This window comes from Azolla caroliniana, unplaced genomic scaffold (assembly GCF_043228905.1).
Source record: "Azolla caroliniana isolate FFs.n. ecotype wild unplaced genomic scaffold, voAzoCaro1.0.p SCAF_14, whole genome shotgun sequence".
Lineage (NCBI taxonomy): Eukaryota > Viridiplantae > Streptophyta > Polypodiopsida > Salviniales > Salviniaceae > Azolla > Azolla caroliniana.
This window is the reverse complement of record NW_028230449.1, coordinates 18,787,529-18,930,260: the sequence shown is the minus strand read 5'-3', so window position 1 is coordinate 18,930,260 and position 142,732 is coordinate 18,787,529. Positions and strand designations below refer to the sequence as shown.

Below are 142,732 nucleotides of genomic sequence, written 5' to 3'. Positions count from 1 at the left end.
AATTTTGTGGCATTAGGTGTGGGGTCCCTGTTCTGTCCCAATTGTTACATAGACACCCCCATGAAATAGGGGCGTAACTTTGCAGTTATTATTAAAAGATTTGTATTGTTACAATCAATTGCCATAAGAAATTGGTTCCATTGTGTGGAAAATGAACCAACATGAGAAGTACTTGTCTTTGTTCCTAACATCGGCGAACTCATGGAAGGAGTAGGACTAGTTAGAGGCCTTACTCGGTTGTTTTTCCCGGGAAGGTCTCTCATCTAACTGATCTTCGTGTTCCTGAAGGGTGTCTGTGAGCTCTTTGGGGAGTTGACTGAAGGCGGTATAGAAAGCGTGACCAATGAAGCTGACGAGTGAACAAGATGTAAAGATAGCGACCAAAGTTGCAATTTCCATTGCTTTATAACCTAAGAAATATTAATTCCCATGAGATATAATAGTAAATTTCAATTGATTGAATATGATCTATGGCTACCAATTTGGTTGAGGATACTCCCAAGGGTGTCATAGTAAATAACTTTTGTCACAATAATTGGTATTTAAATATAAAGTTAAAAATTTGTTGTTTTCTTACTATCCTTCAGCATTCCCTCCATTTAATTTATATTTATTGTTCTTACATTTTGCCATTCTCTAATTTTTGTTTTGTTTGCGTTTTCTATCATGAAATAGTGCTCTTTCTTTCAAAATGTTGTTTGAAGTATGGGAAAACATATATTTGAAATATTGAGTTTTCCTTTTTCTGGTAATGTTTCATTGCAATGTGAACCTCATCTATCACAAACTAGCATTTGAATTTGTTTTACTACTTTTAAGTTCATTGTGAAGTCATTTGACAATCAAACAAGATTCATTTTGACTCCCTTGGGTAGCCAGTTGTAGTCAATATTGCTATGCTGCAACAAATTTTCTTTCATAAGCCTTACCAGGAAATACTAGTAGTGTATCTTCGACATTTGGTTGCTTGACGAACCCTCATCGTGCCATTCTCTTCGCTTGTCAAAGTGGCTACACACTCTCTTAATTGCGGCCCAATCCAAGATGCCTCTCATAAGCATTTTGGCTTTATAAGCCTCCAAGTAGCACGAGACATCTTTCCTGTTGAAACGCCTTGATGCACCGATGATGGTCTTTATGGCCAATCGTGCTTTCTCGTGCATGCATCAACCTCATCAACCTGTTCATGGTTGTTGCCATCATCTCGGCAAGATCTCCTCCTTTCTTCTTGAATCCTCCCTTGTAGCTCTTTCACGTTGCGTTCACCAAATTATGTTGCGATAACATGTGTGTGTGCTACTCGAACAGGATCACGAGGGTCTTGGACTAGGGAGGTCACAAGGGTTGAGAAGGCGTGGAGGATAGGCCTTGAACTCGAAGGCTCCTCAAACTCGTAGGGAGCGCATAGTCAAACAGAGCTTAAACTCAGGGAGAGAACTATCATGAACTTTACTCCCTCTCTCTCCCTTGCGTAAACCACGATTAGTACGTGAGGTTAGAGTAATAATGAGCGATTAGGAAAGAGGAGCCTATTCCTAGATCAGGAGCATTCAATTAAAGAAACCAAGAATTAAACCAAGAATTCACAAGAGATTTTACAAAACGAGGAGCTTGAATTATAGGTTAAATCATTCAATTAAACAAGGAAACCCCTTTACACCTTAGAGTGAATAGCGGTATAGGCAAGTTGTTACAACGGTGGTGGAAATGCCAACCACTCTTCAAGCAGCTTAGAAGGAAGGGTGGAGAGGAGAAGAGAGATTAAGTAACAATAGGCAATAGTTCGGTTCGGTTTGAGTGTCAAAATCGAACCGGTTTGAAACCGAATCGTTAAAAAAATTTGAAACTTGACCTAAACGAATTGAGCCACAAAACTATTCAAACCGAACCATTAAAAAAAATCCAAACCATTAAACCGTAAAAACCGTGGTTCAGTTTCAGTTTTCAACTTAGATCAAAAATCAAATTTTAAATTTTTTTCATTATTTTAAATTTTAAGTTTTCAAAAATTTAAAGGTTTTCCTAAAATGTGAGATTAGGCTTAAATTTTTAATTTTCTTTTTAAAAATTAAAAATTAAAACTATTAATCCATTTAAACTGCACTTTCTAACCGTTTAAACCGTTATGTCTAGGTTTGGTTTGGTTCAAACCGAACCGTTATCGACTATTAAGATTATTTGGCGTGCTATTACAACAATGGTGGAAAGGCCAACCACTAATCAAGCAACATGGAAAGAAGGAAAGCGAGGAGGAGTGGGATTAAGCTTCTGGTGAACACGAGATGAGTGGGTTGTTGAGACCATTGCTACCATTGATGGCTTCGATGCTATGAGTCGAGGTAGTGTTTTTAGGCCACTCCGTTCACTCTTTGTGTGACTACAAGCTCGATGATCCACTTCCTTTTATAGGAAGAATGTCCCTAGAGGGCGCTCCTTTGCATTCAATGCTTCCTTAAACATGTCCTTTATTCCCTTCAATTCCTTTTCATAGACCGTTGCCCCCTTTTCTTTACATTTTTCTTTTCCCCTTTTCACATCTCTCTCCTTTTTCCCATGTGCTTCCACCCTTTGTTTTCTCACTTTTTACCTTTGGCCACACAACATCACTTCAACTTGTGCCTCCTTCTTACCCAAAGCTATGATCCATGTCAATACACGATGGTATAAGTAACAATCAGCAACAGTTCGGTTTGAACCGAACTAAACCGCGAAACCGCGGTTTAACGATTAAAATGGTTTGGTTCGGTTTCAAAAGTTAGAACTTGCGGTTTAAACGGTTTAACAGTTTTTTATTTTTTATTTTTTTAAATTTAAAAAAATATTAAAAAATTTGTTTTTAAATCATCTTTTCATTTTCATGCCTTATTCTCACATTTTAGGAAAATCTTTAAATTTTTGAAATTTTAAATAATGAAATATTTTAAATTTTAAAATTTTAATTTTGACCTAAGCTGAAAATCGAAACTGAACCATGAAATTGCGGTTTTACCAGTTTAATGGCTTAATGGCTTAACGGTTTGGGGGGAAAAAAAAAAGGCTCGGTTTAACGGTTTCGTGGTCCAGTTCGGTTCGGTTCAAGTTTCTAAAATTTTTAACGGTTCGGTTTTGACCCTCTCGAACCATTGTCGATTGCTAGGTATAAGACACTAACAAGGGACTTGGATCTATCTCTCGCCTTTGTTAAGCGGTGGTTGAGTGGATGGGTGCCCTTTCTTCCTTATTTTCCTCTTTAATTTTGCTTAAAGCTAATTAAGATTCTAATATCAACCCAAAATCAGAGATGGAAATCGTTTTCCTATTTTTGAGGTATTGAGGACTACGTCATAATTGTGATATGTGCAATGCTTTCGTATTTGCTGGTAGGGAGTACTAATGTGACAAATTTCTTTATTGGATGGAGTAAGTAGAAATTCTTTTTTTAATGGTTTTTCATATTGTGGTGTGCATGTGTTCCTTTGTGCCACCCTTTTAGCACGCCCTTTTTAGGATGCATGTACATAAGCCGACCCACCCTTTTAGCACGCCCTTTTTAGCTAGGCCAACCCAAATGGGTACCTATGTATCAACTATAAATTGAGTAAGAAGTAAGAACCTAACTAGGTTGGTTTTGATATCTTATGTGCATTTCACAATGTATTGCCTATTGACAATTCAGCATGCTACACTACCCCATGTAGTCAATGTGTCATCATACTCACTCTGTTGTGATACATGCCCATTGTAAGTAATAGTGTTTTTCACACACATCCATTAACATAATTGTGTGTTTTTCACTAGAGAGAGAGAGGGGGGAAACAAAGTTTCAAGCATCGTGGTAGCCATTGTTTAATGGATTATTCATCTAATCTAACAACAATCAATAAGGTCATGACAAAATGTATTCTCTTTTATTGATTTGAGCGTTATCAAGTGATTGAGAATTTTGTAATTCATTACAAAATGACTTACTTTTTTCTCCTTGATGTTGCATTGGCTCGGAAAAGAGAAGTTGAGATCTCAATTCAATCATTTATTTCATTTGGGGGTTATAGATTTGGGACATGTGGTTGATAATGAATTTCAAAGGTTGTCGAAACTTGAAGATGCCAAACGATGGTTATGTATTCCCCCCAATTATGGATTTATTTGGGCGAAATTACAAGATATACCATTGTTGCATGGTTTTTTGCCAATGAAAAAAAATGTTGTGGCTTGGGTGGATTAACGGTTACAGGATGGTACATGCTTGTTACAGGTCAGTACACATACATCGTGTCATCATGATATGGCGTCATTAACTTGCCAATCACCTTTAACTAGAAAAGGTGTGGATGTGGAATGTATATAAGTCGAATACAAGGTGGTGGAAATTTTTGCAACGTGATTGGCATTCCCATTTGCCATTTTGTGCAAAGGTATTCATATGGAGAGTCATGATTTGTGGGCTCACATTACATTAAGCCTTAAAGAGATGAGGACTAGGGTTAGGTACGTGCTTCTTTTGCACCATTCCGTTGGAGGATAGTACACATAGGTTCATAAACTTGCCCTATAACACATATCCTTTGGAAGTACTCATCGAATATTTGACATGTTTTAACCCGTTGTTACTCGAGGCCTCAACAATGGGGTTTTTTTTTCTCGATATGTTCAAAATGGTCCAAATGGAGATATTGTTCGAAGTTTTACGATATCGGGGACACCGGCACAATTGGAAAAGGCATAATGCTTTCATGATTGATAGAAGGCATGAGGGTGAAGACAATATGTGAAGGAAGAAGTTGACGAGCATTCTTATGTGGAATTTCTAGATGTTAAGAGCATGTAGGGATATTGGCTTCAAGTGCATATTAGCAATGGGCCTGGTTCGGTTTCGGTGCCTTGAAACCAAACCAAACCAAACCCTTTATATAAAACAAAAACCAAACCAAACCGTTTATGAACATTTGAACATTTAAACCAAACCATTTAAAAAAAAGGTAAACTAAACCATTCAAACCAAAACCGTTTAGGGAAAAGTTAAAACCAAACTAAACCATTTAATACATTTTTTTAACCTAACCACATTTAAGCCAAGCTAATTAAAAAATTAATTAAATAAAAATACACAAAATTTAATAAGTATTTATGTTAAAATAAATAAATAAGATTAATTGAGCCATTAGATTAAATCAACAATTAAGTTAAGTGAATTAAACCAATAAAAAACATTAATTAAACCATTAAATTACATAAACATTTAATGGATAAAAAAAGATAGCCCAAAAACCTATAAACGTATAAACCCTAGTTTCAAAACCAAACCGAACTGAAACCGAATCGTTTATTATTAATTAAAAACCAAACCAAACCATTTAATTATTTTGGAACTTATAAACCTTTAAACCACGGTTTAACGGTTCGGTTCGGTTTAAGTCGAAACCATGCCCATGGCTAGTGCATATTCAGTTTTTATATTAGCATGTCCCTCTCCGTAACATATAGGCTAGATAGATAGAGGAGACTAAGTAAGAAGGGTTTTTTTAACAAGTGGGCTTTCCGTACAATTAATATAATTGTGTGCCTTTAGTGAGAGAGAGAGAGAGAGAGAGAGAGCCCAAATGGATGTAGCTCAGTTGGTAAGGTTGCCCAATGGAGACCAAGTGGTCATGGGTTCAACCCCTACATTCCACAGTGGCATCTAGTGAATTAAGAGATATATATATGCAATATATAATAGAGAGAAGTGAGAAAATTGGGTTTCTAACCCAAGACATAGTGCTTGTAATGGTTAACAATTTACCACTAAGGTAAACTAATTACATAAATAAAAGAGAGTACGTGTAGAGTTCGAGTTCTTAAAGATCGAATTTTGTGTTTTGAGGAAGACAAAAAGGATTTGATTTTTTGTGGAATTATGGGAGGTTTTTATGAAGGGAGAAAGCAAAAAGCATGAAAAGCAAAAGGCAAAAGGCAAAAAGCAGAAAAGCAAAAAAAAGCAAGAGAAAAAGGAATGAAATGCTTTTTTGCTTTCGTTTTTGAAGGTTGTGGGCGATGGAAGAAAACGAAGAAGAAGAAGAAGAAGAAGCAGAAGGAGAAGGAGAAGCAGGGGAGGGATCGAGGGCTGAGGTGAAGTGGAAGTCTGCGAGGAAGAGGAGCCCGATGAGATCCGGCGATGGCGATGGCGACTTAACAGAAGAAAAAGAAGAAGATAGAACCCTAGAATTCGACATTAACAGAACTACATCATCAACAACAAATACGACGAGTGTTAGCTTCTCATCAGGAAACCCTCGCGTCGAAACAACGCGTGGGGTTATTCAACTATTCAGAAACATCTCTTCTTCCTCTTCGGTGCTTGATGAAGCTCTCCCGGTTAGTGATTGATTCCGTCTGCTGCTTCCCCTCTTCATGTAGTTTTTCCATTTTTCTGCTCTTGTTTTCCCTTCTATTCTCTACGAAGATTTTTTCTATTTTTTTCCTCGTTTTTTATTTCCCCATTCTTGTTCTGCTATTAAGTTTTTTCTTTTTCCTTTTAATTTTGTCACTGTAAAGAATTATTTAATCGATTTGATTTCGTTTTTCATTGTCCGTATTAGTTGAAGTCAATGACTATATTTTGTAGAACCCATGCTATAATTTTTAGATCTTCTTGAATGTGCGAGTGTTGATGGAAAAAACAATCTACACTGACAGCACGGTAGTTTTTGTACCTACCTTGGCTTGTATGGACGTTGATGTATGAATTTTTACCTACTCTTAAAAACTGATTTATGTTTTTCAATCTTCTTGATTCTGTTACTGTTCAACAAATCCACTGCAATTTCAGGTCAAATCAAGGCAAAATTAAAAAACCAGGCCTCTATTTTGCATCCTTATAAAGGAAGTGCCATTTTTCCAATGAAGTATAACCTAAACTCCGGAGAAATATTTCACATGATCAACATCATGAATCAATACCATGAGAATTTACAAAGTACGAGATATATGAAAATATTGATCAATGACAAACATGACCCTGTATTGAAAGGTCATATGTAAGATCAGCCACGTGAGAGAGCTGACATATACAGTATTATTATCTACATATGTGGAAGCTTTTTCCTTATAATTATGCATTTGTGCCATGCTTGTTTATTTAATAGAAACAGTCAGCCTTATCCATTTTGTTGTGTGTGCTTTACCTTCTTCTTCCTCTATTTGGAAAATATAGCACCATAAATTCAAGTTTCCACTTTACTTGTGTTGTAGTTGTTTCCAACACTCAGTTTAACCTGACCTCTGCAAGCTTACAACATGCAACTTTTCATGTTTCTCAGGTCAATCGCAGCGCGCATGTATGTGTACTTGCAATTCCAAACCATATGACAGGTGCTGAATTTTGCCAGTTTACTGGGGCCTTTCTCCAAGATGTAAAAGAAATGCGGTTTGTGAGGTGACCATTTGATAATTCTGTTGTGTTACAAACTCACAGTAAATGTGACATTTAAAATGCAGATGTAGGGTTTTCTTCCATTATTCTAATTCCCACCTTACTAGTGCATTGTGTATCTTATTTTACAGAAATGATGGATCGAGTGACAGATATAGTGCTCTAATAAAGTTTGACAGTCAGAAATCCGCCGATGATTTTTTTAAGCACTATAATGGGAAGCTTTTCTCATCATTTGAGGTTTGACTAATTTTTAAAATGTCTTCTCTTGCTTGGAGAGAACAGGTCTTATAATAGATTGTTGTATTATTTAATTATAGGAAGAAGTCTGCCATGTGCTATTCACTGCAGATGTGGAGTATACTAATTCAATTGAAGAAGCTTCTAGTCCTCCGATTGGTTCGACTGAGCTTCCTACATGTCCATTTTGTTTGGGTAAGAACAATGTGATCATGAAATTGTTATATAAGTATATGTGTGTATAATTCAATAACATGCATCACCTAGAAAAATATTCAGTAGCATATCAAAGATATGTTAAAATTAGTAGAAAAGTATTCCTGGCAGCCACTTGCAGATGTACTCTAGCCTATGGAAAACAATGTTGAACTGCAAAAGTTAGTCTTCATGCATCTGATATGAACTTAGAGGGGGAAGGTGAATTGTGATGTTATTACCTACAGCTGTCCAAATAACTCACAAAGTTAAATGCTGCATTTCACGTTTTAATGCAAGATTTCATATCTAGCTATCTCGTCCATATACCAAAGATCAAAAAAAAAATTCCTCCCAAAAATATAAATAACCCTGTATATCAAGATATTTGCAAGAATTCTTTGGTAATTCTACAATGATATTGAAGGTACCACATGGATTAAACATGTTAACCACATCTAAGATGGCGATTATTGGGAATAAGCTATCTTGCTACTGTGTAATAAATGGGAGACAAGGAGAACCACAAGAATGAATCATGATCAAAGTAGTTGTGGTTTGAGAGGTAATTTTTCTTCCGGAACATGGAGCCTCTTTTGCTACCATTTCAACATTGTGTCCTTTACCCCAAATCTTTTAATTGATCTTTATATTGAAGATTGGCACACATTTAGATAGTTGTAGCCTAGCATGAGTGTGTTCTGGATCTTGCCAAGCTGCATCCTTACATGTGTGGATATACGATTATTAATATTATGCCTTTGGTTAGCGGTTAAAAGAAAACCACACTTCTTGAAGTTGATTAATAGTCCAATAGTTGTCCTACAAAATCCTCTAGAGCACTTGGATTGCTTTGGTTGTGTCTAGTATTTGTGATGACAATGAGTGTTTTTTTATCAAGCAGAGAGTTCAGAAAATTGGATGTCTGCTATGCAATCAGAATATGATGCTATTTTGAAAAATGCTACTTGGTCATTTGCTTTGAAGCAAACAGCCCATTTGCATTAAATGGGTCATAAATAGATGTCATTTCCCAACTTCAGTGGTGGAAAGGCCATTTGCACTAGATGCTTGTTGCCTAAGCTTGATAAAAATATTGATGGACATAAGGCTATGCTCAAAAGAAGGGCATTTTTTTATGAGACCTTTCCTCCCATCTGACAACCATTCGTAGCATTTGTGCACTTGCTGCAGCTCTTCATAGTCGAAATGTAGATCAGTTGGACATTAAAACTGCATTTCTACGTAATGATCTATATGAAGGAGTGTATGTATCTCAACCCTTTGGATTTGTGCAGGAAAGGCCTGAAAACAAAGTATGATGCTTGCGTAAGGGATTGTATGGATTGAAGCAAGCACAACATGCTTGGTATGAAAAGCAACATGCCTACTTACTAGAACATGGATTTGAGAACAGTCCAACTGAGAGAAATTCATATGTCAAGTGTGCTGATGGGTACTTCTGATCATTGTTGTATATCTTGATCACATGCTACTCACTGTTCCTAATGAGAAGCATATTGCTAATTTGCATGTGTGAGAAAAGCTGTTACTAGCAACAGCCGAACAGTTGGAAGAAAAAATAGACACAGCCAAGCTGTGAGAAGGCTGGTAGACAGCAGTGGTAAAATAGTTGCAAAGAGTAGAGACACAGCAAAGAGCAGAGCCTGTTAGTAATTTCATCAAAATTGAAGTTCTTACAAAAGAGTCTGGTATAGCCTATTTATACAAAATTGGAAAACGTAGGTCAAATGGTTGTTTGGTAGTCAAGTGACTCTTGAACTACCAAACAGGTACAATAAATGAGGAATAAGAGAGAATAATCTTGGAAAAGTGGAAGAGAGAGAAGGCATTTAAAGAGTTGCAGATTTAGAGAGAGAAGAATCTAGTAAGAGAGACAATTTAGAGGAGAGATAATAAAGAGAAAGAGAGTGCAAGTCTAGAGCTGCCATCCTCCAACATGCCCCTTTTGAGAAGCTAGATTTGGGTCATTTGAATCATTATTCGGGTGTTCAGTTTAACAAGCTGATAGAAGAGTAGCATTGTATCAAACAAACATTGATATATTATTATGATGTTTGGATCTTGCTATTTGAAAGGTACTCATCATCTTCCTTTATTCCAAGGGGGAACTTAATCACCAGGGTTACATGCTTTCTCTAACGCAGATTAAGCTGGTTGTTATGAGACTCATGTGTCCATTGGTGTTTTTTGTTTCATGCTTGGCAGCCCATGCATATCCTGGTTGAGCAAGCAGACTACTATGGTCACTTCTAGGGCTTCTAGTTACTTTTGAGGTTACTAACTTGTGGATTGATTGTATTCCACATAGCTTGCATTGCCTATAATGAGTGTGAGTTCTGTGCTCATCGCATCACCAGTGGGAGGGATTTGTTGATATATTGTGATAGTGATGGGTGAACACAGTTATGAAATGTAGGGATTTTTAGCCTCTTTAGAACTTTTTTACCCTAGCCCAAAAGTATAACCCTTACCATCACGGCACTCAGGTGTGCTGCATTCTTTAAATATACTGTCCTATTTTCTGTTGTGTGTTTCTCTAGCAACAGAATCGAACAAATGCCCCAATCATTGTTTCAAGGTTCTTGACATCTTCTTGTGGGCTTACCTTTTCAGCCCAGCCAACAACTTGTACATATAATGCACAAGGTTTCCTTTTGGTTTCTGCTTCTTATGTGGTGTTCATCACTTCCTTCTTATATATTGGTGCTCCTTTTTGCTTTGTTACTGACCCTAACCAAGGAGCATTTTCTTTAATTTCTTTTAAGTATGCCCAAGTGTACAATTGTTGAGATGCATTTTTCATCCACCTCATATCCTTCTTATAATTGATTTTAATAGCTAGTAGTTTGACCTTACTTGAGGAGATACCATCCTTTAGGTACTTAGCCATGTCATTGTTGAGTTCTAAAATTGATTTCTTTATGAAACTTGTGATATCAATTTGTATAGCTTCTAATAATTCTATCTTTAGAAGGGATGCAACTCTCCTTTCTGCTTCTCGATCTCCTTCTGCATTCCTTTTTCAAGGTTCTTTTTTTATGGTTAATCTCTTGAGTTATCAAATGGTGTAAGAGATTGTCTTTTCCTTCTTTGACATTCATTGGGACATGCATTTAGGGTGCCATCCAGCACCACCTAGGGTTCCCCCAATCCCGTCCTTTTCTTTTACAGTATTTTCTTAGCGTCCTTTATTGAGCTGACCCATCTTGATGGGTGTTGAGAGTCATGTCTTCATTCGCTAACTATTTGGAGTCCAAGGTCTTCCATAAGTAGGACAATGGGTACAAGGATGAGGTCTGAGATTGGGTTAAGCAAACATGGAGTGAACTGAGACAGAAAGAAAGATATATTAACATCTTTTAAGACACCAATATGGCCTATAGAACCAAACAAGAGATTATCTCTTAAAATGTTATCCCGTCTTTGAGAAATAAATGTAACTAAATAAAAATAAATGTGACTGAAGAATTCTGTTATCTGTACATGTATGACTCTGAAGTCAGATAGATTGTGATTTTTGTCCTCGAAAGATCTAGCTGACTTGAGAGGAAGAGGTAAAGTTATGGGTCACGTGAAGGATAGGATTGAAAGGCTAAAGGTAGCCTGCCACTCTTTGGGTTTGGAGGCTTGAGGGAGGTTAAAAAATGAACACTTTTCTAACAGCAGCTTGAAATAGAACGATGCTTAGTATCACAAGGTGAGAACAAAGATAAAATTTAATGCTAGCATGGTATCCTCTTAGGGAAAAGATAAAGATCCCTTTGCTCTGTAAGTAACTAATAAGTCTTTGGTGAAAAATTATAAAAATTAAGGTTCTTGAGTCTGAAGTAATTCCAAGTAATGCCAAACTAATGTCTAGCCCCTTATTCTATCTGAACATCTCTAAAGCACACTTACCAAATATTCATGGTTTGGATAGTGTCTGAGTATATTGCTGCCCACAATTCAGCAGCTGCTTTATCTCTGTAAAGCTCTTACATACAGCAGTACATTGCCTAGCGATGATGTTGGCGAGATCTTGAATATGCGAGGCTTTCCACGATCATTTTAATCCAATAAAATGAGCTTGAAACAAGCTGGATAATGCAGATTAGATCTTGATAGTATTATGGATTTTTTTGTTTATTGTACTTGTATTTATTTTAAAGAGTTTGTCTTGCATGTATCTGAAATCCTGCATCAGACCCTAATTTATATTTTGTAACGTGTATGCACGCTAATGATCTGCACTTCTACACATAAACCAATATCTATTATGTATGTATGGTCATGATATTTGAACTTAGTTATTCATCTTGTCCTCACCTGCAGAAAGACTGGATCAGCATATAAGTGGAATCTTGACAACAGTATGTAATCATACATTTCATTGTTCCTGTATTTCCAAGTGGACAGACTCGACATGCCCTGTAAGATCCCACACCTGAACTCTTTTAGTTTTTCCAGTGCTCTGAAGGTAATATTTTCACTGACCTGCTTTTCTGTTTTTTTGCAGGTCTGTAGGTATTGCCAAGAAGAGCCAGGGAAGTCCACGTGTACAATTTGTTCCACATCTGAGAATTTATGGATCTGTGTAATCTGTGGGTTTGTAGGATGTGGAAGGTAAGTCAGCGCCATTTTTAGGGGACAATTGAATCTGTTTCTTACTGTGTTTATGAATAGCATATGGTTTCTTTCAGATATCAGCAAGGACATGCAATCATGCATTGGAAAGAGAGTCAGCATTGCTACTCTCTTGAAGTTGAAACACAACGTGTATGGGATTATGTGGGTGATGGATATGTTCATCGTTTGATTCAGTCGAAAACAGATGGGAAGCTTGTAGAACTAAATGCACCCTGCAGAGGAAGTGGGGAATGTGGTGGTTGTGATTGCAGCCATGAATCGGAAATGGCCGAAGCATTAATGAATAGCAAAATAGATGGAGTGAGTGTTCTGATACATGCAAAATTTGTCAATGATGTCTTTATCCAAAAAACAAAGGTTCACTGTCTGACAGAACTTCTAATTCCAACCTTGGTTTTGTCAATCTTTGACATAGATAGCTGCCCAATATAACCAACTTCTCACTAATCAGCTGGAGAGTCAAAGACAGGTTGTTTGTGTAAACCTTGTATGACTTATCATGTATGTTACTGTTAACCTTTCTTTGTTTACACAAGCTGATAGTGATTAATTTCTAGTACTATGAAGGTCTTCTTGCAAAGACAAAGGAAGAAATAGATTTGGCTGTTTCTCAAGCTGTGGAAAAAGCTGCGAGTCTGAAGTCACAAAAACTGCAGGCAAAGCTAGAGGAAGTTGAGCGAGAGACACAATTTCTTTTAGAAGTTAGTATCTATTTTTGTATTCAAACCAAAAAGGGAAGTGGATATCAATTGAGTGCAATTAACATAATAGCTGCCCATATTGCTGTAACTCTGAAGAGGTAGTTGCTAGTGCTTTCGTTTATAGTTTGTCTCAAAACAGGTCAATGCATCCATGAAGGCAAACCAAGATTCTTGGAGGGCAGCAATCAAGGAAGCTGAAATAAGGTAGGTCGGCTCACAAGAGCTTTATAGTCTAAAACCCACTCAAAGCACATTGTCTTAATGTCATAACTTTTTCGCAGAGAAAAATCAGCTACTAAGGAGCGCGATGATAAAATTGCAGAGTTAGAGGAGCAGGTTTAGAAGAACTTACTTTAATTTAATATCGTCTTCATATGGCTGCTCATCTTTTCTTACTTGGAACTTACTTTCTCTAATCATGTTCTTTCTCGTTTGCCATTTTATCGATTTCTGGATAATGAAAGCGCATTAACATTTGTACTTCTGATCTGTCTCATATGCCGATTTGGGCCTCCAGTAGATGTTTGTCTCTACCTGTTTTTTCATATGGAGCAAATAGTAGTAATAGACTTGGGTTCAAATCCTGCCATTTACTACATTGTGTGGGATGCAGGGGTTGAACACATAACCTATTTACTCTTCTTCATTTAATCTCATACTGAAATACTCCATTGTAGTAACCATTATAAATGACCCACATTTACTGGTTGCTAGGTAAGGGATTTCATGGTTTTTATTGAAGCTCAGAAGACATTGGAAGCAGCTAGCTCTTCCGATATACGCGATGGGACTATTTTAACATTGTCTGGTGCTGTACCTACTTCAAAACAATATCTGAAAACTGCTGGTAGAAAAAGAAGATAATTTTAATTATGTGTTGACTCACAGAGCAGATCATTAACACTCAAATAGATTAACAACTATGTTAAGTGTATATTCCCATAACCAACTTCAAAATGCCTTTACAACCTACTTAATAAATCTGAACATCTTCGATTCTTAGTTCTGATGTGAGTCTTCGTTATATATCAATTTTGGACTAGCTTGGTTTGCATGGGTGTTTTAATTTTTTTATTGTTTTGTGGAAGATGCAATATATAAAGAAGATTTTAGCATTTTACAGGATGCAATGTTTAACTTGTGGTTGCGATTGGATACCCTACAATGACTCATCAATATTGGAATGGAGTGAAAGTGAGCTTCGTAAATATAATTAAAGTTGTTTTGACCAAAGATCCTAGTATGTATGCATGCTCAGTTATATCTTGAATTCAAATGTGTTATGATGATGTCAAAACAAAAAACTGCTATTTAAAGAAAGAATGCCACTTTTATCATTTAGCTTTCATCTCATCTTTTATATTCTATGTTGGGATTCTCTAACATGACCAAGCTTCAGCACCTTTGTTCTGTCTTCGAAGTTTGCAAATGGACAACTTTCCTTTGTTCTCATAAAGAGTGGGTTTTAATGTTTTAATTGTCTTTCAAAACTTTCCTTTGTTCTCATAAAGAGTGGTTTTAATGTTTTAATTGTCTTTCAAAAGATTGAATTTTCTGAAAACTATAGAAGTTTTACTAGTCTTTGTAGTTTTTTGTTTTTTATTCACTTTAGAATCTGGTCTTTAATAGCCTTTCAGCAATATTAATTTGGAATCCACCACTACTGAATCAAACTAACAAAAGCTTTCCAGCAATACTAATTTGGAATTCACAACTTACTGATTCAAACTAACAAAGGTGGAGAATCAGCGCTCTGTTCCTTTTTTTTCACCTTTACTTTTCTTTGTAAGGATATTTAGTCTTTAATCAATTTTCTTAATGATAATATGGTTTAATGAGAATCAATACTAAAGCATTGGTTATTGGTTTGCCTAGTTTCATAAAGCAAAACTTGTATATACATTTATGCCTTGGAAGTTGGAATAAAGAAAGCAGCAGAATGCATATGTGTTGAAGTGCACACTATATTTATGAGGTATAAGTTATCATGCTGTTTATAGAAGGATTAGTTTTTAAATCACTACAGGTAGTACCAATAGGATGTGCTACATAATTATGCCAGCAAATCCGTCATCCAAGAGGAAGAGACAAACTGGGTGCGGATTTGGAAGGGATAAAGTATTTGGAAAAACTCTTTTTGCTTTTTCATGCATAGTTTTACTGTCAATGTACAAACAGTTTGTGATACATTACATATATACTTTGTTGATATATGTAATGTATTAGTTGATACATTTCAAGAATCATAAAGTATGTACGCATATATGCCTTTTTCAAATTTTCCTATATAGGCTAGGAGAAATTTGAGCTACTAATCACATAAGATTAAGCTCGTAACTTCCTAGAAGCAAATGAGTGAATTAAGATTCCATAAGGACATGGCCACTCTTTAAATAAAAGCGAATTAAGATTATTCTAAGTCAGACAAATTATCATGACCATCCTCATTTCTAAATAGAAATATTAGAGTGCATGTGATTAGCATTGTACATTCCCTAACAATTGTAAAAAAACGTATTCTTGTTACTCAAGTCTCACATTCTTTACTTTCAAGGTAAAATGCTACGCCCTTGATCTAGAGTTTTATCCATTTGAATATAAGAACTTTTCGCAGAACTTCTTTATTTTTTGTTGTCTTCTGTCTAATGTATGTCACAACCCCAAAGGTGCAACAAGAAACTCATAAAAACAGAAGTCAAAAAGGAAAAGAGAGTATGTTAGCCATAACTCATTTTCAAGTCGCGAATAATGACCTTAGAATTTATTATGTCTGTATATATGTACACATTGTATATGATGGTGGATAGCAGAGTAATCGAATGAAAGAATAAGAAAAGGAATGGGTATGAGATTTAAAAGCCTATAATGCTTATATTTATATATACTTATATAAACTTTAAAGTATGTCAGTACCAATCATTTAACTGTATCTATCATATGATGCAATAGATTTTTACTCCCCTTTTTTTTTAATGCATATTCTGGATAGGCTTGCCATATGGCAGCTAAGAAGACAGCAACTATGGCCACTAAAAGACAGCAAAATCTATGTAATGCTTGAGGACAAAGATGACAGCAGTGAAAATGCTGAAAATAAAATCTTAATAATCACAAGTTGTCTCATTTCAAGATAACAAGCAAACAAGACATGAATGATCCTCTTCCCTACATTTAGAAAAGGCTACCACAGTGCCATAAAACATACAGTGAAACTCATAAAACAAGAACATGTAAATAAGACAATGTCGAAAGAGTCAAGACATGACCCAACCGGAAGAAGATAGAGAAGCCTACAAATAATGAGAAAGAGCATATCCCAAGAAATTATGTATACATTCATTCATTCTTGTGCAGTTTCCTGACACATTCACCAGGACAAAATTTCACGTCCACAGTAAGCAAAATAAACCTGTTCTCAATATCATATCATAGATATTCATCTCTATGATTTGTCTCAAGGAACTCACTAAATTCAGTAGTACATTCATATCATAATGAGGCTAAACTCTTGAGTCTCTAACTCAACACATAACATTAATCTGTGGAACATCTCTTGAGTCTCTAACTCAACACATAACATTAATCTGTGGAGCATAAGGACTTCATCATAATGGTGTATGTGTTAATCCTTCTTACAGTTCTTTACACCATCAATTCAGAATACAAGGACAAGATCATAAAAATAAAACTCAATCAGAAAAATAAAACCATATCCCTTCAATCTAGTCTTACAACAGCGGTCCATTATTAATTAAAAAAGACATCACAATTAGAAGCAGAAACAGAAGTTCATTATCACAAAAGACAATCAGAATGAATGCAACTCAGGACTTTATTTTAAACAGAAAATACAACAGAATACAATCAGCCAAACCCAAAAAGAAAAAAATATATATAAAAATCTGAGAGGGGGGATAATAATCAAGTCTGAAGAGACCATGGGTCAGAACATACAGGTCTTCAATCAATGGCTCCATGGATATCCATGTGTATAGATCAAATCGAATAGATCAACAACTCCATAAAAAGAGTAGTTTGTTTTTTCAGTGCTGCAACAAGTTCATCATATCAAAAGAATTGAAGTTAAAAATGATGGAACCTATAAGAGGCCATCGATGATAGTAGTAGAAAACAGTATGATAGTAATAAATAGTCTTTTTTTGTTTTTTTTGTCTCTCTATGCAGAGAGTGGAGCATTTTTCAGTATAGGAAGGCACCCAAGGCAAGCAAAAAGAGGCTTAGTAGAGGCAAGCCAAATTTAGCAGATGATGTCGCATCAGAAACAGGGGCAGGAGCAGGGGAGACAGCCTGTGCCATAGCTGTCACCATGGACAGCAACAGCACTAGGGCTGAGGCTACTACAAGAAGAGTCACCATCTTCTGTCCACTGGCCATTTCTTCTTTCTTTGCCCTCACAAAAATTGTGTCTGTCAGAGGAAAAAAAACACCCACGAGAGAGAAGAATGAGATCCTGCAGATAGTACAAATATACATGTATAGACATTTGTGTACAATACATATATACATACATATGCAAATGGGTTGTACCTATGCAGGTATGTATAGGTATGTGCATATGTACATACCTGATTGAATGTATGTATGATACATATCTTACATTCAAGTACATACATAATGAAACAAACAAAGATGAGAGGGTCTTCATTTTCATCTACTGTCCATCTTTCAAACATGTCTTTTTTTCCTGATTGATGAAGCATCTGCCTACCATATTAATGCATGAAGAAGCACAGTGAGACTGTTCTTTTTCTCTCTAATTTAGGGTATCAGACAATGTGTAATTTCCATAGATGGCAATTTATTGAGAAGTAAAGCTCCTATATGTTAAGCAAAAACACGTTACAAGAAAAGCACATCGTACTTACGAAGAGATGGAACAAAAACCCTAACTGATTATGAAAGAAAGGCTTTAATTCCTTCGGATTGGCACGTGAAACACCCAAGCTAAATAGCAAACAAAGGCTTCTACTTACTTACATAAAGCTGTCCAAACCGTAATTAGTTACAGAAGATAATGAACCTTCTTAACGAGCAGAATGCATGGTTTAAAGGTTTCTAAGCCTTAATAGGACATAACTTTTTTTCTTTTTCTTTTTCTTTTTTTTTGGGGGGGACGGGGGGGGGAGCATTTTACAGTAAAACATTACAGACAAGACAGGGTAAGAGACATGGGAGAAGAAAATGAAATATGAGGCCAAGGTCTAAAAAGAGAAAGACCCACATCACACACCAAGGCCTCTCAGGAAGAGAACACGAAAAGCTTGTGGAACTGAGAACTAAAGGGTGTGTGTGTGTGTGTGTGTGTGAAACAGGGAAGACAAAAACAAAGAGGCATGAAGATAACAGAACAAAACAGAGAGATGAAGATGAACAGAGCAGAAAATGAAGGTTTTAATGCACAAACATAAAGAAAAGAGAGAAAATCATCTAACTAAGCTACACTTACATGCATGCATACATATACAAACAACAGAGAGATGAAGAAACAGAGCAAAAACAGGGAGAAATGGAAGGTTTTTACTGCACACACATAAAGAAAAGAGAGCAAACCATCTAACTAGCATACACTTACATGCATACATACATACAAACAAAAAACAGAGAGACGAAGAAACAGAGCAAAAACAGGGAGAAATGGAAGGTTTTAATTTTAATGCACACACATAAAGAAGAGAGAGCAAATCATCTAACTAAGCTAAACTTACATACATACATACATACATACATACATACATACACATACCTGAGAGAGAGAGAGAGAGAGAGAGGTTGGGGGGGCAGGGTCTGCAGAGCAGAGGAAGCAGAAGCTCCAAGTTGAGAGAAGAAGAAGAAGAAGAAGGGAGGTGAGTGAGGTGAAGTGCTTAACAGTGAAGAGCAGTGAAAGGAGGGAGGTTTGTGTTATAAGAATGGGGAAGAGCAGAGAGAAAGAGAGGGGGGGAGAGGCCAGGCTGGCAAGCATTTGATTGAGCTTTCACACTCTATGTACATTACAGCTTTTGTGTGTGTGTGTGTGTGTGTGTGTGTGAGAGATAGAGAGAGAGAGAGAGAGAGAGAGAGAGAGAGGGGTGTGTGAGTTTGTGTGTGAAAGATAGAGAGAGAAAGAGAGAGGTGTGAGTGTGTTGTGTGTGTGTGTGTGTGTGTGTGTGAGAGAGAGAGAGAAAGAGAGGTGTGACAGAGGGGTGTGTATGAATGAGTGAGAGAGAAAGAGATGTGTGTGTGTGTGTGTGACAGATAGATGTGTGTTTCTGTGTGTGTGTTTGTGTGTGACAGATAGAGGGGTGTGTGTGTGTGTGTGTGTGTGTGTGTGTGTGTGTTTGTGTTTGTGATAGAGAGAGAGGGGTGTGTGTGTGTGTGATAGAGGTAGAGGTGTGTGTGTGTGTGTGTGATAGAGAGAGAGGGGGGTATACGTGTGTGTGTATGTGTGTGTGTGTGTGTGTGTGTGTGTGTGTGTGTGTGTGTGTGATAGAGAGAGATTTTACTGTCTTCTAAGACCAAAATTGGCCCATGAGACAAATGATAAGAGGGAGAAGGGTGTGTGTGTGTGTGTGTGATGATGTGATAAGAGGAATGTATGTATGTATGTATGTGAGAGGGGATGTGTGTGTGTGTGTGTGTGTGTGTGTGTGTGTGTGTGTGTGTGTGTAGAGAGCGAAAGAGAGAGAGAGAGTGAGTGAGTGAGGACAAAACTGTCTCTTCTCATATGTACATATATATATGTATATATATATATCTTCATATTATTGGTGGTGGTAATAGGTATGTGTATGTAGTAAGTTAAGCATATGTATATACAAGTGTAATAATGTAATGTTGTAGTACAGTGTGTTTACCTTGGTTTGATATGTTGTATGTAATCTTGTTGGTGTTTGATGATTATGATGATGATGAATGATGAATGATGAAGTGATTTATGTATGGCCCATGGGGGTCTATCTATCTATACACACACCATGTCATGGCATGCATTGCATGCATGCATGTACTGTCTCATGAGACCATCATGACCTCTCTGTCATGAGTTAACCATAATGCTTCTGTCATCCCCGCATTTGTGGCTTCATATGCACCCATCGTTTTGTTTAGAGTCTCTGCATTCATGCTCATTCAGGAAGCTATTCAGAGCATTATGTAACTTTACATGTGGAGTTTTCTATCGCAGCCTCGCCTTTTATATGATTAGATTGTGAACCTATCGCCCTTCATGGCACTATATGGTGCCTTGGTTGACTATTGTGTGAGGTTGGTCGACTTATGCAAAATATGTATATGGATATTGTTAGTAGGAACAAGCATAGTATATTGTTCAATCATTAACAAGTTACACAGAGAATGAGAGTGAAAGATTGTTCCATTGTTTAACAAGAGAAAGACTGTATTATTCAAATCCCGCCGAACCGTCTTTTACTGAGAGGAGTTCATCTTATTGATACATTGGGTAACTAAGCCCTAACTATCAAAGGATGTTCACACTAATGACAAATGGGTAGAGTAAGACTTTTAGTCCAACAACTAATGTCACTTGTAGAAACTCGTATATTTTTAACAATGCAATGCACCTTTCTCGCTCCACATTTACAAAAGACTTGGCCTTACAACTACATCGCATGCCTTCCTTCGCTGATAGAAGCTCCTTCATAAAACCTTGTGATCTTATCCCCTCACTATCTCACACAGAGAAGCCCGTATGTACCTTACCCCCATACCACATTCCACATGCATAAGCTCCTAATCTCATTGCATACATGTGTGTTGAATTTTCTCATAACGTTGCACATATTAGCACACTGCCCCCCACATACAGAAGCTCGCAACATTGAACACCGTAGCCCCTTGCCCCTCACCTTTCGTGATTCCTTGCATAATGTTGCCTCATTGTTATGCATAGTGTGGCTCAAAAACAACTTCTAACATTGAACATTGATTGAAAACACAAGGTTCTTCCCTCATGAAAGAAATGACTAAACTCTTTCATCCATGGTATTGGAGGATGCATGTCTAAGGCATATATTCACTTACAATGTCACACTCTCGTATGGTATGTGAGTTTGTTTCATAATCTTTCATTTGAGTCCAAAGTGTTATTTGTTATTGTTATGTGTCATTGGCTTCATATTTCGTCCACCCTTGTCCTCGCACACCTAGAACAAAAAAGTCTCACTCTTATTATAACCAACAAAGTTTTGGCCTCTTTCACCAACTCTCAGTGGGTTATGCATTGTTGAATCGGATCAATTGATTGACAAGATAGTACTACTAGATGACATTGAAAAGGTTACCAATGTGAATGAAAGCATATTGTTTTGTTACACATAGGTATTTGATGCTTTTAGCAAATATTTTATAAGGTGCACAAAAGCTTATGAGTATCTCATAAAGCTTTAGTATGTATGGAGTAAGTTGAATTTCGATAGGTCCAAACATAAAGGTTAAGCTTGTGATGACTCTCTATCAAGATAAACCATGGATGGTGTACAATAATGGGCACTTGAATGGTGAAAACATCAAACACCTTAGTCTTGAGGTTCCCCTCGTACATGGAATAATCCCTTATCTCTCTTGTTCTTGATAAAACTAATACGCACACACACACATGCGTATATATATATATATATATAACAACATGACAATGCAAAAAAAATCTTGATGGTCCTACTACCACAATGAGGATCTTTATTCCATGCAAAGGTGTTGTTCATTAGCTAACATAAAGCTAGCCCTTATGGGGACAAGATGCTAGCGAAGCTTAGTTGTGTGGACTACCATATCAATCGTCCTTTTAAACTATGTGCTTGTTGTGGTACTCCATGCATCTCATAAAAACAATAACCCATATCTCATACTCCAATCTGTCAATCTAAACATTGCCACATAAAATGCAGGAGGTACAAAAAGGGTGACAAGAATATATTGGTTAACAAGCCCAATGTTGCAACATCGCTCTCCAAGTGATGTTAGTAATGGTGCAAGCAAGGAATTTGTTTGTAGGATCATCCTTGATCACTATATAAGAAACATGTCTTGTCTTCTTCGCCACCATAGGTGTTACAGGCATGACCATATAATATCCCTGTGGTTTGAATTTACCGTAGTATTTTATACACGTGGATAAGTGTGAGGGTTAAACAAGACTGTAAAGAAGGGGAGGATTACTTTTAATCCTCGGGATTGAGACAACCCATTAGGCCAAGTGTGAACATGGCTGGAGGCCTTGGGTATCGCTATAAATAAGAGGCCTAGCTACCCTCATTTGATCACCTGGTTGACTACGTTGAGACTCTGTCTTGTGGTGGGTCAACTCTTGTAGCGAGCGTGCCAGCACCAAGTACGACTCGACGCCATGGCGGTGGTATGGGACGCCGATCGAGGCTCGAGTCCGTCTTGATCCCTTTGCTCGGGGGTGGTCGGGTGGATCGACACCCTTCTTTCTCTCTCTCCTTTTTATCTATCTATATATATTTTATCCTTATCTAATGCTTACATTAGTTCATGTCTCTAACAATAGGCAAAATGCAGCCCATGCTCATCAAGGAAATACTTGTGTGCACAATAAAATATGGGATTGGCATTCTACACCCACCACTTGACACCAACATCATACAAAGGGGTAACGTGTTGCGTGAACGATGCACATGTTGCTAATGAAGCACTATCTATGATAGAAATTATTGATGTGCATTGCAAGAAATATGATGTTTTGTTGATAAATAAGTTATCTCTTTATAACAATGTTGCCACAATGTTTAGAATAAAGGGCAACACAACAAGCAAAGTGGTTGGTTTTGAATGCCACGATATGCCAACATGGTGATACTAACATTCTGCCCAATTACCAAGCCAAGCTCTAGTAGGTGATTGAATTTAGACTCTAGACTTTCTCTTTCCATCCCCATGCAAGAGCCATGAAGATGTGAGGACCTCAAATTCGTAGAGAAATACTATGACACTTAATGGTTGCTAATTGACCAATCTCAAATTGTGTACACAAAATCTTAATATAATTGTAGATTATAACCGTTGAATAAATGGTCAAACATTATGGACAACACACGTCTCTCTCTCTCATATAAAAGTACGCACTTATGCATAAAGTTTCTTCAAATCAAGCCACATACGCCATACATGCTTCTACTTATTGAGACTTGATCACTTCCCATTGAGGTTAAAAACATGCCCTCACACAAAAGATACACAAAATCAAGATTTCGAGTTTTGAATGGATGGAAGATATGAAGAAACGAGTGGGAAAATGGGACACATCACGTGTGCTTCATGATGCTTGATAGATTCCTTCATGAATGAGTTTTTTTGCAATGCCGAAGTATCACAACTTGGGAAAGACATGGAAGGTCATGTTTCATATATTATATCACAAATGTTTCATATATAAAAGCATCATTTTCTCAGAACGAGGAATCTATACTTGTTGATATATGTTAGAGCCGAATGCCCATCCCTTTTTTCCACTATTTGCATCATTGCTTCATTATGACCTAGCTTACATTCTCTTCAATGTGACATGGGGCGCCGAGGCATTAGTGAAGAAACTCATTGACTATGGATATTTTTCCGTAAATAAGTGGGAGAATCAAACTATGAAACTTTGGTACATTCAACCACATTCAAGTTTGCTTTCCACACATTCTCATTTCAGTCCACATTCTACACACACTCCTATTACAATCATAATGCGCATTATTGATTGCAATGCCCATCAATAAAATTCTTGAACATTGAGAGTCACTACTTGATTCCACACATACCATGCAGAAATTATTTTGTTTTGGCCAAATAGGTCATATTTGACCTCAAGAGGATGATTATATAATCTCTCTCTCTCTCTCTCTCTCTCTCTCTCTCTCTCTCTCTCTCTCAAACGTATTATGTAAAATAAAACACAATACAAATTATGACAAGGATCACAATATTCTCGTACGGACATAAATGTAATTCCTATAGGGATAATGTACCCATATGGTTAGGCCAGTAATCGTGAAACCAAGTTTCCTTTGGACTATAGTAGCAAAGATAGCCAAACATTACCTTCTATGATGGGGGTTGTAAAGCCTAAATGGTTACATAAGCAAAAACTTGTTGAAAGGGGAAGTTGTTTGACTCCCATAGGTCATACTCGATGTTTGAGGATGACAATAAAACCTAGTTCTCTCTCTCTATGATTTGAATACCACTATTGGCACAAATCCGCTAGTTGACATACCAGATTTCATGGATTGGATACATGATTTCCATTCAGATCTTACATTATTGTGCTCTCTTAGTTTTGTATAACATCATCACACTTTTAACCATGGTCTAGTAGGTATCTTGTAAAACGTGAGATTCATGCACCTTTATAATTGGTACAGTTTAAAGTGCAGAACTATAGAATGATATCAATATCCAATCTCACATTTTCTAGTTTAATTGATAGTCTTCCAAGTCCATTTATTCCTCTAGATTATACATGGGTGTGTGGTTAGAAAATAGTAGACAAAACAATTTCATTATAACACAAATCAAAGTGGAGGAAGCATACCTACCACCCCCTTCCCTCAACATTATGATGATTCATGAATATCATGGCGACTCCACTTGGGATGACTCAAACAAGAACTCTTTATTCTCTCTTTAAAATATAACATCGTGCTTTATACTCTTGTCATGAGCTCGCCCATTTCTTAAAGACAACGTGCCATGTAATCATTAGATCAACCATTTGCTTTAACAAATTACATATAACATCTCAACTCCTACATTATTGTTACTTAGACTAGGCAAAATAAAAAAACTCATACATATTTTATATGGTATGGATTTGAATTTTTTGTCGTACATTTATTCTCATAGAGCACGAGAATCGTGACCAACTCTCCAATATTTAATAATCAAACATTAAATATGGTGGGTGAAGTATAATGTGATTAAAGATATGTAGTCATCAAATATTGTAATCACAATATAACTCCTAAATTCTAATTAGTCAAAATGTTGTTTCAACCGATTAATTCAATTTATTGATGAATTAACTTATATATGAGATATATACATAGTAGATAAGTAGGTTTTATTATAGTTACGGAAGTCAAATGTGACCTATGGAAGCCGAGTACAACATTTTATGTAGTGTGTGTGCAATCACTAAGTGAATCTCCTTGTCAATTTTTTTTACTAATGACCCTTGTAATTGAAAATGCACATAGTTATTGAGAGTGAAATGTGTAGGGATAAGTGATGGTTGATCATGTGGGGAAAGTAGGCTCAAAGGTGGAGAAGTGGCAAAGTGTGATAGACTTGTTTAATTGTTCTAAACGAAACATACATAGTCAATTAGATTCATTGCAGGTTTCCCATTTTGCAATCTCACATCGAAGATGTATGTGAATTAAGTTAGAGAGAGAGAGAGATAAAGAGAGAGAAAGTGTATTTCAAATGTTCACCGAAGACTGAAATACCCAAACTTCATAATATTCCATGGCACAAGGGCATGCATTCTCTCCACGAGAGTGTTTTAGTGAATCAACATAAGTGAAAGTTGAAAACCTAAAACATATGTGTTTCTCAAGCAGATACACCAAATCCTCTCATGTTTGAATGTAGCTAAAACCATAACACCGTAATGAATAAGATAATGGTTGCAAGCGAGGATCATAAAGTTATTAATAACAATGCACATTCATCCAATTGACTCCACTCATGCTTTGTTTTTGTATCGCTAACTATCAAGCTACAATGCAACAATAAGATGAAACTATCAACAATGCTTTTTTTCCACTTCCAATGGTAAGTGGCTTGACATGTGTACTGTTTTACATAGTTTGCAATAACTTTGATGTGAAAACATTGAATGAATATAAGTTGCAATCATAATTCTAATGCGCAAAATTGATACATTTTTTATGTGTGAAAGAATAGTGGGACTACTTGATGAAAATGATATTTGGTTTGAAATAACATTGACATAAAATATTATGGAGTACAACGCATTTGATCTGACATGTAATCATCCTATTATAACACCTCCACAACCAATATTTCAGTGTAGAAGAAAACATATATTTTCGAGTTCTCAATCATCAACTACACCTTCTCTAATAGCATGGGGACCATAAAATTTGTCATGTTGTCTTTTTCTTATGAACGAAAGCATTTGCTAGAATATAATGTCCAATATAACATTAGTCCACGAGAAATGTTTTATTGACCATTGTCAAGTATTCGAACAATTCTCCTATTTAGTTCGACAAAAGCCTAGAACTCAACTAGAGAGCATCCAATACACTTGGCGTATTTTCTGAATAACATTTGATGTTTCAACCATTTCTTCTTACTTTAGAAGTGAAGTCAATTTGAGACATTAATGCCTAAAACCTCTTGATTCTAATTTTGGCGTTCTTAATTGGTCCATACCTCTTGGTCTACTTAATTATTTGTAGTTGTCTTTATATCATCTTTGAGGCTCATATTACAGGCTAACATTAATTTTGTAACCAACGCTAAATGGTTAGAATAATGCAAGGAAAGTTATGGAAATGTGCTTGTATTTTTTAGATACTCCAAAAGCAGCTTTCTAAATTTATGCGTCGAATCTAAGCTCACAATGTAACCTCTAACAACCCCATTAGCAATAACTTTAAACTTTAAAGATTCTTTCACAAAAAATAATGATTTGGAGTTTACCCATAAAAATCCCCAAAGATTTTAGATAGTATCGACCATAGTTTCCATGTCATAACCATCATCATGTCTTAGCTTTAACGAGTTTCTTTACATCGAAAACCCAATCTTTGAATGAGAACTATATCTCTATTTTGAAATAAACACCCCAACGATATAGTGGATCCACAACTCAAAGTTTTACCTCACAACAATAGGATATTAACATGCAATGGCAAATAAAGAGAAACATATATTTGACCTTGATGCACTCCATTATATGAAAAGGATATTTTGTTATGAAACCTCAAATCTTACAAGAAAATTAATTTCCATTTTCCTACAAACCATTATTGGGTCAATATTATGTAGTACTCGATTGTACGATTGAATGCCCCCAAATAACACTTCCATCGAAACTTGCCTCACCATAATCATATAGTAGTGGAGATCTATATCCTTAATAGGTGGATCGTATAAGATTTTTTCCCATGTTGACCAATGACCACCCTATGTAATGTAAAGGTATCATTGGTGTACAAATGGTTCTGAATTATGTTATGGAATAAAAAAATGTATTATAACTATTAATGATACAACTAGGTAATGTGTATGTTAGTTGATTGCCCAACTTTATGTCTCATGTGGTTTTTGGAACAAGGATGTCACATCTCACTTTCATGTTGGGACCAAGGTACAATGTTGCATGTTACATCGAATGATGGAGTGACCAAGGGATATCTTTCATATAATCAATTTTGTTGACACTGATGATTAAATCTTAACTTGAATACCAATTACTTAATACAATATGTATACATTAACAATCACAAGAGAGACAAATAGATACTCAATTGTTTTTATACACAGAATGAACAACCCCTTTTACATAGTTAATGATTCCTTTCTATATGTAGGATAATATCCTTTAGCATCATGAAAGCCAGAACACCCAACTACGAGCATGAAGTGTGATTCAAGGGTTGTCACAAGAGAAGAAAGATCTCAAAGGGTGAGGTATCATTTCAACATTAAGTCGCTAGTGCATTACAAATGAATCCTCAATATGTAGAACTTTGGTAGCAAGTGGTAGAGATCCAGAAAATGGTTGAGAGGAAAAATCGATTCTTGAACAACATATCAAAGTCTTGAGAATAGAGTAGTCGACAACAAAACACTAGATAGGAAATGGAACAAAAACTACTTGCATAACAAAACACCCACGTGGATTTAATCGTCAATCATGACACAATTGTAAACTTATAATAAAGACTCAAATCGAAACAACTTAAGAACGAGTCATACGAAATCCTCAATCACCTTACCAATGTATAGACCATTTCAAAAGTTGATTATCATTGACTAAATGAAGTGGGAATTAAATAGAAAAAGAAGCACAACATAAGAAACCACCATCCTACAACTAACTATAAGAAGGCTTGGCAACCAAAAGAGGTCACCGTGCCCAAATTTCCTCTTTCCTTCTCGCATCAACAAGAAATATAAAAGGCCTAGAGGAGACTATTCATAAAATAGTTGTTGGCCAATAAGAGACCACTCAAATATTGAACCCAAACAATGTAGAGAGCTCAAACGAAACCTACGAGGAAGAAGAAATGGCTTGTGTGAAGGACTTTCTCATCATGAGCATCACGTTCTTCCAGTTCAAACCCTACAAGGGTATCATTCTTGCAAGCTACATCTCAAGTAACCTACCCTATGAGATCAACTAGTCGAGCCCTAATAGAGATGTGTCATCATTCTCGTGATGTGGCGGGTCTAAAAGGGGAATAAGGAGAAAAAGAGGAAAAGGGAAAACAAAAGAAAGTAATGCAAATATCTATACTCGAACAAAAAAAAAGGTCAAATGGTGAAGGCTATGGATTTTCTAGGTCAATGTATAGGGTTTAAATCTTGGCATGTGCACATATGGGATTTATCTACACATTTTACATCTGGATGAGACGGAGAGGGGCGTAGGTGAGCCTTTTGGGTTTGATTATTTTAGGCTCTTTGGGCTTTTGTCTTTCAAAGAGATTAGTTTTGAAGTTGGATATTCTTCTTGAGTTGTGTTTTAGGTTTGAGTGTTGGATATGAGAGTGGATTTTCAATGAGAAGGGGGAGGAGGAAGCATTTAATACGGTAGTGAGCCTATTCTCTTATTATAAAAGGAGGAGGGGAGGGATTATTTTGGGTGCTTTAATTGTTTGTCTTTTGGAAAGAGGAACTTCTTTTTCCTCCTCTTGGGATTTTAGGGTTTGGATATTCATATCACATTTTACTTCTTCTTCATGAGTTGTGTTTTAGGGTATGGTGTTGGGTGTAAGTGTGGACAGGGGGCCACTTCTCTTCATCTTCTTCTCCTTCTACTAAACTTCTTTTGGGTAGGTTGTGAGAGAGGATTTGAGGGTTCTTTTGGGGAGGGTCACAAGAGACGAAGAAAGGAGGTACTCAAAGAGGAGGATGCCTATGCATGCCAACAAAACGTCAAAGGGCCATTGTTCATGAGCTTATGCCATTGAAACTTGAGGACCTTTCTCCTAATCTTTTTTCCTTTTCTACTTATGAAAAACCCTACCATTGTTTTACTTTATGCTAAAGGGGTTACTCATTGTAATTGAGTGTTAAACATGATTTTTAATCTATCATTTGTTGTAATAATTTTGTAGAATTAAACCCCACAGTTGGTTCATGACTGTGAGTGCGATGCAACAAACAGGAAACGACAGGTCGCAGGTGGCACAAACTACGAGGTCACAGTGCGAGCTGGTTCCACCATGACAAGGAGGTCGACTGCGGATCGGCCACATACTTCATCTGTGGTTGGATTGTATATGCGTGCAAGGGAGTCCGGTGCACCCCCCAACTTTCGCCTCATCTATGTGATGAGCAAGTCGACCTTGTGTTGTCAGAGGAGGATAAAATTACAGTTTTGGGTGAGGTACAATGCTTAGAGGTTGTTTCCTTGGTAGTGCAGCTACAGGGTGTGTGTCATGAATCCGTGAACATTATGTAGCTTCACTTAGGCTTGAACCCAAGACCTTGTAATACATAATCAAGAACCTAACCATTAAGATAGCATATGATTATATAAAATAATAAAAGCTATTTCTTGTAATAGACTGATATTGTAAATGTTCTAGAACATTCTAGAATATCCTAGAACATCTTAGAATATTCTAGGTCTAGAACATTCTAGAACATTATAGAAATCACTAGGTTATTCTATAGGAACCTATAAATATGGACATACAATTCTTCTCAAAACCAATTTGAATCAACACTAGACTTAAGCTCTCATCGCCTATCTTGTATCCATTCTTATTCTACTTTAATACATTCATTCTTCTCTTATCATTTCGTTCCTCTGAATCTTGTGATCTCTTTATATCTTTCTTCTATCACTTTACCTTCTCTCTTGGTTCTGATAGTTTGATTCGAATTTTTTCTTCTCGTCTAGCCTCTTCCACAAACACTAGTAAGTACCCATGGTTGTTGGCAAGCCACAAGAATACCTCGCCCTAGTTGCAGAAATGGAGAATCTCAAAAGCAAGTTTGCATCACTAGAGTTGGAGAATCAACGATTGCTTGAAGACCTATAGAAGGTTTCAGTAGAGAAGCAACAAATACACGACGAGTTTACACGAAGGGTTCAACAACTAGAGTCAGCAATACTAGCTTTACAACGACTAAAAGTCAACAGTCAAGGAGTTTTTAAGGAGCCCAAAATCAACCTCCTAGCTAAATTCGATGGGTTGAGAGCACATTTTCGGGGTTTTATAAATCAAGTGCGGTTGGTAATTCAGATGCATCCCACGCGTTATCCGATGGATTCATCTTGAGTTGGGTTAGTGGGCACTTTATTGACTGGCACGATATTGTCATGGTTTGCTCCATTGCTAGAAGCAAATTCGCCCCTACTCAACAACTTTGAAGAATTTATCAAAGAGTTTAAGGCTTGCTTCGGAGACATAGATAGTGTAAGAACGACAATCAACAAGATTCGCACACTACGACAAGGGGATCAACCAGCATCAACGTATGCAACCAATTTTCGTCTCATTGCAAGTGATATTCCTTGGGACGAACAAGCTCTAATGGAGTAGTTTTGTTCGGGCCTCTGTGGAGATGTAAAAGATTTACTTCTTACCTTCCTTGAGGATCCAAAATCCCTTACAGAAGCTATTAGCCGGGCCATACGGTGTGATAATCGGCTTTTTGAGCGTCGGTCCGAGCGACAACAACAACAAACAAGATCAAGATTTACGCCAACTTATGCATCAGTGACAACACAATCTCCAAGGCAACAATATAGCCCCGTCCCAACTCCACGACAAGCACGTAGCCCAACACCGATGGAGATTGATATGACCCGACGACGAGGACCTTTATCAGATGAAGAGAAACAACGTCGTCGAGCAAATCGACTATGCTTATATTGTGGTGGTCCAGGACATATTGCCATTCATTGTCCACACAGACCGAGACGTCAGGTACATCACATTAACTATGATAATAGAAATGAGTCTAGGATTATTGATAATAGAAATGAGTCTAACATTGTTGAAATTGTGCCAACTAGTGTTTCTAGTAATCCAACTCTATCCAATAAGTTTGAGGTCTTAAGCCAATTAGAAGAGGAGTCAAACGAATAAGTCCGGCCAAAATTGGAGCCGTTTGGTTGGATAGACCTAGATATGTACAACCTAGTGTGGGTTCCATCTCTTCCAATCATGTTAGTAGAGTTTTCTCAAGCCAAGTACAAGTTGGGACACCAAGTTGTCAACTTCATGTCCTAGCTCTCTTAGATACCAGAGCCAATTCTTGTTTCATGGATAGAGATTTTGCCCGAAAACATCAAATAGCCTTGCATAAACTTCCTTGCCCAGTTTCCGTAGTAGTGATTGATGGACGTTGTCATGAAGATCCGTCACTACGCGCGGATCGTGAGGCGGAACCGCCGGGGTTCTGGACCGGAAGGATTCAAAGTCGGTACAAGCTTTGGCGTAAGCTTTAGTGAGAAAGTACTTAAGATAGATTGGGAAAGAGAGAAGTTGAGATCACACGATTGAGAGAGATTGATTGAAGTTTTAACTTTAGATTTAAGAAACAAGTTACACGATCAATTTGATAACAAATTTCTTCCTCTTAATTTTCATAAAGAAAAATCGTGTCTTTTCTCCTCCCCCTTCCTTCTTTTATAGATGCTCTCATGCATATGATGCATGTGAGGGTACAAGACATGCATAAATTGCATGTTTGCCATTTGGCGCTTATGTGTTACATGTGGTGCATGCACTCATTTTAGCTCTCATGTATGAGAATTTACATGTAAAAGTACAATGATAGAAATATAATTTCAACTAAATAGCATGGCTTAATGGTAAGCCAATTGGCTCCTAACTTGGAGGTGCAAGGTTCAAATCCGTACTTGCCCTCCTTGTATATGTAAATATGTATATATATTTATTTATCTAGTCGCCGGATGCCGTCGCCAGATATCGGTGCCGTCGGTTCACCGTCTCCATCACCGGTCCGATTTTGGTTGGCCAAAAACCTTTAAGAGTAGCTAGCCCACCTCCACTCTTAGTTCAAGTTACCTTGAACTCTCTATGCTCCACACATAGACACAAAGATAATATCTTTTGCTCCACTTTATATATGATGAGAGCCGTATTTGTCGTGCCTATGTGGGATATCTCACAATTTTCTCTTTTCTTTTCACAAACTTTATACCCTCATATCTTGACATTTAGTTGTCCATTTCTCGTGTAATAAAGTACATTCGAAACCTCCATCATTTTGTACTTAGATATTAAAAATGTTATCTTCACAATTATTGTATTATGTGATTCTTACTCGATTTCGTACGTTTTATGGGATTTTCACACTATTGCCGAAAATCTTCACGACAACGTCCCATAGCTTCTGGAAAGATATTCGAGGATTTTGAGCCGATACACATACTCTTAGGTGATTTAGGATGTGTAGTCTCCTTTAACATAATCCGTAGCCCTGAGCATCCAATAGTCCTTGGTTTGCCATGATTGGAAACGATGAGAAATTAGGTGCCCTTCAAAAGGAAACACAATAGTCAACGGTCGAACCCAGGATCCTCCCCTTGAAAAACATAGTGTTACCACTTCCCCCTCTACCAAACATGTTGTTTCTCTTCATCAAATTTCAACCATCACCCTAGAACAATTATGCCAAGAAGGAGCAAAAGAAGATTTATTCTTATTTGCCATATCAGCTGCACCTTCTAGTGACACTCAAGGGAAGTCAGAGGTCTACATTCCTTAAAAGTACCAAGAATATGTTGATGTCTTTGACAAAGTCAAAGCTAGTGTACTTCCAAAGCATCGGCCATACGATTGTCCCATTGATCTACAACCAGGAAAAGAGCCACCATGAGGTCCAATCTACAATCTGTCACCAACGGAGCTTGAGGTTCTTCGAGCATACATTGATGAGAATCTTGCAAGTGGATTTATTCGACATTCAAAGTCTCCAGCTAGTGCTCCTATCTTTTTCATGAAGAAAAAGGATGGCTGACTTTGTTTGGTCGTGGATTATCGGGGATTAAATAAAGTGACAATAAGAAATATGTATGCTCTACCTTTAATTTCCAGTCTTTTAGAGTGCATTGGTGGGGCAAAGCATTTTACCAAGATTGATCTAAGGGGTGCATATAATCTTGTATGTATTTGACCGGGAGACGAGTGGAAGACTGCATTTCGCACTCGATATGGCCATTTCGAGTATACAGTTATGCCTTTTGGGCTCACAAATGCTCCTGCCGTGTTTCAACATATGGCAAATGATGTTTTCAAAGATTTTCTAGATATCTTTCTTATCATCTTTCTACATATGGCAAAGAAGTTGAGTTCTTGGGTTATACCATTTCATCCAAAGGTATCTTCATGGATCCAACGAAAGTTCAAACAATATTGGAATGGCATACTCCAAGTTCCGTTCGCGATGTCCAATTTTTCCTTGGATTTGCCAACTTCTACCGCAAATTCATATGGAATTATTCGAAGATTGTATTGCCACTTACTCAACTCACCAAGAAAAATCAAGCATTTGTTTGGACTCCTGAAGCAGACAAAGCCTTTACTCAGTTGAAAGAGGCATTCACATCAGCTCCTATCTTAGCTCATGTTGATCCAGAAAAGCCATTTATCATTGAGGCAGATGCATCCGACTTTGCATTAGGGAGCATCCTATCACAACCAGGTGAAGATAGGCACTTATATCCAATCGCGTTTCACTCAAGAAAGTTTAATGTTGCGGAGATCAACTACGAGGTGCATGACAAAGAGTTACTAGCTGTGGTCAACTCTTTTGCACAATGGTGACATTTTCTGGAAGGTAAGCCTCATCAAATCATCATTTATAGTGACCACAAAAATCTTACATATTTTCAGACAACGCGAGTGCTAAATAGGTGACAAGCTCGGTGGGTGCAATTTTTAACTCGTTTTGATTTCAAGATCATTTTCCACCCAGGGAACCAACAAGGGCAAGCAGATGCTCTATCTCGGCGCTCATATTTGGCACTTTGCCCTAGAGATCTAGCTTTCGACAATCAAAAGCAAGTTCTCCTTGGTCCAACAAAGCTACAAGCAACCACGGTTTGTGCCACGCCATTGGATTCAAGTCTTCTTGATACTATTCGACAACAACTTAACTCTGATGATTTTGCTAAGGATGTCTTCACCCACCTTGGTCCAAATCATGCATTTTGCTCCACATTGCCAGGGACATCTCAACGCTATAAGGAGTTCAAGTGGCAAGATAACTTACTTTTCTACAAGAATCTACACGCCTTCGAGTGTTGGAGCACTGTCATGATGCCCGTATGGCCAGACACTTTGGTATTGCCAAGACCATGGAGCTAGTGAAGCGATCATTTTGGTGGCCTCATTTACAACAATTCGTTGAAGATTATGTTCGCACATGTGACACATGTTGTCTAGCTAAAATGCCTAGGCATCATCCTTATGGGTTGTTACAACCATTGCCGACTCCGAGCAAGCCATGGCAGTCAATTACTATGGATTTCATTACAGACCTGCCACCTTCACAAGGTTTTGATGCTATTTTAACCGTAATGGATCAATTTACCAAGATGGCACATTTTCTACCCTACGTAAAAAGCATCAGTAGTCAAGAAACAATAGATATCATTATGCGTGAAGTATTTCGCCATCATGGTCTTCCAAACGACATAATTAGTGATCGTGGACCGCAATTTATCTCTCACTTTTGGAAGCACCTATGTGATGGGCTTCGAATCTCTTGCAAACTCTCTTAAGCATATCATCCCAAAACTGATGGCCAAACAGAGCGCACAAATCTAACACTTGAGCAGTGTCTTCGATGTTTCATCAGTTATCAACAAGATGATTGGAGTCATATATTGCATCTTGTAGAGTTTGCATACAATAACACCATACACTCTTGTACCAAGGTCACACCTTTCTATGCCCATACTGGCAACCATCCTCGATGGTGTCACTTGGACATTCCAGTGATCTCACCAAACCCTAGTGCAGAGCAACACCTCCACCGACTACAACACCTTTAGTCTGAGTTGTCTTCACATATTCATAAAGCTCAAGCCCAACATAAGGCCCATGCAGATCGACATCGTCTTCCGTCTCCATTCAAGGTTGGTGATCGGGTATGGTTGTTACGCCGTCACATAAAGACTACTCAACCGTGTGATAAACTAGATTATCCAATCTTTCATAGCTCTCTTTTGGAACCTTACCACACCAGCTCAATTCCCAATCGTGTCGTGCCGCCACCACCTCCTCTCCAACTTGCTGATGGCCCAGAGTATGAGGTAGCCTCCATTCTTGATTCAAAGATTGTGTGCAATAAGTTGTATTATCTAGTTGATTGGCTAGGCTATACCTCGAGTGATCGCACATGGGAATCCATCGATAATGTTTGTAATGCTCAGGCTCTTATTGACGACTTTCATCGTCGTTATCCCAACAAACCCGGCCCTGCATTGTTAACAACTCCTTCTACTCGTCATTTTAAGAAGAGGGATAGTGTCATGAATCCGTGAACATTATGTGGCTTCACTTGGGCTTGAACCCAAGACCTTGTAATACATAATCAAGAACCTAACCATTAAGATAGCATATGATTATATGAAATAATAAAAGCTACTTCTTGTAATAGACTGATATTGTAAATGTTCTAGAACATTCTAGAATATCCTAGAACATCTTAGAATATTCTAGGTCTAGAACATTCTAGAACATTATAGAAATCACTAGGTTATTCTATAGGAACCTATAAATATGGACATACAATTCTTCTCAAAACCAATTCGAATCAACACCAGTCTTAAGCTCTCATCGCCTATCTTGTATCCATTCTTATTCTACTTTAATACATTCATTCTTCTCTTATCATTTCATTCCTCTGAATCTTGTGATCTCTTTATATCTTTCTTCTATCACTTTACCTTCTCTCTTGGTTCTGACAGTGTGTGATTGAATAGATCGAAACTATGCCATACCTTATATGTTGCTTTCTCAGAGGACGTGGATAACATCCTCGACATTCAATTCATGTCTCGAGGATGTTACCATGTGGAGTTTGCAGGTGAGGAGTCCATCACAAAGCTATTGGCGATTAAGGAGGCGGATATGGAAGGTGCGTGGTTATCTTTTTATAAATGGTTGCATAATATTAAGGTAGATGAGATATTGCAGGATCAAGAATCTAGTATGGTTTTTACGACGATATTTCCAAAGGAATGGAGGAATGTTCTTCCTTGTATTGGGGCTTTGTTCGGTAAGGTTATTGCTACACGTAATAGACACAATTATGGAACAGATAGAGCAGGTGGAGTCCCAATAGTTCGGCTGATCGCACCAAGATCTATCCGTTTGCCAACAACTATTTCTTTACCTAATCTACCCATAAATAAACCACCGGTTGTACAAAAGGTGTATTATCAAGGTTTGCTTGATCAATGTTTTGTGTATCGACAGTTTGGTCATTTAGGTCGAGATTGTCAGAAGAGACATTCGAATGTCAATGTCCATCTACCTACTCGACAAGATGTTATTAAAAATGGTTGGTCTACAGTGTTTGCTAAACATGTTTTTAAGCTGACTAGTAAGATAGTTAATCCATTGTTATTACTTGAAGCTAATCCTTATCAATCTTTGCAAGGAGGGGAAAAGGAAGTGGGGAGTAGTAAAGGGGATGACGGTTTTTCCCTCCCAATTTGCACAACGGAGCATCGGGTGGAACATAATTCACACGACAAACTTTTCAAGGTACAAATGGTAGAATCTCTTTCTAAGGTTAATAATAAATTACGCAAGGACAAACAATTGGTTTTACATAAAGTACAACAAGCTAATAGGTCCATAGCTGTGAACGAGTTTACAACAAATGAAGTGGTCAGGTACACCTAGCACATGCTGACATGGATTGTGGCAATATAGTGGCTTTTGCAACTGCTAAGTCTTCCGATAGGGTTTTTACAGTAGATAAACATTTGCCAGTGTGTGCCCATAAGTTGTTTGGGAAGGACATTTGGTCAAATAAGAGACAATTAAAGGCCGCAGATGATGGAAGGAAAGGTAGAGAAGGTGCACTAGCTGAAAGGAGAGTAGGAGGGCAAAACATGAATGATGGATAGGTTAAATATTATTTCATGGAATGGAAGGGGCTTAGGAGGTAGACATTGTTGTAAGGTAAGGAGTGTTTCCCGTTGTCAGTTAAGGAAATCTTTGATAGGTAGGATTGATGTTCTTCTCATTCAAAAACATCATTTAAATGAACAAAGGATTTGAAAATATGGAAATTTGTTGCCAGGCCAATGGAGACAATTCTAGATGCCCGCAACTAGGAATAATAGTTTTAAAGCAGGTCTTTGCATTGCAATAAACGATATTTGGTGGTCTTCTTTCTTACATTACGGAGTTTTGACTTGTGGTAGAGGTCATTATATAATTCTTCAAATTGGTTTAAAGAAGTGGGGTTTGTTGAATATTTATGCCCCAAATCATGCAAGAGATAGAACGACATTATGGAAGAGCATAATGCCACAATTATCAAATGTTGAAGACTAGGCAATTGCGGGTGACTTTAATATGTTGGAGGATGGGTGTGATAGGTTAGGAGGCACATCACAACCATTATTTGGTTTAGAATTATATGAATGGGAAAGTTTGATCTTTTCTTTAGGTTTAATGGACTTGTGGCATGTGTCTTCTTTTGTAAGGATGCAAGATTCCTTAGCTTATTCACGGTCGGAGAGAAGACAATCCCATACTAATTTGTCTAGGTTAGATAGATTTTATGCGGATAAGTTTTTATGGGACAAAGGAGGTTCAATTGGAATCTTACCTTCATTTTCCTTTTCTAATCATGCACCACTTTGTTTAGTTATAGTATTGCAGGGGCAACATAAAAATTCTAGGTTTAGAATTCCGAATCATGTGTTTCTTAGCCAAGATTGTGTTCCGATTGTGCATAATATTTGGAATAAATATGGCTATTTATATGATTATGCATTATCTAGTGTTCACAAGGCTATTAGCGAAACACAATAAAATTTCCATTGTAAAGCTAAACAAGTATTTTATGAGTCTTGTGCTAAAATAGGAAGACTTTGTAGGGGATTGAGATCCTTGCAACATCTGAAAGAGAGAAGACCATACTCGAGGTATATAAATATTGGAATTACAAAAGATTTCAGCTGATTTTAATTATCATTATATATCGTCCACATGGGCAGAGTCGAGAGATCAAGTCAATAAACTGTTCTTTGCAATGCATAATCATCATAAGACAACTGCCATGATTTCTTGGTTAAAATGTCCCGAATCGACCACCCATGCCGATTCATCGCCAACAAGGTTTGCTTCATTTTGCTCATTGATGAGCAATAACTCCTCTTCACTTGTCGCGATCGTCAAGGTGTTCTTGCGTTCCAAAATCCTTTTCGACTACACACCTTCGGCTCCCCCTTTTTCCTTTCGAAAATGTCGGAAATTCTTCTGGAAGTGCCCTAACTTCCTGCAATGGAAGCACGTGGGCCTCCCTCTCGACTTCAACCCGGTCCCCGACTTATCTTGGTTCTGGGGACTTCGATTTCGGCCTCTTCCCCGAATCGTGTCACCTTCCGTGATTAAGGCCTTTTGGTCAGTATTGGACTCTTAGTCCTTTCGGCGAGCTTCTTCATTCAACAAGCTCGACTTCACCTACTCTAGGGATAGGTGTTTCCATTCTGGTCCCGCGTTGCCCAATGTGACGACCAACGTTTCCCAACTGTCGGGAAGGAATCCCAACAACAACAATGGTAATACCTCATCGGCCAGAGGTACTTCTAGAGAGGTTGTTTGGTTCATTAGTCCTTGGAAGACATTGATGTGCTCCGCCATGCTGGAGCCATCCTGATATCGAAGTCTCATGATTTTTCGAAATATTGAGACTTGGTTCACGACGTTCTTGTTTTTGAACATGACGCCGATCTTCTTCCATAGGATGCCTGCTTCAGTTTTTTCCCCGAAGTTGTTGTATAGACTCATGTCTATAAAACACCTTATATATGCGACCGTCTTCAGATGCAACACTTCCCCAAGTCGCTGCATCGATCTTATCTGGTCTTTTATCTTTGAATTGCACCGACAACCAGAGATCTTTGCACACGAGCATGTTTTGCATCTTAGACTTCCACCCTGAGTAGTTGGAGTTGGTTAGCTTAAACATGCCACCGAACGAGTCTTCCATCGCTCTGATACCACTTGTTGCGCTCGTGACCAACCACAACCGGCTACCGTACGTATATTCGTGTCCAATAACTAATGTTCAGACATAAAACCAAAGAATAGAATAGCTAAAACAGAGAACACACAGATTTTAGTGTGGAAACCCAAACTGGGAAAAACCACGTGGAGTCCACTTGCTCCGAAAACTGATCATTATGATGATGAGGGGTACAACAAGAAACTCAGAGGAAACGACCTCGAGTTCTTCTTCGTCGGCAGATGGCTATGGAGTTGCACTTACTCACACGCTCCCTCTCTCACACGTTCTCACTTTTACCGAGACAACTTCCCCGTACTCACTATCTCACGAAAAATGATAATCATACATATAATGATTGCCCTAGATGCTTATATACTAGTACAACTTTCAGACTATTTACAAGTATAGCCCAAAGAGGCTTATTTCGACTATTTACAGATATAGTCTCCCGAATGGTTGTCTACACGATTTCGGTTTCGGCCTCGGCTGAGTTCCTTATCAACTCGACTCTTCCCTCTTCCCATCCGAAGGGACATGTTTCCCAACACATTTGAGCTCGAGGACAAAAGGTGACACAAAGAATGAGAGGAGAAGGGAGATTAGGGTACAAACCTCATGAAAGATCAAGAAGGAGCCTAACAATAACCTAACATATGCACACCTTGCACATGGGGCAATAATTCATGTGGCATATTGCTAGGGTAAGATAAGAATGAAGAAGATGCAAAGACAATATTAGAAGGATGATAAAAGGTCGAATGAAGCAAAGGATTTCAGGGAAAGACGAGTTAACACCTCTTTATATGCCATGATAAGAGAAGATCAAGGTTGAATGAGAGAATAGGAAAAGGGAATGGGTTTGATACGGGGACACAAGTAGGAATCGACAATGGTTTGGTTTAGGGGTTCTCAAACTTGGACGTAACCAAACCGAACTGATCCCTAAACCGGTTAAGGCTTAACCGGTTTGGCCCAAACCAGTTAAGCTTTACATGGGTGGTTGATGTTTATAGATTTATGCATAGGGTCTATAATTTCCTCTTTTGGTGATTTGATATTGAAAGAGTAGGTGATAATTTCCATCATTAGAATAAGAATGCTAGCACCATTTGAATAACAACTTTTGAATATGTATATTGTTGTCATATGTGTAGTAAAGATTGTTCAATTGTTCAATGTAACAAAGGATATAAATTGACAATCCAAAAAGATGAACATACACAACCAAATATTACAATTAGAAGAGTTGTATTTTGTAAGACACATTGCATTTGTGAAAAATGACGAGTGATCTTGAAAAATGCGAATTAGACTTCAAATATTCTTATATTTGCAAACATAAAAACAAGATAGATATCTCTTAGTTTATGAAGAAGAAGAAAATAGAAAAGGGAAGAGATGCCATAAGAAGGTGAGAAAAAAAAAAGTGCTCGATAAAAATGTGCATATACCATAAAAGTGTAATCTAGTGTACATATTCCATAAAATTCTTTTTGAACATTATAGTTGAAACAAACTTTGATTGAGCATGCACATCTTTTAAGCATGTCCACTCTTGTGTAGACGTACCAAACGAAGAGTCAAATATTGCTCGAGTACCACCTGGATTGTGAACTCAACCCAATTGTCCCATAATCTCTTGTATGTTTATCTCATATAGAAATTCACAAGGTTGCCATGATTCTATGCAATACATGTACTTTTCTCAAAGATTGAAAGCAAAAATCTGCCACATAGTCCGTCTCTCGTATGTTCATTTCCTTATATAGAGAGCCACATGTTGCCACAATTCTACACAATATGTGCACTTTGCTCAAAGATACTATATATAGCACACCTCCTGGTTTTCAAACCCCTCACCTTTCTTTATATTGAAGCCATTTGCATATGTGCCTTTCGTAGGAACTCTCAAAGTTCAAGCTAGTGTGAATCTCACAAGGAAATTTAACTTTGGCACTCAATATAAAATCAAAGTACAATGTAAATGAATTCTTGAGAGATTGGCATATGAAAATTTGAAGATGCATGTGATATTACCTTCAACTGGCACTATAAACAGATGTTGATTGCAATGTAGAGATACATAATGTAAACAATTGCAAGATATAAGTGTGCGTGCTACCTAATACCACTATCCCTATGCTTTTTTAATGAGAGCTTATGCACCATATAAATGTAGGCAATGTCTATTTACCTTCCTTATCTCCAAGTAGTTATAATAGATATAACACTATCCTCTCATGTTATATCATAAATGAAAGAAAAGAAAGAAAGAAAGAAAGAAAGAAAGATATATTAATGTCTTCGAAGGCCAAATTTGGCCCATGAGACAAATTGGTGTACAACAAAATGGGGTTTTTATCCAATCATCAGAACTGAAAATAATAATAAAAGTAAAATAGAAATAGTACTTAAGCTAAGAGAGTTCTAGTGTTGTACAAAACGTGGTATGTTGTAACACATTCGATAAAGGAAATGATTTTGCAATAAGCCTAATTTTATTTCCACCCAAGCCTCTCGAAAAGAAGTGGGAGGTCAAAGGGTTTCAGTGTGGGTGTGAGTCATGACCCGTGGTCCCAGTGTAGAGAGTGCCCCAACCATGGATTCTCGATGGTGTAGCTCACGTTCCCTTATTTTCTTTATTGCTTCTACACCACATCAAGTTGCTTTGAAACCCAGCATCTGAGGGCGTTTGGTTCTTCATTGGTTTTCTGCTTCATCAAGGAAAAGGCCGAGTGGTGCAGGTGTGTCGACATTCATTGTCTTCTCCTGTTACGGAAAAACTTCATTTGTTACATGTTGGTGAACATTATCAACATTATTGTCAATATTTTGTAACTTATTCTCTCTGTGTTGTTTTAGCTCTAGGATGTATCTGCCTAATTTCTTTATATCTAGAGTATCTAATAGTTTGGGGAGGGTGGGAGAGGAACCAAGTATGTCTTGGTATTTTGCCCTTATCTCGACGTAGGTTGGACACTTGCATGTAAAGTGGTACTCATCCTCTATCTCTATGTGGCATAACCTACATATCCTTTCCTCCCTAGGGACTCCATTAGTACGACCATTCTCAATTTCAAGTTGATGAGATGATATTTCAATGGCAACCCTTAGTGCATGTGGTAAGAATACATCTAGAAATTTTGGCCGTGTAATAAAACCTAACTTAGAGAAGTGCATGAAGTGTTCCTTATAATACACCATTTTAGATGGGAGTGGCTCTAATGGGGTGATCCATTTATATCAAGTGTAAATTTGCCATATTTCTTGGCGTATTACTTTATTACGATCCTCATGAGAGATTAAAGTGCTATCAATTGCGTCGTTGTACCTAAGGGAATGTAGGTTATTAATGTCTAGACCGTTTGCAAGAAGCCAACTCACTATCATGCCATAACATGAGCTAGTATAACCGGACTCATACAATGATCGAGGGGCATCAAAGGCTTGATAGGATATCTTATCATGTGGTTGGCCATGTATCCTATGAATAAAGACTACAAGTTGAAAAAGTGCCTCTATTAGCATCGGGGGTAAAGTGAACTCAACTCTAATAATGTCATGTGGTACTATCGATTTGCTTCAGAGCTAGCATGATAACCTCATCACCAATGGTCTCTCTAATTGCGTCCACATGAAAGATGGTAGCCCTGGAACCCAAACCACTGATGCATACATGAGAGAGGGGGTTACTAATGAGTCAAAGAGCCACCCCTTAGTCCGTGGCTCTTGGAAGTATGCTTGGTGACATTCTCTCTCTAGGAGTGAGAGGGATGCATGTCCTCTTGTAAGTCTATCCTTCGATGCTTGTGTCATTGAAAATTTACTTGAGCGGGCACTGAAAGTGACACCGAGATAGACATATGATCCAACCACCTCAACTGGGTATGGGAGATGGTTAGGTGACATTTAGCTCTAACTTGGGGGCGGTTGTGTGAAAGATAAGGACTTTAGTTTTCCCTAGATTTACTACCAATCCTCGTTGTGTGCAAAAGTCATCTAAGGCATTTAGGTGCCTTCGTAGGTCATGTTTGGATTCAGAGAGCAAAACTATGTCGTCTGCATAGAGCGAGATACGAACCTGCGTATTCCCAAGGACTACTATGTTGCCTCCCTTATGAACGATAAAATTTGTGATCTCATCAATGTAGATCCTAAAAAGAGTAGGTGATAGGGGCCAACCTTGTTTTACACCAATAGTGCTAGTGAAGCAATTGGATAGACCACCTGGGCATTTGACGCACCTGGAGACTTGCTCATATAGCGGGTAGATGGTCCAAATCATGTCATTTGGTATCCTCAAGCTTTTAAGCCTATCAAACAACCGCTCTCTAGGGACCGTGTCAAATGTTTTGCGGAAGTCCACAAAACAACAATATAATTTCTTCTTGCGAGGCTTAGTCTGGTCAAGTACCTCATCAAGTAGTGTACTGGATAGCCTTCTTCTAGACAACACATGCCTCACGTCTCTCGCTACTTGTTCTATACATATATTAATTATCTGACTCGTGTTTTATTTACAAAACTTATATCAAATTGAAAAAATTCTAGAATTTGTTATTGGAATAAAATGAAGAAATACAGGCTCAAACTGAGACTTCTTTGATGAATAAAATCACGCCATTGGAGGGGACAAAGAACATGAGAGATAACAATTGATGAAGTAAAGCAGTTGTCTCACCAAGATTCAAAATATTTACCATTACTATATAGGGATATTATCATTAGAAAGTTTCAATTGATATAAAGTAAGATGCCGAACCGAGCTCAAATCGTTTAAGGAGGCTCAAGCCATAACCAAGCCACTAAACTGCCAAACCGTTTAAAACCAGTTTGACGGGCTCGGTTTAGGCTTCAGCCGAGCCGTTGCCCGATTCCTAGACATCAAGAAGAGAAAGGAGCCAAATGGTATAGCGTCGCGAAATCTACAATGAGCCTCATCACAAAATCGGGTAAAGATCGACGACATATATGACTCTCGAAGAACAAAAGCTCGATGAAGAACAGGGCTGATCATAGAGAATGGGAAGAGATGGGAGCTGAAGAGAAAGAAGAAGGAAAATCGGTCAACAATGACCTATCATATGATGGGTTATATGCATGGAGGAAGAGGTAAATGAGACCATGGCCAAAAAGACGTCGGGGTGTGCTCGATGAAGAACAGGGCTGATCATAGAGAATGGGAAGAGATGGGAGCTGAAGAGAAAGAAGAAGGAATATCGGTCAACAATGACCTATCATATGATGGGTTATATGCATGGAGGAAGAGGTAAATGAGACCATGGCCAAAAAGACGTCGGGGTGTGCTCGATGAAGAACAGGGCTGATCATAGAGAATGGGAAGAGATTGGAGCTGAAGAGAAAGAAGAAGGAAAATCGGTCAACAATGACCTATCATATGATGGGTTATATGCTTGGAGGAAGAGGTAAATGAGACCATGGCCAAAAAGACGTCGGGGTGTGCTCGATGAAGAACAGGGCTGATCATAGAGAATGGGAAGAGATGGGAGCTGAAGAGAAAGAAGAAGGAATATCGGTCAACAATGACCTATCATATGATGGGTTATATGCATGGAGGAAGAGGTAAATGAGACCATGGCCAAAAAGACGTCGGGGTGTGCTCGATGAAGAACAGGGCTGATCATAGAGAATGGGAAGAGATGGGAGCTGAAGAGAAAGAAGAAGGAAAATCGGTCAACAATGACCTATCATATGATGGGTTATATGCATGGAGGAAGAGGTAAATGAGACCATGGCCAAAAAGACGTCGGGGTGTGCTCGATGAAGAACAGGGCTGATCATAGAGAATGGGAAGAGATGGGAGCTGAAGAGAAAGAAGAAGGAAAATCGGTCAACAATGACCTATCATATGATGGGTTATATGCATGGAGGAAGAGGTAAATGAGACCATGGCCAAAAAGACGTCGGGGTGTGCTCGATGAAGAACAGGGCTGATCATAGAGAATGGGAAGAGATGGGAGCTGAAGAGAAAGAAGAAGGAATATCGGTCAACAATGACCTATCATATGATGGGTTATATGCATGGAGGAAGAGGTAAATGAGACCATGGCCAAAAAGACGTCGGGGTGTGCTCGATGAAGAACAGGGCTGATCATAGAGAATGGGAAGAGATTGGAGCTGAAGAGAAAGAAGAAGGAAAATCGGTCAACAATGACCTATCATATGATGGGTTATATGCTTGGAGGAAGAGGTAAATGAGACCATGGCCAAAAAGACGTCGGGGTGTGCTCGATGAAGAACAGGGCTGATCATAGAGAATGGGAAGAGATGGGAGCTGAAGAGAAAGAAGAAGGAATATCGGTCAACAATGACCTATCATATGATGGGTTATATGCATGGAGGAAGAGGTAAATGAGACCATGGCCAAAAAGACGTCGGGGTGTGCTCGATGAAGAACAGGGCTGATCATAGAGAATGGGAAGAGATGGGAGCTGAAGAGAAAGAAGAAGGAAAATCGGTCAACAATGACCTATCATATGATGGGTTATATGCATGGAGGAAGAGGTAAATGAGACCATGGCCAAAAAGACGTCGGGGTGTGCTCGATGAAGAACAGGGCTGATCATAGAGAATGGGAAGAGATGGGAGCTGAAGAGAAAGAAGAAGGAATATCGGTCAACAATGACCTATCATATGATGGGTTATATGCATGGAGGAAGAGGTAAATGAGACCATGGCCAAAAAGACGTCGGGGTGTGCTCGATGAAGAACAGGGCTGATCATAGAGAATGGGAAGAGATTGGAGCTGAAGAGAAAGAAGAAGGAAAATCGGTCAACAATGACCTATCATATGATGGGTTATATGCTTGGAGGAAGAGGTAAATGAGACCATGGCCAAAAAGACGTCGGGGTGTGCTCGATGAAGAACAGGGCTGATCATAGAGAATGGGAAGAGATGGGAGCTGAAGAGAAAGAAGAAGGAATATCGGTCAACAATGACCTATCATATGATGGGTTATATGCATGGAGGAAGAGGTAAATGAGACCATGGCCAAAAAGACGTCGGGGTGTGCTCGATGAAGAACAGGGCTGATCATAGAGAATGGGAAGAGATTGGAGCTGAAGAGAAAGAAGAAGGAAAATCGGTCAACAATGACCTATCATATGATGGGTTATATGCTTGGAGGAAGAGGTAAATGAGACCATGGCCAAAAAGACGTCGGGGTGTGCTCGATCAAGAACGGGCTGATCATAGAGAATGGGAAGAGATGGGAGGTGAAGAGAAAGAAGAAGGAAAATCGGTCAACAATGACCTATCATATGATGGGTTATATGCATGGAGGAAGAGGTAAATGAGACCATGGCCAAAAAGACGTCGGGGTGTGTGAAAAGAGTTTTGGTGGATCGGACAGTCGGCAAGGCATGGTCATAGCTGTGGTGGAAGGAATGGTGGTTGTGGAATTGGAAGTAGGAAGAGTTTTTTTGTTTTGTTTAACACATAGCTAGCTACCATTGGAATTAGGAGGACCGTTTTGTTTTACAGATGGCTACACATAGCTGGCTTGCTATATGGTTGCAGCTATCATTGGAACTAGGAAGAGTTTTTTGTTTTACACATGGCTACACATAGCTGGATTGCTATTTGGTTGCCGCTACCATTGGAATCAGGAACAGTTTTGGTTTTACACATGGCTACATATAGGTAGCTTTCTATATGGTTGCAGCTACCATTGGAATTAGGAAGAGTTTTTTGTTTTAACACATGGCTACACATAGCTAGCTAGTTCATATGGTTGCAGGTACCATTTTTTTTTTGTCTTGGGCAAAGTGATCTATAACAAGAGTTCCTTAAGAAATGCGCAATTTCTTACTGTTGTAACATGTTGCCTTTGGATTATTCAGGCGCAGTGGAAAGTGTGATGGGCTATTGATATACATTGTTTTCATTCAGTACACATAGTGTTGAAGAAATCTGAGCAATTGGATCACTTGATGTGTCCATCAAATCACGTGATGGAAGCTTTGAGATTGCGAATCAAATTTTTTTGAGTACTGGCCTTGGATTTAAAGAGTTAATTCTTTTCTTCTAATTCGTGATTACAACATCATACATATCTAGATGGTATCACTGATTGTGCGCAACGAATGAGGGAGAGACTATTTCCTACTATGCTAAGTCAGGCAAGTTTGTTCCATTTTTACTTCTACTGCAAAATGTTTTCTAGTTCTTACTTTGCATTAGCCATTTTGCTGGCAGGACATTGCTTTCTTTGATGAAGAATCAGTAGGTGTTTTCACTACCAACTCGGATCAAATTGTCAACAACTCTCACAGATCCTTGGCCATGACCTCAATATCATGTTGAGGAAAGCTCTGCAGGTAATCTTTATTTTTTCTCAAAGTGATATTTAATATTTGATGATTATCTAACTTACTTATCGCTCGGGGTTTAGGATCGTTTCTTTATTTGACAACAATTTCAAATCCAATAGCGTTATCCACCCTGATTATTTGTTCAATTATGTGGTGTACTATGACTGGATATGGACAGTATTTCACTATATTTTTTCTATCTTTTCTACGAAGAAAAATTCCAACAAACTGAAATTTTATTACAGATTTCAAAGTTGCGTTATAAAATCTGCCCAAGATTCAAGTGCTGCAGCCAACAAGGTTAGAAAGCAAGTTATCCAATGGATTTAATGGATGCATTATTATATTATCTATCTATTTGTCACTGAGAATAACCATTCATATGCAGGTAGTGTAGGTGGACAAAACGTTTGGTTTTGAGGATATGTTTTAAGATTGTGACTGGTAATGGATGCATTATTATATTATCTATCTATTGGTCACACAGAATAGCCATTCATATGCAGGTAGAGTAGGTGGACAAAACATTTGATTTTGAGGATGTGTTTTAAGATAGTGACTGGGTTCAATTGGATATTAGAATAATTGTATTATCAATCTAATAGAATATTTGTGTTTAACAATGTGTTTTAAGTTATGATTGGATTCAATCGGATATCAGAATCTTGTATTATATATATATTTGCTACTAAGCAATAGCTACTTGTATGCAGGTATAGGTGGACAAAAGATCTGGTTGTAATCAATCTCTGCCAAAATGTGCCCTCTGGGTTTTGGAATTGGATTGTGAATACTCTATATAATACCACTCAAGAATAATAATCTCTTAATCGCAGAATACCTTAATGCATGAACTTATTATCAGTGCATATCCAACCTAGTGGATGTGATCTATATAAATATTTTCCTTATGCAAGCTAGTTTAAGTGTATACCTGTTATTTTGTGAGGAATTTATAGGTGTTTTTCTTATGTTCAGGGGCTGAAATTATACAAGGGCTGCTGGAAAGAAATGTTGCCCTAGGAAAGGCACTGGTTGATATGTATACTGAGTATGGATGTTTGCACAAAGCACGCGAAGCATTCGATAAGCGTCCACTATACAATGTGGTCTCACGGACTTCACTGATGCAGGGTCTGCCAAACATGAACAAAACAAAGAAGCAATTCGATGTTTTGACCAAATTTACTCAAGGGTATCTTCCCAAATTCTGTTACCTTTCATTATGCTTTGAAAGCTTGTGGCAATCTTGGTGCTGCCAACAAGGACACTGTAATACATATCAAAATCGCCAACATGTATATTACATGTGGCATTCTTGCAAAAGAGCAAGAGCTTTTTGTATAATCTTGAAGCTCAAGATGGGATCCTTTGGATTGCAAGTGGTTGGCAATGCAGTGATTGATATGTATGTTAAGCATTAGCAGCTTTCCAAATTACAATTAGTGTTTAATGAGCTTCATATTCGTGATTTCATGTCATGGCCCACAGTAATTGTGGATTGTGCTGTTAATACTGTGGATGATCTTTTCTTTTCTGTGTACATATAGTTGTGTATATGCCATATATGAGTGACATTGTAATCTGTTTTTTCTCCTTCTATTTTTGCAGAATGTCCTGGTATTTCAAGCATGCTTGGAGATGCCTGGTGCAGATCCATATGTGAAAGTGAGAGAAATCAGACATCAAAGGTTATAAGAGGTTGTGGGAGAGAAGTTTATCACTCCAATGTCTCAAATGTGTTGTCAAGACATCGCAAAACATTTCAGGGGGGCTGTGCATTCTGCAAGCAAAATGCTCGTCCATCTCAATCCAAATTCTTTATGACATGTATGGTGATGTGGTTTGTACCAAATTTAAGTAGTGGAGCTTTAAAATTGCATAGCATGAATCATTGATATATGCTTGGTATTCTTTTTTCTGTATACATGTGCAGATTATTGTCTATATACATGTACACCTTGTATATATACTGGAGAAATGATAAACTCAGTATGATAGATGATAGATTACATACCTAATAGCATTTGTGAATGTTTGATATATCTGAACTTCACCTTTCTTTTGACATCGATGAGGTGAGGAAGGTATGCCATAGCATCACTGGGGATGCAAAGAAGAACCAAACAGATTTTGAGCTGTCTCAAGTAAAGGAGGAACATGACCAAAAGATATACATATATCCATATGAATTTCAAATTCTTATGTCAAGCATTGAGGGACTCTTTTACAATCGCTTCGAGTATGTGACATGTCCTTGCTTTATCTGGTGTACTACAACAAATCTATCAACAGTGCTTGTTATAAACTTGGAGAATAAGTACCTAATTTCATCCACCTGAACATATGTGTCCATTCTTGCATATCACGTGCAATAGACAAAGGCATATACCAACATTCATGTTAAACAAATTTTAAATTTAAAAGTATCAATCGAAAACATCAATATTTTAAAAACAAATTTAAAGACACACACATAATGGGCATATATATACCTTTGAGTTGGACTGTACTAGTTAATGTTGGAATCAACCTTAAGCCCATTTGAGTGTGCAAAGGTATGAATCAATCTGTTGGAAGACTTTTAGTCATGGAACCAAATATATTCTTGAGTGTTGGAATCTTGTTGATGCCAAGTCTCTTCTTGTTGACACATTCCCCCTAACAAAGTGATATAGGATCTCCATATGTTCTGATGCCTTATGATGGACTGAATTCTTCACTAGAGAGATAACGCCCTAGCTATCACTATGTAAGGTCGAAACCAAATTCAGAACGATCTGTCGAAATGTACCAGCAACTTGATTGAACTATAATGCTTCCTTAATTGCATTTCCAATTGTCCAGGCATCCAAGTTGAGGATTTGATGGGCCAAATCTGATGCTTCAAGTCTTGAGTGCCAATGGAATATCTGAAGATATGCTTCATTGCATATTACGTGCATCAAAGAGCCAACAACTATTGAGTAGGTACCTACCAATTTCATATGATCCCCCTCTGGACTGAATATCCACAATTTTTCCAAGAAAGTCTAAGGTTAATTGGTAATGGGTCATTTCAGATTTGGCAAAATGTGTGTTTTATTGGATGTTATTGGCCTGACACAGATACAACTTTCAAGTGGTTCTGTGGCCTGTGATCTTCATCTCGAGAATATGTCTTGCGGGACCTAGGCTCTTTATGGCGAAATTCAACAGTTTTTACCGTCGGATCTTGGCAAGCTCACCAACATTTAGGCCAATGGGTAACATATCATCCACATAGAGGATAAGATAGATGGATGAATTCTCAAACTTATCTTTAAAAGTATAGGAAGTGGTCCTGATTGCTTCGAGAAAACCCCGATCCAAGTGCATGAAATCTTCGAAATTTTCAATAACAAACTTGGGATGCTTGATGTAGGCCATATGCTTGATCTGTTCTGAAGTGGGAGGGTTTTCAGACTGCTGTCAGTATGATATTATTTGATTCATGCATTCAATGGTGTCATTCTGCTCTGGGCTACAAGGGTGTCATGAATTCACATCAGATTATTACCTCTTTGTCTGCAGAACAAGGTGAATTCATGGGATTTATAATCTCCCCCCCCATTAATGGATCTTGTTTGGTTCATGCATTCAATGGTGTCATTCTGCACTAGGCAATAGGGTGTTCAGGAATTCACATCGGATTACTTCTTTGTCTGCAGAACAAGGTGAATTCATGGGATTTATAAATTATACCCTCCCCTATTATTGGATCAATAGGCATTTCGGGCTTTCAGTTTCGATCCGATTGATTCCCAAACCATTGTGGCGAGCTAGTTTCGAAAGATTGCAAATATCTTTTTTGTCTTTGGTTCTCGTGGGATTAGATAAGACCCACACACCTTCATGGTCGCATCATTGATTGAACATGACAACAATGTATGAGGCACCACCAAGAGATCCATTGATTCGGCTATAGGGCTGCAAAACATGTGTACCAAATGGACCCGAATCAAGAGTGGTTTCGATCCTCTTGGTGTGCATGTCTTCTATATGCCTACAAAACTAACGACTAATCGTCAGAATAAGAGTGTTGGGAAATGTAACTAGCCTTAGATAACTTTGCGTGATGCCAGTCTTCCTTGGGCCTAGGCACACAAGTCTCTTTTGCCTTAACACCGAAACCGGAAGATCATCCTTGAATATATATATATATATATATATATATATATATATATATATAGTCCACTTATCATGTCCAAGTGACATACATACATAGGATACATGGTACGTACCTTGGACCCTCGAGTAAAGTCCAAACACGAAGCTTCTTTGGAAACTAACTTTGTCGAGTTGTCCAACTAATATAAGATATCAACATCAACATGCAAGACATTGTGTAGTACCAAGAGTAGAACCACTAGAAGCTTAAGTTCTACAATGTTGTGAGTCAACCCATTCAAACTAGCTTGAAATCGTGAGTAGTGTACTACCAGAATTGGGATCAAAATGGGGTGACATGATTGAGAGCTTTGGAGTCGAGAAGCAAGTTGGTAGTTTTACTCATAGTATGTGGAACATTGACTTCAATGGAGCTCTCTAAAATGAGGATGTTCACGTCGATTGTGGAATCATCCTTGGTCACATCGACTAATTGGCTAACTGGCTAGTTTTGTCAACAAAGGTTGACGCTATTAAATTTTATTGTATTTGTGTTAATGGACACTTACATATGGCATGGGTTCTTTATGTAAATAGCCTAAAGGCTTAAGCTAACCTGTAAATGTATCTTTGATACATTTACTCGTAAAAGTTTGATTTTGATTAAATCCATAGACCCTAAGTGAGTTACAATAGAAAGTAATAGGTGAACTTCACCCAAACTGTAAATTCTATTCAACCCCAAACCATAAAAACCATTGTTGAACTTCAAGAAACAATGAAGCTTCGCTATGATACCAAATATTTTGGAAGATTGAAGAGCATTGCTTTGTTATAATAGGTGATTTAGGTCAAAACAACTAAGAATTAGAGGGAAGATAAGAGTATGAACAATGAGAGTGTTGAGGATATGAGGCAAAGAAGTTTTTTGGGCTATGTATTGGATTGCATTTTCACAACCAAACTAGAAAGTTGATTACCATAAAAGAAAGTTAATTAAGAAATAGATTCGTACACAAGGTTGACATAATCCAACTTCATAAATTTGTTTTAAGGGATGCAAGTGTAAGGTTTTATGTCCAATAAAAGTTAGTTGATATCTTTTTCTATGACAATTTTCTTTTGAGGTTGCAATAGAATAGACTTGCTATGGGTTCAAGCTTGCACATATGTGGCAACCCAATTAGCATGAATCTTTTGGAACAAGAGAATGGACTCATTTGTTCAGAAACTTAAAGCATTGTTAACAAAAACAATCATGACAACCAATAAAGAACATCTCACTATAGCATCACGTTTCTAGATACATTTTTCTATAGCATTAGATTTCTCTGTCTTGTATTTTGTACATATTTCTGGGTTGGCCACAAGGTAATGATTCTTTCTTGTTTTCATAGCCATTGTGAGTGACAATCTATGAATATCTAGTTTTCTTTTTCTTTTTTCTTGTTTGGATATCCAGGTAATAATTGTATGCATTGATGGATTCAGTGGTTCTTCTCACGTTAAGTGTCTTCTCTAAGTTCCTTTATAATAGAGGCACAATATGCACACTATATATTTCTTTCATACTTCATTAAACATTTGATGCGTGTAAACATCTATCGAGGAAGAATATATTTGTGTATTGTAGCATGATCCTGTAGCAATGAGCTTGTCACATCTTTAAGTTTCTCAAGCATTTAAGCACAACTTTATAAGATGGATCTAGTTTCAATAGAATGATTTACTTCATTTCCTCATTCACAACCACAATATTTGTTAACCTAAAAGGTGGGCCCTGCGAAATTTTTGCCTTGTTTCAAAATTGATGTAAAACTTTTACGAAAGCCGAATTCATTGGGGTACGGAGTGGAATCCACACAATCAACCTCCCATATTGTCCTATAAGCGAAAATGATTTGACGCAAAGACAAGCTCTTTACAATCATGTATCATGGGGAGTAATACACCAATATCAATTGGCAATTTGCACCGATGTATGTAATGACAAAATCAATCGAGCTTTCAAATAATTAAGAAGTTTATCTTTTTATTATGTTGATTATATGCGAAAAGGTGATAATGCAATAAAAACTTTACTTTTACGAGGAATGTCATCTTTAATTGATTTTGACACATCTTGATTCCCCTTGAAAAAAACGAGCTTTAGGATCCGAAAGGTGGATATGAGTGTTGTTTAAATGTTTTTGGAAAGGGCAATTCTAGTATCAGATTATCCCCCCCAAGAGAAAAAGAAAAAAGAAAAGGTTTTAGAATCTAAAGAAAAATATGAGTTACTTTTGTCTAAAGAACACTTAGAAAAGCCAAATTCGATACGCTAAACAAATGTTTAAGTTTGTATAAATGTCAATAAAGATAGAAAAAAATTATCCTCTTGTAAAGAGTCAAAAATGTGTGTAGAGGATAATATGATTGTGATATATCACTATGTGTGTGTGTAATATATATATATACATATATTTAATGCCGACTAGAGACCAAACACAATCATGGGACCTGGTCGAGCCTATGGTGAGAACCAAGCTTTTGCTCTTAATACTAGTCGGATAGAGTGATGAGTTATGCATGGGTAGATAAGGGTGTCGAGTTATAGAGAAATACATAATTAAAAAAATCCTTCGACTGGTCAGTTTTGATGGGCTTTCATTTACCAAGTAAACCTTGCATGTGGTAATTTGCATCTTCTTACATACATATATAAAGGAAGACTAATCCCTAAACCAATCACAATGGTTTGCATCTTGGCAATACTACCACCACTATCTATACTAGTACTACCTCAACAAATTATACAATAACAATAACCACTACAACTAAAACTACCAATACTAGTACTACTTAGTAATAACCATCTTGATGTTCAAATTCCACTAGAATTAGCTTAGTTGGAATCCTCTACCAACCACTACGACACCAACATCGACATCGACAACGAGAACTACTTCTACTATCAATAGATTCACTAGCATTAAATATCACTATTACCAATACAATTAAGTTCACTTTGATGATGATGGAGCTCCCTAGAGCTATCTTATTTGGAATCTGCTACTTTTGCTACCACTACTAAAACTAATACCACAACTACCCTAACAATGACGATGATGGAAGCCCCTAAAACAAGCTTAATCGCGACAAGTTCTGATCATATGCCTTACTTGGATGCCGAAAGACGACCTCGTAGTTGCAATTCGGTTTTGGGATTAGCAAGTCCAGACCCATTTCTTGTCAAGAGTGCACGGATCGCCATTGCCAAGATTGAAGCCGATCTCTCATTGCGTCTTGCCTTCCTCCCTTCACTCATCGATACCAACGACACACGCGAATTGAATTCTAGTCTTGAAAATCATCAGGCAAGTTCCTAATTAGTATATCAACCCATTTCCTTGTTTTTCTTTTTTGGATTTTGTTTTTGGGTTTTCTAGTTCTCTACTCAGCCCCATTTATATGTAAAGTAGTCTCATTTGCATTGCTTGGGCATCATCATACATAATTACATACATACATACATAAATACATATGTGTGTGTGTGTGTATTTGTATTAGTATGTGTACTATGTAGAGGACATGCATATAACATGTGATTTCACATAATGAAAATAGCTTTTTTCAACTCTCTCTCTTTGCTCACATTGGGTATGCTTTTTCAAAACAAATTTGAAGGAGAGAATTCTTCTCCAAGAGGCTACCCTACGACGTGAGGCCGAGATAGCCAAACAACCTCACAAAGCCATCATAGCTCTCTCGGAACTCCATCAAATCTATGATCAATTGATCGAGGATCGACAACACTTTGATGAGATTTTGAACCTTAGTAGATTAACTTCTAGTCAATCCAACCACATTATAGACAATCATGACATTAAAGTTAAAGATAAGGAAGCTTGCAATAATATTCATGATAGTTTTCAAGGTGTAGTTGAGTTCATTTTGAGACAAGCATCTCAAGAGAAAAGGACCAGATTGGACCTTAGTGGTCGGCTTCTTGGACACAACCACATTGAGAAGTCTTTCCGACATCTGAGCTTTTCAGCCCTCATCTCCCTTGATCTATCTAGGAACCGACTTAAGGTATATTATATCAGAATGTTACAATCTTGGTGTAGACTTACGATCAATAACGTTCCTTTTTTCATTACTAATGAGCATGCATTCTTTCTCAAGTGGCATCTCACATTCCGAATTCCAAATTCATGGGCATTTAGGTTGATTTAGTATGCATTAAAACCATACAAATTTGCACTTCATTGTGAAATTTCGATCAATAATTTTGTAAGGATTGAATCAATTCATTATGATGCAAGACATTTTCATCACAACCATTATGCATTCTTTTGCACCTTGCATTGGTGTAATAAATGGGTAGTTTTTATTGGTATTCTCTCACATTTGTTCCATGATCTATCAATATTTGAGTAGGAACTCCCAGAAGAATCTATAAAGCAATTGTATAACCTCGAGATACTTGATCTCCAATCCAATGAACTAGAAAAATTGCCACCCACAATCAGTTCTCTAAGTAAACTAAGAACCCTCAATTTATCAAGCAATATGCTAAAGAGTCTTCATGACAACCTTGGAGCATGCAGGTAACATAAGGTTATATTGAGCTTCTTTTAGAAAATTTAACTATATATAATTTGGCAAGAATTCATTAGAGCTTATGAATGATCAAATTATTATTACACAAATAGTGCTTACATCCCAAAATGGTTAAATGTGCAAATCTTTAACCGATGTGCCATGATGTCTCAGGTCCTTGCGAGAACTTATTGTGGCTTTTAACCAGCTCGAAAGCTTACCCCTAAACATGGGTTATGATTTAACTTCTCTTAGGATTTTGTCTCTTCATTCCAACAAATTATCATTTCTGTCTCCATCAATATGTAACTTAATGCATTTAAAGGTTCTTGATCTACACTTCAACAAACTTCAATATTTACCCCTCGAGATAGGTGGCTTAAAGTCACTAGAGAAGCTCAACTTGAGCAACAATTTTAGTGACTTTGGGGGTGAGCTTCCAAGATCCCTAGGGGATCTAACATACTTGATCAATTTAGATCTTAGTTATAATCAAGTTAGGGTTTTGCCGGATTCGATTGGGGCTTTATCCAAGCTACGTGTTCTTAAGATTGATAATAACCCCCTTGTTGTACCCCCCAAGAAGGTGGTAGAACATAGTATGGAAGCTACGCTTGAATACATTAAGGAAAGGTGGATAGTCTCCCAATCATCTGGACGTGAAATAAGCACATCATTTTCTATCACACAGTCCGAACAATCTAAAAGCTCACATGTTCGTACGACAACATCATGGTTTACAAGTCTAGTAACTAATCATTCGTGCAAAAGCATGAAATGTGCCACACCTGTCTCTTCAATCATAAGGGTTGATAGGCACCACAAAGCCTCCAAAATCCATTAATTCAAACTTTGCCAACAATGTATTGTGTACCTTACTACTAAATTTGTTGAATTCAATCAACCACTCAGCTTTTATAGCTAGAGGAATTGATTAGGTTCAAGATATACATATATATAAGAAAATAGAATAAACTCACATTTTTTATGGGCCCTTTAACAAATCAAATGTAACAACAACAAATAGAGAAAGATAATATGTCATAAACATACTAAATTCATTATTTTTAACCTAAAATGGATCATTTTGTTAAGCCAATTTTGAAAAATTCATAAACCCTAGTTGTCTTGTTTTAATAATTGAAAGTTAACAACTCTTTTTGTATATATTGGAGCTTTTTGTATGATGAGAAAAGCATTTAGTACAAGAGATGATTTTTGTACACAAATTCAACTATGTTTCATCTATCAACAGCCAATCAAAAAAGTAAAGAGAAATTGTAGCCAATTGAGAATTACAATAAAAACATTTATATGTTGCTTTATCCATGCAGATCCCACAAAGTTCACCACTTACAATTTATCCATGTATTTATGAAATCTAAATTAGTGTCGAAGATCGTGAGTAGAAGGGAGAGGATATCATAATGCATTTTGATCAATTGAGAAATGCAATGGCCCCAACTAAAAGAGCCAATTTAATAGTGCTTCAATAGAACTAAGACAAGCATTGAGATAGACTTGTAGTTAATCTAGTTTTATTTCATTGTTAGTCACTTCGAAACTTTATATTATTTGGTAAAAAGAGATTCATTTTGATTATGTGAAGAAATTTCATGAGAAGTACCATGTTATTTTTTGTAATTGCAATAACAATAACATTGGAGTAAAAATCCCCAACATGATTGTCATTCCTCCTTCATGTTATTACCCATTGCTTGAACAATTTTCGTCCAAGATCTCATTCCAATCAATCCAGGAATCCAAACCCCATACAATGAGTTCAGCATCGCATAATATACCCAAAAGTAATATGGACTGGATGCATGGGAAACATTTCCTCCCAACCATGGACTTACAAAGTAGATGATAAACATGGATATATCCACAAGGGAAATCAATACTATTAATGGGTGCTTGTACGGCTTCTTCATTGCTATAGCATACCTAAAATAAAGTCAAGACAATTGTAGAGTCCAATTAGTAAAGGCAATTGTATAGTATAGCAAATTCTCTTTAGCATTTTGCCATTAAACTCATGACAAATCATTTTGTGTTTTGGCAACTTGCACATTAAACTAACCCACTCCCGATTTGTACTCTAAGGTGCAATCGACCGACTTGTTGAACCAAGTACTAGCATGCATTCAGCCATAAATAGAGTAAAACTCTAGTTTTTTAAGTTCCTATGGCTAGCTAGGTTTAGTTAATGATAAACTATAGCGGTGTTCACAGACCTGCACCTAAATTCGTCCTGTAGCCTAATTAGTTGATGGCCCCAGGTGATATCCTATGTCAATGTGAAAAGGACATAACAATAAGTAGTAGATTTTTAAGTTTTTATGGTTATGTTTAGGCTATTAGTTATGGTGGTATTCACACTACCAAGGAGCCGTCATAGTAAGTATCTGAACCATACATATGGTGTCCAAAGAGACCCAAACTCATGAAAACCAATGAAAATCCATGAATATATGTGGCCATTGTGTTCTTGTGAAGTGAGAGCGAGTTTTTGAAGGTTGGAAATACACATTACATTGCAAGAAAAGATGCTGATCCATTGAAAAAAGAAAGCACAATCTCAATAGCGACAACTGTGGGATCCCTCCAAACATATCTGGAATCGGCTTTGCCATATTCTTTCCCTGTTGAAAAGACAAAGAAAACAATTTTGCTTGGTTAAGACTTAGAAACATGTTATGAGCATATGTCTAACTGATCATTGTGGCTATAGTCTGGATGGTTATATGGTCTAGAAGATACTCGATCCAGGGTATCTCTCTATAAAAGTGATCAAATTAAGGTTAAAAACAAGCCCATTAGCTGTTGGATAGCCCTTCACCATACAGGATTTAGGTGGCCAGGGACTGGGATATTAGATTATATGAGGGATAACTATCTTACATCTATTCTGACATAAAAATAATGTTATGGTGAGCTTTTTTTGTGTGTTTTGAGTCAGTTTTCTTTGTGAAAAGGGTACATTTTTTGCGACCATAGCCACACAAGTAATGTGGCATGACTTTGTGGTTGATCTGAAGTATTTATCTGTAAAACCTAGGTATACCCTCCAGCGCACTATCCATCTAGATTGTGTCTGGCAAAGGGAAATAAACTTGCTGGCTCGCTTGCTAACCTTAATTTGACTCAATATTTCGGATCATAGTACATATGCTCATAACAAAATGTATAAGCAAGAGGTGTTTGCATATAGGAGTAAGAAACTTACAAACTTCTGCCAAGAACATGGGATAGTCCACAGTATAGAATTTGGGTGTTACGACATAATAGCCTTCAAGAACTACATGGGTGACTCCAGTAATAGACAACCAATACATGAGAAGCTTCTCGACACCTTGAACGTTGAAAATTTTGCCTACGTGAAATTTTCCTTTTGTGAATAATTTGTGCAAACGCAATGACAAATCAGTACAATGGATATATTGAAGATTACCTACAACGATGCAGAGCAAAATACAAGAGGCAGCATATATGAGCACAATTTGGAAGCCTGATAAAAAATTTGGTACATATCCGTGAAGCTCGATGCTCTGCGGAGCATAAGGATGGGACACCATTCTCTTCAACTTGTGCAATAAGAAACAAAACAGATCAAACCAAATCAACAAAACAACCCTAGCTAAAACCAAATTTAGCCCAAAAACGGTTCACAATATTTCTTCTTCTTTTTATTATCCATATTTCATTAGTGTTATATCAATTCAATTATGAACCGCAGTTTGGAATGCATCAAATGAATCACTCAGAGTGTATTCTTGATGCTCTAGCCATTGCCAAGGTCACTGGCTCTCTCTGAAGACACTGTCGATTGTTTTGACAAGCCTCGTTTGAAAAGTTATGAGTAACAACAATCACTTTGTAAGGAAAAATGGCTGTATTTGTTTCAATCTCCTATAAATTCATCATCTTTCCGATTAACTCAAGCTTCTTGTTGCTCTCTATAGATTGGTGCATATTTTCCAGCATACTAACTCGGTCAAGCTGCATCATGGAATACATTAAAGTTTTGGATTCATATGCATGCAAAAACTACCACATTTATGGCCTTGATGATGCGTATGCTTGCATTTTTAACAAGGTCAGAGAATCATGATATGATAATGGTCATGCAAAAACTACCACATTTGTGGCCTTGATGATGCATATGCTTGCATTTCTCAACAAGGTCAGAGCATCATGATATGATAATGGTCATGCAAAAACTACCACATTTGTGGCCTTGATGATGCATATGCTTTTTCTCAACAAGGTCAGAGCATCATGTTATGATAATGGTCATGCAAAAATTACCACATTTGTGGCCTTGATGATGCATATGCTTGCATTTCTCAACAAGGTCAGAGCATCATGATATGATAATGGTAATGCAAAAACTACCACATTTGTGGCCTTGATGATGCCTAGCTTGCATTTTCAACAAGGCCAGAGCATCATGATATGATAATGGTCATGCAAAAACTACCACATTTGTGGCCTTGATGATGCATATGCTTGCATTTCTCAACGAGGTCAGAGCATCATGATATGATAGTTGTAGGTCGAATCAAGGTTAAACATTTGACATGCTTTCAAAGTAAGTTTGACAAAGTTACACATCAATATCATCAACAAATGCATTTCTTAGTGTGCCAGAGTACAAATCTATGTTCCTCTATGTTTTCGCCAATCAAAGACCAGTCGGCATTATAAGTCCTTCGTACATCAATCGATCCAAAACCTTAAGATTAGATGTGACCCCCATCAGTTGTCCCATGAAGGACAACCACCCAAGTCAATATGAATGGAATACATTTTCCTCGACCCATTAGATGAACATGTAGGATCTTGCGAGCATGCTAGGCTGTTTCATTTCAACTAGTGGAAATTACACGGAAATGCCGGTTTTCCTAAACAATGCCCACATCATGTGCATTGGATCATGACTATGAAACCCTTTAAATAACAATATAGAAATCCTCGGTCTATATTCAGGTTGGAAAGCTACCCATCCAAGCTAAACCAGACGCTTTTTGCAAACAAGGCTAATCCTCTTCGATTGCAACGAAAGTGCGGCCAAAATGGTTCCTTTGGGTGTGACTATATATGGCCCCAAAACTAGCTTACATCTCTTGTGCCAAGGCAATGATATTGAGAACACCACCGAGAAAACCTCAGTTGAGCTAGGACTATTAGACTATGATTGTAAGGTCATGGGTTTGACTTCTTATTTTACCATACCATTATCCATATAAAGAAAGAAAGAACAGCCAGAGAAAAGGTGGGCGATTTTACTTACTTGCAAAACCAGAACACTAGAGTTGTTTGGAAGAAATAAAAGACAAGAAAACAGGGTAGGGTGCTTTTGTCTAATGTGTGTGTGTATATGTATGTATGTATGTATGTATGTATGTATGTCTATGTATGTATGTATGTATTCAACAAAACTATGCCTCTTCTTCTCTTCACAAAATTATGTGTCATAATACTCCCATAATCCCATCTTTGATTGAGCTTCCTATCGACACCAGACACACTTGCTCATTTGTCCATTGAATTTGGACGCACACTAACTCTCAGTAACGCACTCGGGAGGGCAAACTATACCCTCGCAATTATACATTTGAGACTTTACGAATGTCGTACCAAACGAATTGTATGTTGTTGTACTTCATCTCGAACCATGATACCCTCGTGTTCCTTTATTGAGTTTCGATCATGCATGTGTGGCCTTGAATCTATAAAAAGCAATATTTCAAAATTTCTGGCTTTAACTATATAGGGCTACTTCAAGGCAAAGCTAATATTTCCGTATTTCTAGATGGGATTGTGTGGATCTGTCTTCACCTCGTTCGCGAACTCCACCCAACCTTTCTCATAAACCTAACCTTCAATGCAAAAAAGAGCACCTTGAATAGGATCAAATGTACAAGTATTGTATCCTTCAATGCATGAGCTTTCTACTCTTACTAAAGCATTGAATGTTGCTTTAGCTATTCTCCATTACATGAAAATTAGCATTATTTGGGCGGCCCCCGACTATTGTTACCATTATCATGAATAACAAATAAGATGTTGTCGTGAATGGTCGATATTAGTAGTATGCTTTCTATTTTCAATATCCGAATTGAGGAAACTAGTCCTTGTTTCATGAGGTTTATCTTTCTTTTTTGTGCCATAAATCAAGGTCTACATATTTAGTCCAATTTTTTAGAGGGATTTCACGAGTGAATGTCGGTCTTGGTAACTATGACTGGCATTGTTTGCATCAAGAAGCCAAGATGCTTGCTTCACTATCTTACAATACCTACAAATAGTGGGAACTAGCAATGCACATACAACTCCTAAGTCTATATCTCAAAACTAAAGTTTGATCGATCAATCATATCTCACAGTATATTTTAGCAACCTATCGTTTACTTGGCTTGGTTTGGTATTCATGTACACATACATGAAATGTTTTGTAGCATTTTTTAATGTTTCAAACGTTATATGAAGATTGGAGCAATTCAACCAACAGGTTATGTACACAAGGTGTCTGTTCTTGGATCAAATTACAAAATTGATTATTTTGGGAAGCCGAGCCAAAACAATTAATGTATAGCCAACTTGAGTCCCACGATGAAAACATAAATGTAGTTTTTCCTATAAAATCAACAAGATGCGTGTGTAAACCATATTTCAAACTTTTTGCCTCCCGAATTAAATTGATATTTCTTCTTGTTAAATTTTGCTTGCAAAAAAAACAGATATATGCTTGCATGTTATTAGTGTTAGTGCATCATGATTGAAATTCATCATTAACCCATTTACGCTAAATCCAACACTTTCTTGTCTCTCTATTCCATACGATCATAAAAATTTGTCAACCTGTCATATTGCACTACGCACATAATGTCTCGTCTTACAAACTTGTAGATTGTAGTTAATGGGTTGGTATGAAGCCATGGAGATGCTTTGATCTTGAGTTTGAAGACTTTCTGCTCATGCTCATTACGAATGGAGAAATATATGGAAAGGTTCATATTAGTTTGGTGAGTAACACCAACATGCTTGACAATCACATGTGAGCAAATATAGGGAGCTAAGTACTCAAAATTAATATTGTAAGCATAACCTTTCTTTTAAGCATTTAAACTCCCTCTCTCTCTCTCTATTGACTTTCATTTTGTCATTAATGGGCACAATGGTTTTTTCTAATCAAAGCCATACAAGGCAATGAATCTCGAAGAAATCTCGTGAGAGACCATCGGGGCAGGGGCATGCACCCCTTCGCAATCCCCTAAGCGCCTCCAAGAGTTCTAAACAAGAGATGGGGCTATCGAGCACAACTTCCATCGCCTGGGTTACCTTGGGGTGAATGCAAGACATCACTCGATCAGCCAACTCCGTGTGTTGCCTCACCTGCATAGGTGCGAGGAGGTCACGATAGTATTGTGTTTCCATTTCCAGAATCTCAGTCTTGTCCTCCGTTATCGAGCTGTCTGGTTTTCGCAACCCTTGTATACGTCCACCACCACCCTTGGGTGCCTTGTAGTGAAAGAAATGTCGGTTGACCTTGTCGTCTTTTCTAGCCCACCATGCTGCGTTTCTTCGAAACAACATTTGGTTCTTCTCCAAAGTCCTTTCCTGTACCTTCATCTTTGCTTCCTCCAGCTTAGCTCTAGACCAAGTGCAACCAGGGTCTACCTGTAGCAGTCGTTGCGTTGCCGCAACAGCCTTCCTTAATTTTGTTTCAATGGCTCTAACCTGCTGGAGGGCGCGCTTGGTCTCTTGCTGTAAGAAGGAGGAGTAGAGGGCCAATTTTTTTTCAAATCTTCGTTGGCTGATTCATTGCCCATGGTGTCCTGCCATATACTTTGTAAACCAACCTTCACCTCTTCACTCTTCATGATCTTTGTGGGGATCTTCACATTGAGACTGCCCTTGCTATCGTTGGGTGGGTTAAGGTCTAGTCTCACCGGCTGATGATCTGAAAAGGTAAGACCGGCCAAGATAGCAAAGGCGCCCCCAAGCTCTTCGAGGGATGAGCTGATGTATATGTGATCTAGCCGTGCAAGACTACCGCCCCTAGCATTCCCGGCGGCAATGGAAAAGTGCAACGAATGTGAGCTTCTCCTAAGGGAAGAGCCCCATGTATCCTTCACCCCAATTTTGCCAATTAGGAAAGCCCATGAATCCAGCTCCGCACCATAAATAGGCCTCTAGGTCCCTCCTTTCCTATCTCCCAGGTGTTCAGTCATGTTGAAATCACCTGCCATTACCCAAGCCTCGGCATCAGGTAATGTTGTCGCTAACATCCTCCAAAAGATTGCTCTCTCGGGGGCTGAGTTAGGGGCATAAATGTTTAGCACCCCAACCTGTAGGTGATTCCATTTCAGAAGCACGTATAAGGCCTGACCCTCCACCAGCGTGCCAAATGATGTTACTTCATATCGAGCCTTATCGTTGATCAAGATGCAGACCCCTCCTCTTCGGTGGAAGTCACCCTGTGCAGCTAACCACCATGTGGTCCACCCACCCGACAAGGGGTTTACTAAGCTCTGAGTTCGCACTTGCGAGAGGTGGTGTTCCTGCAAAAGTAATATGTCAATATGGCCCCCTATATTAAGGGGATTCAGCTCCTTCTGAAGTCTTCTACACTCTTGGTGTTGTCGGCCTCCACCAAGGCCCTGTACATTCCACGTTAGGATCCTCATCCGAAAGCGGTGACATTGACGCCCATGTTCGGGCCGATCCCCATGTTATGGGGCAACCTAACACCTATTTCGGGGGGTATGGTCTCCACAGCATGCTACAAATCCCCTGCGGGATTCTCAGCCGGTCGTTCCCGACCCGCTTCAAATAGATCCCGCGATACATTTGTGCTCCGAAGCGGTGACACCTCTTGCATCCCTCTATCTAAGAGAGTCGTCGCCAAACCAGGTGTTGGTTGGCCTATCTTACCCTTTCCGTTGTCCTTGAGAGAGGATTGCGAAGGGGTGCATGCCCCGGCCCCGATGGTCTCTCACGAGATTTCTTCGAGATTCATTGGGAATGTGTCATCCCGTCTTTGGAAGCCAGAGTTCAAGAGATTTGGTCCTCAGGAAAGATGCCAATTGGTTTGGCTGAGGGGATGATATATCTCATCCCCAAAGCGTCAGAGCGAAGCCTAGAGTTGCGCCAATGGCTTCCAATCACGATCCTTAACACGACATACAAGATACTCGCTAAAGTCCTAGCTCGGCGGTTAGCAAGCTTCTTACCAGACATCATACATGACAATCAAACTGGATTTGTCAAGAACAGATGTATCTTTGATAATGTGTTGCTTCTTTGGGAAGCTATGGCATTGGTTGGCCGCTCCGTATCGAGCTCGGCTATTCTGATGTTAGACTTCGAGAAGGCCTACGACCTGGTGTTATGGCCCTTTTTGGAAAATGTGATGCGAGCTTTGGACCTACCTCAAAAATGGAGGAATTGCACTTTTGCACTCTATCGGACAACTACGAGTAGCGTGTTGTTGGCTGGTTCTAGGGGACCCGCCTTCCAACTACAACGCTCAGTGAGGCAAGGTTGTCTCCTAGCCCCATATCTCTATCTCTTTGTAACCGAGACTTTCTCCGCCTACTTACAAGCACCAACACGGGGATTGCCCATCCCCAATGCGACTGAAGATTTGTTGCTATCTGAATATGCCGACGATACGGTTCTTTTCTTGCAAGGTGATGAGGATAATTTGCAACGGGCTGAACATCTTGTTGAGGACTTTTGTTAGGCAGCTGGTGTGAAGATCAATTGGAATAAAACCCAAGGCCTATGGTTCAGCGAACAAGAGAAACCAAGATGGCAACCCCATGCCGATTTTATGTGGGTCCCTGATGGGACAACGTTCAAGTACCTTGGATTTACGATGGGGAGGTTAATCCCCAAGGGAGTGCAATTGGCCCACGTACAAGACAAAATAAACAGGAAGTTGACCCAATGGAGTAGATCTAAACTATCCTTCACTGGTAGGAGCCTTGTTGCGAACCAAGTGCTGCTCGCTACCATGTGGCACTCAGTCTCCTGCTGGATTATGGACCCTGCAGTGTAGGTCTGCACGCGATTAAGGCTGCCATCAGGGGGTTTATATGGTCAGGTAAGGACAACCCAAGGGCTGCTGCCAGAGTGTCATGGTGTTGGTTAACGCAACCGCGGGCCAACGGGGGGCTTGGCCTCATAGACCCCTTAATGCAGAGTCGTTCATTGCTGGCTAAAATGGTGGTTCGTCACCTCCTACCAGGTAAGGGGTGTTGGAACGTACTACTTCGCAACAAGCTGCAAGCAGGGACTCCCAAGTATGGTAGGCCTTGGCCCGACTCCTTGAATTGGTGTTGCACGAGCGGAGTCCCACCCAAGCTAGCTTGCCATCCAGAGGACAGGGTCGTGAACTCCATCTTGCGAGCATGGTGCCTACAACAACATTTGGTCAAACACACCCCGGAGACATTGACCAAATGGACTAGACAGCCACTATTCTGGAATCCTCACGTGCGAACAAGTGACGACGCGATGCTAGGGCAACTTAAGGGCCTAGCATGGGGAAAGCTGGCACAAACAGGCCTCCTATCTATAGACGATTGGAGACACATGGTTGTTTCAAGAAAAGCCCAAGAGGACCTTTTCCCTCCCCTCAAGGGAGCTACGAAAATGTGGAGACTGATAGCTGAGGCAGTTGATAGGGTTCCGATGGGGGAGGCGAGAGAACCTGCATGGTTCGGTCTCTTTGACGAGGTTGGAATGGTCAAGTCGCTAAAGGGTGTGAGCGGATCGAGGAGAGATACAGTTTTTGGGGACAGTCAGAGCAGGGGCTCTTGGCACCTAATCCAAGTGGTGGCACAGGTTGACAACATCTAGAAGACAGACCCTGATGTTGCTAAGGTGGAACCCCATTGGAGGTTAAGGGTATATGGTTGTCGCCCCCTTGTCGATCTGGATTGGGACCCAGGGGATTTCAGATGGAAACATGATGATAGACTCCATCACTTCTTCGATTACACCACTAAATTGGGTCGGACTTTGCAGTTGCAGCTAGGCAACCCCCTTCGCAATGGTTGGTGAACATTGGGCATCCCCGATGAGGCGCTCATTACCTTTTGGAAAGGTTTTTGGCGTCTCCACATGCCTGAAAAGATCAAGCTCTTTTGGTGGCAGATTGGTCATAATGTGGTGCCCGTTGGCGAATGGCTAGATAAACACGGCGGCCCGTTAGGCTGCCCACTGTGCTCACGACCTATTGAGACTCTGAGACATTGTCTGTGGGATTGCCCTCAAGCTCAAAAGATCTAGGATAGAGTAACTCGCCTCCTTGCGGCATGTGAAGTTGAAGGAATAGCCTCGTGGAGCGCTGCCGCATGGATTGGTCACTCAGTCGAAGGGTGAACAGACACCGTCAATGCAGATAGTTGGTGCTATGTATGCACGAGAGGCAAAATCGTCAAGATCCGTTTCGAAAGAGGCTTGCAGCCCGCATCCCCTAGGTTTCCAGAAATCTAGATGTTGATTGTAGGTTTCACCTTGTGGTATATATGGAAAGCGCGTTGCCTCAAGGTTTTCCAAGGTACGGTACGGCCCCCGAAGGAAGTGATCATGGACATATGGTTCGCGATTATCAGCTGCCTACGAGGGCAACTGGAAGAGATTTGCAACCACTCCAACGACGTGATCTCTGCCCAGTTGCGCTTTTGGCAGAAATGGAGGAACACACCTATGGTGATGCAAGGTGAGAGTGGCCCGAGGTGGAATTACCAACCCCCACGCTGGTTGTTTCCTACTCACCTGCCACCCTCTCTTCGTTGTAGGCCCCAAGAGCCGACTCGTACTAGGCAACATTGAAGGGCATCGCCTTAGATATAGGTAGCTTCTTACATTAACTTAGGCCGCAAGGCATTGTAAGTAGGCTCATCTTCTTTTACTTGATCGGAGGAAGACTCCCCAATGTGTATAAGTCTACTTGTAAACTCTCTATGTAATAATCTTTCCTAACTAATGGGAAAGTAGCTTCATTTTAGAAAAAGAAGAAGAAGAAGAAATCTGATATAAAATTATAATAAGTTTCACTTTTTTACTGAAAGCGTTACATTTGATGCTTCTTATGATACTCAACAAAATTGGGGTTTTCTTGAAATTTAATGATTCCACAAGAAAGAAAACTTTTCAGAAGACTATTGGGACTTAATTTCACAAACAAACAGCTAATTCTAGCATTTCCAAACCAATTTTGAACTTGTTTCATTCAAGTTAGAGGGGCCTTTTTTTGTTCTTTCGCCAATGCCAAAGAATCTGAAGGAAGCTTTGCATCTGAAGGAAGCTTCCTTCAAGTTGAATTCATGGCATCTGAAGGAAGCTTTGCATTGTAATATTCATGGCTATCATACATGAGTATTGTCAATGAAGGTTCACAACCTATCATGTCTTTGTTGTTCTAGAAACACACAAAAACCCACACCATTTTATTCTTAAACCTTCACCCCCAAATGTCGTACACAAATTTCTCCAACCAAGGTTTCTCAAAAGAATAGAAACTCTATGAGTTCAAAGTAGAAAAAAAATAACAACCAATACGGTCAATATGGATTCTCAAATCCGATGGATTTGCTTCTATAAAATTGTTAAGTATATATTGTGATAAACACACACACACAATCTAATATACTTGTTTCTTCACATATCATTTTACTGTTGAATTTTCATTCCAATTAGATGAATTGCTAGGTAAAAATCCTAGGTAGTTAGTATGGAGAGAATTGGCCCTTCTTTCCCGAGAATCAGACCCTTTGTGTCAGGAAAGTAGGGATGCCCCGGAAGTGTAATGACCTCTCCATTTTCGGTAATTGCGACAGGATATGTCAACAAATGACCGGGTAGATCCACGACCTCAGACCCGGCAAAAAGATCCCACAAATCATTCGACACTTTGCAGACATATCTAACACACTTCAAACTCCATGGCTCCAAGAAGCAATTGTCGAGCAGCCCGAGATGTTCATACCACAAGCTTAGTCTAAATCCATGGATTTGTCCTCGGGGAGATGTACCTCTTGTTTTCCATGTATGCGAATGTTGGTAAGCTCCCATGGCCAACTCGGTGTCTCGGCCTCCGTCCATTGACCGTTGGTTTATGTTGGCCGACCCAACTATGATGTATTCATCATCCACTAAAGCACAAAACAGCCGAGAGATTATTCAGGATTAGCACTCAAAATCGCGCATACTTAACCTAATATAAACATGATCAATCTAATCCAAAAAACATGTAGAAAACCCATTGTCCCACTCTTCACCGCCCAAAGCTTTTAAGTTCATTGACAGATTTTCAAAAAAACGCACTTCATTTATGGAGTACAATGAAATTTGAAAAGCACCCATGGAGCTTTTGGAAGAATCAAACTATATAACCTTACCTCAGTTATCACAGCATATGTGAATGAATATAGATCATGGAAAGACTAAATCTCTTAAATAAAAACCCAATAGATAATGAGATGATAGATCCCAATGTCGTTCTATCACCATGACATACAACTAGTTTTGTATACCGACAAAACCCTAGGTTCGTGGTCAGCATATAGCTCTAGGACTACGTTTAGACCATAACCATCTAGCTCTAGACCTAGTTTTGCCCGGCCAAATGCAGCCCAATAGCTTAGGCATGCTCTAAACTTACATTAACCCTTCTAAAAATGTGGTTATGTTTATGGCATATACTCACAACACAAATATAACAAACAAAACAAAGAGAAATAAGTCCCTCACCTATCATCATCTTGGAATGCACATAGATCATGAAGCGACGAGTCTCTTGTGCAAGCCGATAGTGAAGTGACAACTCTTGTTTCTTTGTGCGTGGTGTCTCTTCAGGATGCCTTGTTTCTCGGTTCCCGAGACAAAAGAAGCAAAGATAGTCGGTCGGCAATTCATCCCGGCCCGAGCGTCTCAATGCGAACACGATTTTCTTATACATCATTTCCATGGTTCTCCTTTGCCACTCAAGGATTGCTTGCACCGTGACCGATTCTGGTATTCCCTCGGGCCACATTGGGATGACAATATAAGCAACAAACCGCTCTCCGGCCTCGATTTTGCTCACAATCTTCAGGGTGATCTCCATCGGGATGAGATTGAGGCATCCCACATTTTGGCCACTCTCCCAAGCATAGCAACTTCCGAGGAAATATTGATTCTCAATGTATATGAAGCGATCGGCCGATCGTATGGCTCGAATGTAGGCATCTTGGATGCTCCGCTCAGTGATGTTGTTTTTGCCACTAACAAGGCCCATATCAGCCGCTTCTTCATGATTATCCGGAAAGCCGAAAGCTGCACCACCATCGATTGATCGGAAAAGTTGGGCATTCCATGCTTCTGGGCTTGTGTGATCATGGTTTAGCTCATCGGCCATGGCATGGGCAGGGAGTAGGCATGGATTATTTCCGAGATCAGCTAGCACATTCACCCACCCTTGCTTCTTCCATCTTTGTTCAAAGTTGGAAACCACATCCCAAGCTATGGGGCCCTGTAGCTGGCAATGGATGTCATGCCAAGGTTGTCTGGGGCCACCACTCGCGATCGAGGAGTTAATGAAGCAACTTTGGTAGAAATCACACGAATGCTCGGCATTAAGCGTCCGGAAAAGAGAGTGTCTTTGATCATCAAATCGGCCATTGCATAGATCGATCCCACCCATGAAGCTAACCACTTTCCGAGCCACTGATGGTGGAGCACATGCAACATCAAGAGATACAAGCTTCTGATGATGGGAGAACATGGTCGCGATTTGCAGAACTTGAACAGCACTCAGAGAATCATCAGGTATCCGTGGACACAACAAACATTTCACCTTAGAATTTCGGAAGAACGCAATGGTGTCTTCGTCATGTGTGTCCATCACTCCCTGGGGTCGAATAAACTCAATGGAGGACCTATCATCCCAAACCAGTATTGCAACTGCCACTCCTTCTTCGGCCTTCCTCTTTAATAGCTCTCCGAGAGTCTCCGACACTGTGGTCCCATCCCGTCGGAGAGAGGTCTCGGTATAGATAGACCATCCGGCAATATAAATGAAAATATTTGCATTCGAGATCGCATCGGAGATATCCTCCCAGCACCGCGATCCCTTATAAAGCTGCCCATCGGACAGATATATGTTGGGCAGAAAGCCGTGTTGCATATCGGCATCTTGATATAGCTTCACATGGCAAGCTTGTCGTGGTGGGAAGAAGGCATGCCGCAATGTCCACCCATTTTCTTCATCTTTTTGTACACCCAGGAATTGCAAGCTTACTCTCACTTTGCCTACAACCTCAGGGTTAGCTTTACTATTATTGGAATACAGATCATATGCATCCTCCACCTGATCTCCGGAGAGCAAATTCTTCACCGGGATTCTAGCACGACCAATGACATGCGAACCGATCATATCGTCATCCTTGATGGATATAACAATCTCAGATGCATAATGTGCACAATAGATCTGGAAACTCTCCCTCCACACTGGGTTCACTGGTTCCAGTGAGACCATGTGAGTGCGTCCGACACGGGCCGCCCCCAAGTCCACTGTGGCATAGAGCATGTTGGGTCCTCTGATGAGATGCACAACTTTCTCCACAATCCCAGTAACCTGAGAATGTAAAATGCAACTCATTGATAAAGTGCAGAGGAGGGAAACAAAACTGTTTTATCTCACATTAAGGAAGCAGGGTGGGTAAGCTTAATCTTTCTAAATCAAACCATCAATGGTTGCTACGACAAAGTTCTCTCCACAATCTTAGAGAATGGAGCTTTTTTAATCACCCCATACACTCAATCAAATGTTGATTATTATTACCATTATCCAATTCACCCCAATGCCATTAAGGAGTGACAAACGATAATCTCAAACCAATATCATTTTACTACATTAGAAATATACAAAATCCATTAAAGAGAGTCCAAAAAAGCTTAGCATAGACCTTTATATAACATCAAGATCCACATTGTATATAGATCAAATCTAGAATATATACATTGTCAAATAAACAAGACTCATTTGCAATACCATTAACGATTTAATCCAAATACTCCTCAGCTAAATGTAACTTTAATACCACATTGAAACAGAGTTTATCCATTGATTGACTCCAAAAAGCTTGGAAATATGGATCTTTTCATCACTAAAGAACCAAAATATATGGAAAAGATAAAGATCCATGTAGAAAACAAGCCAAGTCAAGGATAAAGTAGAAAAAAAAAACTTACAGCACCAAGAAGATGATGAAAGGGTTGTTCATGAACCAGATTCTCTGCTCCAAAAATGGTGCAATGGAGCATACCATGGAGAAGAGGAACATCCATGGCCCTTCTCCTTTCTCACAAGGTGGAGGAAAAGGATGAGGAAAGAACCAGAGATCTCCACAATTACTTCTTATTTCAAGTTCATTCTTCTTCTTCTTCTTCTTCTTCTTCTTCTTTCTTCTTCTGAAAACAGAGTCCTTAGCACTTCTTTCAATTTCCATTTTCTCCTGTTCCATAAGACCATGATCTCGGCTGAGTTGTATTCCCCTCATATAAAATTGGGTTTTGGGTCCACTCTCTCGCATTTTCCAGCCCCCAAAACCCCAAAGTCTATGCAAAATATATACAAACAGAAAAAAATATCTGTTTTCCGAAGAAGAAAGAAGTGAATACAAAACTGTACACAATGTCAATGCAAAATGTATAGAAGTGAATACATAACTGTACACAATGTCAATGCAAAATGTATAGAAGTGAATATGTATGTATAGCTTACACGTTCATTATTAGGCTTAAAGTGGTGGAGAGTTTGAATATCCGAGAGTGAGATGCGGATTAGGGACTACATATTCCATTCTCTTTTTCGAAGAAAGAAAGGGAATAAAAGCACAATTAATACTGAAATTAAGCACCTCTTTTTATCGGCTTAATTTCGGTCGCCCACTTTAAGTTCATGCACTACATGCATGTCTTGTACCCTCCAATGCATCATATGCATGGGGGCACCTATTTAAATGGTGAAAGAGAAGATCAAAGGGGGAGATATGTATGAGATATCAATCAAATTATGTATTACATAAGAGATACCATAAAAATAGATAAAGAAGGGAAGAAGTTTAAGATAAAGGTGGAGCTCTAGCTTGGCGGTCGTGGTGGTCAACTCTCAACAAGAGGGAGGCGGTTTGAGCCTTATCTTCATCAAAATATTGAAGTGAAGATTTGTAGTGGTCTACGATCAAGAAAGAAAAGAGCGATTACCTTGCAAGACAAAGTTCGGAGGTTCAATGACGTGCACAATCACTTTGTAACTCTTTCATGAAAATGATTATAAATTTCATACACTTTCTCATATATTATTTTATATCTTATCTTGTCCTATCGTATATTCCTTAAAAATCATATTTTGTCATATCTTATTGATCTCTATTCACTCCATCTCTACTCTTTCGTCTCTTCCGTCCATAATCCCCTTCCTCACTTTCACGTTATCCTTTGTTTGCCCAACGCTACACTTCTTGGCGAGCCACGTCACGACATCGTTCTCATTTGTGCTCTAATCGTATAATTGTTTTGTAAAAATCACCGAAATAGTGGTACTCTAGCTCTAATCGTTGTAAACTCTAATTTGTAAAGAGATTCCTTGTATATTTTTGCCCGCATTTTTGTCTTAATCTCGTGCGCATTCCGTTAATTGCATGTTTTGAACATAATCGCTTGTTAATCATCATTCGAGTCGTCACTCTCTTCGTGTAAGAAGACCCTTCGAGTCTGGGCTCCTCTCGACTCTGCACTTCGTTCGATTCTGAGGATCCTTCTAGTCTAGGACCTATCCTCTACACCTTGTGAGCCCTTGTGACCTCCCTAATCCAAGACCCCCGTGGACCCGCTCGAGTAGCACATGCACAAGCGTTTTATTTATTTATTAAAGGATTTTCTTAAATAGTATTAAGAAAAAACGCCCGAAGGCTACAACTTGAACCTAGCTGCCCAAGAGGTTACAACTTTTCTTATACAATGATGTAAAATAATCCTAGGACCAAATATCGAAGTTTCTTATACTATTCAAGAAAGAGCTCATGGAAGTCGATATTGCCATTGAGGCTCTTGGGTTGACATTGTAAACAGGGGCAACTTTTTCCATAAGTGAAGAAGCTTTTTCCTTCTCTTGTTCACATTATCTAGGGAGCCCTGCATATTATCATACTAGCCACGGACTACTGCCAACAAGTTCTCCCATATCTCAAGCAACACATCTGAGAGATGAATGTCTACTGCATCATAAAGTTGGTTACATCGATATTTCCATAATGCCCATAACGTTATTGTGATCACTATTTTCCAAAACTTGATAGATCACACCTGCTTTCGAGGTTGCTGAAAGGGACTAACTAATATCAATCTTCTATTATGTACTGGCATTGCCCCATGAACATCGTTTGCTCATACAACATCAAGTTGGAATGTAATACTCCCCACATCATTGATCCCCATGAGAATAGGCAACATATACTGATTGTTAGGAATAAAGAGAGGAATTTCTTCCATACTTGTTGAGCAAAGGGACAAGACCATAGGACATGCTTGGTAGTCTCCTGAGGTTCATGGCAAAAGCCACATTGCCACAAATTGGGTGCTACATTCCCTTTCAATGAATGTCCAACTAGTAGTGCCATATGCACTAATAGCCATCGAAAGAGAATAAATTTAGTTGGCCCCTTGAATGACCAAATCCATTTCCAGTAGGTTCTCAAATGCAAAGTTGAGACACCCCAGTTGGTCCAATGTTTCTGAGCTACTGGTATCTACATTCCGAGAGAGTAGTAATGACCTTCCAAGTTTTATTGAGTATTGAAAGAAGGGGACCTTTACGATCTTTTCCCCCAAGGAGTGTGACCAAACCCAACCCCCCGGATCCCATGTTGATCTTTTGCGTATAACCATAGGATATCACACATATGAGCAATTGAAGGATAAGGATCAAGGATCCATTTCTTTCCAGTTTTAGCAACCACTCTGACTGGTGCACTTCACAAGTCTTGTAGATAACTGCAATCAAAGGTATAAGATTGCAATCTATTGTTGTCTAGGACCTCAAAATAAGAAACACACCCATTAGGTGAAACGCCCTTAACAGCCATCAATGTATCATTTGTGAAGCATCCAAACCATAGATGTTCTTGCATGGGTTGGAGGGTTGTAAAAAACAAAGAATATGTTGTTGATAAGGTTGTAATCATTATCTTGGCACCATGAACTGATTGTAGATGTGCAAGACGATCTTCTTGTGACATTTGCTGAAATTGAGTCCAAGTTCTTACAAATGGTTCGCAGGTCCAATACTTTTCTTGCATTATCTCGAAATAGAGAATTGGCAAGCATAGGTTGATTAAGTAATGCATCTCATGTAGAAGGTTTGTCCTTAAGCAAAAAAGATTTAATCGCATCCCATGCTCTTATGATTCCTAACAAAAAAACTATTGGATGCAAGATTCCGCCTTGGCGTTTTCATATCATTCAAGAACAACCACTTTAGAGAAGGTGGCCATGGTCCTCTTGCCTTAGGAGTTAACTACATTAACTGATTTAAAACATTCATTTCCAAGCATCTGATCCTAAAATCAATCCTTTGATCACAAACTTAATCAAGAGACTCTTGACTGCATCAAAGGGTGAACATGCTCCTCCAGTCTTAGGAGTTAACTGCATTAACTGATTTAAAAACATTCATTTCCAAGCTTCTAATCCTGGCAACAATCCTCTGATCACAAACTTAGTCAAGAGAGCTCTTGACTGCATCAAAGAACCTATCAAACCCAACCCTCCATTGATTTTAGGCTGAATCAACACATTCCAAGCAACTTTGGCTATTGTAGGAGAGCCATGTTCCCCCCCAAAGGAAATTATGAATCAAGCTTTGCACTTTTGTTATTGTTGATCTAGAAAATAGCCACACAGATGCTATAAACCACATTGATGCCAATAATATTGTGTTTGCTACTAAAACTGGACTTGCAAAAGACAATTGTTGGGCATCCCAATACAATAATTTACGTTTTATTGATAATAGTAACGGAGATAGCATTGCTTCTAGCCTTAAATCTATTCCAACCATACATCCCAAATATCGAATTGGCTCACCACGATGAAGCCATCAGAAAGCAGGACCTAGATACCACGCATGGTGAGTTTCTACACCCACCCAAAGGCTGACTGACTTATTCCAATTAAGTGATGCACCTGTAGCATCTGAGAAAACCTGCAAAGCATTTTGTACTCAGCCGAGATTACCAATCTCCCTATAAACATAGAGGGTTGTATCATCTGCAAACTCAACATCCACTACAATGGATTGTGTAATAGGTAATATTATGTCTTTGGTACCAACAGTTGACAATCTTAGGTAGGAGGACAAAGCTTCCCCAAACAAGATAAAAAGAAATGGGGCATGAGGGCATCCTTTCCTAACAGACTTGGAGATAGGAAATAGTGTCTCGTATTCTCCAGCGAACAAAATTGAACTAGAAGCATGCCTGTAAAGGGCTGAAACACCTTTTATCCATGCGGCAGGAAGACCTAATATTGACATCACTGACTCAAGAAAGTCCCAATCCACTTTATCATATGCCTTTTCAAAGTCAAGCAATAATATTGCAAGTTGTTGTTTATGTTGCTGAGCTAATGCAACCATTTCCCAGAAAAAAAGATATTATCAAAAATACTTCTATCTTGTAGAAAACCAAATTATGTGTTATGAATAATATACAACAATACAACTCATAGTCTAACAGCAATAGTTTTTGCCACAATCTTATACACAACATTAAGCAATGTTATTGACCGCCACTTGGAGACTTCATCACACTAAGCACCCGACTTAGGAATTATATATATGATTCCTTCTGTCCATTCCTTCACATGCACAAGTGTTTTCGCGACAACGAATGTCAAATGTCATTCAACGAGTGAGGTGAGCATCAGATAATAGAATGTCGAAAAGAAAGGAAATGATAAGCAAGAACAATGAAGAGGAAGATTAATATGAGATTAAATAGAAACTAATACACCCAATAACTAGTGTTGAACTTCTTCATGACAACTAGGGTTGGAGCCTCCTTTATATATATACAACCATGTATGCAAAAGTGGGCCATGATTGTATGCTACATTGTGGCTCTATATGCAAAAGGCTATTCTTCCCACAAGGATGATACCTCATTTTCGCATCAATCCACAAGTTCCTCGAGATAACTCAATGAATTGCATTGTGTTGGGAGACAGGTCCCTCCAGATGGGAAGGGAGAAGAACAGTGCCGATGAACAAACTCGGCCGAGGCCGAAACCGGATGACGAGTACCCGGCTACGGAGAGCCAGATGGTGCAGACCCGATGAAGACCGGATGAGGAGTACCCGGCTACGGAGAGCCGGATGGTGTAGACTCAATGAAGACCGGATGAGGAGTACCCGGCTACGAAGAGCCGGATGGTACAGACCCGGTGAGAACCGGATGAGGAGTACCCGGCTACGGAGAGCCGGATGGTGCAGACCCGGTGAGAACCGGATGAGGAGTACCTGGCTACGGAGAGCCGGATGGTGCAGACCCGGTGAGAACCGGATGAGGAGTACCCGGCTACGGAGAGCCGAATGGTGCAGACCCGGTGAGAAGTGCTCACCGAATGAAGAGACATATTCGTAAATATGTTTCTGAGAGTCCATCATGGCTATATTTGTAAATAGCCGAAAAGTCATATTAGTATAAATATGACTTAGGGCAAACTTTTAGTTGTTGTTGTCATTTCTTGTTGGTGTAAGAAGAGAGTGTGTGTAACAGTGTACAGAGAGTGAGAGAGAGAGGAAGAGGTCGTTGCCTCTGTTGTAACCGCCGCTTGTGGCGAAGATCGTGAGCACGAGGTCGTTGCCTCCGTGAACTCACTATTGTACATTCTAACATAGTGATAGTTTGCAGCCTGTGGGCTGTCGTGGTTTTTCCCTTAGTTTGGGTTTTCCACGTAAACATCCTGTGTACTCCTCTCTTCTTCGTGTTGTGCATTTATCTCCCGTTTTCTGTGTATGATTCTAAGCTCGGTTGTGGCCAAGCGTTGCGTATATGTAACGTGCAGTTCCCGTCACATTGTACATAGCTCATCCGGGAAATATATGTGGTGCATTCAAAACAATTGCAACACAACATGTTAATTGACCTCCTCTCATAATATCACTTATTGGGTCACATCAGGCACTATTATATTAAGACATTGATTGATCAAGTAGACCATCATAACTACCACATCCATCCAATATAAATATGGCATGTTCTTCTCTTTGATCATTGCATCGGCCACTTCCATTATACGCCAATTCTTTTACTCCACTACTTCTATTTTGTTGTGGCTTATACCAACACATAATTTATCGAAGTACTCCCACAGTTGGAGAAATGTCCTAAGTAAATTCATTAAAGAATTATTCTCCACTACTATCCAACTACAAACATCGTATCGTTAGTCTAGTTTCTTTAGAATTTTGACTTTGTAGAAGTGAGTAAATACTTTTCCATTTATAGGCATTGGATAGACCCACGTGTGTTGAGAGCAATTGTTGATCATAAGGTGAAATACTAAATATATTCACCAAATTTTGTTCTTTTGCGCACACATCAAGAGAAAGAGAGAGATATTGATTAGCATCCATAAAGAGACCATATATTGACCCATGAGACCTAAGTGCACAAGTTTTCTTGATTTGTGTCCCCTTCTAAACAAGGGATGTTCATCCTTCAAAGCACAAAGTTTCTAAATGGGCTCCCAACTAGGACATTGCATAGGTGTTACAATAGATCGGGCAATAGCAAATTGTTGTGCACATACGCTCCATCCTCATCAACCACAATCCAATCACCCTTGTCATTGACAAATAAAGGCCATTATCTCTACCATTGCAAATGTATACCTCACTTCGAATACCTCTACATTCTGGATCAACATATGCTAGAGATCTTTCAAAGACAAAAAGTATGATATATCTTACTTGAGAATCTTATATGTATAGATGGCAATATTCTTTAGTCATGTCTCAATTCTATTTTTGTTTACTTTTTTACTTGGCTATGTTTACTTTTGTTTGTTGTTCTCAAAGATGAGATAACATTTTAGGAAGTAACCTCTTGTTTGGTCTTATAGGACATTTTGGCCTCTTAATGTATTCTTTCTTTTTGAAGTTGTGTATTCTTTCTTTCTTTCTGAAGTTGCTTGAGTTCTAGCAAGCATTGCATCCTTTCAAGAGCTCCATTGCTTAGTCTTCCACCTTAAATACGTGGGAGTTTTGTTTTTGTATTCGTATTGTATTCTTTTACCATGGCAAATACATCTACCAATGTTGGGGTGGAATTTAGGAAATTTGAAGGCAATGGATTTGACTTATGGAAGGTTAGAATGGAAAGCACACTTTACTTACAATGACGTGTATTAGAATTAGAATTTTTATCGTCCATAAAGAGGCCAATGTTTTTTTTTTTCCATAAAACATATGCTCCATTGGTATTAATAAAAAGCCCGGAGGCAGTATACATAAAAAGAGGCCAATGTTGACCTATCGGACCAGACTATACATGTGTTCTTGATATGTGTCTCCTTCCTAAGAAGGGGTATTCATACATTGAAGCACAAAGTCTCTATGTGTGAATAAAGCATACACATATTAGCTCAACCTTCTCGATGGTGTCTTAAGTATGGCACTTAGGTTATCCCTCCCTCTTAGTATGTCAACATATCTTGAACGAATTGCACTATATGTCAAGCATGTGAAGAGCAAGTGACATTCATGCTCTACCATGACTTCAAATTCGTTACATTTTGATACCATGATGCAACTTCAATACCTAACTTGTGAGATCGAGTGCAAAGTAGTGTAAGGGCTCTACGAGCATTACTACTTATATTGGTGATGAGATAAGGTTGGATATGATCGATAGGCATTCTTGCTTTATATTGAGACCAACATTCAGGGTTGACATTTGCAATGTAGTATTCTAGCTTTGTCCTCTTAGCATCTTCCCACATCATCCTTAATGATTCCACCAACCTTTCCTCAATCATTACATACTACATATCATTTCCCGAAAACTCTAAAAGATCATCCACACCCCATCTTCTAAAGCATTTCATTATGTCAACAACCCAACCAGATGAGAGAATCTTAGTTTTATGATTCTTTTGTAGCTTACATCCAACATTCCAAGCAAGATGTGGCAATCCATGATTCAACATATTCTTGACTTTTGTAATGTATTTATATACTCTTTGGAGTGCCAATAGTTTTATGGGTCGAACACTTGTTTCCAATAGCATAATCTAGTAAGAGGTAGTGCATTTAACTCCTAATTTCCTCCTTAAAAACATCTTTTGAATTTTGTCAATCTCATTCAATGCACTAAGAGAGATGGTGCCACCCCATACTTCTACTCGATAAAGCAATACTTGAGTTAACATGGCATTGAACAACATTAGTTTTACTTTCCATCCACAAGTATCACTTTGGTTGCATTGGTTCTCCAAAAGGTAATACGATTTCCAACCGGCTTGGAGCCTAGAATCAAAGCATGCACTCCATTTATTTGTGGCGGGTACATCAATACAAGGTATTTAAAGCTTCAAACAAATTGTATATGTTCACCTCTATATGTGAGCATATGTAGAATATTTAGAGGAAAACAAATAAGCTTGTATGTATGATGGAATGCACACCTTACTTAGAAGGATGTGTAGAAGATTTGGAGGAGAACAAATAAGAAATTTGGATGTGTAGCTTGCCATGAGAGCTTTTGTAGTAAGGACAACATGTGTTTAAGGATCTTCTTATTGCTTTGACATAAACATACATTTGGAAAAGAGAATGATATTTTTTAACGTCCATAAAGAGGCCCATATTTACTTATGGGACCTCAATACAAAACATTTCTTGATACGTCTCTCTTTCGTAAGCAAAAATATTCCTACTTCACAGTAGAATGTCTATGTTTGAACAAGGGTTACACATACAAGGTTAGCTTTCTAGGTGGTCTCTTTAGGCATTCGAGCCAACGTGGTATTCTAACCACTAAACTATATCATGATTTATTCACGTTTGCTTTATATAAACATATATTTGAAAACTAACATTCTGAATGTTCAAACATTGGTTTTGTGTATGTACTAATTAACTCAACATGCTTTGTTATGTCAACATCCATCACCTCCAATACCATGATCAAGTTGGTGTTAAAGGTAGTAAATGTTAATAATCAAGATTGCAAACTTGAACACAGAATGTTGATCAGGGATCATCAGAGATGAATGGGTTTGGCTAGTTTTTGCATATTATTCTAACATGGGTTCTACTAGACAAGCCTAACATATTTCAATTTCTATGAAAAAACTTTTGGAAGTTGGCTGGAAGAAAGACAAATACAAAGAAGTTGATGCAATGTTAGGGTATCATGTATCATATTAGAATTTATATTAATCCTTTAAGTTGACATATACGTATTGCGTCATGAATTTTCTCGTGTGTTTGGTGATCAAATTATAGACCATACATTTTGATGGCATGTGCGAGTGCATATTGACATGTACATATTTTAGAGAAACATATATGCACACTCATACATGTATATATATGCATCATCCTATTATCAATTTTTCTCTACACCACATTTATGTGTTAATATAGAATGAAATTGATGTGTTGTTGGTAATCAATCAAGGACACAAAGGTGTTGAGCTCAATGACGAATCTAATTATTGTGTAGCCCAATAAGAACAAGGGATGTCCCAATAATTAAATATTATAGTTGGGTATGGAAGATTTGATGTTTCCCCTCGCTATGTTTTTGTATGGCATTATGATTGTTAAAAATTGCATGTCCTCTCCATATCACAAACATTATGACAACATCAACACAAAAGATTATGCTCTTAAAAGCATATATCACATACAAATCCAATGGTAAATTTAGAAACATTGATTTCTTATTGTTCAAATTTCACTACTATTAAATCAAGTAACATCATTGTGATGAATCACTATCACAACAATAACTTGTACCATCGTATGTTAACATTCTCTTTTCAAACAGCGCATTAAGAAACACTGTTGCAATGTTGACATGCTTGCAAGTCGACTCTCGTAGATGAGTATAATGGCTTACAAACGAATATTGGTTAATATGTCTTTTAGATATTTAATATGCTTATAAGTTAGGTTAACAATATATCAAAATAAGGAAGGCTTAGAAAAAGAGGGCATATGAAATGAAATAAAGACGAAATAAAAGTAAAGCATCCATTATTGATGTATTGGTGGAACATCATGCATTGTGCTATTAAGACAGGAAACCCTCTAGTCGTCACATGAATGTGGACAACACACTTTTTGGCCTTTTGTAATAATTAAAGGAATTCTTGTCATTTCCTTCAAATTCAAACTTGGGTGCTTATTGCCCTTTTTACTTATGATTGATTTCAAGCTTTGTTGAAGCCTTTGTTTTCAGGTTTTCTTGTTTTTTTTTTACTTGAAAAATATTGTTGTTCATGTATGAACATATACTTTCATGATAACATATGTATGTATCCATAACAATCAAGTTTCGTCATTCTAACTTCATTGACATACATTATTATCATGTTGCCAATGGTTTTTTTTTTAAAGATATCCATTCATTATATAAAGAAGTATACATAGAGATGTGATTCTCAAGTGATTGGCAAAAGTAACAACAATCTTGGTGGCTGAAAATGCCAAAAAGGGCTACCATATTTGAAGGACAAGACCGGAGGAATTACACATTTCAATGTTCTTTACCTTGTCAAATAATAATCAAAGGATACACATTCATGGATAAACTTTTGCTGCATTTTATGTGGGGAACTATTACATGTTTTCACATTGATTGATCTTGTATTAACATTGGTTAGATAATATATATATTACATTGCAATCCTTGTCTTCATAATGTTTGTATGTTTGTACTCTTGTGGGTGACTAACAAATGAACTTCAAGGGCATGGTGGATTCATACACAATGAAGGAATTATGGGGGACTTTTGTGTACCAAAAGTCTTTTATATTTAGACACATGATGATATTGCTAAATTTAAAGTTGCCATAACTTGGGCTAATTGTGCTATGTTCATTTTGATTTGTGCAATACCACTAGTTTATCACTTAACCATAAACATGTTTTGCCTCAACTCACATCATTTACACATTGAATATAATTGCCAAGAAATACATTCATATGGCATTTTCTAGTTTCATAAAAGACATTTTTGGGCATCATCAAATCTTTTACCCTCGTAATGATAGAAATATGTTCATCGCTGCTATTTACAATAGATCTATTGGGGTATTTTTGGATCCATAAATGGACATGGGGGCTTTTTGGTGCACCTCTTAATGCTGAAGGAACTGAATGAATGTCTCCTATTGACAAAGACAATTGGTTACATGTTTGTGTATAGATTTGATGTTATGTGGTGGTTTTACATCATTGTAGAAAATCTCACGTCTTTAAGAGAGTATTGAATTGTACAAATACATATGTTTTTTGATTATTATGATTAAATGGCACCCACATAGACAACTCCAATTAATGTGGGCAATAATAGAGTCTATCATTCTTGCGTACATGCTCGAGCTTGTAGGTTAAATTGTAATGCGGTCATAGTTCTTAGGTACAAAAACTCTTTGGCTAGGGCATAAGATGTTTTTGTCCCAAAAATAGCGTTGTATTAATCACAAAGAACTTTAGAGTGTCATTTGTTTTTTTAAACATTGGTAACATTGTTTAGATCACTTATTTAGGGTTGCACAAATGTTATATATGTAGTTTCATGTCATGTAAATCCATGTGTAATGTATGTGCATGCATGCCAATATAGATATACTCATGTCATTGTTATCTAGGGACATAATCATGTGATTCTATGATTTTATTTATATTTTATACGTGATTTGACGTTGTTATGTATGTTTATAAGTGTACATATATTCATGGCAAATGGAACAATCTTTGAGGTTTGATTTCTAAGTGTTTGTATGCAAATACATAACACACACAATGTGCTCTATGTAATTTACATATGTCATATGTGCCATGCATGCGCATAGAGTATACATATACACATATAAAGCTCTATACAAGATGGTTGTTGATCACTTGAGAATTATATATATATATATATATATATATATATATATATATAATATACATACATGTGTGTGCCTATTATACTAATGAACAATTTTCCTTTACAAAAATGCATGTGTATGTGCGTGCACATGTGTGTGGTTTAGCGCATATATTGATTTGATGCATGTTTGCATGTATCTAGATGTCCATACATGCAATTACATTGTATATACATGCCTAATTTTAGGATTGAACATGTGCCCCAAAATGTTGCAAGACATGCAAGATTAGAGCTATTTGGTAATTGGCACAAGTGCCGCACAACAATAGTTTGACATGGGGCAATGCCCTTTATATGGAGGAACATACCCATGGGGTATGTTTTTATCATCCTACAAGTATGTATCATGAACCTATGAATTCAATGTTGGGTAAATTAGGGAATGTGTATGGATAATTGAATGTTGGGGATATGTTGTAGGAGAGACATGTGTTGTTACCATACGGTATGTCGGTACATTGTGCACATAGGATGATGTAGGGACATGATTATGATGTATGTAGGGACATGATTATGATGTAGATGTCAAGTGTATAACGCATATTTGCATACATATTTACATTTTATATCTTCTTTTGTCTTATACACTTGGGAGGAGGATTGAAGAAATAAACGTTAATGTCCCTTAAGAAGCCAAAGTAACTTGTGAGACCAAACCAAACATTATTATATTTCTTTTGAATTGGCCTATGAGACCAAACATTATTTCTTTTGAATTGGCCTATAAGACATAAAGTTTATGAGCATGTATGAATACATACATTTTGATATGATCGACGAGATCAAAGTAGAAGCTAAGTCAGTCACGTTGTTCACTTATGCCATGACACTGGTTTCTATGCGCAATTTACACAACCTAGCTTAAAAACTAGATGTGTGCATCATTTTTTCTCTCCTTGAGATATTGGATGCATACATACTTAAATACACGCATGCATACATATACATACATATGAACATACATAAATACATGCATGCATACATACACATACACGCACATATACATCCATACATACATACATACATACATACATACATACATACATACATACATAGTTCTCCTTTCTAATATATCCTTGAGGGTTGCGCACATACACACATGCATACATAGTTCCTACCATAGTACGTAATATACTCGGATGCATGGGCAAACATTCGTTTTACACGAATGAAAACGAATGCGTATGTTATCAAAAACATTTTTTAAAATGTTTTTTTACACTTTTACCTTAACTTTCTTAACTTGAATTTGTTTTTACTTTATAATAAAAATGGATACAAAAGTATGGTATTTACCATGCTTTCGAGGGTGTTGACCATACTCGGATGTTTAGACGAATGCGAATGCACGTATGGTTCATGTAATGATTCCTACTTTCTATTGTATCCTTGAGGGTTGTTGCAGTGCACATACATACATACATACATACATGATGCATACATCATAGTTCTCCTTTATACTCTATCTTTAAGGGTAGTACACATAGCACAGATATGTTGTGGTTGGGAGAACTTGGGACATGCCACCATGCCATGCCACCATGTCATGTCATGGCATACATATACATAATATTATTATCTTCTTTTGTGATGCATAATACCCTAGAGGCAGATTGAGAAGCAGGGGAGGAGAGAGAGAGAGAGAGAGAAGGGGCAACATAATCTCGTGTCTATGAGTAAATGAATGAATGAGAGAGAGAGAGAGAGAGAGACAAGGAGGGAGGCAGAAGGAGAGGAATATTGTAAGTAGATGTGTGTATGGCAGAAGACCACTCTTCTTCCTCTCCTCCTGACTTCCTCCTAGATTCAACTGGGCTAGATTCTGCAGAATCTTTGCCGGCTTCCATTGGATCTCCTCTAGGAACAGAGGAAGAGGAAGAGGAAGGAGAAGAAGAGGAAGAAGAAGAAGAGGAAGAGGAAGAGGAAGAAGAGGAAGAGGAAGAAGAAGAAGAGGAAGAGGAAGAGACCTCAAGCTCCTACTGGACAGCTCAGCAAAACCAGCAATTTGAGGATGCACTGTTAGCATTCATACAATCAGGTGATGACAGGTGGAAATGTGTGGCTGGCCTTGTGAGTGGTAAGAATGCAGAGGAGGTGGAGAGGCACTATAAGCTGCTCTTAGAGGATGTGGAAGGTATAGAGAGTGGAAGGATACCTCTTCCTCTCTATGCCCCTCTCCCACCACCACCACCACCACCACCACCACCCACTCACCTATCTTCTTCTTCTTCTACTGCTCCTCTTCTTGGAGAGAAGAAGCAAGGTAGTCATCATGGAAGTAATGGTGGTGGGCAGAAAGGTAATCTCTCCAAAGCTGACCAGGAGAGGAGGAAAGGCATCCCATGGACCGAGGAAGAGCATAGGTATGCAGTATGTTATGTAATGTAAATGTGATCTGTCTATGTGTATGTATGTATATGTCCATCTATCTGTCCATCTATGGATGGATGTATGTGTGATTGTGTGTATATCTCATGACATTGGCTGGGTAAGCATATGTATGCTCTAGTCCTTGAATGTCTCTAATCTTAAATGTGAAAAACTTTTGTGTGATTTCACCTCACTTCGAGGTTACACACCATGGCTTTGAAATAATGGGTGTGCATGTATTGGGGCCAATTCGATGGAATGGATCGAATGTGACCGATTCTTCCCATGCCTATACACTGGAAGTCTTACAGACATTTTAAAGCTATGATTCTGGCCACATTGTAGATTTAGACCTAATGTTACATGTCTATCAAGGCAGTATGTTGATTCATTCTTAAGGTTACATGTGTAGCAAGACAATATTTTCTGGGGGCTTGGGAAAACCATGAAGGATTATTAATCATGAAATGTGTATATGAATGTACCCCAACCTTGTAGACCATGTTATTTATAGATTTTGATTGTACACTGGCACATTACATTATATCTTATGTTGCCAAGATTTTGGCTTCTCTTTATGCATATGTCATATATATCAATGACATCAATGGATATATTTTGTAAAGTTCCCTTCAGTGTTTGATTCATGTAATCAAATCACATGTTTCTTAGATTTCAAGGGTTTAGACAAGATATTATTTGTAATTGCAGTTGAAATTAATCGGCTGTGTCATGTGTGTGTGTGTGTATCAGTGCTCATTTGAAATCAAATCACATGTTTCTTAGATTTCAAGGGTTTAGATAAGATATTATTCGTAATTGCAGTTGAAATTAAGCAGCTGTGTCGTGTGTGTGCGTGTGTGCGTGTGTGTGTGTGTATCAGTGCTCATTTATATCATGTGTATACGTGTATTCTCTTGATAGCGAACCAAGTTTATTTTAAAGATCTTAACTATACTTCGTGTGTGATGGAAGCTTTTTTTAAGGATACTTTCTTAAACCATAGTACATACTCCTAGCAGAACTAGTTTTACTTCCTTCCATTCTCTCAATATGCAGCTAATTGTTTTCTTTTGCTTACCCTCCTTTGGCATCAGACTCTTTCTACTCGGCTTGGAGAAGTATGGCAAAGGAGATTGGAGAAGCATATCAAGGAACTTTGTGGTGACGAGAACGCCAACCCAGGTAGCGAGCCATGCACAAAAGTTCTTCATACGCCGCAACTCAATGCCAAAGGAGAAGAGAAGATCGAGCATACATGATATCACAAGTTTTAACAATGGGGGGGATTCACACATAGCAGGGCCATCTCAACAACCGTCGACAACCCCTGTCTTCACATCTCCTCCAAACCCAACCACTTTTCCACCAATGGGTAGCAGTGTATATGCGCTTCCGGCAGTTGGCCAACCAGTGGCTCTAGGAACCCCTGTTCCCATAGCTCCTCCCTCAATGTCTATGCCTTATGTTGTAAGACCTCATCTTGCCTCTCAAGTTGTTGTCTCTGGTGCTGCCTCGAACATGGCACAAGTAATGTATTCTATGCCTCCACCTGCCTCATCCTCCTAACTGGACAAGAACAGTACGGAAAGGAGCGAAAAATCTCTTTCTTCTTATTGATTTTTGAATTGAATAGTGGGGCCGTAGAAATGACTACTATTGCTACTACTACCACTAATACTAATGTGTGTATAAAAAAACAAAGTTTTTCATCCAGCTTTGTTGAGCAGGATTCATTCTTTATTCACTACTAGTGAATGGGAGAGCTCGTGATGTTTTTTCTTTTAATTAGCAAGGAATAAATTGGCATGTCACATATTCAAATTGCACCGTTATTGTTAAAGATAGGAATTTCTTTCTTATTTTGACATAAAAGCTCAAATATCATTATTCCATTGAATGTTTCAGCAACACAAACTACATGTCTTGTACTAAATGGTTCTAAATAATTTCGTAGAGCTGTTTAATCCACATGACTGCTTATAGAAATTGGTTGAATGATTACTTCTATTTCAATACAGGAAGATTATCAAAGGCATACAGAGAAATGCATAGTATATTGTGGTCCTGCAGTAATGTAATGAATTCTGACTGTACATAGTATTTTCTGATCACTTCAATGTTATTATTTGCCAATTTGGCATTATAATTGACAATGATAATGTGAAATAAATACTTGGAAGCCTCTTAAGTTCTTCAGGAGTATAGACCTATCCACTAACATCTCAAAGTCCAAATAAATGTTCAAGCAAAGTGAACACAATAGAGGTCTCAATCAATGTACTATGAGGAACTCATCATCCAACATGTTATTAAAAGCTATATTTTCATAAGACTGCAACATTGTTGATAAAAGGCTCTAAATTCTGCAACTTCACCTTGATCACTGTGGTCTAGAAATATGGAGCACCACTACCCAGTTCACTAGCACAGGGTAAAGCTAATTTACTTTGATTATTTTTAGAATCTCCACTCATTTTCGTTAAAATTTGTGAGGACACAATTTCATCAAGGCCCAAGGGCAAAGTAAATATCACAAAGTTTACAAAATACATTAGTTCTGTAATAAATGTGAAGACAACTGCCAAGTCCAGATCCAACATTCATCCCAATAATAATTACTCTCATGAGAAAAAAAAACCACTGGAGTATATTGATGTAGCAAACTTGACTGCTCATAATAAAAGGTATAATCAGGTTTTATGCCAGGTGTTACATACATATGGTGTGACCCTGCCTTGGTGTTACATACATATGGTGTACAAGTGAAGAAGATAAATATGCTTGAAAACTCTGTGTCATACTTGAACTCTATGTGTCTTGTGTTAAGCAACACATCTGTCATACATAGCACACCAAAACATTGTGCTCAAAACCGAAAAAACTAGTATCCAACATGTGGTTATTTGCACTCATAACTGAAAACCTGCATCCCCAAATGTATCCTAATATGGTATTATATCACTACTCTGCCAATAAAACTGAGAAATGATACCCGGAGAAGAAGGATGACAGCATTGCAAGGAAAGACGAGAAAAATGCCATTGCAATTGCACTATCAGCTTTCGAACAAAACACCCAAAGGCTCCATGTGGAACACGCTGGTGGCCATATGTTATGCCAACCATTATATGAAAGCCCTGATGCTGTCGCTGCTGATGAGCTCGATGATACCAGCAAGAATGCTAGCATCTGGAAAAAAATTATGTATTGTAATTACAAGTATTCAAAATGCAGGAGGGAAAACCAAAATATACCCCTCAATAATCAGCAAGTTACTAGTACATCTCAAGTTTCCAAAATTCATCAAAAATACCCAGACAAAGTTTGAGCTTTTGTACTACATATGGTAGTCTGGAGAGTTTTGAAAACCCTAGATGTACATTCTTGAACTAAACCAGGGGTATTCTGGTCAAATGTCTGAAAAATTAATGGGTACTTTTTTGGATGCTTCAGTGTGTTGTCATATAATAACATGATTAATCCATGAGAAAAAATTGTAATTTCAGGGAAAGGAAAGATCAAACCTGATCACATATGTACACCAAGGCTGCACCTTTAATGGGAGAAGTCAAGACACTACCCTTGGATCGTGCAAAATTGATTAAATGCCCACTTGAATAAAGAGAAGAGAGCATATTGAGAGCAACAAGATAACTGAAACACAACATCCCCACCCCAACCCCCAAAAAAAAGTGACAAAAAATGGCAAATACTTGGTCAGTGTGATATTTGGGAATTACTTTACAAAATCACTATGTGATACATAATCCATATGATACTTAGTCAATGAATTTCCAAGTTAAGCTTTGCAAGCACTAATCTACATAATCCATATGATAAATCGTCTATATTTGCAACGATTATGATACATAGTAAATAATCTACATTTGCAATCACTATGATATATAATCTATATTTATACTTGATCTAAATTTTGGGGTTAATTTTTGAAATAGAATGGATGAAAAAATACTTTGTCTTTCATTTTTAAAGTTAATGTTTAGCAACCATCTAATAATCACACGGAAGCACACAACCTAATATGATAGGACTAATCTTCGCACATGTAGTCGCATATAGACTATTGCTTTTCGGAGTTGATCTATGTTTTTTTTCTTCACTTACTTGTACGCTTGGAAGTCACTGAACTTGACATGAAAAGTACTTCCAGCAGCAACTCGGGTTTCATATGTACAGAACATTACCACAAAGGCTATAACAGAGCACAACGCACCTCCAAGTCGCAAAATAAGCTGTATTTTCTTTACATTGGCTGAGAGAGGTTGATAGTATGTTCCAGAGGGCGGGGGACGTGGTTTCACATTCGGACTACTGCTCATTAATCCTGAATGACTAGCGCTGACATGCTCAGGTCCGTATCCATGATTCTCAGACAGGGGCTCGTGAATATGATGAATATTTCGCCTCAATTCTGCATCATCCAAATTGGTATCAGCCCTTGATTGTGCATCGTACATCATGCTATCGGGCACTGATTGCGCATCATACATCATACTATCAGCATTTGGTCCTCGACCAAACATCTTAGTATCATCATGCCTTGATTCTTCACCATATTTCATACCATGCATCATGGTATCAGGAAACTGAAGATCAGCATTGACAGAGCTCTGTTCCAAGCTCTCGGAATCACAGTGTGGAAATGACCACCCGTCTTTCATTCCCTTTTGTTGCAATCCATTCTTTTCTCTTAATGCATCCTCTCTCTTCGAATAAGGCCTATTACTACTGTAAAGAGGCTCAAAAAAGCTCTTCTTATGAGTATATGCTGGAACCTCCTTGTTCTTCTGTTCATTTTCTGATGCATCAGCATCATCCTCGTCATCGAATAGAATCTTATCATGTCGATGCTGTCCTAATGTGGAATTGGAAGCAAATTTATTCTCAATATGCTTTCTTAGTGTAGAATTGGAAGCAATTTTATTCTCGTCATGCTTTCTTAATGTGGGATTGGAAGCAATTTTACTCTCGTCATGCTTTCTTAATGTAGGATTGGAAGCAAATTTATACTCAGTATCCTGCTTGCTTGGCATTCTAACATCGTGGCCAGGTGAGCTTTTGAGCTGTATATTTTCTTCTTCATCTTCTTTGCCAGGAACGAAATTGGTTCGAATTTCCCGTTCAGAAACCAAAGAAGAGGAGGAGGAGGAGGAGGAGGAAGGAGAAGAAGACCTGTGGCTTTCTTTCATGATCTCATTCTTGATTTTCTCATCCTTCGCTTGGCCATTTCTGGTGGATTTCCCGGCCATTTGATGGGCGGCTTCCATGCCCGGCCGGAATTTTCCAGTAGATGGTCTTCCAGGTTTCAGGTTGGGATAGCAGGTATTGGAATATTCTCGGCCTAAGGCAGGAGTTGCCTCTGATAGGTGGTTTTTGGCCAATGAATGGGTGGTTTCTGCGGCCGGGATGATGCTTCTGGGCGGTTCTTGGGCGGTTTCTGTGCAGCTGCTGCGTCTCTGCACCCCAACATCTTCTATGGACATGTCGGAGTGGATTAATTCGGCAGATTCAAGGCCAGTTTCCATGTCCAGAGGGCAGTTTAGAGCTGCATCTCCTGCTGCTCTGCCTTCTGGGGGTTCTTTAGCCTTCTGCTTCATCTCTTCTGCTTCAACCTCCATGGATGGATATGGATATGGATATGGATGGATTGGAGAGCAAAAGGAATGGATGTTTACCAAATATGTATTGTATGTTTGAAAGGAGAGAACCCTAATGGGGATCTCCAGCTCAGAGGAGCACTCTGCAGTATGCACTTTCAAAATGAAGCAGAAGCAGAGAGGCAGAGGCAGAGACAGAGAGTGTACTAAAATAATATTCTGTCTTTGGCATCACCACAATTGTGTGTGTGTGTGTGTGTGTGTGTGTGTGTGTTGGGTGTGTTGGGTGTGTTGGGTTGGGTGTCCACAAGAGACCCTCGATGGGCGGGTGTCGGGCGGCCGGACAATTGCCCCGACTTCGCGTATGTATGATGTCCGCTTCAGCATAGACCCCCCCCCCCCCCCCCCCCCCCCCCCCTATCTGCTATCTCTGTTACCTTCACGGAACTACACGGACCATGCCTCCCTACTTACCCGATTACTCGTTTTGTTCTCTGGATCGAAGGAGATCAAACGAGTCTCTCGTGACTTATTCAACAAGCGGTTTGGTTTTGAACCGTAAGGTTGCTACTCGTAGAATGCGACGACCCCAAGTTCGAATACTGATGTGGGCTCCGCTCCGTACCACGAATCGTATTAATCTCCCCAACACATTTGAGCATCATCGAGAATGTAATGTTCGTGTCAAGCATATTATGTAGTGTTCTCGGTTAATACCCCCCCACCCCACTTAAGGCACCATAGAGAATGTATGTATGGGAGAAAGAGATGTAGTAAGCCCATACCCGACAGTTAAGTGCAATACATGTGCAGTTGAAGGCAACGAAAGCTTTACGGTTTATAGTTCCATCATAGAAACAAATTCCTTGCCTCTCTCTCTCACACAACTAAATAATTTAACCAAGAAACTTTGTTGTCTTTTCATGAATCTGTTTTTTAACCCAGTTTATGATTGGATTAGTTGCCCAATAGTTCGAACATGCAATAGGTGTTGAACATGACTTCTAACACTTGTCTTATGATCTTGAATCCATCGTAGTTAATTATGTTGTTTATTTAGCTTAATCCACAATTTGAAGTGAAGTAAATAATAATAATACAAAACATCCTTCCCAAACACACAACAAATTAGTGTTGATAACGTCATAGTCAATTACAATAGTAAGTTTAATGTAAATAGTACTACAATTTATCAACACGTGCAAGTACAATTTCTCTTAATATAGGGTAGAGTGAGGATTCTTATCAAAAGCCTTCTATTACTAGTTGGCATAAAAAAGATATGCATACATCACTCAAAAAGTGCAAGTGTAAACTAACCCATGAGTATTGAATAATTGACTTCCCAATCATAACTACTTTTACGAACGTATACATGGTGTCTTTGTAGTAGGGAATAAAGGGTTGGTCTTTGCAAATACAACACTATGACTAAGTAGGCATGCTCGATGATTGATACATGGAGACTCTCAAGCAAATAAACTTGGATGTATATTGCTATATGCACTCCTCGATGTGGTTCACTGCATTGTGGTGTGTGAGAAAGACCTTGAAACTACCATCAATGTTGTGTTCGATTGACAATTCAAGAATATTGGAATGTGAAGGAAAACTACAAAAAGAGGAAATTAACTACCCCAAGCAATTTTCTCTTTGGCAAAGCAAGGCAAAAGAAGTTTTGTTGGGACGGGTTCCCTTTTATAGGAATCAGCAACGGTTCGGTTTCAGTTTAACCGGTTTGGGGGTTTCCAAACACGAACAAAACCGGTTCCTAAAAAGTCGATTAAGCCTTAACCAGTGTAGTAACCGGTTTAGGCGTAACCGGTTTGAGCAATCCCAAACCGATCTCAATCTGGTTAAGGAAGCTCAAGCCTAAACCGAACCAAACCGCCAAACTGTTTTAAGTGGTTTGGCAGTTCAGTTTAGGCTTGACAGAGTCGTTGTCGATTCCTAGTTCCCAAGCTAGAAGCAAAAGAAAGAAACTCTAAAAAGTACTCAATTTTCCCTTCAGTGTTTAAAATGCCAATTTGTTCTTGTTATTTCTCCAAATGTCATCGCCCACCCTACCAAATAATTATTGTATGTTGTTTTTCAATCATTTTTCGGCAAAATCATCCTTGTTATGTGGAAAGATGGATCTCTCCCATATGTAGGAATGTGCTTGAATATGTCCACAATATTAGCATATATTGTCAAGTTGTCTGCCCTTATTGTGAGGAATTATTTTCACAAAACCCATGCATCATCTCACGTATGCAAATGTTTCTTTACACAAAACTCATGCACATCCTCCTTAATGGTTGAAGACACCTCCACAAGGCTCATAGAAGGCCCTTCAACAAACAAATCAACTGCCAATAACTTTGAAAAGTCGAGAAAAGAATCATATTGCGCGGTTTAGATGCAATGAATATATGACTCGTTGTTATACCTTCATGATGAACTTAGTTGCCATCTTAGAACCGAAAGGCTTCGTGAAAGTGACACAAGACACAATATGGGTTAAAAGCTTGCATTAGTATCAGCAAAATGGTCGCACTCCCAACAAATGGACATGAAAATGGCTTCCATTTGGATTCAAATCAAAATTCCATATATGAATGATGTGTGTGTTCAAAATGGCTCTAGATGAACTCAAGCAAGCTCTTAGAGAATGGCATTCAAAGATAACATAATACCTTATTGGATTGCAAATATGATAACTCCTTATTTGTAAGAACCAACTCCAATTGTGCAATGTTTGCTAGTTGTCTATATATTAATGGCTTGATAATCAAGGATAAGTTATAACATATAAGAGTCATGGAGAAGGTGAAGTCTATCATTGTCTCCATGTTTGAGATGAAGGATATGAAAGAACTTTAGTACTTCCTCAACATTGAAATCATGTACACCCCACAAGGAATTCTTCTTTCACATTACATCTTGAACTTACAAGTTCAAAATTGATATGGTAGGTTGTAAACCAATCATCACTTCTCTTGATCGCAACCTACGACTAACCATTGAGTCAAATTCCATCATCTTAAATGTGACAAGGTATCCTTAGATGATCAAAAGTCTTATCTACCTCACCATCATGTAGATTGACCTAATCGGGAGTAGCAATTTGATTGGAAAGTCTACGCAAATTGGGCTAAGAACAAAGTGGATCACTTCTTCACAGTAGGGTTCATTTTCTCTCTCGAAAGCGGGTCATCCTTTAGCTTAGAGCAACAAGAACATATTGTGGCTCTCTTGAGAGAGGAAGAATATCACACACAACCATTTTCTACATGCCAAGCAGTCTAGTTCACACTAACCTACAAACGACAAACGTTTTTAGAACGGTACTTGGTATAGACAAGCTAGAGTAATTCTCAATCGCACTTGGTCTTCCATGTGACTTGTCAAGCTTAAGGGGAAGTAACAAAAGAAGATCGAAGATGAAGGAACAAGTTGGGGCAAGATATGAAAAGCAATCCATGATCTGTTATATGATGCTTGAAAGATGGGGGGGAGCAATTTCTGATTCAACATTAAACTCTTAGTTGAGCTTGAGGGAGGGTATTGGAAAACTAACTCAACATAAAGTGACATGTGAAACACATGCTTAGTGGGCCATGAACATTAAAGGCTAATTATCATTCATTATTGAAAACGGAATATTATATCTATATAAAGCGTTCTCTGCCCTTCTTATTCGTTTTTGTTGTAAGACTTGAACCCTTCTTATTCGTTTTTGTCGTAGCCCAAGTCTTACGTTATTATAACTCCCTTGTTATACAATCGATTATTGTTGTGCGCATCTTTCTCGTATTGTTTCTTTCTGACAACACAACATTACACACATACTCCAATGTATGCTAGAATTACAACTCTAACTCTAATTCGTTAATGGGTATGTCTAAATAAGATTTGTACCAATTAATGGTTGGGGAACAGGGAGGTGTGATTGTTTGATGGTAATATGGAAAGAAATCATAACACTATTAATACCAATATATCCTCGAGCAGTGTATACATGGGGAGTGGTACAAGATAAACCAATGGTATATGAGCAAAATGATGTTACAGATGTTATTGCTAAAGACATGGTTTGATGCAAAAAACATTGATACATTTGAATCCACATATAGAGGTTGATAAACTTGAAATATGGCAATTGCTAAGTAGTATCACAATTTGGTATATTTGGAAGGCTCGATGTTTGAAGATATTCCAAAATGTGGCTAAAACACCTACCTAGATAAATTCTAGGATTTGCACAGAGATTGTGCATAATCTCAAAAGTGTTTTTGATAACATAAAAGGTAATACACACCAAGTGGAGCTCAAATGATTGGAGTTTCATGCCATCTGGGACAAAGGCATATTTTATCGACGGATTTTTGATAAGGCGGAGTGGTTCTACTCTACACTGAAATATTTATTTACGCCAACAATTAGAATTTAGAAAAAGGGCTCATTACTGAAAGGTACATCATTTATGTATAGCCTTAGGGTGTTTATTAATACTAATGCAGTATCATTTTTTTGAAAGAAAGAACCTAAATAAGATTTGATCTAAAGTACGATATGGAAGTGTTACCTTTAACCAAATGTTACTTATATATTCACAATGTATGCTAGATAAAAATTCCAAATATACATGATGGTTATGTACATAGTTGAGGAGATTGTCCTTTGGGGTCGAAGATTGTGATTTTTAAATCTTGTCTAATGGGTCTGACATTAAGTTCATTATATAAATTCTTCAAGGTTTTAGTTTTATATAATGGAGACTCCTAAAAAACAGCTTTATAACACTGACATAGTTCATATTTTCCACCATAAAAAGAAGGAAAACGATGCATTGCACTTTATATAAGCGAACAATTTGTCGAGGTGTTCTACCTAAAATCTTACAACTAGAAATAAGGTTTCTATTAGGATTGAATGCCATCATCAATCCATAGAATTTTAAAAAGTTTAGGTTGAATCAAGTTTGGATCTTCTCCACCACATATAAATAAGAAAATATTATGGATGACTAAAAAGGAATTGTAAAATAAAATAGTTCTGGTTGTGTGTGCTGGTGTAAATTATAAAGGAATTCTTATGGTTTGAACAAGATGCTTGCTTTATATGCATAAAAGTATGATCCACTATCGATTTTTTGTAATTAGTAATATATATTTGTTTAGAATTTGAAGATTGCAATCACTTCATTAAGACTGAAGAACATATAATCATGTTATATAATGGATATAACATACACACACAAACTCACTCACACATGAAATCTCTACATAATTGTTCTAACCGTGTGTGACACTAACTACATATAAACACCCACGAGAGTGAACCTAATAATTCTAGATGATAAAGCTAATGGAACTTGAACCCACATAAATTGCATTGTATGCCACCAATCATCCACAAGCACACATAAGTGTAGACACCTTTCCTTTTTAAGGCATCCCTCCCCATGTCAATTATGAGAATCCAAAAAGTAATTCGTACATTCATTATCGTTTTCTTTCACATGTGTTGAAAATTTCTGAATAAATAAATTGTGCTACATATAATTTTTCTTGCAAAAAATGATCAAAGTGTTTGCATAAACATCATGACAAAATTGGTATAGAACCGAAAGAGCCAAGAGAATGCATGTGCCATTTTACCCATAACCTTAATGTGCGTGGTATGCTTGACAATTCTTGAACCAAACTATGCTAGACAATAAATGAAGACTTGTATATTATGGCAATATTTTATGTTTCTAAGTTTATGAGCTGGAGAAAACAACGGTACATTTTGAATGTGTTTGAGATAGATTAGTAAATAGCTTGGCGAACAATATGTTATAACTAGGAATCAAGAATGGTTTGGTTTTAGCTTAATCGGTTTGCTTTTGTCCAAACCAAACTGGTTAAGGCTTTACCAGTTTTGGCAAACCAATCCCTAGACCGGTTTGGCCAAACCGGTTAAAGATGGTTCCCAAACCGGTTCAATTTGGCTTGAGCTTTCCAAACCAAGCTCAAAATGGTTAAGGAAGCTCATGCGTGAACCAAGCCGAACTGAGCTGCCCAACCGCCAAAGCGTTTAATAATAGTTAAACGTCTCGGCTTAGGCTTGAGTTGAGTTGTTGCCGACTCCTAGTTGCAAGTTGCAACCACTATAAAGAACATACATATGGTTGCTGCAATGACATAATCAAGCAAATGTATTGGACTTTTTATTTCTTAATAAGTGTGTGCCATTATGCAAGAGTATTGGTGCTTATTATTTTGCATAGATACGAGATCACAAATTAAAATCCCTCACAATATATGGTTGAATTGAGTTCTTAATGGCATTTGATTGAGTGAACAAATAAATAACACCTTTTTCAAATTTTTCTCCTATATGCACTACATGTGCTAAAATATTATTGGTAAAAAATGTTTGTATCCCATGGCAAAAATTTGTTATAAACATCAATCATTCTAACATAGTTTGAGTCCATACTTATGAATGGATAATTAGATTAATCAAATTGGCATACTTAAAAGCATTGAATATTTCAGAAATTATCACTTGTTCACACTTTTTTTGGGCATAAACCATTGTAGTTATTTTTCTTAGTGCCACATGTCGGTGTAGTTATTTTTCTTGGTGACAATGCTAGTCATGCATGAGGTAGTTATATTTCTTAATTAAGAGAAGAAATCTTAATTACTGTAATTTTCTTGCATGGATATTCATGTAATGATTTGATGAGAAATTTCCAATTTTCTAATTTTCTTCTTTGGATATCTGTGTGACAATTTCAACCACTTTTCAAATTTGTTCTTTCTCAGTGTCTTCACGAACTTTCTTTTCTTTTCTTTTCTTTATAACTAGCATGTGTACGATATTCGCTTACATTCTCTGCATACTTTTCTCAGGTGCTAGTTAAAGTTTAATATTCTGTATAGCACAAATAATTGTGCCATGTTCCTATTAACATGTATTGAGACACTTTTTCATGTGCATTAATCAAGGCACATGCAATGATCATTTCCTTGCCATGACCACACAATCTATTTTCTTTTTCCTTGTTTGAATGGGTTGTGGGGAATATCCCTTAAGAGTTTGGTTTCTAACACAAATCGCATACTAGTAGTTTTGTTTCACATAATATTAGAGACCAAATCTTGCATGTATTTTTAAAGGATTTCAATACTTCTTCAGCAAGTTTGAAATTGCAAATGCATTCCACCACATGCCTTCTCATATTGGAACTTGTCCAAAACGCCCTTACTTTTTTATCAAATGAGGCACAATTTCGTACACATTTAGTCCAAAGCAATGAGCATCACATTTGTACAATCACGAGCATGGTAGTCTTATAAGCAACAACATTCTACATATCAAATTATTTGAATACTTCTCCTACTTTCTTGAGCAAAGCACACATTTATTAAGTAGTCACTGTATGTTTCAATGGCATGGGCATTGGCATTATATGTGCAAAGAGAAAGAGCATTACGAACAACATAAACACAATGAAGTGTTATCTCACTATTCAAAGGTTAATGGTGATCTTATCTCAGTCAATGTGATGTGAGGTGAATAATGAGAACATAGGTCAATCCTAAGATGACTAGCAAGGTGTGAAAATCTAAAATATTTTGATTACTATCATCACATCTTGATCTAAAACACGCATGCATGGGACATCATCTTTGTTGGCCTTTCTTGTAAAGGTTCCCCCTAACCATTTAAAATGGTGCACACATCTACTACATCTTCACATTCTCCTCCTTTGAGAATGGGTGGCAATGTTGTTGTTTGATTTGGCATGATTATCACACACCATTGCACACAACTCCTCTTCCACTTTTGCTCTTGTGTCATACTTGCGAGTTTGCATGCATCAATCATCCTTTGTTGTGTTTCCCACCACCCGATCTTTTTTTCTCTTTCATAACCATGATGGTGTTCTAAGTGTATTTAGACTATATAGCTATCCACAATCATGCTTTGTGCATGATGGTGGTTGTGATTTTCTTTCATCCATATCATCGATTGGAAGACCAAAGAAAGATGGTGGTGTATCAATTATGAGAATGGTAGTTCTTAACGCATCGATTGATTGTGAAAAAACATAAAATAACTCCATCATCTCCAACGCCCTTAAATCTATTCAGGTGAGTGAATTGCACAATGACTTAAGGGTGTAGTTGCTAATGGACACACACCCTTTGTTGAATGTCATGCAACTCTTCTTAGAGTTGACACTTGCGAGTGGTTGTGTTGGCAAAGAATATCTTCTTTGGATTTTCCCATGCTTTCTTCACTATATTTGCATGCAACATACCCCACATAGTCGAGCATGTGATCTTGGATACAAGTATGAAGCAATACATGATTTTGCCATCCCAAATAGCTAATGTCAATTATATTAAGTATCTTTTCAAAATCTCCATCAATGTATCCCCAAAAATCTTTTCCTACAAGGTATTGGTACATCTTGTACTTCCATGATGTGAAGTTGTTGCACTCAAGCTTCACATTAGGGAGAGAGCTATGCATTTCTTTTTTCATCTTTTCTTGACTTCTTCTCTTTTGTTGACTTCTTCAAGGTTTCTTTTGTGATGGAGACCACCCTCTAAACATGAGATATGTGGTTGCACTACATTGGTGATAGTTTATTTTTCGACACTTATGAGCCAATTTATTCTTGACATATGACATCAAGTAAAATACACAAAAAGCAATAGGGATATAGTTCTGAAGTAGTAGGGTGCACAACTATTGTGTATACTATCATCTCAAGCAAGATAACTATGGTGACTAGGGTACACAACCCTAAAGTTTAATTGAAGTATCAAGATCCTACCTTTGAAATTTGTTGCATCGACGCACATCATGCTACACTTGTGCTCAAAACAAACTCCTTAGTGTTCATGAGGTTCTTGTCTAGGTAGAGCAAGATTATAATATTGGAAGTATTCAATGACAATCCACAATGGAGTTTCACTTCTTGAAAGAAGATATCCATGAAACGCTCCATTACAAAGTGGTGCATCACCTTTAACTAAACATTGTAGAACAATTCTCTCTAACCTTGGCAAAGTTCGGGATAATGAAACACGGCAATTGATGGAGAAACCCATATCATTGCACAATATTTTTTGAGCCTGAACCTAGTTTGGTGATCTTAACACCTTGGATTTGTACAACATATCAATAAATGGATCATGTATTCTCCACAATAGCCAAACGTGCTTTTATCACAAGTTAAATAAATATACGAGGAGCAATGGTTTATGCTAGCCTTCCCTTGGCTACTAATGCAATATTTGTGCCAAACAAACATGCCAAACAAACATTTATTTGTGCCCACCAAGAAGATATTTTGTGAAGAATATCTCTTATCCTTCAAAGGCCTTCAAAGATCTTGTTCCATTTATCATGGGTGCAAATGTTTTCTACACGTGCTTTGGACCTCTTCTTGCCAATGTCATCAATGTACTCCCTTATGCAAATGGTTCATTCAAACGCCCTGCAATAATGTTGTTCTCCAAAGGGATAACACTTACTCCACACAATAGCAACCTTTAGATTTTCCAACAATCGCCCCCATCTTTGCTAGTTCATTCAAATCCTCAAACTCTTTACGAATCATGCTAATGAGTTTCTTCCCCTCAACAAGCTTCCATTTTCTTTTTTGGATTAGAAGACGCCATATACAATTCATCCATAGGACAAACTTTGATCTATCAATCTTTCATAGACACGAGCCTCCTCTTTCTATGTTTGGAAAGTCCCCTCAAGAACATCCCACCTATGATAACCAACTTCACTCTAATTATAGTTGCGAGTTGGATTATTAATCCTCCTAATCTTCATTGGTCATGCAAAGGAGTTTCTTCCCATCAACCAACTTCCATTTCCGGCTTTGAATTGGAACACCCTAGATACAATTCTTCCATTGGGTGAACTTTTTTCTTTTTAAACAAAACTACACCATAGTTTCCATTACCAATCCAATAAGCGTATACAAAGCATATAATGATACAATCTACTGGAGGGAAAGATCTCCACAAAGACGAACAAATCCTTCCACTTGCCTTTAAAGGATTGTTGTTTCAGAAAAATGGTATCTTCATTACCATTGAAGGAGTCAGATTGACATTTTAAAATTGAAATAAGCATCGACCAAATTTCCTTCACACAATGAATAGGATTTTGCTTTATTTGCCGAAACACATTTTTGCATCGATCTATCCAAATATTCTATAGAACCACCGATGATATCATAGCCCATACTGTGGCATCCACATTCAATTGATTTGAGCTTGAATATGGTATGTCCTTAACTTGCCTTCCCCTAATTTGAGGGTAAATAGTAACTTTTCCCTTTCATAATTATGCTTATCTACATTTACATCCACCCAAAAGACATTTCCCCATGTAATCACATTAGGTCCATACACAACATCAATAAGACGCAACATACGTTTCCAAACAGAACATGCAACCATATCATTCCATAAGGCATGTTGCATTGATTCCAAATGAAACCCACAAAAAGAGCAAGTTTTGATTCCCTCTTTCCTATGCATCCATTCCAAGACTGGAAGTGCATAATGGACAGATAACCATCTAAATGTAATGATTTTGTGAGGAATCTGCAAAGCCCACAACCATTTCCATTGGGCGAACTTTGTTCCATCAAACTTTTAGACCTCATCCTCCTCTTCCTAGGGTTGTCAATACCTTCCCATATATGACGAGGCACTTATTGACACATGTAATGGTATGGTATGGACCTATGTTTGCCAAAATTTTCCCCTTCTTATTGACTTGATGTAAACTTCTACTTCCCCTCATCTTCTCTTATTTGTGTCATTGTTGAACCTCCTTTTGAACTCGTTTGGTTCTTTCAACTTTATTCCTCCTCATCCTATTGTAGATGAACCTTGTGCTTGAATACCATGTTTTGGGGTTAGAACAAACCTACGTACGACCTAAGCCCTAAAGACTTGATATGATTATACACTACAACTACAAGAAAGAATGTAAATAGTCAGAAGATCCCAACATATTATATGACGCTCAAAGACACAAAGAGAAGATACACAAGGTTCAATCAACACTCTTCACAATAGTTACAACTTACAGATATAATGTCATGTACATGTCTTCTCTTTCTCACTCTACAAAGCTTGCGAAACTTAAAGAAGACCAATCCCTTCGAAGGTCCTAAGTCTCTCATGCTTATACTTTGGGCTCAGTGGGGTCACACTACCGGGCTGGACAAATCGGTCTTTTCTTCTCTATCGGTAATGACTTATGAGTTTCCGAGATCAAAGTGTAGTGGCCGGAGGAGCCCATCTACCCATGGTGAAGAATAAGTGGTAATTGGGAATCCTTGCTACATGCAATTTATATCTTTGCACATACCACAGTTATTGATTCATTCACCTCTTCCAAGGTAAAACAGGCAATATAGATTGTGGGCGATTTATGGAAGCAGAAAACAGAGATGAGCTCTACCGACACACATTTCTTATGGGCTGAATTCTTCAGAAATCCTAATGAGTTCTGTGATGTTCGGAAACAAAAGGTAAGAATTAAATCGAAATTTTGGGTTTTAGGTGCTCTTTTATTTTGATCTCATGTTCCCCATAAACTTCTGTGTTTCCCTTATATCTTTCCAAAATTTCCCATAGATATCCATTTTTTTAATGTCACTCCATCACAGAAAAATCCAAAATCACCTGATTTTCGGCATAAACCAACAGGAAAGCTACTATGGACGAACGAATACCATAACCCACCCTGGGTTGATCTAATGTCAAAAGGATTGAATTTGCCTCTTCCCACAAATAAGAGACAGACAGCTGAGTTTCAATATCAAATTTGTCTTTTAAACCGTGTAAAATCATGTGGATTTGAGAAGAACATATCAAAGTTGAGAAGTGTACATGCTGAAATCGCAAATAAAAGCTTGATTTCTAAAGATATTCATCTTGCCACTGCCCTACTTCGAACATATGCCAAATTGGGTGCTTTGAAAGAAGCACAAGAAGTATTTGAAGAGATTCCAGTGAAAGATGTTGTCTCTTGGACTGCTCTTATAGCTGGATATGCTGAAAATGGGTTCGAACATGAAGCCATGAAATACTATATCCAAATGCAAGATAAAGGAATCTTGCCCGATGGGGTAACTTATGTTTGCATTTTGAGAATTTGTGGTATTTTAGGATCTCTTGAGATTGGCAGAGACATAGATAACAAGGTTAGAAAGCAAGGGCTATTGCAAAAAGATGTAGTTTTGGGCAACGCATTGATAGATATGTATGCTAAATGTGGTGTCCTAGAGAAAGCACAAGAGGTATTTGAAAAGCTTCCATTGCGAAATGTGGTATCATGGACAGCTCTCATAGCTGGATATGCCCAACATGGTCTGGGCCATGAAGCTTTGAAATGCTTCAGGCAGATGAAAGATGAAGGGGTATGTCCAAACACAGTAACTTATGTCTGCATCTTGAAAGCTTGTAGCACCATAGGAGCCTTTGAAGTCGCTGAAAACATAGAAATTGAAGTAAAAAAGCAAGGATTGTTGAAGAAGAATGTTGTGATTGGGTCAACATTGGTAGACATGTATGTGAAGTTTGGCATGCTTGAGAAAGCACGAGATGTATTCGAACATCTTCCAGAGCGTAATGTTGTCACATGGACTACAATGATAGCTGGATATGCTCAATATGGACTTGGTCATGAAGCCTTGAAATGCTTTAGAGAGATGCAAGATGAGGGAGTTTGTCCGAATGTGGTAACTTATGTATGTGTTTTGAAAGCTTGTGGTATTGTAAGGTCTCTTGAGATTGGAGAAGAGATACATATCGAGGTTAGGAAGAAAGGGTTATTGCAGAGAGACATCACCATTGGCAATGCATTGATAGACATGTATGCCAAATGTGGGGTACTTACCAAAGCACAGGAAGTATTCTCACAACTTCTTGTGAAAAATGTTGTATCTTGGACTGCCCTAATAGCTGGATATGTTCAGCATGGGTTTAGTGGTGAAGCCTTGGAATGCTTTAAACAGATGCAAGATGAGGGTATCTCCCCAAATGCGGTAACATATACTAGCATTTTGAAAGCTTGTGGTATTATTGGGTGCATTGACATCGGTAAAGATATAGATGCTAAAGTAAGAAAGCAAGGTTTATTACAGAAAGACATGTTACTTGGTACTACACTTGTAGACATGTACGCAAAGTGTGATGCGATTGAAAATGCAAGAGATGTGTTTGAAAGCCTTCCAGTACGAAATGTGATGTCATGGAATGCTATGATTGGAGGATATACTCAGCATGGTATGTGTGAAGAAGCCCTAAATTGCTTCCGCCAGATGCAAGGTGATGGAATCTGTCCTGATGCATTAACATATGTCTGTATTTTGAAATCTTGTGCCGTTATAGGAGCCCTCGAAATTGGGGAAGACATTGATATAGAGGCTAGGAAGCAAAGTTTATTACCGAAAGATGTGGTTCTTGGTGCTAGCTTAGTGGACATGTATGCCAAATGTGGTGCACTTGAGAAAGCTCGAGAAGTATTTGAACAACTTCCGATGCGAAGTGTTGTATCTTGGACAGCGCTTATGGCCGGATATGCTGATCATGGCCTCTGTGATGAAGCATTGAAATGCTTTGAGCAAATGCGAGTTGAGGGAGTTTGCCCCGATGCTGTAAGCTATGCTTGCATTTTAAAAGCTTGTAGCATCATAGGGTCTCTTAAGATAGGGGAAGATATAGATTTTGAGGTCCAACAGAACAGGTTATTGCAAAAGGATGCAATCCTTGGTGCTAGTTTAGTAGATATGTATTCCAAGTGTGGTGCACTGGAGAAAGCTCGGAAAGTGTTCGAACAACTTCCAATGCGAGATGTTGTGTCTTGGTGTGCACTTATGGGTGGATATGGACATTTAGGTCAAGCAAAGGTTGTTTTAGACATGTTTGGAGAGATGAGGAGAGAAGGTATCATGCCTGACCATGTTACCTTTCGGGTTTTGCTCACAGCATGTAGTCATGCAGGTTTAGTGAAGGAAGGAGAAAGGCTGTTTGACAATATGTGTGTTATTTATTGTCTTGACCCGACTCTGGAACATTATACTTGCATGATTGATCTGTTCGGTCGTGCTGGACATTTTGACAAGGTGAAAGTATTGCTTGGTAGGGTATCATCTTCTCATCATCTTCCACTATTCTTGGCTACATTGAGTGCTTGCCACAAATGGATGAATGTTACGCTTGGTAAATGGGCCTTTGAGCAATCGGTAGAGTTGGATGCAAAATGTCCTGCTGCATATATTTGCATGCAAAATATATATGCTGCAACTTCTTTGCAAATTGAGGTCGATGAAGTTTAGCTTGGATGTGAAGAAGCATTCACATGGGTGATGTGAATTCTGATTTTCTCTTCATCTATTTCCATTGTGATATACAATTTTTTCGTAAATATGTAACCATATACAACATGAGAGCTAAACCGAGAGATATTTTCAGCCCTTTTCTACGCATTATTTACCATGCAAAGCTATCATTTCAATGGGCTATAGTCTGATTGTTTAAGTATAAGGGTGCATCTTATTCATGGACAAATCATCGACAATGGTGTTTTTAATAGTTCCATTTATATACATGTTTATGAAGTTGCCCCTTTGAGTTTGTTTCAATGTAATCTCCAGCACTTTTGTCGAACCGGAATAATGATGCATTGGTTGTCTTTTACTCTTAACAATTTTTTTATGCTGGATGTTATTAGGCATGTGCCCTTGTGTTGTGAATGACTATGGTAATTCAGCTTGCTGATGTCTTTTATATGCCCGACATGGATGTAATAATTTTGAGGTTAGAAAGCAGTGGTTATCACAAACTTAAGAAAACATTATGCTTGGAACCTGATAATTACCACCTTCACATCAACCAAGCTTCTTGAGGGTGAATTTTTTGGGTGTCGAATGTAGGATGTTTGTCAACCACCATCCTTATGGATGATAGTATCAATATTCCGAAAATGCCTTTTGTATGGAAAGATATTTGAAAAGTACCCTAATTAGGTTCCAAAAATATCAAGATATGCCCTTAATAGCCAAGAAATTGTTCATATGTATAATCTTCTTTTTCTTCTTCTGATAAGTTAATTAAAGTTAGTGTATATAGAGCTTGGGTTTAGTCACGAATAAAATCAATAGGCCCTCTAAGATGGCTTTGGAAATCTAATGTTGTATCTTATTGCCTTGTGCTCTTGTAATCATATAGCTTCATCCACAGACATACTTTATGCATTGCCATTTGTCTTTGTTAATGAAAGATTGCAACTTTTAAATTATAATTCTGAAGTGTTAGATCATCCCACTTCATGGCACTATTACAAAAATGTGTTAATGGAACTTGGTTGATCATTTGATCTACTAGAGATAATGGCTCTCATGGTTTGCTTCATTGTTTCATCCATGAATATAAATGATTCATGATGTGTGCATCTTTTTCCTATTTTTATCATTTTGAGATAAGATTTTTATTTTGATAGTTGTAACTTGTAACGTCCCTTAAGATTTGGTTTATTGTTTCTTGAAAATACTAACTTGTGGAATGTGGCATCCATCCATACATTATATGCACCATGTGATATGATCTCTATTTAGGTTTGGCATTAGTCTTGTCACTAATATGAACACCCCCTTTCACATTTTGTGACTCGCCAATGCCACTCACTTGGCTTGGCATTTCCACTATGCCAAAGGCCTAAGTTACAAACACAATTGAGGCGCATGATTAGGATTAATGACTAGAGCAATAAAGTGAAAACTATTCAAACTAAGCATACTTAAATGTTTTTTCCTCTAAGAATGGGTTGAAACTACAATAAAAATAAATTTACTACAATTTTGAGATTATTGTTCAAGCTCATCAATGCCCTCCCAATGTCCTAACTAGTGTGACATTCATGTGTATTACAACTGTCATTGTGACTCGTGAGTGTCAAGTGCACTAACATAAAGGGGAAAACGTCATGCCACACATTTACAACATAAGTTAATAGAAACATGGTTGCAATCCAAACAACCCCGACATAACCGCTACCCATTTGTTCTCTACCATTCCCCACCTCTCAATCTTATTACTGCTCTTCCCTACCTATCACGATCTTCTCCATTATCTCTAGCCTTTTTGTTATGACATTGCCCTCTAAGTGTTGTGTTTATCTCTCTAATATCATCGTTGTAACCTTCTTGGGTTCCCCCAAGTTGTTTTAGAGCAAGAATTAGCTTAGTGAGACAATAAAACAAATCAATGGGGCTTATCATGGGCCTCCACATAAGATGGAACTATCGTGTCCCTAATGGGATTTGTATATAACATTCTTATTTGTAAAATTTCATAACTAATGGAAGGAGTTTTTTTTGGAAAAAAAAAATGAGGCTCATCATGTCTTGTTATCAAAGTATGTATATCAAACATAGTAAGTAATGTCTTTTATAATACTCCTAACAACTTCATTCGGTTGCGGGATTTTGAAAATATTAATCGTGAACCAAGATATCTCTATTTCAATATGCTTATGCGAATAAATATTGTTTGCATTACAAATTTTATGGATCTTCATATTATAATTAAAACTCATTGGATTCCATTCATGGAAGTGTAGGTATAAATAGCAATTTCATATACCATAATTGTAATGGTTATAGTAATATGAATGTAATAATAGCATGGACAAACCAACCCACACTCCGAATAACAACCACGTGCATCAGTATCTCTGTATCAAGCTCAAACCATTTTCTTTCTTTTGTCAAGTTGGCCACCTTGTATGTCTGGCCCATGTTCCTTTTGACGAATATTAGTAAGTCTAAGGGCAAGATAAAAATAAAATATGTAGAATTTAACTTTCCTTACCACCAAGGATAAATTAGCACACCCATGAACATGATTTTTGGGCAAATTCTGAGATAAAATGGTCACTATCAGCATATTTTTAAAGTACACACGAACTCTCACCTTTTTGCATGACAAATGCAATACTCTAGAAAAGAATATGAAAAACCATGTGAAACAATATTGTGAGATGACTCAAAGTTGATTAAAACTCCCCCAATGTTTTCAACATGATGATGAAGTGGAAAGCACATGTTGCACCTCCTCAAATGACCTACCAACCCATGGAGTCATGATAAAAGTTTGAAAAAAGCATCGTGCTTTTCTCATTAAAAAGAAACACTTTCAATCTTACATACGAGGATGTCGTGTTTTTGATACGTGAAACTTTATGGAGGAAAATACCACGTTTGAGAGACCGAGCATTTATACGAAAGAAGACATTGTATGATGTACTTATTGAAAATCAACAAAGTATTCAATGGGACCGATAAGAAGAATGTGAGTTCTTCCACATTATTCATAAAAAAATTTCTTAATCTCATTCTTGATGTCTTCGTCGTGGCTCAAATCCTTTGAAAAAAAGGGGGGGGGGGGGGGGGGGGGGGAAGGGTTGTTAACATCAATCCTACACCACTCTACATTGGAGGTAATCACATAACATGATTAATTAAGGTTTGGCATGCACTAGTTAGTTCTAGACCATGCCACTATGATTCCTTTACTTCTTGGGTAAAGAAAACAAATTAAGCTCGAGCAAATTGTGTCTCGGAGAGATCATCGCTTTGATTAACAAAGAAAACGCCTAGAGGACTAGGCGCTAGGATGGGTTTCCCCTACATTCTCATTAATGATTTAAAAATTGTTTTCATTCCTCGATGACAAAGTAAAAACCAAATTTCTACACCCAAAGATTAAGGGGACACCCTTAAAAGCAAACCCTACACACGATTGAAACATCACTTCCTCGTTTCGATCGAGATTCGAGTATTGGTAACATCCAACAAGAGACCATATCAATTCCCAAAACAATGTGTTTGTGGATCAAGGATAAATTTCCACTCAACCAAATAGTTAAATTTCTTGACAAACACGTCTCCCATTGGTGCAATGTAAAAAGAGCCTTTTTGCTTCATGAGGTGTTCAAATGTTGGGTATTGAGGCCTTCCATGGATATGATATCTGACATATAACATAAATATCTCAGTGAATTCTTTTAGAAAGAACTTAGACGCGCATGCAAAAAAAGCTTCTTTGAGAAAGTGAAGTAGGAGAGGTCGGAGGTCATTTCGTTACATGTCCAATCTAGTACATGTTAAGGTGATAGTTGTTCTAGCTTGCAATGGTAATTGGTTTATGGATAGCCTTTCAATGACCGGAATAGAACCTAATATCGCGTACGCTCCCAAAAATGGCGGAAGAGACAAAGTAACATGCAATATCTACAAGTATGGGGTTGTAGAAGAAACATTGAACGTGTGCGTGACACAAATACATCTCAACATGCGAAATGAAGGTAGGATTATATCGTTTGTGAGAAAATTTTAGCTACAATGAACAAATTCATCGATAATTGATAGGTTGGGAAAAGGGAGTTGAGCATTTGAAACTTGTAGTTTCCAAACACTCCGATGGAGACTTTGAATAAGCATCATGGAGGTCACTCGCCTTCATATTACCATCCCTCCCTCCGTGCGCCTTCCACTTTTGCATTGGCAACCAATCCAATCGAAAAGCCAAAACGAGTGTTCTAAGGATTTTAAAAGAGTCTTCTCAATGCCAAAAAATAGTGTCTCGAGAAAGTATATACATACATATGTATGTCCATACATACACATATACAATAGATACATACATACATTCGTACGCACGCACACATATACAATAGATACATACATACATTTGTACGTACGGACATACATATACATATACAATAGATAGATACATACATTTGTACGCACACACACATATACAATAGATACATACATACATCACATACATTTGTACGTACGGACGTACATATACATACACACATATACATATACACGTTCTTCAAATCCCCAAAAGGACTAGCTCTTGGGATCCAGTGGCCACAATAAAAGTACACACAAAAAATACCCACCAGCCTCCCACCAAACATAACACACACACACACACTCTCTCCTCTCTCTCACTCACACACACACACACACACACTCTCTCTCCTCTCTCTCGCTCGCACTCACACATACACACACACTCTCTCTCTTCTCTCTCTCGCTCTCACACACACACACACACACTCTCTCTCTCTCTCTCTCATAAGGTGGAGGTTGTTGGTTCAAGTCTACTCTTGCCCATGTAAATACAATTTTCATGGGTCAATTTTGGTCTTTGAAGATGTTAATATATATATTTCTTTCTCTCCCTCCCTCCCTCTCTCTCTCTCTCTCTCTTTCTCTTTTAATTGTAATTAGCTTACCCTAGTGGTAAGTCAATTTACACTATTAGTGAGTTAGCGCTACGTCTTGGGTTCGAAACCCAATTTCCTCACTTCTCTATTACTCCAATAGATATCTCATTATTATTTCACTATATGCCATGATTGTGGAATGTAGGGGGTTGAACCCATGACCACCTGTCTGTTCTCTCTCTCTCTCTTTGTCTGTCTCTGTGAATGCATGCCCACAATCCTCGTCCAAAGCACAAAGAAGAAGAAAGAAAGAAAATCACGTTCTCTGTCTCTGTCTTTCTCTCTATCTCTCCCTCTCCCTCTCCATCCCCCCCCCTCTCTTTGCTTCTAATCCTGGTAAGTGGTCGTCACTACTGCAGTTTGATCTCTCTTGTTCTAATCAGCTCATCTATTCATTAGGGTTTCCTGGGTTTAATTAATTTCTTCCTCTCTTGTTTTGGAATGGATTAGGGTTTCTTGGGTTAATTTCGTTCTTTCCCTCTTGTTTTCATTAGTTTGCCCAGTGATTAGGGTTTCTGGTGTTCAATTAATTTCTTCTCTCTTGCTATACATACATACATACATGTTTTATTTGTATATACTGTCACACTCAACCCACTTCTCTGTTTTCTCCCGCTCATCAGGGTTTCTTAGGTTTAATGCATTTTATTCTTTCCTTTTTGCATTTACTGTCGCAATCACTGTTTTAATCTAGTCTTCACGGCTTCGTGTTTTAAATATTGTCTCTCATAATTTTACTGATTTATCTGTTTTTCTAGTTGCTCTCCAAACATAAGGGTTTCTCGGATTTAAAAATAAATAAATCTCTTGCATAAACTGCCACATTCCCCGTTTCCTCTTTGGTCTTAAATTGTAATTTTTTCTCTTCTGTTTAAAAAAAATAGAAATTTCCTGTACTGTCACACGATTGTTGTTTTCTCTGGTCATTAGGGTTTCTTGGGCTTAGTTGATTCTCTCTTTATCGTTTTTCCTATTCCTGATCATTAGGGTGTGACGTGGATTTAATTTCTACTCTTTTATTGTACTTGCATTTACCGTCACACCCGCTGATTTTTTTTTTCAGGGTTTCTTGAATTTAATTGCCTTTCTCAGCTCTTAATATGTTTTGTATATACTGTCACAATCATCTGTTTTAGGGTCTTTCATGCTTAATTTCTTCTCTGTCGTTGTAATTCTCTGTCTGTTTCCTTTTTCTGGTCATTATGGTTCCGGTGGCTTATAATTTTCTCTCTTTATTTCATGTTTTTGTGACATCAGGATTTTTTGTGCTAAAAATTTTCTCGCTTATGATGATTACTTATTTTCTTTCTTGTTTGCTCATTAGAATTCCGTGGGTTCGTTTGATTATCTTTTATCTTTGTTAGTGTAATTTTTTTAGTTCCGTCATTAGGGTTCTTGGATTTTTTTGATTCTCTATGGTTTTAAATAGTGCTATCCTTTTTTCTGATTAGTAGTGTTACTTGGGTTTAATTTCTTTTCTTTTGTTATTATTACTGTATTTTTTCCGTTCATTAGGGTTTCTTGGCTCCATTTTCTCCTCTATTATTTTCATTTGCATACCATCACACCCACTTTATCTGCTTCTGCTTAATGTTCTTTCCTAATCCATTTTACAAGATATTATAAAAATTGTGAGGGTATAAACATATATGTATATAAATCAACCCATTTTATGAGAATCATAGCTTTTTATGCGATCTTTGCTACTATGTTCATAAATTTACTATTACTTTAATGTGGTATCAATCTACTGAGTTCACAATGAGAAATCTAGGAAAAACTATCTAGAAATGTAGGCACACATATATTGCATAGGGTCTTTTGCTGATTATATCATTAAATTGTTTTGGGTTTACTTTCTTTTTGGCCACACAGATTGTTTGTTGTAGAGGAGATGCAGATCCTTCACTCAATACGAAAAGTGATGATAACTACTACAGGCAGTAGGGTTTGATCATGAAGACACTTGATTGGCCACCAAACTTCGTGGTAATGGTTTCTTTGACTCCATTTCAAATGGAGATTTTTTTGTGTCGTTGAAATGGATTTTTTACTATTTCCTCAGGTGTTCCCTGAAATGGAAAAGAAAACATTTCATTTAGTTAAAGTGAGACGATGGTAGAAGCTTTGCTAACAACTGTAACTGAGAGAAAGGCATTGGGATTGATAGGTTGTTTGAAAATGTTGAGAAATGGAGTTCTAATGTGTGATCAGAGGCAGGGAAGGTTCTAATTGTATGCTTTGTAGAACAGTAATGGGTGTAAGCATGTAAAGGATGAGTTTGATCCTGTGTTCACAGAATGTGGATTAATCTTTGTAAACAAATGTGGCCATTTGCTTTTCTCTTTGTGTTGCATAGGTTCTTGTATGTGCACATGTTCTCTTCCCAGGATTCCCAACATTGTTCCAAAAGAGGCTCATTGAGAAACCATATTGAGAAAAACTTTTTTCAACAAATCAACAACATTACAATTTCTTTTTGCATACCAGTTAGCTTTTTCCTCCACATATCATGGATCCTTAATTACATGGTTAATAGAGGTTTTTATTTTTAACAGGCTAGATGCCCTGTGAAACTGTTTGAAGCTCCGGGGGGTGGTAGCTCATGGATGCCAAGTGGGACAGCGGGTGAATTTCACATGAAACCATTGGGAAATGCTGAACTGCATTTTCAACTAAGAGATCTATTGGTAACTTCTTCTTTTTTGTTTTACAATCAGAATTTCAAAATTTCTTTTTCTTAGCATACCTTTATTGATAAACTAATTGGTCTTTTCTTTTTGTAATCCTTTTTTTTCTTTATAGGACAATCAAATACTGTTCGAGTATACAATGCACAAACCAGATGCTTTTTTAGTATTGACCCAACGTTTCTTTGTCATTCGTTTAGAGGTCGGATTCGGAAACATGTTTAGATGTTATGTTGCATTCACATTGATCTGGAAAAAGTAAATAATTCTTGTATTTGCTCTAGCAAAGTTTTTCTAAACTTCTTTACCAATGCTTAATGTAGAATGGGAGTTTCCGAGGCTTTGGATTTGCAGATATTGCATCGGCAAACGAGATGAAGAAACAAGTAGAGAAAGCAGTGAAGCCATACCACATTAAAGAGTCAGTGAATGGAAATCCTATAAAAGCACCTCTGGATGATGTGGAAATCTCAATCTCACATATGCATCCTGAGGCAGCAACTTCCTCCAACAAAAACTTCTCCAAGGTCATTACCTATGAGAGTGTGCCAAAGCGTTCTAAGGGAGTAATTAAACGTCGCAAAGGTATTATATTCTATAGAGAAAACAAAAAATAACCTTTCATTTTATGGGAGAAATAGAGGCATATTTTATCTTCTTATCTTTGTTAATACCATTATTTTGCAATCAGGCAGTATGGCATCATCCTCTGTTCCTTCATTTGAAATGACTGCATTCAGCTCCTCACCAAAATCTGGCTCGCTTCATTCCAAATGGAAACTTGTCTTGAAGGGCTTCAGTACTCTCTCTCCAATAAAGAAATTAAGTGCCATGTCGCAGGTTTTTGGTAACAATCAAACAAGCTTTATATACTTCTTTTCTATCAATTAAAGTGAAGAACATATGTGTAACTGATATTATTAGGGGTTTGTTTAATGCACATGACAATTAGCAGATGTCATGAGCAATCTGAACGGCAATGGCCACATCTACTTATCACATCATTAGAGATTTATCAAGGCTAGAATAGGTTGATTAGGAATAAGGTCGTCTGTAATCTTTCTTAGGGGTTATGTAAGGCTAGAATAGGTCAATTAGCAATAAGGTCATCTGCTATCTGGATTGCTATGAAATGGACATAGGTTGGATATGTAAAGATGACTAGCTACCCTCTTTCTTCTCTCATTCTTTAACATTTCTTTATAGTAATTTATGATATTACTTATGAGGAAAACCTCAAAAAGTCAAGAGAAACACCACAAAAAATGTTAATCTAAGGAGAGTGTAATCCAAAGAGTTTGGGAGATCGATTAATTATGAACTTTTCATTTATTTATGTGGTGGTGTTTTCCATGGACAGGATGGCGAGATCAAGAGATGGAGATAGGATATCCGACTGATGTGAAACATGTAGCTCACATCGGTTGGGATGGACCATCTGTTGGAGGACCAAATTGGGTCCGTTATTTGTAGAATGATTATATCATATGGTCTAGGTTCTAGAGTGTGCCTCAAGTTCCTTATTAAAGTTTTTTCAAGAAGCTTTGAAGCCATCCTTTGTTTTTACTTTCTCAATGCCCTTTTACCTGAGGAAGATATGTATAGCTGAATATGTGGAGTGGTTATTAACTTTATATGCAGGTTGACGAGCTTAAACCAGCCCCAGATTTCTCATCGGGTCCTCTTCGGGAATTCGGGCAGCCGAGAGATGCTGATTGGATTCATGATGCCTTTTCTGCATCAAAATGGAGTACCCCAGGTAAAATTTCTAGTTTCTCTTCATATACATCCCAGAAAGTACTCAGGTTTAATCTGATACCTTTCATAATTGCAAACCAAAGGGTGTATATATGTACCGAAATGTGCTAGGTAGGGGTATTTGTTGCTTTGCTGTGTATTATTTATGTAGATGTTCCAGGTATTTATGTTGTTTTGCCCTATTGTTAGTAGATGTAGACAGGAAATTTGGCTATATAGATATATCTTGATAAATAGAGAGAATCTTAATATGCTCTACTTTTGGGTCAACAGGGTTGGGAGAGAAGTTCAATACACCTCCAGGGGCACCTACAGAATTTTTAGGTCCAGACAAAGCTCAGTTAGACCAGAAAGGAGGATACAAATGGCACCTATTTGGTGCAAGAAAAGCCTCGAAAAGTATACAAAAGACCCAAAGTTTTACAAGTGGAACATACACTTGAAAGCAAGAAGATATTGCTATCACTCACATACGAATTGAAGATATAGATATCTATATATATAGGTATATCTATAGATATAGGTATATGTATATATATCTACATCTATATATGTGTGTGATTCCTTCAGCTCAATTTCATTGCAGCAAAGGTTGCATTTGAGCTTGTAATATCCCTTTCTGTGATCTGGGAAGAATGCAATCTTTAACTTAACCGATATACCATGACAGCTATAATTTACTAATGCCCAAAACAGAAACCTATACATTCTTCCTCGAAACCTATACATTTCCCCTCAATTAATTGTCCAAAAATTTCAAATTTCCTAATTTTTTGTAAGGTTTTTTTTCTTTTTACTTTGCCTTCATTGTTAGAAAGTGTCAGGGTCATCTTATGATCATTAATCTTTGTCTACTAATATAGTTTGATATGTGTATTGAGTGAAAAAAATCTGAGCCCTTTGCAAGAATGAATTCTACATCCAAGATTTCCTAAATAGTATAATGTCTTTCTTGTATTGTTGGAATCAACACAGCAAACTCTTTGGAGTTTGATATTTTGTTTGCAAGCACACCAAAAATATAGCTGAAGCTTTGAGGGTTTTCATTACTTTCTGATAGATACCATGATTAGTAACTGGTATTACTGCTAGTTTACTTTCGTGAATTTTTACCAATTCACTATTATGTTGACTTGATTGGTTGGTTCTTTGGCCAAACTACATGTACCAATTTGTAAGCATTAGTGAGAGACAAGTTGGTTTCATGCCTCTAGCTGATGTAAATCTCTACTACTATTTTGTATTACCATGATTGATTGATTCTCTGGTCAAACTACGTTGTGCCGACTTGTGAGCATTAATCGAGTGAATCGGGCAGTGAAGGTTCAAGGAAGGTACCCAAGTTGAGGGACAAGTTGGCTTCAATTTTTGAGCTTGAACATTGAAAATGCTTTGTTATTATTGGTTTATTGAATTGTATAAATGAATCACGGATACCCACTGCCTCCACATTGCTGAGGACCTTTATATTTATTACTTCTGACTATTTTGACATATATATATATATATATATATATATATATATATTTATAAAGAAGTCTAGTCACCTCACCCTTCCATAGCCTTGTTATTGTAGGTTGATGATATAACAATATGCATGAACAATATTGTCTTTGGTTCCTAACTAATGGGAAAGTAGCTTCTTTTTGGATAAAATAAAATAAAATAGTCTTTGGTCCTTCTAAATCAAACCTACAGGTTACTTTGGCTATGTACTCACTTTGAAACAAGTAATTGCATCTTTTTCTCCTATCATGAGTAATATGCATGCTGAACATATGTTTTGTGTCTCTGAAATCTTTCATTCCAAATTGACTCTTCTTTCTTGCAAGAGTGAGAACTCATTCTTAGATTTCCTAGAACTACGTATATCATCAACATCGAGTATCAAACATATAAGTTGCCATCTAAACATCTCTTAGTGTAAAGTCATTGATTTACTTTTCTTCTACAATAACCTTAGGTTTTTGCAAAACATTCAATTTTCTTATATCGTTTTTCGAGGTGATTGTTTAAGTCTATACAAGCTCTCAGTATCAAACATAAGTTGCCATCTAAACATCTCTTAGTGTAAAGACATCAATTTACTTTTCTTCTACAATAACCTTAGAATTTTGCAAAACATTCAATTTTCTTATACTGTTTGTTGAGGTTATTGTTTAAGTCTATACAAGCTCTTCTTGAGCATACATACCAAATGCTCTTTACTAGGGACAACATAACCCTTTGATTGTTCCGTATGCAAGAAAGCAGTTTTCACATCCATTTGGACCAATATAGTCCTCTTTTGTAACCAATGCAAGCAATATAAATAATGTAGCCATCTTAACTACACAAGAAAACATTTCCCCAAAATCAACAGCATGTTGTTGATTGAATCCCTTTGCAACCGGTCATGCTTTATACTTTGAAGAAGCACTATGAGATGTGAGCTTCAACTTATATATCCATTTCCATTGCAATCCTTTATTGTTCTGTAGCCACGGAACTAAATCCTAATTACGATGATTAAGAATAATATCTTATTCACATTTACCAACTAGTGTAGCTTCCATATCACATGAAGGTTCATCAACATCCATCAACATAACAAAAACTAAAAATGGTAAAAATGTATAAGTGGACATTTGATGTCGTACTATCTTCGTTGTCTTGTAATTCAGGTATACTCTCATTTTTGCCATCCCGATTGGACAATGCTTGAACATTCAGAAATCTCGGAAAAAAACTTTTTGTTGAAAGCCATCTACTTCAACTCTAAGAGGTTCGCACTACTCTTTCTCACCGATTTACATGATGTGCAAGCCACAATGTAAGAAATTTGCATATCATTATCATCTTGACCCATGACTCGAAGGACATATGTTTCAAGTTCGAAATTGAGCATGAGTTGTGGATTATATAGGGCTCTTATGAAGTAACATGAAGACCATTTGACCTTGCAACAAGTTAGATTATCAACATCTTGTCCATATGTGGTCATCAACCAAATCTAGAACATTGTTTTTCATCTCAATCTCCCTCTTCATACACATCTTCATAGAGTGTTCCATGTATCACTTCTAGAAACTTATGATTCACACTCTATTATAGATCGTGTAGTTCCTCCTCCAACTCTTATTGAGCTCCTTGACTGTCGAGGATACAAGGTGAATGATTAGGCTATGCACAACAAATTATATTACTTAGTTGATTGGTTAGGTTATACACCTTGTGATCAAACTTGAGAGCTAATTGAGAATCTTACTGAATTCCATCATTGATATTCTCATAAGCCAAGTTCCAAATCATGAACTATGACTCGTGGAACTCGTTATCAAAGGAAGGGGATAGTGTCATGAACATCTATACAAAATACCATATATATATATATATATCATGAAAAGGTCACAAGGGGATTTGAACCTATTATATATATGTAAAATTTAGCCAAGAAGTTATTAATTTTACATATTATTATAGCTTGTCATAAGTAATCTTGGTTATATACATAATATTATGAGATATTGCCACCACACACACGGTAATACATGATCACCAAATGTCATGCTTGCATGAATGCCAAGTGATCATTAGGGATCAACAAAGTTTCGGTTTAGGCTTAACCGGTTTGGCCTTATCCAAGCCAAACTAATTAAGCCTAAACCGTTTTGGGGTTCTCAAACTTGAACTAAACCAAACCAGACGGATCCCTAAACCGGTTTGTGAACCGGTGTCGCGTTTTTCCGCGCGTGCGTGTAGAATAAGGTGGGACCACGGGGGTATTGGACTAGGGAGTAGATGGGAAGATGGGTATGAGCAGAGGGGAAGAGATTAACATGGTAGAGAAAGTAGAAAGAGACAAGATCTAAGAAGTTATGTATATTATGGGCATGAAAGCCTCAATACAATTACAACCGCGACCGCGTGGGCCGGACTCAAAACATAAGTAGAATGTAAACCCTAATTGGATAAGTAAAGAAAGAAATGAAGAAACCCTAAACCGAATAGAAACCCTCGACCTAAGTGGTATACCTTTTCTCACTCAAAATAGGCAACCCCTTCACAAGTGACCCCTCACTCCCTTTTATAGTAGTAAGGGGTGTGCACATTACAAGAAAGAGTCAAATCCCCTTTCCTTTAATGGGGAATATCTCCCTTGATCTTAAATCGGTGGGCCTTAACTCTCTCTCTCTCTCTCTCTCCTATCACATTCACTCTCAATGCCCACTACTCATTCTACTCTACAAAGTGCATATCACATTTATGCCTCTACGAACTTCGTGGTGCACCTTTAGCACCTTAGATTATTACCCTTCTCCTTTACATTTTGTTATCTTATTCTCATCATACAAATTTACAAGTGCATGTGCAATGTTGCACATCCCCATTTATTTGTCCCTCACGGTTTTCTCACCGTAGCCGGAAATCTTCACGACACCGGTCTGGGACAAAACTACTATTAGTATATTGAAATGTAGGTTAATTCCTTTTCAAGTATTTGTTAAATGGTTGAACTTTCCATTCACCCTTAATATATAAGCTTTCCACCATGAATTGTACGACATAAGCCAAACTCAACAACTTAATCCCGTTTATATAAGAGTTAGGTTATGACTGTTGCAACATTGAATGAATGTGGCAACGTGGTGTCTAGATATTGTGAACAAACACACAATGATCAACTTTAGCAACCAAGTGTAAATCTCATGCTTCAATCCAATCATTGATAATGAAGTGTAGTTAGTTTGCTTTCTATGTATGAAAGCAGTTGAGATGGATGAGGGAATGCCATGTTTTCAAGTAGAATTAAGGGAGCGTTCACATTCTTGACTTGTCAATTGAATATGCAAGACTGCACGAAGAGTTTATGTTGAAGATAATGCTTTGTCGATAAGTAGATGAATTGAGCATGTAGTGAGATCGTCTATTTTCTTACAGTACACTTTCTTTGAGCGAAGAAATGTGGTTACGGTAAGGTTACTCAAAGTAGTACCCGAGAATATATGTGGCCAACTCTAAGAGTTTAGGTTGAAGATCATCCATTGTCAAGGAACAAATGGATCGGGAGAGGATGAATGAAAGTGGTCGGACTCCCCACAACTTCACCACTCGGCACATGCCGAAGGATGTGCAGTTTGGTGGGGATGGATGTCATGGGGAATTCCAGCCACAAGGAGAAACTTAGTTGAAAGCGTTAGAACGGGTGTGTGCAAGTAGGCACATGAATAGGGACTAATGTGCAAAGAAATGTAAATATAGGTAGAGTAACGAGTAATGAAGGTGATGTTGTGCAACGGAAGTGAACCGTGTGTGAGTACGTAAGACGCGCAAAGAGAGAGAGAGAGAGAGACAAACAGACAAACTAGAACAAGAAGTTGTATTAGTGAAAAATATGATTACATCCAACAGTAACTAAGTTACAAAAGGTTGGTTTAAATACCAACTAGTCTAGGGCAAATGCCCTTTCAACTATTTACAAAACTAGCCTAGCATGTCCATTGGCTAGTGTGAGAGCCATTTTATTGGAGAAGTTGAGTTCGATTCTCAACAAAATAGAAGAACCTTAGTCCTTGCTCGTGTCAAGCACGGTCCAGTCTAGTGCCGGTAGTCACGCGAATCACCTCTCAAACTCTTGGAGAAGCGTCATCGTGTTCCTTCCTTTCCCCGAGAGCTCGACCCACTCCATGAGCTCCTTCTTCGACAACCGGAGCAAGTCGTTGAAGCTGTACCTTTCGAAGAGTCACTCCTCAAGTTCTGACAAGCTACGACAATCAACATGTATCTCGAGCACCTCAATGTGGATGCTCAGCGTGACAGCTCAGGCAAATCCAGACAACCGCATGTCTCTTGGAATATCCTACATCAACATCTCCACCTTATAAGCCTTTAGGTAATTTGCAATGTCTCTCCCATTAAATCAACCCGTTGTGTCGACTATCGTTTCGAGGGCCCTATCGACGCCTGTGGAGCTCTCTCGAGCATTTACCATGTGGTCAACGGCTGCCGCCATAACTTCTGTGAGCTCGCCTCCCCTCATTGTTAACTCCCATGCCGCCTTTTTTATGCCGAGTTCACCAAAGATGTCGCGGAAATCCGTGGTTTGTGGGTCGGCTCAAGCGGGACCACCGAGGTCTCAAACCAAGGGGCTTAAGAATGAGTGGCGGTTGAGGTTTGCAACGACCGATCCGGCCTGGTTACTAGAGTTCGTTTGGTGAGCACAAGGGCTCATAGAACCGTATCTGATCCGGCTTTGTCAACGGATTCCGGAAGGTGAGCATACGGCTCTCAAACACAAGTGCAGAACAGAGGAGAGAAGAACGACACCTCCCTAGACACCACGGACAAGGGTTGCATGAATATTGTCACAAAGCAAAGACCAAGCAGGGACCACAAACAGAGCGCTCGGATACAACAATGCTAGGAAATCAATTAAATACTGAGAAAGAATACAATGTTGGCCCTGGGCCAGAAACAGAGCTTCGATCTCAAGACACACACATACACACACGCTAGTGAACCTCCGATCGGGAGCACACAGGCTACCTACGCGAGCAGAGGCCTCACACCCCTAACCGAATCAGCAAAACATGAAACCTAGCACTCGACAACACAATTCGACAACACCTTCCCCTCCCCAAAAACGACTCATGCCCTAAAACAGTTTTCCTTTCCTCGTTTTATATCTGAAGGAGTGTCGGTTACATCAGTAGTTATGACATCCGCTCTCATGATTCCCCCCAAATTCCTCCGATCACGTCCTATTATTCCTCCCCTCCTTTCGATGCCTTTAAGTACTAATAAAAGATATCTTATCTTGTACATATTAATACTACGTTATTCACAATTGTTTGTACATAAGACCTAGTTCATGTGCATACATGCACACCCTTGTTCTCACGCATCTTACAAACTTTCCTCCTAGTGGCCGGAATCCTCCACGACAACGCATGCAACACCCATCTTTGTGAAACGACCTATTTTGTGCATTTTTTTTATGGACAGTTCTTAAAATGCGACATATTACCTGTTTCAAAAAATCCAGTGTTTCTTGCATAAAACCTATTTGCAATTTATGAATAACATCATTCAATAAGGGTTCCATACGTAAGGAAAGAACTTTAGCATAAATATTATAAATAGTATTCATAATAGTAATCGGGCGTTACTTCTTAATGTCAACTACCACTCCTTCTAATTTAGGAATAAAAAAAATCAACTCTGCATTCCATTGATAAGGCATGTCACCCAAAGTAAACACCTTTTGTAACGCTTCTGTTACACTGATTCCAATGTGATCCCAATAGCATAGAAAAAATTCGGGAGGGAAACCATCCTTTCTAGAACATACATTCTTGCCTAAGGCCTCAATTGGAGCATACACCTCATGAACATTAAAAGGTTTAACTAATTCTTTAGCCATAGAAGGGTTAACTTTCTTCTTCATAACACACCATAATGTAGACCTTAAGGCTAATTGTTGGAGTGTGTTTGTTTTGCACAATTTTAGAGCAACATAACCGACATCTATTTATCAATTGGAAATTTATATCTGTATTGTGGGCTTCTATAATTGGAATGTCAAATTCCCTATTTCAAATAGGTGTTTGGCCATGTGTAGTTGAGAATGCTTTCTCCACATTTTGAGATAGTTTTTCAATATCTAAGGTATTGGGGATTATGGCATACTTGGCAGGTGTGGAATTTGGCAGGTGTGGAATGTTTTTGGCTTTTATGTTCAATATGGGGTTGAAAGATACATTTAACAATTAAAAGGCATATGGGTATGTCAAATTTCCTTGTTGAAAACTTTTGGGAGGTTGTCCAAGGAGGAATTAGAGATCTATAGGTTGGCAAGGAATTTTCATTGGCCTATAGTACATTAAGGAAAATAATGTTATATTCTTTAGATTTGACAACCCTATATGGCTTAGTTTTCTAACCTAAAATAAGGTCAATGTATCGCATTATGTTGGTCACTTCATTAGACTCTACCTATGAGCCACCCAAGGTTAAATATGGGTTGCTTTTATATGTGTGTTAATGCATCACAATCTACATCACAACATTCAAGTATGAATGAGCCCAGACAAATTGTTTGGCTTTGATTGACCATTGAGGTTCTTAAGTTGGATGATGCCACTTAGTTGTAATATAACTGTGTGTTTTTATACACATAGATAGATTCTATTATCGTCTGCAAATAATATGGTTTTGTAGTTACATGCAACATGTGTAATATTATGTGTGAAGCATGATCCTCCATATATGTTCTTTTTCTTGGCTTAAAACGGAGTGTAGCATATTCATTCCATTTATGATTTGAAAGAACTTCAAGGCCAAGATATTTTAAGCTTTCCACACATTCAAGTGGCACATTATTGTACATAACGCATGCTTTACCTCTTTTTTTTTGCTCTTCACAAGAATAATCTTTGTTTTAGAGTTTTTGGCACTTAATTTAGTATGCATGCAAATTAGAGAGAGAGTTACTGGCATTGTAGAGGTAAGGAAAAGAATGTTTCCGAAGGGGATCTAGTTCAAATCTCATCAATTACACTACATTATGCTTAGTTGCTCCTTGGACCATTAATTATATAACATAAAATTAGATTAGTTAAGATCAAGCATTTTTAGTATTTGAGAAACGAGCAAAGAGTTCCCTTCACTACAAGCTTTTGATATGCTATTTGAAAAGGATTGTTGTAAGTTGGATAAATGATAACATGCACACGCCTATTAGTATATGAGAAGTGAGGTAACCATAGCATGATCACCATGAACACCATACTCTTGAGACATTCACAATAGAGAAGTAAAATGAATTGTTTTTCTCGAGTGAAGATTGAATGGTTTACATGCTTTTGAGATAATAATTTGAGAGCCCTTGGCAAACTAGTTAAGAGAGTCCCATGCACAACATAATTCTAGAACCTTCAAATTAGTGAACTGGAGCTAAGAGTTTTTCTCACACAAAGAATTTCATGCGCATGAGCTTTTGCATAGTTAGAATAATCAAATCACTCTAAGAGTTTGTTCTCACAAGACTTCATGCATAAAATGTGATTGGGTTGCTAAAAACATGTTAAAAGGTCCATGCAAGAGGGCATCTAATGCTTGTTTCCATTCATATTGTGCCTTGTGTCATCATGTTTTTGAAATGTGTCCATCACATTAATCATGAAGACTATAGTTAGCAAGCCACCAAAGATGAGGAAAACAAGTGGGTCCTTATGTTGATTGGGTGATTATATTCTAATGTGTTTCAAATAAGATTTTGGAATGAATTATGGAAGTTTATGCAACAAATAAGAATTCCTAATAATTTAAGATTTCTATATTTTTATGGTTTACAATGTGTGTTCAGGACAATTAGGAGTCCTTTGGCCTTTTTGTTATTACATTCTAAGAACTACTATATGTATATTGATTAGCTAATCATGGACATCAAGCTCCATTATATCCAATCAATTGTTTTGTACTATGTGAGAATTTCAATGATTGAATTTTCATTCATCAAACATCTAGTACTTGGTAAATAGGAGGCTTTGGAGTCATTGCATCAATCAAGAGAACGAAATGCATGAGAAAGCTCATGACAACAAGCACATCATTACATATTAGTGCCCAAAATGTTAGTAGAATGGTTCCATTGTGCATGTCATTTGTGAATAACAAGATCAACACTTGGGTTTCATTATGGAATTCATTGCATTAAAATAAAAACTCTTTATGAACTAGTGCATGAATGATTTTTTCTTTACTAATCCACCGTGTTTTTTTTGTCATGCTTGAACTAGCAAGAGATAATGAGACAATACCACATGTTCATACGAACAGCGTTATAAGTACCAAAAAAGTAGATCAACATTTTAATGAGCAAGGGAACCTTTCTCTCAAATATTGTTAGAGCTACCACGTCAAATTTATATACATACTTTGTCATAAGTATTTCCACATAATAGGTTCCGAATTTTTGAAATAAAATGGCACCATTCTACCATTGTTTGTTCCATGTACAAATATTACTAGTCGGGCAACTTCCAAAAAGATGATCAACTTTTAATGAAAAGGGGCACCTTTCCCTCCCCACTACTCTAATCAAATTTCCCCTTTTTCCTCCAATACCTTTTCTGGGTGGCCAAATCTCGTTTCACATATATGTAAATATTTCCAACCAACAAATTCAAGGAGCTCGAGGGGACACTTTTTTACTCCCCGCCCCCTCTCTCTTGGAACTCAAATGGCAACAAGAAAACCAATGTCCAAAGTATTCGTTTCGTGCACATTTTGTAAGTCACAGGCAATTTGCAATGTCTGACCAAGCTTTCACAGGTGGAGAACAAACATATTGCTTCGGAAGATCAGGCTGACCGCTTCGCGCAATACACATTCGTGTGTGTCGCAAGCAATAGATAGGTGTATACAAATAACATGAGTGGGTGAAGTTGCCATATAACAGACGTAGGGAGAGGAACGAGATCGGGAGGGCTAGCCGTTTTGGAGGAGTCGTGGGCATCATCCAGGCTGCAAAAACACTATTACCAAACAAATCAATGGGGGACCAAAGTTTGAGTGAGCTTTCCCATGATATGCATGATATACATATACATATACTGTTATACATATACATATACATATACACGGTACACACGATACATCTATACCTATACCTATACCTATACCTATACATACACATATACACATACATATACATATACATACACATACACATACACATACACATATACATATATGTATACACCCATACACACACATACATATACACACATACACATATATAGACACATATACACATACATATATACATATATAGACACACACATACACATACGCATACATATCACATATACATACACATACACACATACATACATAGTATGAACCATACGTACCATACATACATAGTATGAACCATTCAATCATTCGCGAAAGAAAAATACCCTCAAAGAATGATAAATACCATTCTTTTGGATTAACTATTTATTATGAGGTAGATAAGCCTAAAAATGAAAAAAAAAAACAAAAAAAACATTAAAACAATGGGGGAAAAAAAAAAACACAAGAATGTTTGGATAACATTCGCATTCGTTTTCCAACGTAGGAAACGAATGTTATACTAGACGAACACGAATTTTACGTACTATGCATACATACACTATACATATACATTGTATACATTTGTATACATATTACATACATTGTAGACCGTATATTCAAGATCACCTATCCCTTGCCTCTCTTCATTAGTGTATCAACATTTGGGGGTTCAACAATACCCATGAGCCTATTCAATGTCTCTCTCTCTCTCTCTCTTCCCCTGTCTCTGTGAGTCTATTCATAGTACATACATACCATATATTGTCACAAAACATAATGTGGGAGAGAGAATTGAAGAAAGGCAAGGCAAGACAAGGGAAGAGAAGGCAAATAAATGCTCTCATTGAAAGCACACACCAAACCCCCCCACCCTCTCTCTCTCTCTTTCTCTCTCTCTCATCATAATGATTGATTCATCACCATCAATAACACAACCACCCTCCCCTGTCCCTGCTGCTCCCTCTTTTATCATTAGAGATTGGATTAGGATTTGTAAAAAGAAGCTGCTCTGTTTCCATTCTTCATTCATACATGCATATGTTCAAATAACATATTGTAGAAGAAGATAACTACTGAATTTCCCTCCCTCTGCATCAAAACACTAGAAAGAAACAAGGTATGGTATGTCTTCTCTACCCCCTCCCCCCCCCATGTCTGTCCTCTGTATTTTTGTTTTTTTTTTTCTCGGATCAAAGCTATAAATGTTCGTATAGTAAGTACTCTGTTTTGAAGAAAAGTGATGAGCAAGGTCTATCTATATTAACAAGCTGCTACATATATTATATATGTAGGTGTATCTCCTTTTTTCTTTATGTTTGTTATACCAGCAAATGTGTCTCTATTTAAACTCTCTGTTCTGTGTGTGTAAAGGGTTAATTAGTCATCATGTTGGTGACTGTGATCTCCCGGAATGGAAGAGAAATAGTGAAGGGTGGTATAACTCTGCCTGACAACGTGAGTTTTCTCACACTCTCCATATATACATCTCTAGATTGCATCAGTATGACCTACTTGAGGAATTTTGTGTGTTAATTTTTTCTTCTTTTTACATTTTCCTTTGTATTATTATATGATGTCTTTGGGGGTTTTAATCTACAGGCTACGGTGCAAGATCTCCAAGCAGCTATCTACAAGAAAAGTTAGTGTTTCGAAACTCTGGAAAAATATACAGCTATACTATTGCTACGATTACACTTCTTGTGTATTCTGTTTTGTATGCACACATTTCTGAATGCTTTTCAATTGGTTGCATTGTATAGTGATAGATCTATCTTGTTGCATTTAGTTTGTACATAAATTCGTACATCACTCATTTTGATTGCATTAGTTTGCTACGATTGTACTTCTTTTCAATTTGGTTGCATTGTATAGTGATAGATCTATTCTTCTTTTGTTTGGCTTGTACATAAATTTATACATCACTCATTTTGATCGCATTAATTCATAACCATCGGCATCATTCGTGCATTCTTTTAAATGCTCATTTTTTAATGCAACATGTAATGATGTATATATGGATTTTGTGTATACTTTTGATATTGGATTGCATTACGTGCTTGTTCACTTCCATCCATGTTAAACCTAAACCCTAAACCATGCTTCCTATATTTTATTATATATACACTTTTATATGTTTTCATCTCAATGCATTATACAATTATCCATCCATTAATCCTGGAATTTGTTTGTGTATACCTTTTATATACCCTATATTACAATGCATTATGTAATGATATATCTGTGCTTCTTGCATGTTTTTTTGGGTATATACGTTATATTCATTTATTTAAGTACATCATGTAACGATACACCTATGTGTCTTGTGTTTTGTTTGTACTTTATATGATCCCATGCAATCTCGTTATGTTATGGTACATCTATGGATGCATATTTTCACATGTGTCTTTGCCATGTGTCATATTATAGGGCTATAAGGTTACCATCTAAGGCACCAACCACACAACATACCAAATTAAACATGAATCATCTTTACCTGTGTTATATATGGCTAGTCCAATATATACTTAGCTCAGATGATATATGTATTTATATATATTATCCAATATATGTTTTATATTCATGTATGATTCAAATGATTTATGTGTTATGTTTGTGTTTTTGCATATATACTTGACTGATGTGAATGCTTTGTCCTTGAAGCTAAGAAGTTCTATCCAGAGAGGCAACGTCTCACATTACCATTAGTCGAAGGTCAGACTCGACCGACTGTCTTGTCACGGGACAAGAAGTTGAATGACTACTTTACAAGTTCTGATGCTAAGGTAGTCTTCAAAGACTTGGGTCCTCAGGTCAAGTACTCAACTCTATTCTTTTTTGAGTATCTTGGACCTTTGCTCATATACCCAATCTTCTACTTCCTGCCGGTATACAAGTATTTGGGTTTTCCTGAAGAAAGAGTGATTCATCCTGTTCAAACATATGGCACCATATATTGGTGTTTCCACTATTTCAAGAGAATCTTGGAAACCTTCTTTGTTCACAGATTCAGCCATGCGACATCTCCCATCAGCAATGTGTATAGAAATTGCTGCTATTATTGGTCATTTGCGATCTTTATAGCATACTTTGCTAACCACCCTAACTACACCCCTGTATCTGAACGTCAAATGTATATTGGGTTTGGGATAGGGATTGTTTGCCAGATTGCTAATTTCTATTGTCATATCATTCTAAAGAATTTGAGATCTCCCAATGGTGTGGGTGGCTATCAGATACCTCGGGGTTTCCTTTTCAACTATGTTACTTGTGCTAACTACACGACAGAGATTTATCAATGGTTAGGTTACAACATTGCCACACAAACCCTTGCTGGCTACAGTTTCCTTGCAGTTGCTGCATTCATCATGACTGATTGGGCACTCGGCAAGCATCGTCGATTGAAAAAGGTAAAGCATTCACATTTGTGTTATTTTCTTTCCTCTATCCATTTCACCATCTTTGCTTATTGTACTTTGTGTATTTTTCATTATTTCTTGGAATATGTCCATTATCATATTAATAAGTGTATTGTTTGTGTAATGTACCACATTTGTACTTGACAGATATGTGGTCTATGATTTGTTTTCTTCATTCTTTATTATGTGAATGTTTATCATTTGCTTCATCATTTGACATGTAATATTGTGTTTTAACTCAATTACTAACATGTTATGCATGTTTCACAATTAACACTTAATAGCGTGTGTTTGAAAATATATTTAGTGTCAATAATGAGCGATCTGTTAATGTGATGAGGACCTTTTACAGACATAAATTATCTTTTCTTTGTGCACAAGTGTGAATGAATTGCATACGATCATTGTTTACACTCACAGCATGTAGTTTTTCTCAACATGGTAATTTGTCATGCCTTTCATCATTTACATCTAAAACATGTGTTTTTTCTCCATATACTACTGCATTCATATGTTTCATTATTTACAATGATAGTGCTTGTCCTCTGTTGCTCGGTGTTTATTTGTCATATATTTCATCATTTATGTCGCATATTTATTGTTTTGTTATCATCTTATGTTTCCACCATTTACATTTGCAATTTTGTTTTGCAGTTGTTTGATGGGAAAGAAGGGCGTGAAAAGTATCCTCGGCGCTGGGTCATTCTACCTCCATTTCTGTAGACTTGGCTCAATACTGAAAGAAAGACCTGCAAGCTTCATGAATTTGACGTGTTGGCCACCAAACATGATCAATTCTCTAGTTATCTGAGAGCAGATGATAATCCTCTCTAGTTAGACTTGATATGCTTTTTATCTAAAATTTTCGATGTATTTGTAGGATGAAATTTGAAAGTGGATATTATTTCATTGACATCAGTACATCCTAGAAAGAAAGGAAAATATAACATTCTGTTAAAGTTTGTCAGACTTCTTTCTAAGTGAGACTGCATATGAATAATAGAATTCTATAGTTGAAGGAGACTTCTATTGTATTGTATTTTAAGTTTTTAAGGTGTCAACCATCACATGGGTATTTGGGAGTGTATCATGCATGGCGTATGTTCATAAGTTATTTGTCCAGCTAGAATTTCAGTTATATAAATCACAGTAATGGTATATGTCATAGAGGCAAAGTCAGTGAGTTTGTAATGTTTGGTTAAGACTACAAGTTTGTGTATTCAATATTTGCATTGTGCAGTGGCATCTAATAATGCTGTGCAATAGTGAGCTGAACCTGGGATTATGGGTTAGTAAAAGAAAGGATTAACACCAGGATTCAGCTTAACAACAGAGGGGAAGTCAAAGAAAACCTGACATTCACTTTGTGATTAGTGCAAGAAACTAGCGAATGTTTTCAATTAATTATATTAGTAAAACACTAGTGGGTTTTATGGGAGGAATAATTCGTCTGGTCCTAACTGAGTTGGTAAAAATATCTGGTGAAGACCACAAGAGCGTGTTCAAATCTTACATTGACTAGTAATGTAGTGCATGTGTTGAGATTTGAACTGATGTTATGGGTTTAGCCCTAATAACAGAGAAATGCAAGGAAAATCCAACATTTCACTTCTTGCGTGCTGTAGATGTCAAAAACACTTTACTTGTAGTAGAATTTCATGAAAAATGATTTATTTCAGATGTTATATCCTGGGATCTAAAATATTGAAAAGCAGATGTAGTAAGCATTACTTGCTTCTATTAAAAAATACAAGGAAACATAATTGGAGATGCATGGTGAATTTGTGGGATGTTATTGTGTATATGCATGGTGAAACTTGTGAGCTATGGAAAAGTTAGATCTACCATCTCGCCTCAAATAAAATCAGGGTGTGCAGATACAATCAAATGAAAGTTATTACAAATTTAGAAGAATCTTCTTGTTGAATCTATAATTTCCATTGAACTTATGAGCAAAGGTTAGATGGTTTTGTCTTCAGTAAAAAAAAGCCATGGTTAAGACATCTGATTCTCCGTACCTGAGATTCAGTTAAATAGTTCCAACTGTTTTATTTATTTATAATATTCTAGAACAGAGTTCTATAGTACATACTAAAGAATTTATAATAGTAAGAAATTGAACGTACCAACAAAAAAACAAAGTGAATAAATAGCACCTTACATTTGACTCGAATGTTGACTATGTGTTGAAAGTGAGCATAAACTGGATTAAAATGAAATGGGAGAAATTTGTGGAACTCATGTACACATAATAGAAACTGCTGGCTTTTTCCTATCTAAGAAATTAAAAATCAATTCCCATAAATTTCCAAATTTGTGTTAGGGGCTAAGACCACCAGACATTATCACCACATGACCAGGAGCTACAAAATACAATGAATCACGAGGATGTGTTTTCAGATAGAAACCGTATTTCAGAATAATGAAAAGTTTCTTACACATGACCTGAGCTGTGTAGCTTGCTCTACATTTGATTGCTTGTGGGACATGTAATTCTGATAATATATGATCTGAGCTCTAGATATACTTTCAGTTTTTGGTGACAACGGTTTCTAAGACATAATTTGAGCCCTCGATCCACCCTTCCGTTTTTCTTTCATGAATTTCATTGAAGATTCTCACACGTGAATTTGCACAATTAGTTTTCAAAGAAACGAAACTCCATCATGCCCTCATTTCGCATTGGTGAGTACCATACCACCACCTTCAAAGATGTGACAGACAATGGAGACCAATCGAATCCATACGCAATATCCTGTAATGGAAATCCATTCTTTAAAGAAAAAGAATCCATTCCATATCTACAATCCACTCGAGCGCGGACTGGACCATATATCTGAGAAATGTCAATGATTATCAAACCAAAGGAGATTCAAATCACTCAAAAGAAATGAAGACAAAACCATCTAACCTTTGCTCTTAAGTTCAATGGAAATTATAGATTCAAAGAGAAGAGTGAGATTAACCAGCTACCTGTTGCTCTAATGTAACTTCCATTGTTGGAAGTGCATCACTCTGATCAAATCGTTCTGGATTCCTCGTAGCAGCAACAAATGCAGCCGAAGACCCAATGTTTACTCGGGCATTTAATTTTGTGAAGTCCAGAAACCATCGATGGAAATGACCAACTTGAGCTGATAAACTCATGGAAGAAAAGGCATCCAATGATACTCTAGGTTTTGCAAAGTTTAAGATGTATCCACTCCATTTTTTGCCACATTTCAAGGTATCAGCTGTCAGCATGCCACCTAAAATAAAAAATAAAAAATCAATTTCTTCTTAAGACAATAGAGCGTCCCCACCCACATTTTTCAACATTATACCATCTGAAGAAAACAAACATTTCAACACTCATTGCTAAAACAATAATATCTTCACAGCAATACATGCATGTGTATATGCCTTATCTTGGTCCACTTACCCATAATTCCAGAGAGGGTGACATGTGGAAGACCAACAAACAGATTGAAGGGCTGAGGTTTGTTCCGTCTATCCTTCCATATGTCAATTTCCTTTTCAAGAAAAATGGCAGCTCTGCCACATGTGCCACCAGTTGCACCAATAGGAAGTGAAGCTCCTTCCTCTTCTGAGGTGTCCTTAACCCCTGAGCTATGGTATACACCTGCACGGTATCCAAGTCCAGACAAACCACGCGATGACAGATCTACAGATACCGTCTCTGGAATATTCCAGTACTTTCCTCTCCTGTCCACCGCTCTATCATTCCATGCAGTCCTCATCACAAGATCATGTGAACCTAACTGCAATATTTTATTTTTTTGAAATGAGTAACAATTAAGAAAAATGAAGTTATATCGTAGAATATAATTTACAAAGTAACAATGCAAACACACACACACACACACACACACACACACACACACACATATACGCACAGTCAAAACATAAGTAAAATTCAATTTCAAAACATTAGAATACCAAAATAGCTAAAAAAACCATAAACAAAAGAGCACTAGGAAAACAAAAGGAATTTACAACAGTTGCAATCAAAAGCACACACTGAACATAACCATTGGGAACGTACACATTGTTGGTAGGCATCAGTTATCAAGACTTCTATGATTGCTAAAGCAACCAATTTGAACACCTTTATACCATTAACCTAATAGTCGCAAGATTGTCGGTGACTAAATTGGAAAAAATCCAGTAACAAGCGACTGACTGTGAGACACATTAGATGACTGTTCCTTAAATCTATGGCAATTTTTTCCAGGCTGCAATGGTCTTCTCAAGCTCACTGCACGCAAATAACTAAAATTTGTTGTAAAGTAATAGTTATTTGCCTTGATGTTAACATGCAGCCAGGAGAGAAAACATGCCTCGCTATGACTAGGCAGTTCTTTAGGCCAGCATAGAGTGCCAATCTTCAGAGATCATGACTTCCAGTGTTACAATTATTATTGTCTAGCATCTATATCCTTTTTCCTTAATTAATTTTACTCTTAATGCTTGTTTGGTCAAGTTCTCCTTCCCTTCTCAAATATTTTACTGAGTGACTAAACAGCATCAACATCACATGACTGCCATGAACACCTATCAATAGGGTTGTGTATAAATTTCATGATTAACAGCATTATTCTATCCCCTTGATCATACATATACTCAAGACCTTAGTGGACCTTTAACCTTCCTTGCTTAACTCAGCTTCACGTCTTACAATGTTGTCTCTTGGGTAAGAATAATAGATCTGGCTTACCTTCCTTAGCAAGGAAGCCTGGGCATGCCAGGGATAATCAGAATCTCCAGACAAATAATTGCAAGATAATAGACGAGCTAAACCATCATCCACCTCGCAGCTCATAGACAATACTGTTTTAGACCCAATATGAGCCCTTGTGTGCATACCAAGAGCATTCATCGATTGACGAAACAACAGTTTCGCTTTCTCCCAACCATCACTGACATGAGACACTGGATTGTTACCCTCGAATTTGTCTCGTAAAAGGCTAAATAGAGCATGTGTTTGTACACGTTGAGTCACTGTAGTCCACCTAAAACATTTAAAAGAGAATTATGTTCAACTCCTACAAGCCTGGAGAAAGAGTGCAAAATATAGATCATCTGGTACTTAAAAAAGAAAAACATTGAAGAACATTCCACGTTAATGTTGAGTTCATTTAAGAGTACAATTCAGCTGTATTGTCAAAGACAGTAAACAAACCCATATGAATTAAGATTAGAAAGTGACAACCTAGTGTTTTCATGCATGATCTGTTATAAGGAAAACATTTCAAGGATAATAAATTAATCTTTCCAAAGATATTACACTCATGAGAAAACTGCCAGACCAGTAGCTCCTGACTGGCAATTTTCTTATCTTGACACCAGATCCCAGAAGATACCTTTATGTCATTAATAAATAAACAATGATCTTCTCAATGTAACTTTAATTCCAAATAGCTACAAACCTATGTTTTGAGTGAAATATAATTAGGGATCAATTGAACCTCCTCGTACTTTCTAATGCTTGAGATGAAACTCCCAAGTGCAAACCCTAAGGACGCCAACTGGGAACAATATGCACTCACATGATTACAGCTGTCTTATAAATAGTCTATCTCTAGCATATATCTTCCACTCTAGTAAGTAGAACCTAGATTTCTAACTGAATAAAGAAAAGGTTTGGCAATTATTCATGCTCTTAGTAAATGACAACATAAGCCTCTAATATATAAAAAAAATGGAAAGCATTTTAAGCTAATCTCCCTGCAAATGCTTCTCTATATCAAATTCCAGAGGTCACTTCTGTATCAAGTAGTGCTGCCAAGTTCTCAGTCTAATATTAACTTGCATATCCTACAGCTTTGTTCGCATCTCAATTGTGCATCTGCAGGGAAGCCATGACAATACATCCTTACCTACCTTATCGCCCAAACCATACTTCTACTCATGGATCTATAAATCAGAGCCACATACTTCTCCCATTTATCAGTTGTATATTGTAATTTGGATCTGTGGTGCTCTCTTCTCTGCATGTTGGTTTGTGTGAATATCTTAACTTCTCATCAACTGATCCTTCATGGCATTAGAGCCCAAGTTTTTAATCCTTGTCCAAATTTTCATTCGGCAAAGTTTCCTTTCCGTTTCCTTGTCAGCACTTTCAGCTCTCTACTTATGGCTTCATATCCACTTTTTCCTGATCTCATGCTGCCTTCAACTTCTCCATCTGATCAGATTCTGCCCCAACTATCAGCAACCTGCTGTCTTATGCACAAAATGCTGTTCAAGCCCATTAATCTTGCTGACAATCCATCCTGCAAAGAAACTGACAAAAAGTAAATGCATTTCTTGTTCAATATTTTTTATACCCTTCTCTGAGAATTGCGACAATGGCAACATGCTAATCCCCTATGTTAGCAACTCAGAGACCTGTATAAAGACAAATCATATACTCGGGTTCTCAAGCTCAATAAGGAACTCTAGAACATCAAATACCCTCAATACAATTGCATTAACAGTCAGTTTGTAAAATGCAAGAGCGAAGCCAACTCTGAGTGAAAGCCATGATGGCGTTGTTTTCAGTATGATAGATACTATAAACCACTAATCACTACACATCCTTCTTGGATGGATAACCTGGCTCAATTAATGGAACTTGAAACTCATGCCTCTTTTACAATGACCCCTCAACCCCTACAACTTTAGGGGCCTTCATTTTTGTTGGTCACTCAAAAAGGGCAAAACAACGAAAATGGATACTGAATGTCACTATCAGTAGACACTAGGGCATGTTTGAAGAAAATGCTCATTACAGGGACTCTGATCAGCCATCTACCACTCTGGCCATCACTGAATAGAGCATACCTAATTGGTATCCATCATATTTTACATTCCATGCAGCCCATGTCCGGTTAGAAGTTCCATTGCGAGGGTGCAGATAGCTATTCAGTCAAGTCTCCTTCTCATGCCCTATGTAACAACATGAATTTTGGTAGAAATTTTATCTATTTTTAACAGATTATATTCCCTTTATTGAATATTTTCTAGTTGGCAAGTTCAAATGCTCGAGCAAAATTTTAGGGAATATGCACACATATTCCATGAAGTCCCTCACATATCAGGAGCTCTATCACAAGGATGCATTTCATCATTCATACATGAAGTTTCCAATATTAACAGAGGGATGGTGTTGTGAATGAGTTTCATCATCAATGAAGGATCACATATGACCGTAAAGTTCTATATTGTATGTTTGATTTCAGGTGCTTCCATTATTGATAGAGAAATTCTTTCATAAAAATGATTTCAATTATCAATGAAGGATTACATATGGACGTACGGTTCAATTTTGTATATTTATTTTCAAATGCTTCCATTATTAATAGGGGAATGATTTGGTTGGAATGGTTTCCATCATCAATAAAGGGCCACGGATGGCCTTAGGTCTCTATTTTGCAGGTTTGTTTCTGGATGATGGAAGCCTTGGTGCATTATAACTTGAAACAGTTGAAGCATAAATTGCGGTTCTATGTTTTGCATCTTCCATCATAAGAATGTATTACACCTTCAACAACAGTTTAACCATATATTAGGGTTTTATATCTTCCATTTTCCATCGCATATTGGGGTTCTAGATTTTACATTTCCATCACAAGGATACATTCACAACATAAACAACAAGTTAACAACATGTAAGGGCCTGGATTACAACTTCAATAGCTATTGTAATCATGATATGCCAAATTAAAAGCAAGAAAGAAATTTATGGCTTTTTTATAAGGACAAGACAAAGAAAAGCTAAAGCAAGAAAGAAAGTTGTGGCTTTTTTAAAAGGACAAGATAACTATTTAACTGTGCAATGGTGAATGCAAGGAGCCACCATGGATTACATTCTTTCGGAAAGAGATATGATCCTTGCATGAGTAAAGAATAAATTGTCCAAGGATTATACACTTCACAGGGTGATTTTTAACAAGAAACAAAGGCATTCATGAAAGTTATAGATGTTTCAAAAGGGCCAATGATAAATAGAAACTATGGAGTAATCAATTTGTTGATTTATTTTATAGAATATATAGAACATTAATCAGCTAAAGGAAATCAATAAACAAAAAACAATAGCAAACAGTAATGAATCAATATAAAGAAATGGAAATAATTTGACTTTAAAAAAAGGGGATGAAGGAATAAATCAATTTCAAAATAAGATGTAATTAAATTAACAATGAGGAAATTAATTTTTTTAATTATATTATTATTGTTATTCTAAAGCAGAACTAAGGGAAACAGAAAGAATAACAAAAAACAATAACAAACAAAAAACAGAACTAAGGGAAACAAAAAACAATAATAAACAGTAATGAATCAATATAAAGAAATGGAAATAACTTGACTTTAAAAAAAGGGAATGAAGGAATAAATCAATATCCAAATAAGATGCAATTAATTTAACAATGAGGATGCTAAATTATTATGATAGGGGCAGATGGCATTACCAATGGAGGGCTCCAAAGGAAAGGATAACTGTGTCGAGGGAGAGAGCGCCATCGGAGAAGGAAGGGGTGAAGGGGAAGGAGCCATAGTCCTGTAGCAGAAGGATCTGTTGGCTGCGAACGAGCCTGCTGCTGCGGAGGAGGGAGAGTGGAGGGGGCTCGAAAGGAAGGGATTGAACTTCCCCTTCCACAGACCTCGACGACTCTGTTTCCTTGTTCCAGAACAGGGAATCCAGCATCGTCGTCATCGTCGAAGAAGAAGAAGAAGAAGAAGAAGAAGAAGAAAGAAGAAAGAAGAAAGAAAGAAACAGAAGAAGAAGCCATGGCCAGTAATTATAAGGTCCTCCTAACTATCCATTCGTTTCAAGTGTTAATTACACAATTAATTGCTTAATTACTGCATTGATTGATTACTTAATTACTTCATTAGCCAGTCCCTTTCACACTTTGGCTTGTAATGTTAAGACTCGGTCGAGTCGAATCCATGAGTCCGAAGACACAACGGCATTCGGTCTCCGGTATCTGTTGGCTCAGTTCGGTTCATTCGTTGGTGTCGAGATACATATATACTAGCAAATTTCGTTATCCATGTTGATGTGGCAGGCAAATCCATGGCCTTGACTTGCTTACGCTATTTATCAATCAGGCACCTATGTCGAATGTGGTGCAACATTGTTGGGGGGTACTTGGAGCAAGTGAATGAACCTCTCCTTCCTTGACTATCTTTCCCAATTCATTGGACATAGGAGAAGAATAGGATGCCATTGTCTACAATAATTTATTGCTTTATCCATTTGTTATTCACTGATGTTGACAACGTATTGTTTAGTCTAGCCTCCTTCTTGCATTAGGCCAAGGACAAAAAAGGTTGTGCCAAACTAGTGTGCAAAACAATTGCGGGTGTCTTGTTCATGGAAGGAAAATGGGCGACCTAAGATTAAACCCAAGAAATATTGGGCCAATTGGGCAATGCTCTATGATTCAACCATACATAACCACCAGATAAGCAATATTTCGTGAACCCCTAAGATCCTATGTGGTACAAATTATTGGTCTTAATAATATCAAGTAACACAAACCTTGCTTGGCCTCAATTATATCTAGCAACACAAGCAAAATTGAAGTACTTCAAATAATGTTGACGCCAATGGCACAATTATCTTACACAACACAACATCATTGGTCGAGAAAAAAGATTGATTGGAATGTAAGAGCAAACCCATGAAAGCCCAATTATGGAGTTGACGCTTTTATCTAACTAACTGCTTGATCATCCACATTGTTTAGTTTACTACCTTCTTTTTAGATTGGTAGTTTGAATCAGCCAAAGGCTAGGTTGGCATTGAGTGCCCAATAAGAAACTTTGCTAATGCATATAAAAAGTCATTGATTACTAGCTTGTAAACAAAGCAAACGACCATGGGGTTTGAGTTGTACACATTTGTAGGTTTATTTAGGGAACTGACATATAATTATTCTCACTCCTCGAATCATTAGTTTTTTTGCTTGCTAAGCAAACAAAAATAAATCTCGAGTTCCAAATAACTACTTTATAAGATTTGTTAGATCCATTGTAGCATTTTGTTTTGCAAAACACAATATATAGCTAGTTTATAGAGTTTAGACTTTAGGATTTCAGGTCATTCACAAAATCACTTTTTTCGCACCTCAAATCGTGTAACCTTTTTCTTTGTAAAGCAAAGGAAGGTGAATCTTGAGTGCATATATGGTTCAAGGTTTGCGATCATTTGCGTTCAATTCCTTGAATCATTAGGTAAAGGGTAAAGTTAAAAAATATAATATAAATGTTATGTTACATGCCTTCACATCATGTGAACAACTACTATTTGACCATAACTACTATTCTATATGGCCAAGAACTATACCATTAAAGTAACAATCAAATGAAAATTGGAGAAGGAAACATGTAAACAATCCATAAGGATTTACTTTAAATTAAGGGACCAATACTACTCATGTGATTGAGCTATTTGTGTTCATTCAAACCTTTTTATCTCTACTTCATTAAGCATTAGTACCTCTTGCTTACTTATCGTGAGTTGTATTCATTAATGTGTGAATGTTTGAGAATGTTTCAGCATTGGATCAATTTGTGTTAAAGCCCCACCTCAAGAGTTACATTATGATTTAGTTTTCCCACTCTCAAAGACTCTCCATCATAACCCACACTATAATACTGGATTAAAATATATTATATTTCTCTCCTCTCACTTTTTCTATGAGTACCAAGAAATGCAATATGCTTTTGATTAATAAGTTGTCTATGTGAGTGTTTTGGCCTCCCCACCACCATCAAAGTGCTCACTTTCAAACGAGAGGACTAATCTCTCTGTACAAGACTTTCACAATGCGGTCAAACAATGCATGACCCAATCAGAATTTGTAGGGACGTAATAATACCATAATTGCTTATACATTGTCGAGAACACCAAGATTTTGCAAAATCCCTTAGCTTCTAGCCACAATCTAGTTTTTTGCATTTGGGTTCATTCCCTTATTTTGCACTTTCACGAAGCATTTTGGGCTTCATAGGATCATCATAAATTTGTGGATCTTGTGCCACCACATTTGGCATACATGTCCCTTAATCTGATTTTAGAACTTTTTAGACAATCATAGACCATAGCATTAACAGTTATGACCAGAAGTCATTGTGCTCGATCACATTTAGTTCACGGATCAATATTCAAGTGCTATATCATAACCAAGGCTGTATGAAAGATACATGCTATAATATATGGTATTCGCTATCCTTCAACTTTTACTCTATTAAATTTACATCTTTATTTGCAAGCTAATTGCTGCATATATATTTTTTCCATACACAAATACGCCGAGGCACAGTTTTCATCTATAACTAATGATTGCTCAAATGCCCATCTTCCAAGATTCACATTAACCCATTTACAACAAGCACCCAATACTGCCAACAATAGAGGGAGATGGTCAGACGAGGTCAACGTTTTGAGCAAAATTTCGAGCTTAATAAAGTGTCCAGCTCGACCAAAAAGATCAATCATACATGTGTAATGTTCGAGCACCGGAGAAAAACAATAAAGATCACGCATCTCATCAAACCACTTTTCTCCCTCTTTCAATAGACCTCCATGACTACAAGCAGTTAGTATAGCAAGGAAAGTCACCACATCTGGAACAATACCTTTGGCCCTCATTTTGTGAAAGAGGTTCAAAACTATGTTAGCTTGACCTAATTGTGCATGCCCCGCCATGAGTGCATTCCAAGAGACAACATTTTTCACTGGAAGTTGCTCAAATACTTCTTGAGCTTTCTCGAGTGAACCACATTTTGCATACATGTCAATCAATGTAGTACCAAGCACAACATCCTTTTGCAACAATCCTTGCCTTCTAACCTCAACGTCTATGTCTTTTCCAATATCTAGGCATCCTAAAATGCCACAAACTTTCAAAATGCAGATGTAAGTGACCAAATCTGGCCATATTCCATCATCTTGCATCTTCCTAAAGCATTTTAGAGCCTCATCACCAAGCCCAATTTGGGCATATCCGGTCATAAGAGCATT

General features: G+C 37.7%; 13 protein-coding genes and 1 long non-coding RNA gene across 22 annotated transcripts in view; 7 read left to right on the top strand and 7 right to left on the bottom strand.

Moving 5' to 3' along the window:
• The first annotated feature begins 5,999 nt into the window (after nt 1-5,999).
• Nucleotides 6,000-14,218, top strand: LOC147855743 (BRAP2 RING ZnF UBP domain-containing protein 2-like). Of its 2 annotated transcripts, XM_087330737.1 has the most exons (12): nt 6,000-6,333; nt 7,278-7,393; nt 7,522-7,630; nt 7,711-7,825; nt 12,161-12,258; nt 12,345-12,451; nt 12,529-12,775; nt 12,891-12,944; nt 13,033-13,176; nt 13,316-13,380; nt 13,458-13,512; nt 13,891-14,218. In XM_087330737.1, the coding sequence occupies exons 1-12, from the start codon at nt 6,013-6,015 to the stop codon at nt 14,038-14,040; spliced, it is 1,581 nt and encodes a 526-aa protein (XP_087186863.1). In that variant the 5' UTR covers nt 6,000-6,012; the 3' UTR covers nt 14,041-14,218. The 2 variants fall into 2 exon arrangements, with proteins under 2 accessions (XP_087186863.1, XP_087186864.1); XM_087330738.1 differs by lacking the exons at nt 13,458-13,512; nt 13,891-14,218 and having other exon boundaries at nt 12,895-12,944; nt 13,043-13,176.
• Nucleotides 14,219-17,046: 2,828 nt separating this feature from the next.
• On the bottom strand, nt 17,047-19,132 carry LOC147855742 (uncharacterized). Its single transcript, XR_015530769.1, has 2 exons — nt 18,941-19,132; nt 17,047-17,603 (listed from the first exon to the last, which is right to left on the bottom strand). It is a non-coding gene; the product is annotated as an uncharacterized LOC147855742 (long non-coding RNA).
• Nucleotides 19,133-47,079: 27,947 nt separating this feature from the next.
• Nucleotides 47,080-50,211, top strand: LOC147855741 (pentatricopeptide repeat-containing protein At3g24000, mitochondrial-like). Of its 4 annotated transcripts, XM_087330560.1 has the most exons (6): nt 47,080-47,402; nt 47,506-47,652; nt 47,861-47,982; nt 48,222-48,276; nt 48,955-49,171; nt 49,588-50,211. In XM_087330560.1, exons 3-6 carry the CDS (start codon nt 47,962-47,964, stop codon nt 49,640-49,642), a joined length of 348 nt encoding a protein of 115 aa, XP_087186686.1. In that variant the 5' UTR covers nt 47,080-47,402; nt 47,506-47,652; nt 47,861-47,961; the 3' UTR covers nt 49,643-50,211. The 4 variants fall into 4 exon arrangements, with proteins under 4 accessions (XP_087186686.1, XP_087186683.1, XP_087186685.1 ...); XM_087330557.1 differs by lacking the exons at nt 47,080-47,402; nt 47,506-47,652 and adding an exon at nt 47,659-47,784 and having other exon boundaries at nt 48,955-49,384; XM_087330559.1 differs by lacking the exons at nt 47,080-47,402; nt 47,506-47,652 and adding an exon at nt 47,659-47,788 and having other exon boundaries at nt 48,955-49,384.
• Nucleotides 50,212-55,202: 4,991 nt separating this feature from the next.
• LOC147855740 (uncharacterized) lies at nt 55,203-57,679 on the top strand. Its single transcript, XM_087330106.1, has 4 exons — nt 55,203-55,460; nt 55,711-56,178; nt 56,527-56,696; nt 56,863-57,679. Exons 1-4 carry the CDS (start codon nt 55,203-55,205, stop codon nt 57,530-57,532), a joined length of 1,566 nt encoding a protein of 521 aa, XP_087186232.1. The 3' UTR covers nt 57,533-57,679.
• Nucleotides 57,680-58,130: 451 nt separating this feature from the next.
• Nucleotides 58,131-62,060, bottom strand: LOC147855739 (putative 3-beta-hydroxysteroid-Delta(8),Delta(7)-isomerase). The gene is made up of 5 exons (XM_087330039.1): nt 61,985-62,060; nt 60,143-60,275; nt 59,918-60,064; nt 59,225-59,333; nt 58,131-58,635 (listed from the first exon to the last, which is right to left on the bottom strand). Exons 2-5 carry the CDS (start codon nt 60,264-60,266, stop codon nt 58,377-58,379), a joined length of 639 nt encoding a protein of 212 aa, XP_087186165.1. The 5' UTR covers nt 60,267-60,275; nt 61,985-62,060; the 3' UTR covers nt 58,131-58,376.
• Nucleotides 62,061-69,032: 6,972 nt separating this feature from the next.
• LOC147855738 (phospholipase D alpha 1-like) lies at nt 69,033-73,145 on the bottom strand. The gene is made up of 3 exons (XM_087330492.1): nt 72,943-73,145; nt 70,462-72,325; nt 69,033-69,863 (listed from the first exon to the last, which is right to left on the bottom strand). The coding sequence occupies exons 1-3, from the start codon at nt 73,036-73,038 to the stop codon at nt 69,430-69,432; spliced, it is 2,394 nt and encodes a 797-aa protein (XP_087186618.1). The 5' UTR covers nt 73,039-73,145; the 3' UTR covers nt 69,033-69,429.
• A 3,145-nt stretch (nt 73,146-76,290) lies between these two features.
• On the bottom strand, nt 76,291-77,386 carry LOC147855737 (uncharacterized). The gene is made up of 3 exons (XM_087330104.1): nt 76,987-77,386; nt 76,652-76,797; nt 76,291-76,398 (listed from the first exon to the last, which is right to left on the bottom strand). The coding sequence occupies exons 1-3, from the start codon at nt 77,384-77,386 to the stop codon at nt 76,291-76,293; spliced, it is 654 nt and encodes a 217-aa protein (XP_087186230.1).
• A 9,220-nt stretch (nt 77,387-86,606) lies between these two features.
• On the top strand, nt 86,607-89,118 carry LOC147855736 (transcription factor MYBS1-like). Its single transcript, XM_087330456.1, has 2 exons — nt 86,607-87,287; nt 88,392-89,118. Exons 1-2 carry the CDS (start codon nt 86,683-86,685, stop codon nt 88,861-88,863), a joined length of 1,077 nt encoding a protein of 358 aa, XP_087186582.1. The 5' UTR covers nt 86,607-86,682; the 3' UTR covers nt 88,864-89,118.
• Nucleotides 89,119-89,825: 707 nt separating this feature from the next.
• On the bottom strand, nt 89,826-92,951 carry LOC147855735 (uncharacterized). Its single transcript, XM_087330555.1, has 3 exons — nt 91,423-92,951; nt 90,822-90,951; nt 89,826-90,486 (listed from the first exon to the last, which is right to left on the bottom strand). The coding sequence occupies exons 1-3, from the start codon at nt 92,934-92,936 to the stop codon at nt 90,259-90,261; spliced, it is 1,872 nt and encodes a 623-aa protein (XP_087186681.1). The 5' UTR covers nt 92,937-92,951; the 3' UTR covers nt 89,826-90,258.
• An 11,338-nt stretch (nt 92,952-104,289) lies between these two features.
• On the top strand, nt 104,290-107,647 carry LOC147855734 (pentatricopeptide repeat-containing protein At3g09040, mitochondrial-like). 2 transcript variants are annotated; one of them, XM_087330484.1, is made up of 2 exons: nt 104,290-104,475; nt 104,654-107,647. In XM_087330484.1, the coding sequence occupies exon 2, from the start codon at nt 104,704-104,706 to the stop codon at nt 107,284-107,286; it is 2,583 nt and encodes an 860-aa protein (XP_087186610.1). In that variant the 5' UTR covers nt 104,290-104,475; nt 104,654-104,703; the 3' UTR covers nt 107,287-107,647. The 2 variants fall into 2 exon arrangements, with proteins under 2 accessions (XP_087186610.1, XP_087186609.1); XM_087330483.1 differs by having other exon boundaries at nt 104,614-107,647.
• Nucleotides 107,648-112,429: 4,782 nt separating this feature from the next.
• LOC147855733 (uncharacterized) lies at nt 112,430-117,467 on the top strand. Of its 2 annotated transcripts, none has more exons than XM_087330481.1 (9): nt 112,430-112,586; nt 114,126-114,239; nt 114,809-114,940; nt 115,056-115,142; nt 115,264-115,525; nt 115,632-115,787; nt 116,301-116,398; nt 116,582-116,699; nt 116,972-117,467. In XM_087330481.1, exons 2-9 carry the CDS (start codon nt 114,207-114,209, stop codon nt 117,139-117,141), a joined length of 1,056 nt encoding a protein of 351 aa, XP_087186607.1. In that variant the 5' UTR covers nt 112,430-112,586; nt 114,126-114,206; the 3' UTR covers nt 117,142-117,467. The 2 variants fall into 2 exon arrangements, with proteins under 2 accessions (XP_087186607.1, XP_087186608.1); XM_087330482.1 differs by having other exon boundaries at nt 112,492-112,600; nt 114,107-114,239.
• A 10,899-nt stretch (nt 117,468-128,366) lies between these two features.
• Nucleotides 128,367-131,731, top strand: LOC147855732 (very-long-chain enoyl-CoA reductase-like). 2 transcript variants are annotated; one of them, XM_087330457.1, is made up of 5 exons: nt 128,367-128,423; nt 128,679-128,752; nt 128,897-128,936; nt 129,959-130,704; nt 131,368-131,731. In XM_087330457.1, the coding sequence occupies exons 1-5, from the start codon at nt 128,417-128,419 to the stop codon at nt 131,434-131,436; spliced, it is 936 nt and encodes a 311-aa protein (XP_087186583.1). In that variant the 5' UTR covers nt 128,367-128,416; the 3' UTR covers nt 131,437-131,731. The 2 variants fall into 2 exon arrangements, with proteins under 2 accessions (XP_087186583.1, XP_087186584.1); XM_087330458.1 differs by lacking the exon at nt 128,367-128,423 and having other exon boundaries at nt 128,605-128,752.
• A 1,257-nt stretch (nt 131,732-132,988) lies between these two features.
• On the bottom strand, nt 132,989-139,471 carry LOC147855731 (protein TRIGALACTOSYLDIACYLGLYCEROL 4, chloroplastic-like). 2 transcript variants are annotated; one of them, XM_087330335.1, is made up of 5 exons: nt 139,170-139,471; nt 135,431-135,725; nt 134,135-134,474; nt 133,687-133,961; nt 132,989-133,549 (listed from the first exon to the last, which is right to left on the bottom strand). In XM_087330335.1, exons 1-5 carry the CDS (start codon nt 139,412-139,414, stop codon nt 133,352-133,354), a joined length of 1,353 nt encoding a protein of 450 aa, XP_087186461.1. In that variant the 5' UTR covers nt 139,415-139,471; the 3' UTR covers nt 132,989-133,351. The 2 variants fall into 2 exon arrangements, with proteins under 2 accessions (XP_087186461.1, XP_087186462.1); XM_087330336.1 differs by lacking the exon at nt 139,170-139,471 and adding an exon at nt 136,651-136,915.
• Nucleotides 139,472-141,414: 1,943 nt separating this feature from the next.
• LOC147855730 (putative pentatricopeptide repeat-containing protein At3g05240) overlaps nt 141,415-142,732 on the bottom strand; it is a 2,842-nt gene continuing 1,524 nt past the window's right edge. Inside the window, exon 2 of the mRNA XM_087330685.1 lies at nt 141,415-142,732. This exon is cut by the window's right edge and continues 1,293 nt beyond it. Within this exon, the coding sequence (XP_087186811.1) occupies nt 141,971-142,732 (762 nt within the window). The 3' untranslated portion in view covers nt 141,415-141,970.

Bases quoted from the DNA above. Each gene is read 5' to 3' on its own strand.
- LOC147855743 (XM_087330737.1), top strand. From the start codon at position 6,013: ATGGAAGAAAACGAAGAAGAAGAAGAAGAAGAAGCAGAAGGAGAAGGA. The intron at 12,452-12,528 runs GTAAGTCAGCGC...GGTTTCTTTCAG, and splicing joins GGGTTTGTAGGATGTGGAAG to ATATCAGCAAGGACATGCAA. The intron at 13,381-13,457 runs GTAGGTCGGCTC...ACTTTTTCGCAG, and splicing joins ATCAAGGAAGCTGAAATAAG to AGAAAAATCAGCTACTAAGG.
- LOC147855741 (XM_087330557.1), top strand. From the start codon at position 47,962: ATGTTGAGGAAAGCTCTGCAG. The intron at 47,983-48,221 runs GTAATCTTTATT...ATTTTATTACAG, and splicing joins TGTTGAGGAAAGCTCTGCAG to ATTTCAAAGTTGCGTTATAA. The intron at 49,385-49,587 runs GTATGTTAAGCA...CTATTTTTGCAG, and splicing joins GGCAATGCAGTGATTGATAT to AATGTCCTGGTATTTCAAGC.
- LOC147855740 (XM_087330106.1), top strand. From the start codon at position 55,203: ATGACGATGATGGAAGCCCCTAAAACAAGCTTAATCGCGACAAGTTCT. The intron at 55,461-55,710 runs GCAAGTTCCTAA...TAATGAAAATAG, and splicing joins CTAGTCTTGAAAATCATCAG to CTTTTTTCAACTCTCTCTCT. The intron at 56,179-56,526 runs GTATATTATATC...ATATTTGAGTAG, and splicing joins TATCTAGGAACCGACTTAAG to GAACTCCCAGAAGAATCTAT.
- LOC147855739 (XM_087330039.1), bottom strand. From the start codon at position 60,266: ATGGTGTCCCATCCTTATGCTCCGCAGAGCATCGAGCTTCACGGATAT. The intron at 59,334-59,917 runs GTAAGTTTCTTA...TCTTTTCAACAG, and splicing joins CATGTTCTTGGCAGAAGTTT to GGAAAGAATATGGCAAAGCC. The intron at 58,636-59,224 runs GTAATGTGTATT...ACTTTATTTTAG, and splicing joins TCAGCATCTTTTCTTGCAAT to GTATGCTATAGCAATGAAGA.
- LOC147855738 (XM_087330492.1), bottom strand. From the start codon at position 73,038: ATGGATGTTCCTCTTCTCCATGGTATGCTCCATTGCACCATTTTTGGA. The intron at 72,326-72,942 runs GTAAGTTTTTTT...TTACATTCTCAG, and splicing joins TTCATCATCTTCTTGGTGCT to GTTACTGGGATTGTGGAGAA. The intron at 69,864-70,461 runs GTGAGGGACTTA...TTTGTGCTTTAG, and splicing joins GCATTCCAAGATGATGATAG to TGGATGATGAATACATCATA.
- LOC147855737 (XM_087330104.1), bottom strand. From the start codon at position 77,386: ATGGTTGCATTAGCTCAGCAACATAAACAACAACTTGCAATATTATTG. The intron at 76,798-76,986 runs GTAATCTCGGCT...TGGTTGGAATAG, and splicing joins CTATGTTTATAGGGAGATTG to ATTTAAGGCTAGAAGCAATG. The intron at 76,399-76,651 runs GTGTGGCTATTT...CAGTTAATGCAG, and splicing joins CAATGTGGTTTATAGCATCT to TTAACTCCTAAGACTGGAGG.
- LOC147855736 (XM_087330456.1), top strand. From the start codon at position 86,683: ATGGCAGAAGACCACTCTTCTTCCTCTCCTCCTGACTTCCTCCTAGAT. The intron at 87,288-88,391 runs GTATGCAGTATG...CTTTGGCATCAG, and splicing joins TGGACCGAGGAAGAGCATAG to ACTCTTTCTACTCGGCTTGG.
- LOC147855735 (XM_087330555.1), bottom strand. From the start codon at position 92,936: ATGGAGGTTGAAGCAGAAGAGATGAAGCAGAAGGCTAAAGAACCCCCA. The intron at 90,952-91,422 runs GTAAGTGAAGAA...GTTGTGTTTCAG, and splicing joins AGTGACTTCCAAGCGTACAA to TTATCTTGTTGCTCTCAATA. The intron at 90,487-90,821 runs GTTTGATCTTTC...ATTTTTTTCCAG, and splicing joins TGGTGTACATATGTGATCAG to ATGCTAGCATTCTTGCTGGT.
- LOC147855734 (XM_087330483.1), top strand. From the start codon at position 104,395: ATGAGCTCTACCGACACACATTTCTTATGGGCTGAATTCTTCAGAAAT. The intron at 104,476-104,613 runs GTAAGAATTAAA...ACTCCATCACAG, and splicing joins GTGATGTTCGGAAACAAAAG to AAAAATCCAAAATCACCTGA.
- LOC147855733 (XM_087330481.1), top strand. From the start codon at position 114,207: ATGAAGACACTTGATTGGCCACCAAACTTCGTG. The intron at 114,941-115,055 runs GTAACTTCTTCT...TTTTCTTTATAG, and splicing joins TTCAACTAAGAGATCTATTG to GACAATCAAATACTGTTCGA. The intron at 115,143-115,263 runs GTCGGATTCGGA...TGCTTAATGTAG, and splicing joins TCTTTGTCATTCGTTTAGAG to AATGGGAGTTTCCGAGGCTT.
- LOC147855732 (XM_087330457.1), top strand. The intron at 128,753-128,896 runs GTGAGTTTTCTC...TTTAATCTACAG, and splicing joins GTATAACTCTGCCTGACAAC to GCTACGGTGCAAGATCTCCA. The intron at 130,705-131,367 runs GTAAAGCATTCA...TTTGTTTTGCAG, and splicing joins AGCATCGTCGATTGAAAAAG to TTGTTTGATGGGAAAGAAGG.
- LOC147855731 (XM_087330335.1), bottom strand. From the start codon at position 139,414: ATGACGACGATGCTGGATTCCCTGTTCTGGAACAAGGAAACAGAGTCG. The intron at 135,726-139,169 runs GTAATGCCATCT...TAAATGTTTTAG, and splicing joins TCCTTTGGAGCCCTCCATTG to GTGGACTACAGTGACTCAAC. The intron at 134,475-135,430 runs GTAAGCCAGATC...AAAATATTGCAG, and splicing joins AGGCTTCCTTGCTAAGGAAG to TTAGGTTCACATGATCTTGT.